The 121,896-nt window shown below is 43.4% G+C and overlaps 2 protein-coding genes across 10 annotated transcripts; one reads left to right on the top strand and one right to left on the bottom strand.

Moving 5' to 3' along the window:
• The first annotated feature begins 2,958 nt into the window (after positions 1–2,958).
• On the top strand, positions 2,959–3,933 carry LOC146354498 (uncharacterized). The gene has a single exon (XM_084832425.1). The coding sequence runs from the start codon at positions 2,959–2,961 to the stop codon at positions 3,931–3,933; it is 975 nt and encodes a 324-aa protein (XP_084688551.1).
• Positions 3,934–23,282: 19,349 nt separating this feature from the next.
• On the bottom strand, positions 23,283–71,372 carry CNOT6 (CCR4-NOT transcription complex subunit 6). Of its 9 annotated transcripts, XM_084839120.1 has the most exons (14): positions 71,315–71,372; positions 57,568–57,696; positions 44,624–44,737; positions 42,999–43,115; positions 40,956–41,142; positions 37,534–37,619; positions 36,936–37,040; positions 36,785–36,853; positions 35,100–35,257; positions 32,686–32,840; positions 30,333–30,487; positions 28,562–28,792; positions 27,244–27,446; positions 23,283–25,544 (listed from the first exon to the last, which is right to left on the bottom strand). In XM_084839120.1, the coding sequence occupies exons 5-14, from the start codon at positions 40,967–40,969 to the stop codon at positions 25,332–25,334; spliced, it is 1,389 nt and encodes a 462-aa protein (XP_084695246.1). In that variant the 5' UTR covers positions 40,970–41,142; positions 42,999–43,115; positions 44,624–44,737; positions 57,568–57,696; positions 71,315–71,372; the 3' UTR covers positions 23,283–25,331. The 9 variants fall into 9 exon arrangements, with proteins under 9 accessions (XP_084695246.1, XP_084695241.1, XP_084695242.1 ...); XM_084839115.1 differs by lacking the exon at positions 42,999–43,115 and having other exon boundaries at positions 71,202–71,372; XM_084839116.1 differs by lacking the exons at positions 42,999–43,115; positions 57,568–57,696 and adding an exon at positions 68,357–68,704.
• Positions 71,373–121,896: the final 50,524 nt, after the last annotated feature.

The raw sequence follows: 121,896 nt of genomic DNA, 5'->3' as shown, positions 1-121,896 counted from the left end.
CTGATTCTGAATCTTATCTCTAACTCCATCCCTGAATTTTGCCCCCACTCATCATGTAGATACTAACAGTGAACTCAGTTCTCCAAGTGTCGCTCCTTAGGTATCCTAATGGCATCCACCACTTTGGGTGGCTTTAAAGGGGGATTTGACAGATCTGCGGCAGAGAAGGCTATCAATGGATACTAGTCCTGATGGCTATATGCCACCTCCACTATCAGAGCCAGTATGCCTCTGTACACCAGTTGCTGGGAAACTTGGGGGTAGGGGAGGGTGCTGTAGCATTCATGTCCTGCTTGTGTGTTTCCCATGAGCAGCTGGTTGGCCACTGTGTGAACAGAATGCTGGACGAGATGGACCCTTGGTCTGATCCAGCAGGGCTTATGTTATGTTCTTAGATGTTTGCAGTTGTACCAGCAGCCCCTGATTCCTTGAAACCAATACTGAATGTTCTCTTTTCTCTCCATGTACAGAATTCCTTGCATGCCACAACTGTCACTAATTTCTATTGCTGGTTCTTACTTTTTCTCTATGTCAGAGGCCCATATATCCCAGAATGCATATCTTATTTAAGGTATTTCAGATCCATGGAGGTGTCTCCCCCACTCTCCAATCTTTATTCTATGCCTTTTCCTTCCCATATTCATTGCGTGTGTGTGTGTGGGGGGGGGGTTGATGACAGGATGAGTGGAAATGTGTCGATATTCAGTTGATCCACCCCCACTTGCTAACACCTTCATTCCTTCAGCTTCAGGAAAATGTCTGTGCCCAGCACTGGCCATTAATCAATGATTTCCAAAGCTGGAGAGGGCATCAGCAGAATCATTAACTCGTTTGTTCCCTGCCCAAAGGAAAGCTAACAATGTTACACATTAAGTAAGAAGACCACTAGTCCTGATGGTTGTATGCTACCTCCAGTATCAGAAGCAGTATGCGTATGTATACCAGTTGCTGGGGAACTTAGGGGTGGGGGTGGATGTTGTTGCACTCATGCCCTGCTTGTGGGTTCCTGGTCGACAGCTGATTGGCCACTGTGTGAACAGAATGCTGGACTAGATGGACCTTTGGTCCAATCCAGCATGGCGCTTCTTCTGTTCTTACATTCATCATCCACACACAAGAGGGAGATATTAGCAGGCTCGGGGAGTCCATTGGTTTGCAGGACTACAAAAAAAATTTAGGGGAAAAAAAACCAAGTGGGGAGAGAAACTCCCAAACCCCACAACAGCCCAGTGAAGGCTCAGCATGCTCTGTGGGGATGGAATGCTGACAGAGTGTTAGGGTGATGGACAGTAAATTAAGTTGGGGGGATACAATGGAGCATTGTGGAAGAGAGCACGGCTGGTTGGCTGGAACCCTGAACAGGAGCATTCCATGCTGCAACATTTTGTTGCTGGTCCCACTTGTTAATAAATCATCTTTAAAACATTCCTCATCCTAGCCTGGGTGGCATAGTGTCCTGGGTTAATCCCAAGGAATGAACCCGCCACTGGCAAGCCAAGTTAGTTTTCTGAGTGAGAAAGATTTTTCAGAGTTGTGTAAACATGGAATCAGTGCAAGCAAGTCCAGGTGCCCAATTTATTGCTCATAGACCATGGAAGGGGTGTTGGAACATGGTCTGGATGGAGCAAGAAATTGGTCCCATAAAAATGAGGGATTTCAACTTTTTAAAGAATGGGCCTGGGGCAGGAGTGTATTGGCATTGTGGGAAATATGCCGGGCTCATGGGTGAAATTATTTCTATTTATTTAACAATATTTTATACTGCATTTCAACAATAATGGTTCTTATAGATGTCCCCAATAATAAAATCAGGTTTATAGGCCGATGGTGTTTCCCTCAAAACAACCGTTCTAGGATACCAGGTGCTGTCCATGGTATCAAACAATTGTATTTTGTGACTTCTGCTCTGCTCCCCTGAAAGGTGGTGGCAGCAAAATGGGGGGGGCACTAAGGGGGAAATGTTCTTCAGAGACCTCTCCCAAGTCCAGCTATGGTGGTAAAGACTGTCCCCTTTTAGATGGAATAATTAACAACGCTCCACCTGAAGTAACTTTCATACCTGCAAATGTACCTGCAGGAGATAGCTAGGATTAAATGCTGTCTGTGCGCAGACATACCCAGCAATGGAGGTATTGGCTATTGCAAATTAATCTGCTCACTTCTTTCCTGGGCCTTGTGGTAGTGCACTCCTCTGCTTTTTGCTTCTGTCTCCCTGCTCTGAAGCATATGGGTTTTGAGGCTTAGTAAAAGATAATAGGCTAGAGGCGGGGACCTGTGGCCCCCAGATGCTGTTGGGCTACAACTCCCATCTTCCTTGCCTGGGGATGATGGGGGATGGAGTCCAAAAACATCTGGAGGGACACACATTTCCCACCTTTGTCCTAGGCCATGACTAGCATTGTTCTGCCCCTACTCTGGGCTAGAGCTTCCCTGGCCAAGCATGGAAGGGGGAAGGAGAAGATAAGGGGGAGAGGTGAGAAGTAAAGACAATGTGCCAGAGGAATGACAATGTCCTGACAGGAGGAACGAGGCTTTGATGAGCACTGGTCTTCAAGTGGCGGTCTGTGACCTATATGGAGTTGTACTCCAGTTTAACCTGTTTACCACTGTTGTTGTTTTTTAAGAGAAGGAGAAAAATCCCATGGGAAAGGAGGCAAAAGAGATGGCCCACACAGAAGGAAATACTCACGCACACACACATCTAGGAGAAAGACATAGATAGCCGATAGATGATGGATAGATGATCCTGTACAAAAAGCTGCCTGTAATAAACAAGGTATAAGTGGATAATACTTTTAATAAGTAATCGGCTTTTTGAGAGCCCCCACATGCATCTGCACCTACTGCCTCTACAGAATGAGCTTTACATTTATTATGCTTAGAAAGTGTTACAGTTCCAGCAGCATCTTTGCAGTGCATTCACATTGGCTAATGATATCCTGCATATTCTTTATAGACATGGCTCCCCGAATAAGACTGAACTTAGCGAAACCTCTTCCAACCATCAGTGAAGCCTTTGAGGATATTATCGAAGACATAACAAGCAACACAAAAGGTTTTGGGAATGTTTACCTGGGCCCAGATTCTTGTTCTGGTGAAGACTACCTGCAGTCTATCTGCCAGCTGTCAAGACCTACCTTTCCAATACCACCAGAAAGTAAGTGCAAAGTCCAAGACATGGATGAACTAGGAATGCTGCACAATAGTCACAGGGTCCTAAACTTGTCTGAGACACCAAAAATGGTCTCCAGATATACCCTTCCTAATATGATGTTATTAGAAAGAAGTAGCTTCATTCTTGATTGTATCAAAACCTACTCCAGCTCTAGGGTGGACCCACTAGAAGAGCTGTATACAGATGCTCAAAAGACTCATCAGTGGAGAAGATGTCCTAATGGCAGTAAGCATGCTGGTATTGACTATTCCCAGCACAACTTTCATGGCACCAGTCTGTTTGTACGTCCAGAAAAAACTATAGAGAAACAAGACGTTGTCAGCTTCCCCAGGTTTCCCTCTCCAAGACCGCTGCAGAGAGAAAACAGCTGCCCAGAGCTAAAATGTCTGAAAAACCAAGGCAGGATGCCAACTCTGGAAAGTAGTCCGAATCAGGAAGAAAACAACCTTCTCATTGTGAATGGTAAATCAATCTGGCTGCACCCACCCAGAGAAATGCCTTTGAGTGCCAAGATTTTGAGATCTTCACAAAGAGGACAGCAGACTCTGAAGACAGTGGCCTGCCCTGAAAGAGAGCAACTGAAGCCTTCCATTTATCATCAAAAGGTGAGGGGAGAGGCAAGTAACAGAGAAGGCTGTGTGGGCTATTTCCACATGGATCAAAAAGCCACAAGCCGCGGCTGGATTTCAGAATACCAAAGTGCTTGGAAAGAAGCAAAGGTGAGAGCTTGCCTTCTCCCTGCCATTGCAGAATCATGAATTGCTCTTTTCCTTGAAGAAAATGTGGATGGCAGGTCTTTCTCCTTCTCTGAACGCATTCCACAGGGTGGTGTTGGTTTTTTTAAATGGCACAGAATGCTTATTTACAGTCAACATAGACTGCAGACTGCATTGTGCAAACGATGTACAAAGCTTCAGAGAACCAAGCGAGGGGAAGAATTAGCAGTGCTACATGGAGAGCACATTGCAGGCTCAGTTTATCTTAGACATTCAGATAATGAGCTGTAATTGTGATCATATGTTTTGTAACCCGTTGTATCTTTTTGCGGTGTGAAAATAGACAAGCCATGTACTCGCTAAATATTTTCAGCTCGATAAGGGACTGGAATGGAAATCTGTTCAAAGCTCTGCTATGTAGTTCAGTGGCAACATTTCCTGATAGCAGAATTCTAAATTCTGCCTGGGCCAGTCCTGCACCTATAGAAGATGTCTGCAAGTATTTCTAAAATTCACCTAGGAAAAAAGAGCAAATGCTCTTATCCTATGCTTCACACACCCTGTGGGCAGCTTCAGCTTTGCTAACAAAAACAGTACAAAAAAGATAGTCCAGAAGAGCCCAGAAGCACAGGTCTAGTTAATAAGAACACCAGAAAAGCCCTGCTGGATCAGATGAAAGGTCCACTTAGGCCAGCATCCTGCTTCCCACAGTGATCCACATCAGAGACATCTGGGAAACCCAGAAGCAAGGGCATCACCCTCCCGCATACGTGCCCCCCAGCAACTGGTGTATTCAGGGATGTGCTGCCACTTAATCTTGAGGTCCCAGGCAGCCATTTTATGTTATGTACAGCACCTAAAAGCCACCACTGAAAGTTCCATGAATGGGTCTAATCCCCCTTGGAAGCGACTGGACATCACCACAGCTTGTGGCCGCAAATTCCATAAATGAATTCTCAGTTGCATGAAGAAGTCATTTCCCCTTTGTCTGCCTTGATCTTTGGGTTCACCAGGTAGATTACACTCACATACACATAAGCAGCAGTGTAAACTACTCAACATCAGCCTGTAGACAACTCCTGTTAGCCTCTGTCATTTGTCCCTCACTGCTGTGAGGTGCAGAGTTCTTTTATTTAGAGGGCTCAGGCCCCTCCACTCAGCTGCTGCTTTGGTAGAGCAAGTAAGGCTCCCTCTGTTTATTATCAGCCAAAAACATCCCTTAGCAGGCTCTTTTTCTCTCTAGCATGTTACATCTGCTTAGGGCGCAATCCTATGCATGTTTAGACAGAAAAAAATGCCACAACTCCCAGCATCCCCCAGCCAGCCATCCTGTCTGGGGAATGCTGAGAGTTGTAGCACTTTTTTCTGTCTAAACATGCATAGGATTGTGCCGTAAATCATATAATCAAATTCTTCTTGTTCTACAAGCACAATAATGGAGTTACTTTCTTTTTCTTTTTTTCTTTTGGTTACTCTGATATAAGCAGTTAAGGAACACCGTACTTCCCTTGTTGCACTGAAGCACAAGCATGAGTTCCTCTTTCTGTTCGAAAAGGAAATACCTGTGCTCTGGCCAGTGGACAGAAGCAAGTACTGGGGTCGCCAACTTTTTATGTCTACCTATAATAGGTGCCCCCCGGGGCAAGTGTTCTGGCCCTGATATTTCAAGTGCTGTGTTTAACTCATATGCTGCTGTTAATATACAACTAGTAAACAAAGAACTGGTGACTGAATTTCTTCTCCTTTTGGGGGGACTAAGCTTGACTTGTCTGGAAGTTACTGTTAATTTTCCCTGATATAAACTGTTGGGAGAAAATCAAGCAGTCTTCTCTGGCACTGTATTCTCTTGCTGCTTGTTTAATGTTACTCTTTTGTAATTTAGGTGTTTTTTAAAAAACCTTTCAGCATTTTCAGTGGTCGTAGCAAGACAGCTGACAGTGTGCCATTTTTTGTCAAAGCATATTGGGCTACTTTCTTCATCAACATTATTAGCATATAATTTTATATCATGTACAGCACTTATTACGGTACATGTGACAGCAGAGGACTGCTTCATGTGCTCCCAAATTAGCTAGTGCACCACGTGTACCCATCGTGTATTCTCTTACTTGTGACCATGATACACATATCTTAAAAAAAAAAAATAAACCTATACATACATATATTGTGGACTCAGGACTTGCATGTAGCATGTACATACAGTCAAAAATTGTGTACCACTTCTATTTGTTGCTGGGTATAGCTTGGATATATAGACATATATCCATCAACTTTTTATGGTTTGAAATGGAGCTAAGAACAATGATACTGTTATCATTTTGTGCTGTTGACTATTGCTAGTGTGGCCAGTAGAGGCATTTTATTGGCGTGTTAGTCCTAGAGAAATTAAATTTTAATAATTAAAAATCATAGGGGGAAAATTACCAACACTTGAAAATTTATCTTTCCTCATATTGGAAGAAGTGATTTGAACATTAACTCTTTCATGTTAATGTCTGTTGTCTGATGATGAGGAATCCTGTTTCCAGCAACCTACTATTTCCAGAGAAATAGTAGAAAATAACTATGTAAAGCTGGAGATAGCTCAGTTTCAGTCCAAATACAAATCTGTCAATAAATTCAGCTATTTAGGTGCCTGGTTTAGATTTGCATTAATATGAGGTAGTAGAATGGATGTTGCATCACTACAGATGGGGTGGGGATTTTTTTTTTTAAATCTCTCCTCTGTTAAAAACAAACAAAGAAGCACACACACAAACATCCCTGCAAATAGAAACCCAGCATCAAAAGGATAATTACACATGAGTGGGATATTTTTGTTTCCTTCCAAATGATCATGTGCCTTTTACCTGTCTGCAATGGACCCTGTAACTAACATATTAAGATTTTTGTTAATGTCAAACCCTAAGGTTATGTAGGGCATTGGAAACTGACTAGATTGTGCATTTGAAAAGCTTAAAAGGGGGCATTTCATCAAATTGCGCTCTTTACTATATAATCCAATATTAAGTTGTACAATTGCACTTACCAGAAATATTCTAATTGAAATAAATGTTCAGTCATGCTTTTGGTTCAACCAATAATTGAACTGAAAAAGCAAGGTCAATTCCGTGGTGTTTACAGCTAATCAAGCTTGTGCAGCCTTTGGGAGTAGAAAACTGATAACAAAATCAGTTACATGGCCCATAAATGTAAATTGCAACTAGAGTACCTAGGAAAGCTCATATCTCATTATCTGCAATGTCGTACGTCTTTGTGAGCTGCCTTGGGGATTCTGTCATGGACTGAAAGGCAGGGTAAAAATAAAATGTTATGCTTCAACCTACACAAAGCTAATTAGGAGTAAGTGCCATGGTATCAGCATGACGTACTTCCAAGAAAACATGCATAGGATTACTAGGAAGAAAGCTTTATTGCACTCTGTCAGATTTCTAAGTAAATATGTTTTTAAGACCGTTTTCCCCACTCCACGCTGCTCTTCCAAGCGCGGAGTGCGGGGCCAATCCACGCTGCCTATGAGGCGGTGTGGGAGGGGGTGGAGGGTGGGTCTCCAGGAACCAACCTTGGAGCGCAGGCTCCGAGGTCGGTTCCCAGGAACTGACCAATCCTATGGCCATCTAGCCGCTAACTAGCAGCCATAGGATTGTGCCCTTCATGTATTAAAGGGATACTTTACACATAAGGGAATAATAATATTTACTCTGGGGTTTTCAAAAGACTGTTTAGTGACAATTCTTAAGGACTCAACAGACACTGTTGCTGCTACAAGCCTCTTGGTGACTTCTTCTACCTCCAGCCAAATTCCCTAAACTGCCACCCTGGCCAAATACACTCACAACCAGTCTTTCTCTGACTCCCAAAGCTCCTCCTGTTGTAGTTCTGGCTGCTTAGACAGTTTATCTGGGTTTTTACTGCCTGCTTGTTTAACCTCCTTCTGGCAAGATCTTAGGGCAGCCTCCTGCCATAACACAGCCACCTGTTCCCTATTCCTGACCTTTACCAACCATGTATGGTTATCCCACAAAGAAGGATTAGTTTAATATTCAGGCCTTAGCTATTCACTTTCTCCTCAACTTTTTCCTAGTCCTTCTAAAACACCACCCACCAACCAGCAGACCTTCTCCCTCACTAACTACAGACTGACTAACCCCGCAAATGTCAAGTCCTTACCTGTCATTTCCCAACCGTTCTTTTCCACCTAGCTAGAATCTCTAGCCTGTCAGAATCAAATGTACCTGATCCAGGCTCTATCTAACAATATTCAAAGTGTTTGTCTCTCTCTTCTCCTCCTTCAGAATGTCTCTAAGCAACTACTACACAGGACTTTGATAATAAAAAAACAAGGCCTACAGATACACTGTAGCCACACAAAGTAAATGTTACATAACAACAACAGTTATATATATGGCATTTCTTCACAGCTCCCTAGAATTGTTTGAATGTAAAGAAAACGTTGAGTCCTCTAGCCATGAGCCAGCATCTTTTACTCTCTAGCTCTTGTTTTTTCAAAGGGATTTCTTTGTCATGTAAAATCTTCAGAACAGTGGGATCTAATGGAAGGTTGCTTACTTGCATGGAGAAACAAAAGAGCTACTTCAGGCATGTCCAACTGCAACCCCTCCATATCCTATCCATGCCATATCCTAGTCTGGATTTGCAAATAGGAGTTTCAAGTTTCAAAAGGTGGCTATTTAAAAAAACATTGCCTAGCACTGCCTTGTACACATGGAACAAGTTGGAGGGTTCTTAGATCCTGACTTTAGTCCCTGTACTTAATGTTCTTTCCACATCTGTAGTCCTCTTTACTGATCTGCTACACTAGTCCCTCCGAATCCAGAAAGAAGTGGTTTGAAGATGAAGGACCTTCCATTAATGGCTTCCTATAGGTCCTCCATACGGAACGACCATCTTCTTTTACATTATTCAATTCAAGCAGTTGTGAAAAGTCAGTGCAGAGCAAGTCTGCTGTGATATATGTAAGATCCCCAGTTTGATAACTATGTAAGTGCTGTGAGAGTTTATGCAAATAAACATTTAAAATATCTCCCTGCTGTGGGGCTCAAAATTACATTTCTCCTGTTGTTTCACAAAGGACAGAATGACAAAAGGGATGTGGGAGAAGGCAATCTCATGCACCAGCTGGCTGCTCAAGAGCAAGAACATCACTGTTGTTGTTGCTACAACTAAACCCTAATCCAGTTTGTAAATTTGCACTGCCAGACACACATAAAGCCCAAATCACAACAAGGTGGCCATGGGTACCTGGAAGGGGAAAATACTTACTAACCCCTCACCTTTTGCAGGCCATAGAAATATCTTCTTTTTTCTTTCTGCCCCAGGCTTGTCTTTGTTCCTTTCTGGCTGACCCCCCTCCCGCCTCTCTCCTTCCCTCCCTCCCCTTTCTGCACTGTCCTCGCCTCTTAGGCAGCTGCTTCAGTCCCCTCCCCCTCCATGCTTCTTCAGGAGTCTCCTCCCTCTTCTCTCTCCTGCATGCTGCCCATGTCTTCAGTTACTTCTCCTTCCTCCATGCCAGGTGGCAGCCTTCTGGCCTCGGAGGCACCTGCAGTCCAACTGGCAGCAGAGAGCAGGGATTGCCCGATCATGCAGCATCTTGGGGAGGATGCCGGGAGACGCACAATGCATGAACTGCCTTGTTGGCCCAGGAGCCACAACTGAGGAATCAGCAAGCCACAAGTTTATTTTATTTACAATATTTATATACCACTCCACATCAAAAGATTTCTGGGTGGTGAACTGCAAAAATAAAAGAACAAAACATTTTTGAAAAGACAAGTTGCAATAAGATTGAATTTAATAAACCACCGCTATGCACTCAAGGAAGGCCTCTTGAAATAACAATGTCTTCAGGAGGCACCAGAAGGAACACAATGTTGGTGCCTGCCTGACCTCCAGGAGCAAGGAGTTCCAAAGAAAGGAGGCCACCACACTGAAGGCTCTTCTCCTGGTGGACTTCAATTGGGCCATGGGTCCATGTGGAACCACCAGGGACATGCCCTCTGATGACCTCAGTGACTGGGTGAGTTGGTAAGAAAGGAGGTGCTCTCTCAGGTATCCTGGTCCCAAGTTGTTGTGGCTCCCAAGCCATAGTTTGGTCACTCCTGCTGTAGAGCAGTGTGACCATTTTAGGCACCTGGAACTATCTTGACTGAGAGAGGCAGCAGCTGCGATGGTTATATGAAGTGGTGGCAGTGTGGAGCAATGAACCTGAGGCATATGGGAGGGAGACTGGAGTTCACACTTATTTATTTTATTTATTTCGTCATAAAACCATAGGGTTAAAATAGACCTTGGAGATCACCTACTCCAGATCCCTGCTCAATATAGTAAATGTATAACCCTTCTGTCCAAAATAATTCAAATCAGCTAACAGAAAAAAAACCCTCATAACACAAGTATAATAAAATAAATGAATGAATGAATAAATTAATTAAATTAAATTAAACGATATGACCTAAACAGCACTGCAGTAGGGAGGAAAATCACTTTACCTCAACACCTTCCACTATGATATTTCACAGGCTTTTTGCTAATGTAAAAAAAGAAAACTTTAAAAAAAAATTGGTAACCATGTACCTTTCTGTATGGAAGGCATTGTCCTAAGTATGCTACGTAAAAAAAATGCATGTGAAATATAACAAGGCCAGCTTCTGTTTTCGCAGCTCAACACACACTTGAAACTCCACAGGGGAAAACAGCTGGAGGGGAGGAGAACGAGAGGGGCAAAAAGAGTTCAATCTTTCCCTGTCTGCCACTTCTCTCAGACTAGTTGCACCTACTGAAGCACTTTCTCTGTTTAAAAAGTGATGTGTGCATCTCTGTTTGAATTGTACTTGAGCCAGAAGCTTCCTCTGTGAAGAATAGGCAAAGAGTTGCCGGGGGTGAGGGGAGAGTTCTACTATTTTGGCACAGAGACATTCTTACAATGCTGGTGCTTGGCAGCTGTAAAGGGTATGAGGAAGCCAGCAACTTACTGATGCTCCTGTTCATTGTCCTTTACAAATCCTGGCCCCTGACTAGTGTGGTGGTGGACAGGAAAAGGATCTCAAACGCCTACTTAACTGTGGGTTCCCCATTCATGCTAGGGTGGGGGGACACCCTAGGGGGGTCCCACACTTGGCCATTGACTCCCCCCGCCCCCCACCTTTCCATATTTTTGTTTCATTTCTTCATTCTGTTTTTGCTCAAGAGCAGAATGAGGAAATGAAATAAAAACTGTAGCAACCTGTTTCTTCTGAAGAAGTGGTGGTGCCTGGCATGGGAAAGGGTGGGAGGGGTGCAGGCATCCCCTCCCACCCCTCCCTGCACTGAACACCCTGCCTCTTAAGTAGAAACAGGGCGCTTCTCCACCTCCCCCATAGGGATCACTGTTGACAGAATGTGTTTATTTTTCCTATTTTTTCCCCATGTTGTCTTCCTTATATTTCCTTATATCGGGAAGACATCATGGAAAACTGAATGGGCCTCGGTAAATTAAATTCGTATTTCACACTGTCTCTGCCTTGATTTTGAGAGCTGTCAGTTTTGACAACTTACAGCAGCAAAGCTGAGGCAGACATTGTGGAGCTGGATACCGGTGATCCCTGCCTGCACCCTTTCATGTATGGGCAACATGCAGGGGGGCAGGGGGGGCGGGGGGGCAGTATCCTTCAGTTTCCCACTGCTGCACACCTGTGCAGTATTGGGAAACCGCGGGGGGGGGGGGGATGAAAAGAGCTCCAATTTGTGCACATTCTCAGGGTACAGGAAGTGCAGAAAAAAGTTTCCTGGTCCTGTTTTTGCCCCAAAATGGGACCAGGATTTATTTATTTTTAAAAAGGACCAGACCATGGTTGTGATCGGAGCCAGGAAGGAGGGATTAGCGGGGCGAAGGGGGCGGGTTACAGCCCCTCCAATGGTACCCAAACAGCACCATTGGAGGGGCTGTCACTGGCAAGGGGAAACAGTGGCTTGGGCACAATTGCAAATGGTGGGTTCTGCCGCTCTTGCCCAGTGGCTTGTTGCCCGATGCTCTGAACCCACAATGGGCTGGCAAATGACATGCCAACCCATTGTGGGTAAAATAACACATTTTGCAGACTGTGGGTTCTCAGGGTGGATTTGGGCTTTGTCTGAAGCTGATGCACGCGCCTCATCAAAATATACATTTAAAAACCCTATATAATAAACATGGCTCCATTTGCAGCTGAAGAACCTGTATACTAGAAACCCAACCACCAGCCCGGGGCAGGTAAATAAAGGCTATCTATAACCTTTCTGCAATTAGCAACGGGCTCCACATTGTACATTTCAACAGGGATTGAAGATTCCTTCACTGCTTGTGTGCTTTTACCCCACCTAAATAAACACTAGATTTCATATGTCTCTCATGTATATGCATGTCAATTGTGCCACCTAGTGGTAGTTTAGCATTTTGCATGTCAAAATTTTATATATGCACATACATGCATATACAGTGAGTGAGTGAGAGAGAGAGAGAGAGAGAGAGAGAGAGAGAGAGATCTGCACAGGCGGAATGCGGCCACCTTCCTCACTACAATCCCCTGGAAGAACTCCAGATTCCCACTGGTTGCAGCCTTGTCAGAACATCTACTGCCTGTCCAAGCTTATCCCAAATCGTGATGGGGAGAGAATGCCTGTGTCACCATGGCCTAGTAATCAGCCAGACTTTTGTTGCAAGTATGATGGAGAACAGTTTCACATGAAAATCCCCATTGATGGGAATAAGATAAGTTGTCCTCATTGCTTAGGTGAGGAAGCTGATCCACACGCCTAATCAAAATATACATTTTAAAAACCCATATAATAAACATGGCTCCATTTACAACCGAAGAACCTGTATTCTAGAAACCCTACCAATGGCATAATGCGCTGGAACTGCATGGAGATCATACAGCACCATCTCATGGAATACAGCACATAGAAGAGCGTATATAGTATTGAATCTCATGTTTTTCAGGTCAGTCTAGGACATGCTCATTCCCACAGGCTTCTTTCCCTAAAGTTACATTTGATATGCTTGTTGTAGATTTGCACACAACATGTGCGTGCATACATAGAGGTCTTCAAGTTTAATGCATCACCCAAGTCCTTGCCTACTTGATTTCTGGCATTTGTTATTAAGGCATACTACAGCAAAATGAAAAATGGACAAACAGCATATGATCTCACACATGCAATGATGTTAAGACGTTGGCATCATAACTAGAAATGGTGCCATTGACAAATTCCTTTGCTCAGTGCCAGCTCCAGATTTTTGAGGGACCCTGGACAAGACACCCTCAATGCCCCCTACCTCAAGTCTGCCGCTTCACTGCCATTGTCACCAGCTGCTATTGCTCCTCATCATGTTTCTCATCATTGCTATCATTTGCTTACTTGACAGGCCGAAAGCCAGTGAGCAAGCAGGCCCTGGCATCTCCTCCTCCTCCTTCTCACCACCACCATTGTCTCAACCAGAGCAAGAGACAGGTGGACAAGCAGGTTGCAATGGAGAGGCAGATGAGCAACTCCAGGAGACTGTCAGTGGGCCCCTGCTAGGGTGTGGGTCCTTGGCAGACCATCCCAACCTTTGGCACCAGCCTGCCTTTGCTCTACATCCAACGCTTTGCTTCCCCATGTGCAAAGAGCTTCTTACAAAACACCTCTGTGGAGACAAGCATACAAGGTCACCAACACGTCCCACCATCTACTAATTTTAGTTGGGTGAATAGTACTGTATACTTGGTGTCTGTGAAATTGAGTCTGATGGAAGATGAAGAAATCTCTACAGACACTTACTGCACAGATGGCTTCACAACTGATAGCACTAACACAAATACAGCCATCACATTAGAGGACAAAATATATGGATATATTTCTGTAGTTGAGTCTTAATGATGGGTGTAAATGTGTGCAAAACTTCAGCCTTTTTAATGTATTTAGATCTGCATTCAATACAAAAGGTTCCATGGATTTTCATGATCTCAGAAAATATGGGATTTAAATTCCTAAAGTATTTTAGGCTTAGGGCCAAACTCTCATAAGGCAGGTTCCATCCTGTAAATACAAAATCACTATATTTAATATAAACAAAACCACAATGAAACAGACAGTATAAAAGACAGCAGTAAGAATCAACTATAAAAAGCAGCAAAATAACAATAGCAATAACAGCCATATCCACTTTTCTGTGCACCACATTTCATAAGTACTACATTTCTGCAACTTCAGTGCATCATGGGAACTTTTCAGGAAAGCTATTCAATGAGGACAACTTTCCTACAAGACCATGTGAATTTCCACATGAAACCATTGTATTCGTCTGTTGGATGGCTGACTATAATGGTCACTGTGTTACAAACTTCCATGTTGTACCAGTTCAGACAGGGTTTGGGCAGTTTTTTGGAAGGGGGGGTCATTCTATGAATGAATAGCCCTCCATGCAAGACATGCCTTCTACATAAAAAGCTAACATATCAGAGAGAATGGGTTCCTTATTCCCGAGTTCTAATTTGTGTGTCAAGGAAACTTTTGTATGGAGGAGTGAATTCACTCCTTTAAACCGCCATCTACAGCCTGAAGTGGTACAGCCCAGTTGCAGGTTTAGTACTTCAGTAATAACTAGGATTACCATTTGCATTGCTCCTGCTGTCCTGGACTCAGAGGTGCATAGCAAACTAGTTTTTTGCAACATACTGTAGCCAGCCACACTAACAAAGCCTTCAGGGTGGCCAGTTTGGAGTTGGGAGACAGGCATAGAGGGTTACTGGCTTCCCAATAGCGACTGCAACCTGGGAGGCTGTTTGAAGTTAAAACAATTGTTGAGGGGAAAACTTGATGTGATTAACATGAGGCATGAGCCTTTGTGTGAATTGCTGGGACACTGAACACCATTTGCAGGATCCAGACTTAGTTCCCACTGAAAATCAGTGGAGCTTTTCCCAGTGATTTCAATGGGGCTGTTCACAGAACATGCTAACCCACACTCAGTGGTCGAGTGAGGGTTGTTGTTGAACTGTGGGTTATTTGTTGAAACATGAGTTAACGTATTGTCTGAACCCAGGACATTTTCTGCAGGGTGGCTTGCTAACCATGAAATGTGGCATATTTTTGCTCAAACAAGCCACCTTGAGAAACCATGGTTTGTTGTTGGGTTGTTCAGAGTGGTTAACAAGCCCCACTGTGGAAAATGTCCTGGGTTCAGATTAGGGATGCACAGACTGTGTAAAATCTGCTCCGTCTGTGTTTCGTGGATTGTCAGACACCTTTTGTTCTGTCATCCATTCACAGATGGATGCGAGGTTTTTTTTCATCATGCGGAAAAAACACAAATAATTACACAAGAGGTTTCATAACAATTTACATAATTTACCTGAGAGTGTAGCATTTACCGTATTGTTCCCATTCCATTCAGCTTTTCCTCAGCAGAAACTTGCATATTTTCCTACGAATAAATATATGTAAATTTCGGGAAAAGATATTAGAAAAACCATCCCAAAGTCCATCGTCTCCGCATAGCCTGGTGTGTGTGTGTGTGTGTGCATGTGTGCTCTGCAGTGGATTCCGCAGGTCGGATTCTTCGATATCTAAGCTCAGTTTAGTCCATCTTGAATTTCTCCAGCATCCCTAGTTCAGACAGCACACTAACCCACAGTTCAACAAACCCATACTCAACCATTGAGTGTGGGTTAGCGTGTTATGCCAACCCAGATTTAAGTTCAGACAACGTGCTTACCCATGGTTCAACAGACAACCCACGGTTCACCAACAACCCAACCATAATGTATGGCATTATGAGTGGTCAAAAAGCGGGTTGATGCTAAGAAAGCCCATGCTATGAATTACAAAACGGAGACAAAACAAGCAAATACTGATTAAATAACAGAGACTGGTTAAAAAAATTAATCTAGAAATGTGAGCTTCTTGATTTAATATAAATATAAAGTGGCCCTCAAAGCGATTTGAAGTGTGGTTCTCTGACATGGAGGAAGAGAATATCTACATTCTAACCATATTCCATAATTGTCTTGCCTTTGGGTAAGTAATGGGAACATTTGAGCCTTCCTTCCAAATTACAACATTCAGGCTAATGCGCACAAGGAGATTGATTTAGAAAACACACAATCAAAGTCATAGTAGGGGAGTTGAGTTTTTTATTGATTGGTTGGTTTTGGTTGAAAAGTTGGTAGTGGGAAGAAGATCTGATTGTTCCAAGACAAATTTAATTGAAATGATATTCACAACAAAAAGAGAGAGCATGGGTCACCACATTTAGTGTGTCAAACACCTTACACAGAATCTGCCTTCTTTGTTGCAGAGGCAATTGGTGCTGTGAAAAAGCTGCACAACCCCCTACTCAGAAAGCTCTTCATAAAACAAAGAAAATCTGGTCACTAACCTTGTGGGGTGGGGGGAGAGATTCTACTCAGACTTTCAAACTACGGCCTACTCAAACATTCTTGTAAGTAGTTATAGTAGGAAGAAAAGGAATACTGCAGATTATCCTCTTAATGATACTGCTAAAAGGATGAGCACCAAGAATTCATTAAAAACTTTAAAGCTCGCCTGAAACTGCTGACTGCAGTCATGCTATTGGTCTATCAAGTTCAGGATTGTCTGCTGCAGCTGACAAGCAGAGTTCTCCCATCACTAGCTGCTAAACCTAATTTGGAATTGGAGTCAGCTTTTTGTTGTTGTTGAAGAACAGCTGACCTCCCCCCCACCCCTGGCCCCCACACACCCTTTTAACTGAAGATGCCAGGAATTGCACATGGATGCAGTATGGTGTGTGTCACTGAACTCGGTCTCATGCCTATGCTCCTGTTCATGATTTAGACATGACAGACTGCAATTTCTTAACAGTGTGTTGTATTCCTGATGACTGAAGACAAATTTCTTTATCATTCATAAGGTGTTCTAGGGAAACATGAAATCAAAGACTAATAAGTAGCAACATAAACAATCTAAGGGCAGCATCTACTCAAAGTTGAAACATTTTTTTTAAAGCCCACCAATTTCACGAGGAGAAAAAAAAAAGTTATTAATTTTGGGTGGAATGTGCCCTAAATGCTTTTCTGTTGTAAGAAATATTTGCAAGTGCTTTGTTACCCAAACTGTATACCAAATACTCTCAGCTAGCAATTTATTAACAGAATTGTAATGCGCACCTGCATTAAAAATTTACAGAACTGTAATGCAGTTTGCATTAGCCAAAACGTAGAAGCCACATAAATCATAATGTAATACCTACTATTTTAGGAATCTTGGATTCTCTGCTTGACAGCCTTCAAATAGGTGTCTCTTTTTTGGCTTCCTCTACTATCTACCACCAAAAGTGTTTAACTGTATATAGCCACATTTAACTGAGAACAATTATTGAAAAGTGGGCTATAAATTGCTAAATGAACAGACCAACACTGTCCGTACACCTAGGCTGTAATTCATGGGGTATAATAGCTACAAATCCTACCAGAATGGAATCATTCTCTCAGAAACATACAGCATTTATTCAGCTTTAAAAGACCTGACCTTAAGTACCCACAGGAGGACAGGATCGATGCTTCCATTGTTGTAAATACTGGTGCTGGCTGTGGCAAGCAGGAGAAGCTTTGAGAAGAGATAGGGTCTAATCTATAAGAGACAATTTAATGCTCATCCACCTCACAACAGAGATAACATGCAGGCGTTTCATCCTGTGTTGAAATCTTAAAGTGCACTGAAATGTTTTAGAAGCCATAAGCAAGCAATGGAACATTTTACAGTTTTTAACGCACATATTTTCAATATACCAACGCAAATATTTAAAGTGTATTTCTAAATAAAAATCCATGCGGATGATTTTGACAATGCATGTCTTCATTGTGCAAGTCCCTCATCTCTGTGAATCCTAGCTTTGTAAAAGCTCAAGTGGTCCAAACCAAATTATGACAGCTCCAGGTCTGTTACCCTGAAAACCTCCCTCATCCACGACATGATCCTGGACAAGGGTGCAGACCTGGCATGTATTACGGAGACCTGGCTGGCCGAGGCTGCTGCTCCAACCCTGCAGCCATGTGTCCAGCTGGATTTTCGTATGCACAGCAGCCGAGGGCTGGGGATCGGGGAGGGGGAGTGGCTGTTATCTACCTAGAGTCCTTGGTCTTCACCAGACCCCCTCTCCGGGAGACCAAGGTTGCTGAGTGCATGTACTGGAGGTTGGTCCACCCCGCTGCACGATTGACTCCCTGGCGGAGGTGCTTTAGGTGATCTCTGATGTGCGTGTACAGTCCCCTAACTTATTGGTGTTGGGGGATTTCAACGTACATTCAGAGGCCATCCTCACAGGAGTGCCTCGGGACTTAATGGAGACCATGGCTTCCTGGGAGCTGCACCATATTCTAACTGGGCCCACCCATGTAGCTGGTCATGCACTAGACCTTGTGTTTGTTTCTGGAGAAGCGGGGAGAGATCTGGAAGTCGGGGGTATATCCACCACCCCCTTGTCATGGTCAGATCACTATCTGGTGACGTTAGACTTCTCGGTTCCACAACCCCTCCGCAGGGGTGGAGGACTCATTACAATGGTCCGCCCCAGGCGTCTTATGGATCTGAATGGATTCCTGAACGCGCTTGGGGATTCTCTGGAGCTCGCCAACGGCCACTTGGTTGAGACCCTGGTGGGTGGCTGGAATGCCGCAATCACTGGGGCATTAGATCGGGTGGCTCCGAAACGCCCTCTCCCCCTGAACAGGCCTCGGACTGCACCATGGTTCAATCCGCAGTTACGAGCTCTGAAACAGGAGGTGAGACGGCTAGAGCACCGGTGGCGGAAGTCTCGCTCCAAAGACGATCAGACATGGGCTAGATCTGTATCTTCAGCCTATCACGTGGCGGTGAAGGCAGCAAAAAAGGAATATTATGCTGCCTCTATCGTGTCTGCAGAGTGCTGCCCCAGGAGGCTGTTCCAAGTGGTCCGGAGCCTGGTCGGTCCTGTGGCTCCGGAACCACTGCAGCATTCTAAGGCCTCCTGTGAGGCCTTGGCAAGGCACTTTGCAGATAAAATTGATTGGATAAGGAGTGTTACTCCACACACTGTGCATACAGTTAGTGAACAAGAGGCAGCTTGTGGCAAACCGGTTTTGTGGGATCGGTTCCAGCTTCTTCCTTCTGATGAAGTGTGTTCATCTGTAAGGCCGACCACCTGCTTACTTGATCCTTGCCCATCTTGGCTCATTATGGGCTGCAGAGAGAGACTGGGTGAGGGGATCAGGGCGGTGGTGAACGCCTCCCCTGAGGAGGGAGTGATGCCATCAGCCCTCAAGGAAGCAGTGATAAGACCGCTCTTAAAGAAGCCCTCCTTGGATCCCCAAGTTCTGAACAACTTTCGCCCAGTCTCAAATCTGCCATTTTTGGGCAACGTGATTGAGCGGGTGGTGGCGATGCAGTTGAAGGCACACCTGGAAGGAACCGATTATCTAGACCCATTTCAGTCGGGCTTCAGGCTTGGGCATGGGACAGAAACGGCCTTGGTCGCCTTGGTGGATGATATGAGGAGGGCTCTGGACAGGGGTGAATGCTCCTTCCTTGTTCTCCTCGACCTCTCAGCAGCTTTTGATACCGTTGACCATGGTATCCTCCTGGACCGCCTGGAGGAGTTGGGCATTGGAGACACTGTATTGCGGTGGTTCCGGTCCTTCCTCTACGGCAGGTACCAGAGGGTAACACTGGAAGAGGAGGTTTCGGACCCATGGCCACTCACTTGTGGGGTGCCACAGGGTTCCATCCTCTCCCCGGTGCTATTTAACATCTATGGGAGGCCGCTGGGGGCTATCATCAGGAGGTTTGGGGTGCGGTGTCATCAGTATGCGGATGACACACAGCTCTACCTCTCATTCAAATCTTCACCAAGGTTGGCCGTAGAATCCCTGTCCAAATGTCTGGAGACGGTGAGTGGCTGGATGGGAGGAATAAGCTGAAACTGAACCCTGACAAGACCGAGGTACTTTTGGTGGGAGACAAGAAGAGGCTGGGGGATGCTGACCTGGTGTTGAATGGGGTACGGCTACCCTTGAAAGACCAGGTCCGCAGCCTGGGGGTCATTTTGGACTGTCCATGGAGCTGTCCATGGAGGCTCAGGTGTCAGCTGTGAGCCGGACAGCGCTGTATCAACTCCATCTGATACGGCGGCTGCGCCCTTTCCTTCCTCACCATCTGCTCCCATCGGTAGTACATGCCCTGGTCTCCTCTCGTTTAAACTACTATAATGCACTCTATGTGGGGTTACCCTTGAAGACAGTTCGGAAGCTGCAGCTGGTACAGAATGCGGCGGCTCGCCTGATTAAAGGCAGCCGCCAGCAAGATCACATCACTCCAGTGCTGAAGGAGTTGCACTGGTTACCAGTTGTTTTCTGGGCCAAATTCAAGGTGTTGGTTTTGACTTTTCAAACCCTATATGGTTCTGGCCCAGCCTATCTTAAGGAGCGCCTCCAGCAACACCAGACAGGCCGCTTAACAAGATCAGCCTCGGATGGCCTTCTTTCTGTCCCATCAGCCAGGACAGCTAGACTGGTGGAGACGAGGGAGAGGGCCTTTTCTGTGGTGGCCCCCACTCTGTGGAACTCCCTCCCTAGGGAACTCCGCCATGCCCCCTCTTTAATGAGCTTCTGCCGTGCATTAAAAACGTGGTTGTTCAGGCAGGCATTTGGGGTGGGTTAGGGTATTTTAGAAAAAGTTTTTATTGTAGAATTTTATTGTTTTAAACTGTTTTATTATATGTTGTACGTTGCCCAGAGTGGCTGGGTGACCAGCCAGATGGGCGATTAATAAATTCAATAAAATAAATAGGTTTCACCACACTCATTCCTGAAGCCTTCAAAGTACCAGTCACTTTCCCAGTAGCTGCTTTCCCCTTTGTAACACATTAATTAGGACAGAGCTCCTGCCTGTATTATTGGAGACATGCTGCCGTTTGAATTTACCATTTATCCTAGGGAAGTATTTAATTCCCAGTGTGAGACATAGAAATGAAAGTGTAGAAGCCAGGTCACGTTCTTCAGATATAAATTCTTTAAGGATTGGACATGTGCATCTTTGCATCTGCAACCTTATAGTTCTTGTAAGTCATACAGAATTATGGCCCAGCTGCAGGAGACTTAGGACAGGGAATTAACACTTAGGACGCAATCCTATTCAGATAGGTGGCCGCCTCCAAACTCGGAGGCGACTGCCTATCCACAGCAGGGCAAGAGAAGCACGGAGGGGATCGTTCACTTTGCGCTTCTCCTGCCCTGCGTTTTTGGCTAGCTGGGGGACAGCTGAGCTGGGGAGGAAGCTGCTGTACGACACATTGGATGTGTCATACAGGCATTTCCGCCCTCCCGCCCCGGAACACCCCTTTTCAGCTGCTCCTTACTCCTCTTGCGAGCGTGGAGCACAGGGCTGTTCCACGCTGCCTTGGAGGCAGTGCGGAAGTGGGGGGAGGTCAGTTCTCCAGGAACCAACCTCGGAGCACGGGCTCTGAAGTAAGTTCCTGGAAAACCAGATATCCTATGGCTGTCTAGCCACTGTCTAGTGGCCGTAGGATTGCTCCCTTAATGTAAGAACAATTCAGTGCCTCCGTTTGTATGGATGTGTTTAGAGGCAGAGGTGAAATATGAAAATTAGACTTCAAAGAGATTTGAAACAGATATTGAATTTATTGGTCAGCTATGAGTAGGAAAATACATTGGTAAAGAAAAAAAAGACAACCCTGTATATAAATATAATACTAGCTAGTTAAAATTTGACCAAGAAGAAAGTTCCACTGAAGAGAACAGTAAAAGCCCTTGTTTACCATCAGACCATATTCAATTTCCCATTTATCATATTGAAGAGCTGCCTATAGACAAATGCAACATTCTTTGAGCTTAGTGCAGATGATGTGCTGGTTTTTTTTTGTTACACATATGGTAAACAAGAGTTAGTCCAGTGCATTACACGTTATACAGAAGTACTGTGAATAGAGACTAGGTAATCTAAATTTTAGACACTACTTAAACATACCAAGATACCTACATTTTAAAAAAGCATACACAACCAAAAAGTATAGCAGGAGTTAACATATACTAAAATACTGTGTCAGGCTGGATGGGAAAAAACAGACTCACTACGTAAGCCGTCAATTTGACTTGCCAAATTTGCAGTGTGATTATTTTTGTTGAAAATGGTAGTGCAATTATTTTGTCTTTGAGCTCTTTGCCCTATGGATGAAGTGAGAACTTGACATCTCAACCTACTATTATACATTTTAGCCACAGCAGAATTCATATAATTTTAAAGAGATTTACATCAGTGGGTGTAAGTCTGCATCCTGAATGGTTGACTTCACAGTTGAGACTTGTATGTCTTAAACCCACAAATCAAAAGGGACAAAATAATTACACACATTTCCTAGAGACTTTTCTTTGTGAACTTAAAACCCCAGAATCCCTAATATTTTGTATTTCCCACTTAAGTTCCACCATAATTGAATTTATGCACATGGCTTAGAATTATCAACCATAAATATGTAGGCTGTAATTACGAGATTTTTCAATATATGGTAATTGCTAGATAGATATCTAGTTTAAACTGAGAGATGGGGAGAGGGAGCCTTATGCCCAGCAACGCTCTATGCTCTTTTTAAATATATGTGATTATGTTAATAAGAAACACAGAACATATATTATGGGAACATCCAAAGCTACCTTAAGCAAATAAACTGTTAAGGTTATTGAAAATTATCATTTTGTGAAGACAGATAGTTTATTGCATTCATTTATGAAATGTCTGAATTTGTTTGATGCAGGAATTTCTCTAAAAAAAAAGAATTACTTTTCTGAAATAGACTGCCAGACACATTTGGTGCAAGTTACATCATTCTGCAAAGATGCAGAATATTTCCTCAGAGTGAGCTTCATTACTGTAGGATCTGACCAAAGGTATACTGATGTCAAAGGAAATCTATCAATTTTTCTGAGCTCTCATACTTCAAGAATCTTATTATCCCAAACATGGAAAAGTAATTTGAGCTACCCATAGATTGCAACATGTCCAGGCAAGAACAGAGTCCTTGAGCACATGAATGGGCTCGTAACCTTTTAATGTGCTGCCATAAATTCATATATATATATATTTTAAGACTAAACAAAGGTGAAAACGCATGTGTAAAGCTTAAACCTTTAGGATTTACCAAGTGCACTCAAGCTCCAGCTTAAAAGGAAAAATTAACTCCTTCTAAGAAATATAAAATGAATAAGTGCTTCCCTTCCATAAAGCTTTCTGGACATACTATTAAATAACCCAGATAATCAGGAAACAAAATAAGTTGCTGAGTATGACAAGCTAAATTGGCTCCATTGCCACTGAAAATTGTCATGATGCACATTACCAACACATTGTTAAGGAAACATGAGTAAAACACCTTTTATTCACACTTGTACAAAATAACCCCAAAACCCAAAAACAAGAACAGAAAAAGCAACACTACTCATTGAATCTACTACATCAATTATTACCAGCATTCCGATGTACTGATTATAAACTGGACATGTTTGGTGTCTGAACTAAAAAAACAAGGAACGAAAGAAAAACCAGGTCCTAGACAAGTATTCAAGATCTAGACTTTTCCTGCTGAAATTTTAAAATGTTTTTTAAACATGAACTCTTTGCAAATTTATTATTCTCTTTAAAACAAAATGGTTAAGCACTTCTCAGCGCTGATGATTTCTTCTTTATAAAATTTTCAACTACTAAGACACATTTTATTTTTAAAAAAATTAATTATCTTCAGAATTGCTCAATTCAAGAGTAAGCTTTTGTTTCTCTGCCTGCAGTTGAAACAAAAGCAGTCTGACCAAGTTCTCTCTCTAATTATGAAACAAATTTGTTACTGAAGGTATGTTTGCTGAGGGTTAGAGAGAATTTCCCTGTTAGGACAGTATATACATGTGTGCATGTGTGCGTGTATACACACACGCACGCACACACACACACACGCACTTGGCTTTCAAACACTAATGGCACGAGGAGAGTACACTACCATCCTTAGTTTTGTTGACACTTTATAGAATAAGACTTGGTCACTTTAATGATCGATCTGAAGTGTTGTCTAGGGAACCTGTACTGAAAACGCATGTCTAGTTACACTGCTTCATAAAACAGAAGACGGTACACTTTATCTTCGAGGAATGATGACTGAGGAATGATTGAGGAATATGGTTAAATCGAAAAGGAATTCACATGATAGTATTGGGGGGCGGGTGAGGAAGAGAAACAAACACACACAGCATTGTGCAATGACACTGAAAGAAGCAGTGCATGGGTACCAGAAGCTTAGCATTTGTGTACCCACAATCTGAACATGTTCAAAAAGTGATATTCGACGCTTCACAAAGGAAAAAAAATAGATGCCACAGCTTATACAAAAGTATCTTCATAAAATTTTCACAAAATGTTAACATTATTTAAAAAAAATAAAAGAGGATGCACAGGTTCTCTCTGCATGCACAGGCAGTGCTGAGAACAAAATCAAGCAGGCACAGTGGGGCTGGGAAAAGGGTAACGCAAAAAGCTGTACCCAACGTTCTGCAGAAGAGCTGCACTCCTGACAGAAAGATGTTAGCATGTGTGTCTCAGTAAGGGCTATCAACACACAAAAGCCTAATCAGCTACTGCTTAGCTTATCTGTTGTTTACGTTAAAAGAAAGAAGGAATGCATGTAGGTCAACTAACTGGAAGAAATTTGCTATGGTTTTGATCAGATTTAAATTTAAAACAGTGTTCTCAATTTAAAAAACCAAGTAGTACATGAGGGCTTAAAACCCTAACAGTGCAAATCATTAGCAGAGAAAGCCTGGTGCAGCTTCTTTTACAAGCTGGCCTTTATAACACGTGAAACAGATAAAAATTTAGCCTTAGTTTACAATACAATCATTTTCCAAATCTGATTTTTTTAAAGTACAAAATCTCATAAATCAGGTTTTCTGTTGTTCATATACAATCAATAAAGGCTAAATTCAAATTCTATATTTTACAAACAAACAAGTCTGAAAAAGAAGGGAGTGAAGTATGGAAGAATGGTCTTTTGATGTTTTACTACTGGCCTCAAAAAGTAGTGCTACAGATATCTGTGCAAAAGAGAATTTATTATAGTAATTCCCTATTTTCAAGGCATGAAATATTACATCGGATAGAACAAACAAATTACTTGTAACAAATCTAAGAAAGGTGCAAATGCACCAATCCCTGTCTAACAGTATATAAAGCATGTTGGGCTCAGAATTGTGTGTCTGATAGCACCTGGCTTTTACTATTTCTTTATCAAATAATTAGCTTTAAAATTAAGATCATTACGAAAGATCCCTGTTGGCCATACCTCACTCCTCTATATTCAGATTTTACAATTTTACAAATTAGATTGAGGTTGCCCTCTAAAATGTACTTGACTACCTCCTGCTAGGCAGATGGATTCCATTCACTGGGGGCAGGAAAGGCAGCACCAGCTCCAGTTGTGCAAAAAGTGAGAAGTGGTCAGAAGGAATGAGCGGGTGTGGACAGCCACTTATATTGTTCTCTATTAGCCAGTGATGATCCAAAGGTCCCAGGATGCCAAGAATATTCAGCTGAGGTTTAGAGTAGAAGATGTAGTCAATAATACCCTAAAAAGGGGAGAGAAAATGGTGCAAAGCATATTTTCAAAAGTAAACCAGCCCAGTGGAAACAGTTTCAATCGGTTTTAGATACGTGTCAGTATCATCACATTACCCCTGTATTGACAGTTGCACTAGCTACCCCTGTGTTTCCAGGACCAATTCAAGCTGCCTAAACAGTGCGGATCCCAGATACATCAAGAAATACCTGCTCCCATGTAAGTCTCTCCATGGTTTAAGATCAGATGTGGAAGTCCAACTTCAGTTTCCATCATAGTCTGAAGCCAGGCTGGCCTCCACAAGAGGCGGGGCTTTTTCAATTGCTGTCCTGAAGGTGCGGAAGGCCCTTTCGAATGCTGTATGTTTGATCATACCTTCTGGCATTCTGCAGAAAGGTTAAGGTACTCCTGTTCCAACAGGAGTGTTCGGGTTGTTGCAGGTGCTGGGCTGGTGCCTGAGTCGGTAATGGGCTGGATGAGGGCCAAACTTCAGTTGAATCCCGGTAAGACTGAGGTACTGTGGGTATGTGGTTCTCAGGCCTGGGGATTAGATGCATATCCTGTTCTAGATGGTATGTAGGAGGTATGTAGCTTGGGAGTATTCCTGGATCCAGCTCTGTCACTTGAGGATCAGGTGGCAAGGAGTGCCTTTAACCAGCTACAACAATTCCTGGCAGGGATAGTCTGGCTACAGTGGTCTATGCTATAGTAACCTTTCGACTGGATTACTATAATGCATTGTACATTGGGCTGCCCTTGAAGGGCAGTCAGAAGAGTCAAATAACTTCAAATTTTAGCTGGTATACCCAGATGGGTTCATGTTACACGCATTCTTAAAGAGTTACATTGGTTGCCTATTTGCTTCTCAGTCTAATTCGAAGTTCCTTTAAAGCCCTAAATAGCTTGGGATGCAAATACCTGAAGGAGCCTCTCTCCCTATATCAGCCTACCCATGCCTTAAGACCTTCAGAGGAGGCTCTTCTCTGGGTTTCTTTGCTAGGAGAAGCTTACTGCAGAGTATGTAGGCAGAGGGCCTTCTCTGTGGTGGCACCCTCTGGAATGCCCTCCCCACAGAAGCTTGACTGGTGCCAATGCTACTGTCAGTTCAGCACCAGGTTAAAACTTGTATTATCTGTTCAGGCATATTAAAGCATTATGCTGGCTTATGTTTAGTTTCTCTGCTGTTTTTATGTTTGATTTGTTTTTATTGGAATGTTTTATGGTAATAAATTGTAATATTACATTGTGGCTAATTTTGGTTTTTATGTCTTTTGTACACCTTCCTGATATCTCAGATTAATAATCATTCTTAAGATACTTTAAACAAACAATGCTTTAAAATGCTTAGTCGATTCTGTGTAGAGTTCAACCTTCCAGCGATTACTCTTCCATGGCCACCACCCTTTTAAGCACAAGCTGTAGCCACTGCTTTTGGGGGTTTTAAGGAGTGCTGTTTCCTATGCCTGGGAGAGCTTGCTCTCCAATTGTAAACCTGTTTTCCTCTCTTCAAAGGGCTTCAGTTAAGTCCCCCACTTCTTTGGGGGACTTAGTCCTACTCTGTCCTCACATTTATATGACCCTACATTATCCTTCCATTTCTGTCCAAGCAGTTCATAAGGCTTCTGGGCAGGGCTTGCACACTATGCTAAATAAACCTTAAAACAGTAATAGTACAGTGGGAACGTGTTTCAATTAACAAAGACTCTCACCTTGAAATCAAACGTGTAATTTGTATAAGGCATTAGGCCATTCTCATAGGCACTCTTCAACTTGAAACCATGAGTAATCCTTCCATTGGTGGTTCCATTTTTCCCATTACAACTGAAGTTAGTGAGACTTTCATTATATCTCAGTTCCTTAAAATCTTTGTGGTTTGTTTCCACGCCACCAGTGCTCAAATATTCAACCACACCTATGGTGAAGAGAATAAAAATACACCATAGTAAGCATGCTGTTCATCACAGTAGTACTGCATCCATCTTAATAGCATGAGTATCCCAAAGAGGCCGTCATACTCTGTTTTAAACAGACAGAGAGAGAGAGAGAGAGAGAGAGAGAGACTGATTGACTGACTAGGGGTGCTTCCAGACAAGGCTTGTACCATGCCATTGCCCTGCCTCATTCATGAACATTTACAGGGGGCCCAGATGACATCTTCCACTTGTAACCCTCCTGTGTTTCCAACTGCTTCTTCCATCTTTTTCCTTACTGCAGAAATTCCATTAAGAAAAAAACAGAACAGCTGCACAATGCCTTCTGCTTGGTTCAGAGTCCTCTGCCTGGAAGCACCCTAGACAGCTGTGATCCTCAGATCAATAAACCAGCTGAACACCACCACTGAACATTCATGTATTTATTTAGTGTTCAAAACAATTCACATATATCAGTAATCCTTAAAACAAACTTTTAAGGTAGGTCAGTATTATTATCTCCATGCTACAAATGAAATGCGGAGGCGAAGAAAACAATGGCTTGATGAGATGGTGAGACTGAACTGAGGACTTCCTGGATCATGGCTGTCTCTTCGCTATCACAAGGTTAACACATTTCATTAATTCCACCTGCCTGGTATTACCACAGTCAAACAGAAATTTATTACCACTTTGGTATTCACTCCTGATTTTCTTAAATGTCTGGTTTTATCCCTGATGCTCTTATATCATAGTATGTATGTATGTATGTATGTATTTACAACATTTGTATACCAGTCCCCATCCAGAACAGATTCCAGAGCGGCGAACACAAGAAGTACAATAGTAAAAAAAGATAAAAGATTTAAACACCATATTAAAATTATTAAAAACAGAATGCCAATAAAAAGTGTGGCTGGTCAGTTAAGAAATGCTTCCTGGAACAGAACTGTTTTCAGGAGGTGCTGGGAGCAATACAGTGCTGGCACCTGCCTGACCTCCAGGGGAAGGGAGTTCTTCAAGAATGTATCAGCAAATTCAGCAAACAAAAAAGTTCATTAACTTAAAGGTCTTGAATCGCAGTTATAATAATTAAATTGAATATGGCTGTGCTTACCAGAATCTGGCAGAGAATTCAGATCTGCACACAGTACAAGTGGAATTGTGGCATGCTCTCCCGAAGCACCGGGCTTGAGGCTCCGAGAGGCTTTGTCAATTATGTTCTTTACTTCAGAAAGGAACATCATGGTCTGCACCAGCTTCACATCAGAATACTCTGGGTCCCAGTGCATGTGCGCATTTGCTACAAGGACTAGCTGTTTGTCCATTCCAGGATGGGCCTTGCCAGCTAAAATGGAAAATAAAAGGCACCTCAGATGGCAGAAATGCATGGGTCCCATTAGTAAAAACATTTTTAAAATACTTCTAGATAGAGAAATCAGTTCAGCCAGTGATAATTAACTTGAACATCACATGGCCAGGATTCTTTTAACTCAGTCAGCCATTTTATGATTTAAAAACAAGAAGGGGCTCTGTGCTCCCTCTACTGGCTTTATTACATTATTGACATGATGACAAACAGCCAGAGTGACAGGCTGCAAATAAGCTGCGTCTTTAAAACTAGTCCTAACACATACCATTTTGTAGCAAACATGAATACACACACACACAGACATACACACACACACACACATGTACTTTAACTGCAGTACCCTTCAGTCACTGCATTTTTCCCACAGAGCAATAAAGGCAAAGAAAACCATAAAAATTCTGCAATCTGGAAAGACGTTCACCCTGTGCAGCTGTAACAGCCATGAAGGGGGTGATAAGGGTAAAAATGGGCTGCACCATCAGCTCTTCCCCCATCATCACACGACTCAGGCCAGCTTCCCCATGTACTAGTGTAGCATCTGCAGTGGAGAGGCTGTTCTATTCATGCATTAACAACATTAAAAGATCAGGGCTCTGGGTCATGTGGGGACTCTCCATGGGTAGAAAAGGCATTGTGCTGCAGAATATATTCCTCAACACATGAGAAGCCATATGTCCAAGGTATGTGGCCCCATGGTTCTTTGCATTAGTACTGCCCCTTCATGCGAGTAACTGCTGAACAGGGCCATTGCCTGCAGTGGTTAACTGTAGACATGTTTACTTAACGAACAAGATACACCTTCATTCAGCACCAGAGACAAGTCATCCATACGAAGACATGCACAACGTCTTAACTGCAGAATTGTGCAAACGCTAGAGCAGTCGAAGGAAAAGGAAGATGAGAATCATGGGCAAGAGGAAGGTACAGACATGACTAAGAAAGAGAGACTAGCGAATTCTAAATAAATCCTTCTCTCGCCTCTAGAATCTTCACTGTTTCCCCATTCTAGTTTGAGCCTATTAACCTTGTCTTTAAAACGGGATATATGAAATTCTGTGTGAAGTTATTTTTCCACTTTGGAGCAGGATGCCACTCTACATGCACTCTAACAAAGGTATGAAAAAATCTGAATAGAAGGAGGTCGTGGTAGGCAGAAAGGCATTTGTGTTTCAGCAACTCCTTGCACGTCCTTGGGATGTTCATTTCACCACTGGTGTTGAGTGCTAGACAGTTCTGACATGCGAGGAATGACTTGTTTATCACCTCCAGCTGGCCATATCTCCTTTAGAACAACTATGAGAACTTTAGGTTGATTTTTGATCATAAATTTCTTTCAGCACAGATCATAGAGCACTTTAAAAGCACCACGGGATAGCTATTAACCCTTTTTACTAATTACTTCCTGTGTACTGTGAGCAGCTACTCTCAAATCTTCTTTCCAAGCCAGCAAAGAGTGCATGCATACACACAAGATGGCAGTAGAATCCAATCCGAAACTAGATTATTGATTACTTACATGACATTTCTATTAATTCCTTTCGAAGCTCTAACAACACAGCAACGCCAATATTATCTTTTGTCATTACTCTGTTCAGCATTGCTTCAGACCCTTCTGAGTTTGCCATAGCCAGTTGATTGAATTCAACAGTATGCTTTTGAACCAAGGTGAACCTTTGAAAAACAAAGAGTATATATGACACTTTATGTAAATCTCATTTTAATAAAATGGAAAATAATCTGTTTTAGAGCAGTATCACAATATCTATTAGCATTTTAGAAATACAGAAATAATATAATTGTAATTTCTCACTGTCACCAAGTGATAGCTTACCACAGGGCACACACAGCTGCTACTTAAGCTGGATTTCTGATCAGGCAAGAAAGAATGGTAAAATTCCTACCATTTGGTAAGATGAAACAGATAACAAACTTATCATGTGTTGTTATGGAGATAAGTTACAACATGATAAATGACTGTCTGTATTTACCTTCAATCTACAGGACTTTTTCATTACAGAAATTGTGCCAATTTTCAGAAATATGCTAAACATACAACCGCTGCAAAACACCTCAAGCTTGTGGCCAATGACAGCAAGCTCTTGATGGCATAACTGGAAACTAGCCCAAACTAACACTTCTGGAACAGGACACGTCAGTGGAGTTTGCAGAAGGGAGCTCCACTGAGTTGTCCCATTCCGGGAGCGCTAATTGGCGCTAGTTTCCAGAGCCACACTATTAAGTGCTGGCTTCCCATTTCATTAGTGGCCATTCCTGCTAGCGCAACATGATTTGCCCTGGCACACTGCCAGCACTGGATACCGCCCCATCACTTTGCAAATACAGTAACCGTCCTATAATTATTTACTTGACAACCACCTGCATATTTCAGTGTTTTAAATTAAAAATACTTGGTTTTAGTAAATGCTGGACTAATTATTTGTATGGTGCTTCAGAGTTTTCAGAGTGCCTGACACACATTATCTTAGTCCACCAGTGTTGCTTCCATGTTGCACATGGGGAGAGTCAATCCTAAAAGACATTCACTGGCTTAACGCCTTCTAGTACATTCACAGCCAAGGTGAGATTTAAACCAGGGCCTGTATATCTCATGGCCTAGACCAATGTTGCATTTCACCATTAGAGTTAGACTCCCTAAAAATGATAATAGTACTTAACATGGATGTAGCACTTTTAAATGTTCAAAGCATTTCACATGCAGTATCTAGTTGTAATTCTTGCAAAAGCCCTACGTCAAGGGCTCCTTGGAGGGCTCTCTCAGTCTAATCCAGTAGCCAAGTCCAGACGCAGACAAAGGGATTCTTTTCAAAGCTTTATTCTTCTTTTACAACTTAACAACTCTACAGGTAGCAACTAGATCTGAGCAGCAGCATCCCTATGCCCCAAGTTGGAACAGCTGGTCCCCGTCTGAAAGGCAATTACTGGCAGACCCCTGAATATAAGGACTAGGGAGAATCCCTCCCCTTTTCCCTTGGATCCTCTGGGCGCAACCGTTCTTTGAGCGCCAACTGGGCGCTACGCCTCCTTTCCGCGCTCTCCATTTGGCGCCGCTCTCTGCGTCTGCGCCACGCATCCAACCAGTCCCTGGACTGCTTTCTAATCTAGGAATGTGGGTGGGAGGAATCTCTGCCAGCTGCGGGCCCTGGGAAAAAGGGGCGCGCTCCTCTCCCAGGAGCGACTGCTCTTCCTCCGAATCAGAACTACTCTGGGATTCTATGGGCTCAGTGTCCACCCTGACACCCTATAAGGCAAGTCACTATATTGCAGGTTCAGGATGGGGGGAGGGCTGAGGCTGAGAGAGAGGCATGCCTAAGCCACCCAGTGAGTTCACGGCACAGAGATTCAAATCAGGGACATCCAGATTCTTAGCTCAGTCTTTTAGCCACTATGCCTCACCAGCTCTTGTAATGGGCAACGTCTACAAGCGATCTCCAGAAAAATGTTCATTTCATTAAAGTTTTAGTATATATGTTATCAAAAGGTATAAGAGTTAGACTTATACATCTTTAATCAGTATATAAAAATCTCAAATATCTATACATTTCAATCGCTATGAAAAATTCCATACTTGCCATTTCACATCCCCCCAGAAACTCCAGACTATTATGAGAATTCATAAATGACATTTCCTCATATTTCATTAGTGAACTATTTCACTACCCAAGCTATCCAGTCATAAATAATTGGGATATTACTAGATTCCCAGATCACTGACATAATCCTTTTTGCAACAAGAAAATACAAAGTGACTAAAGACAAGATTATAGGAATGCCTCAGATTTTTATTGTGGGGAAAAAAACCTGATGCTGCTATGTGATTTAATTAAGTGTAGTCACAACTTTTTGCTTACTTTTCTGTCTTGAAAAATATTGCACAACCATCAACATGCTTTCTTTCTTGTTCAGACATTGTCCTAGCTCTAGATTTCGGACTAAAGAATCCATTGTACCCACGTTCTTTCAATTCTGCTAAGAAGAAACTGTAGTACTGCTCAGTTTCAACCTCCTAAAATGTAAGAAAGCATACAATTAGCTGTGTACCAGATATACAATGCAACTTTGAAAGAAAATGAAATTAAATCTCTGATCAAGATCAGGCTCTCCCAAAATATTGTTATAAAGCCCGGCTTTGAATTAGGTTCTCTGAGAAAGTGTGACAGTAATGTCCACAAGGAGAAAAGACAGCAACAGAGATGGTGTGGGGTGAGATAATAAGAATGGAAGCATGGTTAAGAATTATGTGGGTTGGATCCAGACAAAGGTGTGCATAATGGGGCTGGCAGAAGCAGACTTCCCTGTCCCGATCTGATCTGGCAGCCCCCCCCCCTCCACAATCTGGGCTGAGGCAGAAGAGAGGGATCCCTGAAAACTGGGTGGAAGACAATCTCCAAGAATGGAGACAGTGAAGTAGCAGGAGCCCGTCTCCAGCACACCTTGCTTCCATGTGTAAGTTCTGGAAAAAAAAACCCAGCCCTGCCCAAATGAGAAGGCCTAGAAAATGGTCTGGTATTACCTGATGCTGCAGCTTTGTTCAAACTAAATAGGTGTGGAGCCAACTAGCACCTAGATGGAAGGTCACTGGTAGCTCATGTAAGCTGCTCTAAACTTTCTAAAGAAGAGTGGGAGACAATATACTGAACAGTCACCACACTGAATTGCTGTGAAGTGGCTTACAAGCACAGAGCAGGGCTGAAGTGGAGCATGTAGCTCCATGTGGCTGAAGAAGCAAGTCATTCAGTCATACAGAACAGTACAAGCTGATCTGCAGGGTAGTTCCCCACCCCCATCTAAATTTGACAAGTAAAGGCTACTAAACCAACTTCAATAGTGACTAACTCAAATAGTCTAGAACATCACAAGGGGAAACACACCATAGACAAAAACGGAATAAGCATTTCAGTGAAATACAAAATACAACATTAGAACAGTCAGACATTTATAGTATAAAAAGGAGCTAATGCACAGGATAGTTGGGAATAATCATAGAACAAAATCAAAACATGTTCACATGACAAATCCTAGTTCTATTCAATCCCTGCCAAACAGCAATTAGATCTGTAGTCCACAGAACTCACACAAGATCAAAGTGGACTGCTGCTGACTGGTCACTGAACCTATTTCAACAAAATCACCATCATGAGCAAAATTATAAGTGAACCCCAGTAATCTGTAAGAGCACATTAAGAACTGCAATGACAGTCCTACAGTTCTTCAGTGCTGGCCACTGCGCCCATTTTTTCAATGACCACGATGTGTAGTTTTAAGAATTCTTAAGAACCAGGAGCAAAAATATAAGGCATCCACAAGAAGTAATCTTCAAGGTTTGAAGAGCCCATAGTGAGTACAAACGCTATCCACAAATGTGGAAGCACCAATACACAGTTTCCTCAGAGAAACAGAGGGCAAGCAGACACTGCAAATAAATAGGGTACCCACTATTTTTATTGCCAGAATTTTGGCAACAGAGCACCTCACTTAGGTCATCAGATAATACACACTAGACCAGTTTGCATGGTGTCCAACCCAGAAAGAAAAAAAATCAAGTCAAGAAACTGCATATTTTAAGCAAGAATGGAAGGGAGAAAATGACAATGGACGGAAGGGCAGGGAACTTGGGCAGCACTTTGACCCATTTTAAATACAAATCAAATACAAAAATCAAATCGTATATTTTATTTATAATTTTCATCTTCTGAGGCCCACCTTAAGTTCTTGAGATAGGACAGCCTATAGCATTGACTACAACAAACAAAATAGATTTTCCCTGGCTTGGTGAAGTGTGCATTGGCCAGCAGGGCTGACCCGAATTCCTGTTTTCTGCTTCAAGGCCTATGTAATCCCCAGCAGAGAAGCTCTGCCACACTTTTTACTGCATTTGCTAGTTAGGAACATCATCTGCAGCCACACAGCCCATCTTTCTAACAGATGGGAGAGCAAACGAATCCCTACACAAGAATGGTAAATCAGGAAATGATTCTCATGTGCCTCTTGCTATGGGAGGTGGGAGTAGAAGACAACAAACATTTGAGTTTCAAAGTCACCCTTTACTATTTCTCTACTCATCTGATGGTATTACTGCAATTACATCCAAACAGTTCTTACAGCAGAAGCTGATGGCTCATTTTAGATATACCGGAAGTCCATAAGAGCATACTATACGTGTCACATAGTGAACAATTACTTATACACTGACAGAAATTGCTTAGGTTTAAACTTTAAAAAAAAGACAAATACATAAACAAAAAGGGACAAAATCATTTCTCACCTGAAGACTTATGATGTCAGCATTACAGCTTAAGATTTCCTGCATAATAGCCTTTTTCCTGTATTCCCAGTTCAATGCCCATGATGGGCAGTAGCCATATAGCTGCCGAGTAGCATATTTATCACAGAGGACATTGTAACACATGACGGAAAACAGAGCTGCAGAACAAAGAACTTTACTCACACACAGAAGTGGTCTCATTTAAACAAAATATGACAACATCCGTTATTTCTCCTTTCAATAAGTGGATCCATTTTTGGCTTGATCTACTTAAACTCCAATATATAATTGAAAAGCTGACCCTAAAGAGCACCATAGTTATGTTTCTTTACAGAAAATAGACACACAGCTATGGGTGTCAAATAACAGGCCAGTTCACACGTCACAAACGACAGTGAGTTAATTCACCCTTGGGGCGCTTGGCACGTGCCAGCTGCCATTTTGAATATCCAAACCCTGGCTAACGGCTGCCATGGCTTGCCATAGCGTGCAAACCTAGGCATCAGGGGTTGTGTAAGGATTAAACAGCCCTTGCATAACCCTAGAACAGACCATGGGTTGGGCGAGGGTTGTTTAACCCTTGCATAACACCTACCACCAGGGTTCGCATGACACGACAAGCCACAGCAACCACTGGCTGAGGTTTGCATATTCAAAATGGCAACTGGCACATGCCACGGTGGCCCCGAGGGTTAACTAACCCACAGTGGCTTATTGTGATGTGTGAACTGGCCCATTAATTAACCCACAATGGCTTGTTGTCAATGTTTTTACGTTTTAATTTTAACTGCTCACCCCATTTCCTAGGTTGATTGTCTTTTATTGTTTTTATGAAACTTATTTTTAAATGTTCTAATTAAATGTTGTAAGCTACCCAAGTGCTTCTTTTACACTAGAAGGGTGGGGTATAAATGATTTAATATAAATATATACTAGGTTTTAATTTCTATTGTTTGCCAAGATGGCATAGCATGCAAGTTAAGGTGTTGGTACACTCTGCTTTGGAATGAAGTCCAGAAATTCCCCCTACAAGGTCAACAGCCAACCTAAAGCCAACTTATATTAAGAACTTAAAGAACTTTTCCAAGGCAAGGATAACCTTTAAATTACTTAGGAGCTCTTACCGAATTTCAAGCCAAATCTAAATCAACTGAGTGTTTGTTTCATACCTGGAAGTAAGCCCCATTGAAATCAGCAGGACTTACTTCTGAGTGAACATGAGCTATTGAATAAGGAAATGAGTTTATCTGGTTTGAGGCCACACTTCCCATTCTGATGTACTTTAACACTCACACATGATTTAAGGATTTGCCCCCATGGGTGCTATTACTGAAAATAATATTTCCTATTGTAATACCGCACAGCATTTATTTTAAGATAATTTCAAGGATTTTCAAAGCAATCCAGTGAATATGCACATACGGGGCGTCTTTAAAAAATAAGTATTTTTCCGCCACATAAACAGATTTTTCAAACAAGTTTTGACAGCATCTATAAAGTAATGCATTATATTTTTTAAAGGATAAAAGGTTTACACATCACATTTTTCTATCCACAGTTTTATCTCTAGAATGTCTACACTAGTTCCTATAAGAAAGACAGGAATTTAAAAGAAGTTGTTCAAACAAAGTAACCGGAAAGTTCACTAGTCTGAGAAGAGAAAGCACAGATTACTTGAGTTCTACCTGTTGGTCTCGTTCGATCTGGCTCTTGCAACATAATCCAAGATCTAGGAGGTGGCTGTTCTGTTGAAACTATTAAAGAAGACAAAAATAAATATGAGATGATATTTATTCTGAAGGGCACAAACGCATGTACTAGAAAGTCACTACTTACTTCTTTTTGCAGTACCTGCCAGGTTATCAAGCAAGTAATTCAGTAGCCTTCTTGTTCCATCTGGTTCCTGATAGAGATTCAGAATATCCTGTGTAAGTGGGTTTCCTGTAAAAGTGTTGGGAGGGGGGGAAAGGTGAGACCTCAAGAACAACATGGATTTAAGGTGTTTTTGTTTTTAACGCTAGTATGGGAAGCTCAGTTCAGAACATCAGAAGTAAAATTATTATTGAAAACCTGAGGCTTTCATTTCATAAAACCATCACCAAACTAGATTTGTTTGGGATGGAGGCAGTGCAGGGGTGGGGGGAGAAAAGTAATGCAAGTCAATAATATAATAAAGACTTGAGGCTTATTCAGACATGAAAAACAGTAGAGCTAGCTCAACATCTCATAAAGAGGGGGGAAATGTTTTTCAAAAAGGAATGCAGTCTGGAGAAATTGGTGAAGAACCCAATTTCAAAGTGTTTAGTTCTTAGTATGTCAATTCCAGGTAGTAGTTTTATTTGTTAGATATCAGCTTGAAAGTGATGGTTGCTGTGGAATGACAGCAAATGAAAAAGGCAGACAAAGGGCAAGAAACAATAAATAAAGTTCATACCTTTCAAACCCAGCGTCTGTAACTGAAATAGTTTTCCCAGCTCAAATGGTAGAACTCGTAACAGGTTGTTATTTAAATGGAGTTCCCTATTAGCAAGTCAAATGAAGATAAAAGTAGTAAAATATACATAGTTAATTATTTTAAACTAACTAATAATTTAACTACAAAAGAGAAACTGTACTAAAAGGCACTTTGAAAGCAATGGAAGACTGAACAGTAAGGATTAGCAATCTTGTAGAATTTTAAGAGAATATTAAACATGATGAATTAAAAAGGCCTGGCTAGCAAGTCTTCTAAACATAATCTTGTTAAACTATTAATGAAGAAAAAACAATGGAGCAACAATTCCTATAGTCAGGATTACTAATGAATGCCATAAGGAGTTAACAGACTAAGTATTTAAACAGTAGCCAATCACCTTACATTAAGATATAAGTAAACTGCTGGGCTCTTTACCACTTTTTTTTTGTTCATTGCTCAGTTCACTGTTTACAGGTAAACTGAAAGAAGTTTTATGGGAAAACATCAAGGAATTACTTTATTTTGAAATGTACTAACAGTAGTTTCAATGCGTAAGGTTGGATCTGAGATTGTAGCTCCACCGTTCTCTCCTCCTCTTTGCAGCCCCCTAAGCACTCCACCAGATCTTCACAGTGTGCGCAGGGGGAAGGAAATAGTGGGGAATTCCCATTCCATCAGTGGTATCTGTTCCACTGGCAGAACTACAATCTTGGATCCAACTCAGTGCCAGCAATACGAGGACTGTTGGAAGTATCAAGAAACTACACACTGAAAACAATTTTTTAAACTAAGGGCGCAATCCTAAGGGGATAGTCGGCGGCATCCAAACTCAGAAGCGGCTGACTATCCAATGCATGGCGGGCGGAGCATGGAGGAGATTTGTGGCTAGATGTCTGATTTCGGCTGTCTAACTGAGGCTGGGTGGCGCATAGGAAGCATCGTACTGGTGCTTCTGCAGTCCCCTTCCCGCCCCCAGGAATGCCCCCTTTTGGGCTGCTCCACACTGCTCTTCCAAGTGTGGCGCCTGGGACGAACCATGCCTCCTACAAGGTGGTGGGGGAGGCGAGTTGGATTTCTGGGAACCAAGCTCGGAGTGCAGGCTTCGAGCTCAGTTCTCAGAAACCGAAAAATCCAATGGCTGTCTAGATGCTGTCTAGCAGCCATAGGATTGCGCCCTAATTTAGTTGTGGCAATGGACAATAATTGTATTATTTTTCATTTTATTATTTATTCTAAACAAGCCAAGCCATAGTATTTTAAAACAGATTTTCTGGCTCAGACAAGATTTTCTTAGAACAGCCCAGTTTTGGTAAAATTTTCAACTACTTATACCAGTCACATCAGTTACATATATATTGTCCTGAAGAGAGGGTTGTAATTAGGGACAGACGAATCTGTCAAATTTGGTTTCTCTCAGTTTCTTATTTTTTCAGTTATAGGTTCAGTTTGTTCCAAACATTGAGAATTTTCCCAATCTTAAGTTCAATTCATGCAGACTTTGAGGTTTGATGTGTGTGTTTTATAAAAATCTATACACAAATTTGTGTGTTTCTCCTAATACATGCATTTTTGTACATAATTTCACTTAATATACACTTTTGCAATTTTCCTAATATAATGCATTTTAATGTTATTTTCAGACATATATATTTGTGTGCATTCTCCCCTAATATATGCATTTTGTATTAGTTTAATTATAGAACTGCATAACAAAATTCAAAGAAGTGTGAATTTTGAACAATAAGTGTTTCAGTTCACATATTGGTTTAAAGTGAAAAATTAAGTAAGTTTGCAATTATTGAGCATTTGGATGGGTTTCTGTAGAAGTGCATCCTGCAATGCAGTTTCTCCAAGCTCAATCCCCACTTCTCCCCACTCTGTTATAATTTTATCTTCCTCCCCCACTCCCCACGGGGTAAGTGTAGGAATAGTTGGCGGGACACAAGGGGGGATGGAGCAAGGCAGAGCAAGACCATCTCACTTTGCATTTTCAATATTTTAGCTAGTGGAGGTTGCTGGCAGACCACCAGAGACAGCCCTGATGCAAATTAGCAATACATGGGCACCTTTTCTTTAAATATCAGAGGCATGCATGATAGAACAACATGGTAACTCTGAAATGAATAAAGGATGTGTACCACAGAAAGCTGCTAGTAGCAACTTTGAAGCAAGTATCGTAATGATAACACACACAGAAAAACAATATTTAAGAGTCATGCAGTTTCTCTAGATATTCCTATTTTGACCAAAGTGAAACCACTTCTTTCATTTGTAGCACTGAATTCCAACACTGGTCCTGCTTTTATAATGGTTTAGACTTCTACACTTTAAAAGTTACTGTTCAAGCCTTACCATGGGTATTACCAATGATCCAACAGGTGACAGAACTATTAAATTTGTAGTGATGAACAGACTTCACAAATACCGTAGTGTTTCCATCCTCATTTTCATGGAAAAATGTCACACACTTCATGAAGAGACACCAGAGGATGCTAAATTTGATATTTAGTAAATTTAACACTTTTAATAGCATTAGGAGCCAGTGTGGTGTAGTGGCGATAGTGCTGGACTGGGAGTCGGGAGAGCCAGGTTCTAGTCTCCACACGGCCACAGAAGTGCACTGGGTGACTTTGGGCCAGTCACAGACTCTCAGCCCAACCTACCTCACAGGGTGGTTGTTGTGAGGATAAAATAGAGTGGCTGGGTAGCCAGCCAGATGGGCGGCTAATCAATCAATCAATCAATCAAATAAATAAATAAAATAGAGGAGAGGAGGATTATATATGCTGCCTTGGGTTCCTTAAGGAGGAAAACAGGCACAATATAAATGTAATAAATAAATAAAGAATAAAGCTAGGAACTGTTCACCACCATGAAGAACAATAACATCTTTTAGGATAACTTTATGTGGAACTTTAAACAGCACCAAATACCCAAGTTCACACTCAATCGCCAAAAGGCCATGCAACCTCTAGTTTCCCTTCTTTGAAAAGCTGTCACCTACAGAGCTGGACAGGACACGCCTGAAAGTCGAGACACATTCAGGAGTGGCCATTAACGTATTGCAGTCCACCTTCAGGATGACAACAAAAAAAATGGGTGGGTGGGGGAGGCAAAATAATCCTTGTGCTCATGTGGAAGATCCTGTGCATACCTAATAGTCTGCAATCTGGAAGAACTCTGATTCAGAGTGTAGAATATGGGCAACGAGAATTTCCTTATGCACCAAAAGTCCAAAAGATTACAATGCAAACTGGAAAACCAATCAACTTAATAGAGCTTTGTTCCAAATTAGCAGAAGCTGACAAAGGCTAGATTCTTGCTATATCACAATATAAAAGATGCAGAAATCTGAACTAGCTTCACACTGGACTCACAGATGAAATAATCAAGCTGCTTACCTGAGTGACACCATGTTTCCGAGCTCTGCTGGCAAACTGCGGATTTTATTAGATGACAGGTCCAAATATACCAGATTGTGAAGCTTGGCAATGTCTGAAGGAATACGGGATAAGGAATTGTCACTGAGATGCAAAGCTGTCAAGTGGGTCAGTGACCACAAGGATGAACTTAGGCTTCTTACTTTCCCTGGAAGACAACAGGAACACAGGCATTTTATATCTAATCCCACACTTGTATATGTACTTTGCAATAGAAGCAAAAAGGCAAGACAATTTCTACAACAATCTCCTTCGCTTCCAGTGTCAGATTCCTGTCCATTAAAGTTGTACAATGAAAACTAGTTTGCCCTTGATTATGCATCTTAAAAACATATTTGAACTGAACTACTTTATACTCCCAACACTTTAATCTTTCACATTTTTAGTTTTGGGTAATGCTATGGGAATTCAAGGAGAATGTGGTCCAAAATCTTTTTTTCCCAGGCATCTCATTTTTGTAGGCATAATCCTTGCACTGAGTTCAATAAATATGTCAAATTCATTTGGTGACAGCGTCAAATATTTGGATGCATGGGCAGCCTGCTTCCTAGGAGTTTTACAGATTTGTATTCTGCTAATAGCCCAATTTCCAAAGCACAGTACTTCAACAGGCATTATTTATATATTCCAAATCAGAACTTCAAGATAAGCGGTAAATGTCTGGTGTTTAAACTAAAGACTGCACAGCAGCTTCCAAACTGATTTCTGAGGGAAAGCCAACAGGTGCTGGGAACAGCTGGTTCAGTATGACTCATCCCTTATGGATGATGGTATAACTGTTCCAGGTCATCAAACCAGTAATAAGGTAGAAGTTAGAAATGATCATGAAGAAAGAAATGAGAGCCATCTAAAAGAGGCCAAGGAGTTATAAGAGAATCTGTATAAAAACAGGACACTTGGGAAGGGATCAATATTTAGGTTTTGAATACTAATGTTAGAACCAGTGAAAGCAAACCAGGGGAAACTGGAGTGCATGATACTAAAAGAGAACACGGAGCAGCATACTGGACACCTGGTGGAATGGCGAGAATCTCAGTGTCGTTCCTTACTGTGGAAAATGTTGGACAGATACTCATACCTGAAGTGCTTTGTGTGTGAGGGCAGCTGAAGAAGTGACAAGAGATTAGCCAATTAAACATTAAAGAAATCATCAGGTCTGGATGGCATAGACCTGAAAGTTCTTAAAAGAATTCAAATATGAAATCATTGACCTACTAACAAAACTGGACACTAAAATTGATCTCCATACTAGGCTGGTAAGATCGTCAGCATGCCATAATTTTAAAAAAGGAAACCAGGAAATTACAGGCCCATTGCCTATCCCATATGGACTGGTGGAAAGCTTTATTACTCCTTGAAGAATTAAACATATACAAGAACAAACAAATTGCTCAAGCAAATTCAGCATGGCTTCTGCCAAGGGAAGTTCTCCTTTACCAACCTTCTGTAATTCTTTGACTATCAAGAAGCATGTAAATAGGAACAATCCAATACTTATTATGGGAAGGACCCACAGATTGGCAGTAGGTTCAGAAAAGACAAAAGAAAGTATTCTCCATGTTTATGGAATTTACTGCCACAAGAATTTCACCAGCCGAGACACTTTTAAAAGGGGACTAGACAAATTCATGGAGGATAGATTTATCAATGGCTAAATCTATCAAAAGCATATTGCCTCTGAACTCCAGGTTCAGAGGCAATATGCCTGTGTATATCAATGGCTGGTGAGGGGAAGGAGTGGTGGCATACTGTAGGCTTCATCTCCTACCAAAAACAGGTGGATGCCCACTAGATGATCCACTGGTCTGATCTGGCAGGGCTCTTATGTTCTTGTGAATACATTAGGAAAGACATGCACCAAGTGCCAAGCATTTACAGAAATGTACCAGGTAGCAAAAGAGACCAAGTGGAAATACCACTTTTCACCTTGGTTATTTAAGTAGCCCGCATTATCTAAGCCAGTATTTTCTTTAATTTCAAATGCTTCTCAAGCCCCAAACCAACCATTGTTGTTGTTGTTCAGTCGTTAAGTCGTGTCCGACTCTTCGTGACCCCATGGACCATAGCACGCCAGGCCTTCCTGTCCTCCGCTCTCTCCCGGAGTGTGACCAACCATACAGGCTGTATCAATTTAAACCAAACGGGCTAATTTAAATCCAATTCCGGTTTTCCAATCCACATCTTTCCTGAACAAGAGTGCATGTGAACTGGTTGCTATAACAAGTAATATATAATAGTCTGCAACTAAATAGAGCTTTTATACAGGAGCACAATCCAAAGACTTCAGTCATGCAGCCCACATGTCTTTTTCTTAGACAGGGGAGTATTTATTAAATTAAGAATTTTGTTTGGTTCTCACTTGCTAGGACACTAGGCGAGGACATTTAAGGCTGAAGACCAGAACTTTCCGGAAGTACCACCTAGGAGTTGCTGGACAGCACAGTCTCTCTCCATAAGATGGAAAATATGATGCTTTTTTGCTGATAGTCTAAAAATTCACAGGGCACAATCCACTTCATTGTGGGCACAGCACCTATGTGCAGAGGATTCCCATAGGCTTATCAGAGTCTCGTTTTCCCCTTCCCCTATGTACCTGTGCACAAGCATGCATATAGGCATGCTTGTGCACAAGCATGTGAAAGGGAGATCTGGGCAGACCTCTCATATCCCCATCCACCCTTACCCCTTGACTCAGTGCAAATTACTTTTTTTACTCTTGTTCCAGCACACACGTTCTGAGATGAGAGGTAGGGCCAGATGGGAATATTGGAGGCATTCACTGATTTCCCTTTCACTCCAGAAGCCCCTATGTATATGAAGTTGGTGGAAAGGAAATAAAACAGGACTTTTACTGAGCCTATGAGAATCCTCCACATGTGGGTGGTGCATTCACAGGCGACTGGATCACACCCAAAGTTTTGTAAAATAATACAATATACATGACCAATTGTGTCATATTTATAATGTTTCACTTCAAAAGTCAGATTTTTTGGCATCAATTCATCTTTTTTTTTTTTTTTACAAAGTATAGTAGGCTTTCACATAGTGTTTGACATTGACAGGATTCACACTTAATGACAAGCCATCGGTTTAAAAACCGATGAGTTGTTGTGCATAAGCAAACACACTGTCAGCAGATGCCCAGGTCTTCCACTTTACCACACAACCCACAATCAGCTCCTTTGTAGGTTGTGCAGCATGATATGTGAAATCAGACAACTGGGTTCTTTAGGGGCTAAACAACTCAGCAGTTAATCCATGGTTTGTTATTGGATTAACCGCTGGATTGTTTAGCCCCTAAACAACCCAGCAGTCGGGGTTTGCACATCACACTGCACAACCTATGAAGGACCAGATTGTGGGTTGTGCACTAAAGCAGAAGAGGTGGGCATGCTGCAGGAAGCATGATCGCTCATGCACAATAACCCATTGGTTTCTAAATCAACGGCTTGTCATTACGTGAGAACAGGGTGAACAATCTAGCTGAGAAAATGAAATTAAATCCAACACGTTTATTTGTATTAATGTTAAACCAGGTTATTTTAAGTTTAATATAAAAATCAAGACTTAAAACAAAAGTAAACCCCAAACTATTTCTCGCCACTCTGCTCCAATATTCCTTCTCTTACCACTTATTTCCAACTCTGCCCAGTGTGATTTTTTCCCATTGGCTGCTTCCTCCGAGGACATAATTGTGTACATCCTCCGTGGATCAGGTGGATCGTACTTTTCTTTGGGCATTCCTGTCAAAAATAATGGAACACGTTGTCCAAAGAAACATAGCCAACCTTTGTTCTAAAGACAAAACTCTTCAGAGAAGCACCTCCTTTATTTTATACTAGAATGTTTTACCATATCAATCTTTGATCAAGGCAACGATCACAGTCATTTCCAAACAAGTGAAATGCCAACATGTCTCATTCATACGATGTCATCAACAATTTTACTGTACTAGTCACTGACCTTGATAACTTCCAGATAAACTTTCCATATAAAGTTTTTGTTACAATAAAATCTATCATGCAGAATCTTTCTGCCTTAATAATTCTATATAAATTTTTTTTGCCCAATACAATAAAATCCTAGTAATCTATTATATCAAGGAGACCTTTGCATCAACTACCCTGATCCTTTCCATTGCTTTTGCCCCAAATTTCCTTGCAACATAAGCAAAAGAAATGTTCTGTGTATCACAAAACAGTGAGTCTCCATACGCCAGTTTTATAATACAAACTTCTAAGATTTTACAATTTAGAAAAATTAATCACTTAAGTTTGCTTTAAAAAAAATAAACACAGAAGAAAAGCAATGAAGATGGCCTTGACACGAGTAGCTCCAAAACCCATTCTTATTAATTAATTAATTGCATTTTTATCTCGCCTTTTTTCCTCCATAAGGAACCCAAGGCAGCATACATAGTCCCCCTCTTCCTCCATTTTATCCTCACAACAACCCCGTGAGGTGGGTTGTGCTGAGAATCTGTGACTGGCCCAAAGTCACCCAGTGAGCTTCCATGTCTGAGTGGGGACTAGAACCCAGATCTCCCGGCTCCCAGTCCAACACTCCAGCCACTACACCACACTGGCTCTCATATAAATCGAAAGCACATACAGAATGACCACATTCAGACTCATGTTTTGGAGGGTCAGGAATGAGCAATGGTGAGCATGTAGGGGAAGGAGAAGAGGGAGCATGCGAGCCCAAGGCTCACTGCTACTCATTCCCAATCCTCCAAACCATGGCTTGAAGACTGCCTGAATCTGACCAATGTTATACACAGTGTCTAATCCACCAGTGGAACGGAATACACGTGGCAACATACAATGTGACATCAGCACTAATGAAAATTACATTGCAGTAGCATAAGCAACATCTTTCAGGAAACCTGTCACACTAGCAAATGCTATTGGCGTTGTGCTACAGGTTGTTCATGCTAGCGCAATGTAATTTACATGAGTACTAGTATTGCTTTGGATACAAATCAAGATTCTTCCAAAAACAACCTCCCAGCCATATTGATAAGCCTCCTATTTTCACTGCCTGCTTAAGACTACACAGAGCAAGGGAGCTGTCAAGCACCTGGCAGGTCACAGAGGATACGGCTGGTGATTTGTGTTTGGCTTGATGGGTCAGCAGTTGTACACCCTAACTTAAAAGGACTTCTTTCTCACTGTTTGCCATTGGCTTGTTTCTTCTCCTCCTCCCTCCACCCCCCCTTCAGTAAAAACATTGATATTTGTTGCAACAGGTATCTACTGCAGTAATTGAAGGCTATCAAAATGACATTTGTACTACTTTCTTAATTAACTTACAAAATTTACAAGAGAAATTATAACTTACTTTTGTAATGTTGTTAACATATTTCTGGAAATCACATGTTTATTCATGTTATTTTATCTCCCTTTGGCTTTCCCTCCAAGTATGCTGGCAATGCTTAGCACTGGATTAGAATTCTAATTATTCTGCAGCTCAAACTGTAAAAACAAATTTCTGAAGGTGGGAATTCCCCTCCAGTGCTTGCTAAACAAAGCATTCATCCTCTGTTCTCCTCTACCCAGCAACAGGCTCATGGCATTTTAATCTTTTAACTGTTTGTAATCCACCAGAGAACGTTAGTTATTGGGCAGATTAGAAATGCAATAAATAAATAATAAAATAAATATGTTTAGCTGCTGGTCACATCATCATATCAGCTGGAGCTCCAATTAATTTTCTTGTATAATTTACTACTGCCGCATGCAAAGGCACAGTCCAGCTAGTACCACAACAGATGAACCGTATGGATGGCCTTGACAAGATGAACAGGTAACGCTATTTCCTTTAAGCTTAAAACAGTCCACAGTAGTGCAAGATTTGTCAAACTGCAAAATGGTTTTCAGGCTCAGCTTTAACCTTTTACACCCAGGGCGAAGTCACTATCCATCTTTACTCCTCTTCCTCAACCCACTATCCAACCACTGATGTGTTTCTTCTGGAACAGGGTGAAAAGCAATGCCAAGAATGATGTTGGGCAAGTACACTATGTGCAGTTTTCTTAATACACTTGCACAACTGTTTTTTGTGTATTCCAAAACAAAAACAACAACAACCCTGCTGCTTCCAAAGCCTGTTGCCTGAGGCTGCTTTACCATGCTTTCTGGTTGGACCACAGCTGAGTAGTTTTCATTAGAGAGAGCGTGCATGCATGCACAGGTGCCTTACCACTCCTTCATTTGGAAAAGGACTTTACTAATCTGATATTGGAGGGCAAATAGATCCCAGTTATATTTTTTTCTTTAGATAAGTTTTACATTGACTCAAAATTTAGTGTTAAAGTATGGAATGATTGTTTATAAGTACAGAGGTAGATCTACACTGGGAGGGGATCTGGGGTCTATTATCACGTCCAGTGTTAATTCCTGTGAGGTCTTACAGATGGCCAATACCTTACTCACATATTTGCTCACATATGTGGCATGTAAAGCCACATTATGAACAATAAAAAGATAGTGAATGACAAGTGCTATTACAACAAAGTAGCTATGTGTTGTTGAATTCGTGTTTTCACCATGGTAGGAATTCCTTTGATGTAACTGGGATCTAAGCGATCACACTGCCCTTTTAATCAAAGTGTCAAATGTGTAGGAGGGTTCATGACATTATAGCATAATAATTATAGCATAATTATTCAAGGGTCATCACCACCAGTTTCATACATCATAAAAATGGTCTGAGGAGCTCCCATGTGACAATATATCCTTAATTTTATTATGCAGAACAACTTTTTACATTAAAATAACAATTTAAAAAGTAGGTTGAACACTGGCTGCTCACTGGAATTAATGTTTTGTTTTGCTACCAAAACTGGTTTAGAAATTTTAGAAATGTTTGTTCAGGAAATCTCTACAAGAGACATTTTACTACAACCTTCACGGAAGGATATTTTCTTGTAGAGATGCAGAAATAAGTTTCTGAGCTACAGTTCTTACGTATGCACTGCAGAAACAGGTTTTCCTCAAAGTTTTTCCTCAGCCTATCTTAAGGAGCGCCTCCAGCAACACCAGACAGGCCGCTTAACAAGATCAGCCTCAGATGGCCTTCTCTCTGTCCCATCAGCCAGGACAGCTAGACTGGTGGGGACGAGGGAGAGGGCCTTCTCTGTGGTGGCCCCCACTCTGTGGAACTCCCTCCCTAGGGAACTCCGTCATGCCCCCTCTTTAATGAGCTTCCGTCGTGCATTAAAAACGTGGTTGTTCAGGCAGGCATTTGGGGTGGGTTAGGGTATTTTTTTTAAAAAAAAAAAATTTTGGTAAAATTTTATTGTTTTAAATTGTTTATGGTGGGTTGTACATCGCCCAGAGTGGCTGGGTGACCAGTCAGATGGGCGATTAATAAAGTTAATAAATAAATAAATAAATAAATAAAAGTTTTCCTTTGAATGTGAAATGCTCCTTTTATCTAGAAAAGGAACATATGCTGTGCACTGTCAGATTGGGAATACACAACAGCTGCACCTACAACTACTTAAGGGCGCAATCCTATGGCTGCTAGACAGTGGCTAGATGGCCACAAGACTGGTCAGTTTCCGAGAACCAACCTCAGAGCCCATGCTTTGAGGTCAGTTCCTAGAGAGCCACCTCCCCACCCCCTCCCTCTTGTAGGCGGCACGGATTGTTCCCACACTCAGCGCTCGTAAGAGCAGTGCAGAGTGGGGGGAAAGGGGGTGTTCCTGGGGGTGGGGCAGGGAGTTCGTAAGTGCCAGTATGACACTTCCTATGTGTCATCCAGCTTCCCCACCTTGCGCTCCGATGTCCCACGGCTAGACAGCCAAAATCAGCCATCTAGGTGAAAATGCTGGGCGGCTGGAGCACAGAGGAGAGGATACCTTCCATGCTCCTCCCACCGTGCACAGGATAGGCAGTCGCCTCTGAGTTTGGAGGTGGCCATCTATCCACATAGGATTGCTCCTTAAGAGTCAGAAAGGAGCAGCTAATGGGAAAGATGGAAATACATGTGAGATGTTTGCTAGTTAATTTCTTGAGTTTGTACTTAAACTCTTTCTGTTTTTCAAATGAGTACATTTACACTGGAACAGCTTTGAACATATCAAAGTTTTAACCAGAAATACCTACAATTGATCACATTACGACAAAGAAATAGAATCAATGAAATGTTTAAAGGAAAAACAAATCTAACTTGGTGAACTTTTCTTTAATTTAGCGTAACATAAGTAGTGATAACCTCAGATTTTAGTTTACAATTTCAACACTTTCAATTGAGAATGCATTGAAAATCTTCCTATACCTATCCTAAAACATCATTATTTTTAGGAGGGCAAGCTTTAGCAATATACTGTGAACAAAACGTAAGAATTTCTAAAACAGAAAAAAAATCCAGAATATTTTCATTTTGTAAGTTCATTAGTAACAATGAATGGATGCCAACTGCAAATACAGTATTGGGTAAGCTTAGCCATTTCAAAGTTGTAGATGAGTAGTTGTCAGCATTATCATGCACTGTTCTTGAGGTTGGTAAAATGTATTAGGAGGCAATCCTATATGGATTGCCGGTAGCCTCTGAACTCAGAGGCTGCCGGGTATCCAATGCACAGCAGGAAGAGAGCAGAGAAAAAAAATCTGTAAAAAATCTTCACCTCCGTGCTCCAAACCACCCTGCATTTGTGCTAGACAGGCAATTTTGCCCGTCTAGCAGCAGCACCTCAGAGGGGAAGGGAAGGAGGCTGGGGCAACCATAGGATACATCGTATTGTGGCTGCCCCGGTCACCCCCTCCCCCGGGAATGCCCCCTTTTCCCCTGCCTCCACACTCTGTTTCTGAGTACCTTCATTTACTTCAGGTGATATAGTTGTAGTGTATCGGGATAAAAGTTAACATAGGGTACTTAAGTTTTGATGTTTACTAAATACAAGGAAAATAAACATGCTATATTAGATCACTCTAGGGCATAAGAAACTTTTCCAATGCAAATGAACCTTTGCAATTGGAAAATCAATTTGCATGGGAATTTTTTCTGATGCATAGAGTGATTTAATACAGCATGTTTATCTGCAAAATTTTGAGCTGGAAAATTATCTGGAAACATAGGAAATATTTCCATATAAATTCCATATAATTTCCAATTCAAAATTTTCTGGAAAACCCACATCACTAATGAACATCATTTGGGGTTGTGGTAGACAACTCAATGAAGATATCAACCCAATGCACAGCCGCTGTAAAAAAGGCAAACTCCATGTTAGGCATAATTTAAAAAGGAATTGAGAATAAAACTGTCAGTAACGACCACACTTGGAATAATGCATACAGTTCTAATCACCACACCTAAAAAAAACATATTGTACAGCTGGAGAAAGCACAGAAAAAGGGCAACTAAAATGATCAAGGGGCTGGAGCATCTCCCCTATGAGAGAAGGTTACAACAGCTGGGATTGTTTAGCTTGAGAAAAAGGAGGGTAAGGGGAGACATGACAGAGGTCTACAAAATTATGCATGGTGTGGAGAATCTGGATAGGGAGACATTTTTCTCCCTCTCTCAAAATACTAGAACCCGGGGTCACCCTATGAAGCTGATTGGTGGGAGATTCAGGACAGATAAAAGGAAGGACTTCTTCACACAGCTACACAGTTAAAGTACGGAATTTGCAACCACAGTATGTAGTGATGGCCACCAATTTGGATGGCTTTAAAAGGGGGTTAGACAAATTCCTGGAAGAAAAGGCTATCAATGGCTACTAGACTTGATGGCTATGTGCTACCTCCAATACCAGAGGCAATGAACCTATGTACACCAGTTGCTAGGGAACATGGGTGGGAGGGTGCTGATGCCCTGCTTGAGGGTTCCCAGTCAACAGCTGATTAGCTACTGTGTGAACAGAATGCTGAACTAGATGGACCCTTGGTCTGATCCAGCATGGCTATTTTTATGTTCTTATGAACATGTTGACATTTATCTTAAATGGCCATTTCTTAGTTATACAGGCCCCCACAGTCTTGTTTTTATATCTTCTGTAAAACCCACTTTAGATTAAAACAAGAACAAAAGCAAAGGCACTTGTTACTGACTTGGTCACTCATGGTTACTTCCCATGATTTGAATTAAGGTACTTCGACACTGTCTAGAAACCAGATTGTTAGTACACACATAATCCAAAGAGCCCTGATTACTAGAGAAGCATGAAAACAGAACCCTTTGAGTCCCAACAGTCAAGATTCAGGACACGAAATTTACCTCATAACTAAGACCAGCACAGTACAAGCCTAGACATACACGACACTGAATTTGGCCCTCTGAAAACTCTATCAGACTAATTCATGGAGGATAAGGCTATAAATGACTACTAGTCCTGATGGCTGTATATTACATCCAGAATTCTAGCTGACAGGGAACACATGAAGGAGAGTGCTGTTGTGCTTGCGTTCTGCTTGTAGGCTTCCCATAGGCATCTAGTTGGCCACTGTGGAAAGAAAATACTGGACTAGATTGGCCTTTGGTCTAATCCAACATGGCCCTTACATTCTGAACAAGTTGAACGCTGTCAAAACAAAGGGGAAGAATAGGGGTACCTATTGTGGGAGGCTTCCCAGACACAGGAGCAGATACATACTATTCTGCTATGCTTGAGGGTCACTGGATTAGGTAGCGCTCCACTTGTGCAACCTTCAGCACTCAATGATGAATGCAGCCTAGAGGTGGCAGAGGGAATGGGGAACATTCACACACCTATCCATTTCTGCAGGAAGATCATTGCTGTATTGGATTGAGGAAGTTCTTTCCAAAGCAGCAGGCTTTTGTGCAACATGTACAGTCAGTGTACGTGAAAAAATGTAAACCAAGTGTTAATACAGGTTATCTAGCTGAGGGCACATATGTTAAAATGAGCGTCATAAATGCACTGCGAGATGCCACAGAATACTGGTGCTACTAGAAAGGGCCCCCAAACTGAACGAAGTAGAAGCAGCTGCAACAGATAATGTATTTACAAGAAGAGCATTTTTTATTCTTTTTTAAGAGAAATTAACAGAGGCCATTCAAACTGTAGCCCGACAGGCTGTAATCCATTGCTTCAATGGGTTTTAAACTTGTGCAGTCTAAGACTGCAACCAAAGTAATTTGGTATGTAGCAAAATCTTGATGTACGGTAATTTTGATTCATATTTTACTCATCAATTTACATGTTTACTATTACAATATTCCACTGACATTTGCAGATTAAGCAGTGTGATTGGGAAAGGATATTGAGTAAAGCATGAGCAATAAGATTTCTTTGTGCCAAACTCAACTCTACTTTATTTCAAGATACAAAAGCAGCCCTAATAGAACCCAAGTCTAGGCACCTCTTTACGTCGTTCCCACACTGCTCCTACTCTGTTCCATCCCAATAAGGGCTGGAAGAGAGCTACAGTAGCAGGTCTTGCCTCCTTTAAGTAACATGATATTGTTAGTTAAAATGACATAACTGCTGCATGCCCCTTCTTTCAGGACTGAATAATGCTGACTACATGTATATACATACAATAAATCCCTATTTTTCCATTTCTTCAGTTCTAGGAGCTAGGGAAAATCAAATACAAAGCTGTGCATTTCACAGTTCATTTCTGGCTTTTTAAGATCCCACTAGCTACCAAAGCAGAAGTAAGTCATGGACAGAACAATCCTATGGCCACTAAACACTGTCTAGAGGTCCATAGGATTGTTCGGTTTCTGAGAAATGAGGTTGGAGCCAGGGCTTCGACCTCGGTTCTTAGAAATCGTGCTTCCCACCCCCTCCCCCTCCCCCTCGTAGCTAGCGCAGTTCTCTCCACACTTGCCATGTTGCTGCGCTCAGAGCACAGAGACAGGAAAAAGTGGGCAGTCCTGGGGGCGGGGAGGGGAGGAGACTGAAGAAGCTGCTTTACACAGCTTCCTATCGGGTCTCCAGGCCCTTTCACCCCCACTCCTCAATGCTGTGCCTAGACAGGTGAAATCACCCGCCTAGGCAAAAATGCAGAGCAGCTGGAGAATGGAGGAGAGGATCCTTTTTGTGCTCCAGTTGCCCTGCATAGGATAGACAGCAGCCTCCGATTTCGGAGGCTGGCGACTATCCAGATAGGATTGTGCCCTAAACCAACTTGATGTTATGTGGTAGCAGGCCACAGGGAAACATTACCCTTATTCTTTGTTCCCCGAAAGTTAAAAAAAAAACATGCAACCTGAAAATATGATTAAGAAGTCACATCATTAAGGACTAGAACTCAAAAGTAGTTGAATCAATTATCTTCCAAATCTTGGTAAATCAATGAGAAAATGTAAAGTTAACTTGATTATATGAATATATCCCAATGTCCCTATATATAGCAATTCAAGTCTGTTTCACATATTAGAAGTGCACAGGGCTTACAGAGGAATGTCTCTAAAAGTATCTATTAATCCAACAGGTAGCCAAAGAAAGCTCATATTTTTTCATTTCCTGTCTAAATGTAATGCATGTTTCACTCTTTATGCTATCTCTTGACAAATTTGGGATTTTGAGAATGCTGAGGGCACTCTCACAAAATGGCTTCCATAGGAGGCTTGCCCAGTCACAAAATCGCTACCACGGTGGGCATTGCTGGTCACAAAACACTAATTTCCCACAAGGTAAACTGGTGAGACTAAACAAAAAGTAACTTGCCCAAGAACCTAAATTCAAAGCAGAGGTACGGTCTGAGCTCCAGAACACAAAACCACACTTTTGAACCCAAATAAAGTGGTGCTGGAGGGCAGCACTTGGTTTTGTGGCATGCTAACTTCTCAGTTAATTTTTAATTTTAAAAGGTTTTAAGAAATAAAATAAAAATCAGGAGGAACAGGGAGCCTGATAGGCAACAAGGGAAGTAGCCGCAGGCAAACTGGTGCCCATGGGCATGATGTCAGAGATTCCAGCCTTCACCTATTGGGTGGCTAGAGTCTACCTATTTTACCACATCCCCACATTTCTGACTGGCAAAGTGTTCGGTAAACTTCACCCTATCATGTGGCCAGTTGAGTTAGATTTCCAGTTTCCCAATGGCTGCATATACAAATAGCCACCCAGTAGTAAACAGTTTTTGCAATCTTACTCTACTCTTATCTTTCAATTTTGGGGTTACCAGTGAAGAAAGTGGTTCCAGACAGAGGGGTACTAGCACTAACTATGAGAAAGCATTGTGCAGCTATTCTATTTTTTCTTCCTTAACGAATTTTCTGTGGTAAGAGAAATGACAGATGCAGAGGTGGGAAAACACGGAAGGGCTATGAGTGGAAGATACTGTCATCTGGACCCCATAAAATCCATGTATGAGGTATGGTGGCAGTGCCATAAAAATCTTGTCTGGATGCTCCCTGAGAAATGTTAATCCTCAATGATCTCACTTGAATGCTTTCATTCTTATATCTTCAAACATCACAGAATTTGACTGTTTATTCACCTGTCTATATTTACATAGCAATAGTTTCTGCACTTTATTACATATAGCAAATAATGATTGTCATATAGGTCAGTAAAATATGGTTTTAGAACCCAGAATAGGCCAGTATCATGTCAGATGAAGAAATGAGTCAGTCCTTAATCGTAACCAGACAGTAAATAAACAATGACTGCACAGTTGGGGTTGGCTGACATTGCATAATTATGTCGCCTAATTTCCTATATCCATATGATAGGAACATAGAAAGCTGTCTTATAACGAGTCAGACCATTGGTCCATCTAGTCCAGTATTGTCAACAGCGTCTTGCTGTAGGTGACCATGGTTTCAGGCAGAAGTCTTTTCTAGCCCTACCTGGAGATGATGGGGACAGAACCTGGCACCTTCTGCCTGCAAGCATGTGATCTACCACTGAGCTATGGCCCCTCCCAACAAGCGAGTTGCTGCCGTCTAGAAAGCACGATGAGCTGCCAGCTACACAGGGCCAAACCAGGAAACCCATCCTGCCCACTGGCATGTTCTTGCACATGAGCCCCATATATTTTTTCTTTGCTATATTTTTAATCCATCCAATAAGATTGCTCTGTGGGCGGATTACAACAATTAAAAGACTAAAATACCAACAGTTAAAATATAAAATACAATACAATATTTAAAAGAATAAAATACAATACCAAACAGACAGCACAACAATAGATAAAACAGCCATAAAAACTAGAATTAGATCTCTAAAATGCTTGGTGCCAAAAAGATAGCAATGTATGCAGCAAAAGAGTATTCCAAAACTGGGGTGCCACAACTGAGAAGGCCCTCTCTCTTGCAGCCATCCAGCTAGCTTTTGTCAGCAGAGGCACTCAGAGGAGTGCTTCTACAGATGATCTAAGGATCTGAGCTGTTTAGAGCCGTTGGTCAACACCAACACTTTGGACTGGGCTCAGAAATGGACTGGAACCCAGTGCAGCTGACAAAATGCTGGCATCACATGATCATATCATCCAGTCCCAGTTAGTAACCTAGCAGCTCTGTTTTGAATTTAACTGAAGTTTCCAAATAGTCTTCAAAGGTAGCCCAATGTACAACACACTGCAGTAATTCAACCGGGAGGTTACCAGAGTGTGGATAAGTGTTGCCGGGCTATATCTGTCCACATGGGCTCATAGCTGGTTTATCAACCTAGGCTGATAAAAGGTGTTCCTGACCACCAAGACCACCTAGACCTTCAGTGACAATGATGGATCCAGGAGCAACTGCAAACTACACACCTAATCTTTCAGGGGAAATGCAACCCTTTCCAAGATAGGGTGAATACCACTCATCCGGGCAGACAAACCAACTGCCAACAGTACCTCCATCTTGTCTGGATTGAGCTTCAGTTTGTTTGTTCTTATCCAGTCCATTACCCTGCTAAGGCACTGATTCAGGACATCCACTGACTCACCTGGGTTAGATGAAAAGGAGAGGTGGAGCTGGATGACATCAGTATACTGATGACATCTCAGCCCACACTGCTGAATTACCTCCCCCAGAGGTTTCATGTAGATGTCAAATAGCATGGGGGATCAAACTGAGGCCTGTGGAACCCTGTGACCTAATTGCCATGGGACAAAACAATAATCCTCCAGCACCACATTCTGGAATCAACCATTCAAGTAGGAATGGAACCACTGTAAAACAGTGCCCCCAACTCCCAAACTAGACAGCCGATCCAGAAGAATACCATGGTCAATGGTATTGAAAGCCACAGAGAGGTCCAAAGAGAACCAACAGGGTTGCACTCTGTCATCATTCTCTCTCAGCAAAATTAAAACTAGATGTAGATAAAAGAATAAACCAAGAATAAAAGAAACCATCACACATCACTAGGTTTTGGGAGCTTGCTAGCACATATAAGTACAGCAGAAGTCCCCAACCTTTTTGGACTCATAAGCACATTTGGGAATTTGAAATACTGCTGTGGGCACCACCACAAAATGACTCCCACAGAAGATGTGGCTAGCCTCATAATAACTGCCACGGGGGCCTGGCTAGTCAAAAGTGACCTAAAGAGATGGAGGGGGAAGACAAAGAACAAGACTAGATGCTGAGAGGAGGGAGAAACAGCAAGGGAAAGAAGTGGGGAGAGGAATAGCGAAGCTAGAGGCTGGGAGGGAGGGGGAAACAGGAAGGCAAGGCGATGTTGAAAGGACAAAGCTAGAGACCGGAGCTGGGGGAGAGAAACAATGATCTAGAAATAGTAAGGCTAGAAAGGGAGAGAAAGAAGACTGCCCTAACATTTTCCAAGGTTTTTCTTTAAAAAAAAAAAATCAAGGGAGCAGGGAATGGAGAGCTTCATGGGTGTCCTTCGAGGTCCCCACGAGTGCCATGGTGCCCTGTGGGTACCATGTTGGTGACCCCAGATATCAAGCCCCAGTCAGATTATAACCAACAGTATCAAGGGCATCAGAAAGATTTAACAGATTCTGCGGTACCTATAAAAACAACATGCAATGCATCCCTATATATTTTGGGATAGAGGTGGGCACACTAGCACACTATTCAGTCAAGCTTCAACAAGTGAGTATGCTGCCCTCTGACAAGCATGATAAGTTGTCAGCCACATAAGGCCAAACCAAGAAACCCATCCCATCCACCAGCATTTCCTGTTCAAGAACAAGAAAGATCAGGCTATCATAACCCCTGAAAAATAGATGTCACCTGATTGGGAGAGGCACTAGATGCTTAACAACCATTAACTTTCCAGGAATGCGGTTCCTAGGTACCACTGAAAAGCACCCCTGTTATCTGTTTGTTTCTATACACCATAACTGAGCCAACATAATGCACTAGCTCCCTGCAAAAATAAAATCTTATCCTGCATATGACACTAACACTGGAAATCCTATAAATTCAAATACTTAGTCCAGAACTAATGTTCTTATGTATATTTTGCATAATTATGTTTTCACTTGTATTTGAACTGAATATAAAAGAGTATCTGAGTATGTGCATATTCATCAGTTTTTAAATTTGCAAGCCTAGCTTCTCAGTGGCTAGTGTACACTTATTAACTATAGTGTGGTGCATTACTTGAAACAAACAAGACTTTTTTCCTTGAAGTCTAATTCCCTATCACTTGACTATATTAAGGCTTCCAAATTTACATTATATTTACCGGTAAAAGTGTGCCAGGAAAATAAGGAAATTTCACGCTGCTGTGGATTTTGTGCCCCCTGCCATCAGATTTGCAGTACTCCCAGTCAAATCCACATTGGAAGCCACATATGGCTGACCACTAGGAGAGCTGCAAAACAGATTAAGAAAAAGAAGACAAAATCCAGTTAGACTAACGTTCCTATTTTGGGAAAAAGAAATTGTAGTAAATAAGCTAAAACCTGGAAGACTTAAAAGCTTATTTGCATTGTTTTAACTCATCAAGACAGAAAGTCTGAAACAACTACTATTTTTACTGCCACCTCCTAAAGCACTTACAGTACTTCATCATTTTGATGAAGCGAGGTAGGATTGTTTCGTAGAGAAGCAAAGGGACACTGAACTACCTGAAAGTCAAGGTCACTGCCTCCCACATTTTTAAGAAGTGAGGGCTCAAACTCTATGCTGAGCTAGTTCCAGAAGCAACAAGATGCACATGACAAGGCTACTGGAATGTCTCATACAAAGTTCTTTTAATGCCTTGTTTCATTTCTGGTTCTTAAAAACAGAGCTACAGTACAGTTTAATGTTCTGAACTCTATAATTCATAGAATCATAGAATAGTAGGGTTGGAAGGGGCCTACAAGGCCATCGAGTCCAACCCCTGCTCAGTGCAGGAATCCAAGTCAGAGCATCCCTGACAAATGGCTGTCCAGCCTCGTCTTGAAGGCCTCCAGTGTGGGAGAGCCCACTACCTCCCTAGGTGATTGGTTCCATTGTCGTATTACTCTAACAGTCAGGAAGTTTCTCCTGATGTTCAGCCGGAATCTGGCTTTCTGTAACTTGAGCCCATTATTCTATGTCCTGCACTCTGGGATGATCGAGAAGAGATCCTGGCCTTCCTCTCTGTGACAACCTTTCAAGTACTTGAACAGCGCTATCATATCTCCCCTCAGTCTTCTCTTCTCAAGGTTAAACATGCCCAGTTCTTTCAGTCTCTCTTCATAGGGCTTTGTTTCCAGTCCCCTGATCATCTTTGTTGCCCTCCTCTGGACCCTCTCCAGTTTGTCTGCATCCTTCTTAAAGTGTGGTGCCCAGAACTGGACACAGTACTCCAGATGAGGCTTAACCAGTGCTGAGTAGAGGGGAACTAGTACTTCACGCGATTTGGAAGCTATGCTTCTATTAATGCAGCCCAAAAGAGCATTTACCTTTTTTGTAGCCACATCACATTGTTGGCTCATATTCAGCTTGTTATCGACAACAATTCCAAAATCCTTCTCACTTGTGGTGTTGTTGAACCACGTATCCCCCATCTTGGAACTGTGCATTTGGTTTCTTTTTCCTAGGTGCAGAACTTGGCATTTATCCCTATTAAATGTCATTCCGTTGTTTTCTGTCCAGCGCTCCAGTCTATCCAGATCACTTTGAATTTTGTTTCTGTCTTCCAAAGTATTAGCTATCCCGCCCAATTGTGTGTCATCTGCAAATTTGATCAGCATTCCCTGCACCTCCTCCTCCAAGTCATTAATACAAATGTTGAAGAGCACTGGGCCCAGGACTGAGCCCTGCAGTACCCCACTCGTTACCTCTCCCCAGTTTGAGAAGGTCCCATTGATAAGCACTCTGAGTCTGATTCTGTAGCCAGCTGTGGATCCACCGGATCGTTGTTTCATCTAGCCCACTTTGAGCTAGTTTGCTCTTCAGGATATCATGGGGCACTTTGTCGAAAGCTTTGCTGAAGTCGAGGTATATGATGTCTACAGCATTCCCACGGTCCACAAGGGAGGTGACTTGATCAAAAAATGAGATCAGATTCGTCTGGCAGGACTTGTTCTTGACAAATCCATGCTGGCTTCGAGTAATCACTGCATTGTTTTCAAGGTGCTTCCAGATGGATTGCTTTATCATCTGCTCCAGAATTTTCCCAGGGATTGATGTCAGACTGACTGGTCTGTAGTTCCCAGGTTCCTCCTTTTTACCCTTTTTGAAGATAGGGACAACGTTAGCCCTCCTCCAGTCATCTGGCACTTCCCCCATCCTCCATGATTTCTCAAAGACAATAGACAGCGGTTCTGAGAGTTCTTCTGCCAGTTCCTTTATTACTCTTGGTTGCAGTTCATCTGGCCCTGGAGATTTGAACTCATTCAAAGTAATGAGGTGTTCCTTGACCATATGCCTATCAATCTCAAGCTGCAATCCTGCCCCTTCAGCCTGTACTTGGCCTTTGCCAGGGGACTCATAGACCCTCTTTTGGGAGAAGACTGAGCCAAAGTAGGAATTGAGCACCTCTGCCTTTTCTTTGTCATCTGTTATCATTTTGCCATCCTTATTTAATAGCTGAACAACCATTTCCTTCCTCTGCCTTTTATTATGCACGTAGCCGAAGAAAGCCTTTTTGTTGTTTTTAGCACCCCTCGCTAACCTCAGCTCGTTCTCAGCTTTAGCCTTCCTGACGCCATCCCTGCAATTCTGTGCTACCTGCCTGTACTCTTCCTTTGTTACTTGGCCTTCTTTCCACTTCCTATATGTGTCCTTTTTTGTTTTCAGGTCATCCCTAAGCTTTTTGTGAAGCCACATTGGCTTCTTCTGTTGTCTTCCACCTTTGCTTCTTGTTGGAATTGTTTGTAATTGTGCCTTGGGAATTTCCTTTTTTAAAAACTCCTACCCATCTTGGACTCCTTTTCTCATTAGAGTCGCTTGCCATGGGACCTTACTGATCATTGTTCTGAGTTTATCAAAATCAGTTTTCCTAAAATCCAGGGTACGCGTTTGACTACACTCGGCTTTTGCTTCCCTTAGAACCAAGAACTCAAGTACAACATGGTCACTTTCCCCCAGAGTTCCTGTAACTGCTACTTTATCCACTAAGTCATCTCTGTTGGTTAGGATGAAGTCAAGGATAGCCGATCCTCTAGTTCCTTCCTCTACTTTCTGTAGGAGGAAGTTATCTGCCACACAAGTCAGGAATTTCCTGGAGGGGCCATGTTTTGCAGAATTTGTCTCCAAACAAATATCGGGGAAATTGAAGTCCCCCATTATTACTACATCATGCTTCCTGAAAACATTGGCTATTTGTTTTTCAAAAGTTTCATCCTTGTCTTCTCCTTGATTGGGTGGCCAGTAGTAGACTCTGACCACCAGTTTCCTTTTATTCTTTGCTCCATTTATTTTGATCCAGATGCTCTCGATGGGGCTACCAAGCTCATCCTCCTGTATTTCTGTGCAGAGATATGTATTTTTCACATACAGCGCAACCCCACCTCCCTTTCTGTTCCTCCTGTTCTTTTTGAACAAGTTATATCCTTCAATTGCTGTATTCCAGTCATGAGAGTCATCCCACCAAGTCTCAGTTATACCTATCAAGTCATAATTTCCCTCCTGTATTAAGAGTTCAAGTTCATTCTGTTTGTTTCCCATACTCTGGGCATTGGTATATAGACATCGAAGACGACATGCTTCATAGTCTGGCTTTCTTCCTACATGTATCTGAAGACTATTACTGGGTGCTATCAGAGCTGTTCTCTCCGTTGCAGTGCATGCACCTACGTTCATTGTTACCCACAACATTACATCTCCCTTCCCCGTAGGATTCAGTTTAAAGATTCAACTACTTAATGCACACTGAGATCACATCTCCAAAGAGGAGATTGCATTAATGTAGATAAAAGTTTACCAAGTACGGATGTAGGTCTTAGAAGTGGATGGAGAAAGAATCAGAAGGTTCTTTTGAGATGTGGAAGAGGCCAACAAGAAAATGGCAGGATGTAGGCAAGAAAATGGCAGGATGTAGGCATACAGAATGGGAGTGATCTAAAACTGGGAGAGGGGATAAAACAGTATCTGAGACAGTGACAAAGGAAATGAGAGGATGGTTTCATCAGGAAGTATAACACTCCTTCTCTGTCATTTTCAAGCTAAGACCTTACCAGGTCATAAGAACAAAAGAAGAGCCATGCTGGATTAGACCAAGTTCCATTTCGTCCAGCATTCTGTTCACATAATGGCCAATTACCTGCCATGGGAAACGCACAAGCAGGACATGAATGCAACAGCATCCTCCCACCCATGTTCCCCTGCAACTGGTGTACATATGCATACTGCCTCTGATATTGGAGGTAACATATAGCCATCAGGACTAGCAGCCTGCGATAGCCTTATCCTCCATGAATTTGTCCAATCCGAAGCCATCTGAATATACATCGCTATATCTTGTAGTAGTGAACACCATAGTTTAACTATGCACTGTATGGAGAATTATTTCGTTTCACTAACCTGAAACTCCCACCAATCAGTCTTATGGGATGAAGCCAGGTTCTATTATGAGAAAGGAAGAAAAATGTCTATCTACTTTCTCCACACTATGCATAATTTTGTACATCTCTATCATGTCTCCCGTCACTTGCCTTTTCTCTAAGCTAAACAGTCCCAGATGTTCTAACCTGAAGAGAAAGGGTCAACAAGAAGCTGGAGATGCTGAATTGGGCAGGGGTAAAATTATGGGTGGAAATGTGTTTTCTACAGTCAACAAGCATAGGTTGGGAGCTGAAACCAAGAGAATACACATACCAAGGTAATGCAGAAAAAGCAGAATATGAGGACAGCAAAATCTGACATGTATGGGTCAACCATGATATATCATCTCCTTGCTGAGCAATTATATTTCCTCAGCTTATTAGCTTAAACATCTCATAAAACATTCTGTACAAATCATCCAAACAGCTTCTCCTTTGCAATCATTCATTTAAACTCATGCTTCTTGTACATGCAGAAATTGGACAATATTCCAAAAGAAGCCTTATCACTGCTTTATGCTGTAGCTCTTAATACTAACCTATTGCTACTGAAATGCATTTAATATCTGCTGAAACGGCATTTCCTTCCTTTCAGGCTATTTCACAGGCAGCCCACAACCCCAAAGGCTCTTTTCTCCTAAACTGCTTTTAGATGAACTTCCACCTTATAACAAAAATGTAATAATGCTGAGGAACAAGCATGTTACTAGGCACTCACGTTGGCACCATGCATCATTTTCCTCATCTGAAAGTTTTATTACATATGCAGAAATGTTCTCCCTTCCAAGCAGGACATTATGGGGAACAAGGAGTATATAGCTTCATGCTTTGGTGGGAGCGTGTATAAACAGCAAAATCATATACACGTTTTTAAAACAAGGTATTCACTCAAAACACACAGGGAATAAGTCCTATATCTGAGTTTCCTGTGAACTCAAAACAACTTTTATCTTCCAGGAGAAAACCATGGCAAGCTATAAGCCAGAGGTGGGTAACTTGTAGCCCTCCAAACATTTTGGCTTACAACTCCCATCATCCCTCACCATTGGCTATGCTGGCTACAGCTGATGGGAGTTGTTGGCCAAAACATCTTGAGGTCCACAAGCTGCCCACCCCTGCATAAATAATAGACAAAGAAAACCACTCTGCACAGTCTAAACATTTCAAACTTGACCCAGGTAGTCCTGGGTAAACTACTACGTAACTACTGTAAATTATAATCCAACAGACATAAACCCCACACCATGTTGTGCAATCCAGAAGTGTCAATGCACAGAATAGGATACCCGATTTTGATGCAACAATGTACAGCTGTGTCACTGCACAATGTAAGTAAGAAGCAACAGTAAGAACCGGACATGGAACAACCAATTGGTTCAAAATTGGGAAAGAAATACTGTATATTGTCACCCTGCTTATTCAATTTATATGCAGAGTACATCATGAGAAACGCCGGGTGGGATGAATCACAGGTCGGAATTAAGATTGCTGGGAGAATTATCAACAACCTCAGATACGCAGACGATACCACCCTAACGGCAGAAAGCGAAGAGGATCTAAAGAGCCTCTTGTTGAGGCTGAAAGTGGAGAGTGCAAAAGCTGGTTTGAAACTCAACATTAAAAAAACGAAGATCATGGCATCTGGCCCCATCACGTCCTGGCATATAGAAGGGGAAGAAATGGAAGCAGTGACAGATTTTACTTTCTTGGGCTCCAAGATCACCGCAGATGGTGACTGTAGCCATGAAATTAAAAGACGCTTGCTCCTTGGGAGGAAAGCTATGGCAAACCTAGACAGCATAGTCAGAAGCAGAGACATCACCTTGCCGACAAAGGTCCGTCTAATCAAAGCTATAGTTTTCTCAGTAGCAACGTATGGCTGTGAGAGCTGGACTATAAGGAAGGCTGAGCGCCGTAGAATCGATGCTTTTGAACTGTGGTACTGGAGAAGACTCTTACGAGTCCCCTGGACTGCAAGGAGGTCAAATCAGTCCATCCTAAAGGAAATCAACCGTGAGTGCTCATTGGAAGGACAGATACTGAAGCTGAAGCTCAAATATTTTGGCCACCTAATATGAAGAGAAAAGTCACTGGAAAAGACCCTGATGCTGGGAAAGATTGAAGGCAAAAGGAGAAGGGGACGGCAGAGGATGAGATGGCTAGATAGCATCACTGATGCAATGAATATGGACTTGAGCACACTCCGGGAGGACAGGAAGGCCTGGCATGCTATGGTCCATGGGGTCACGAAGAGTTGGACACGACTGAACGACTGAACAACAACAGCTTGCTCACCTTAATGGCATCAGCTGAACATCTTCCCAGCCCCAATTCTTCTACAAGTAGTTTATGGCACAAGCAATGAAGAAAAAATACTTTTAGTATTTTATAAGTAAGTAGGTGGATATTTGTGTAAGTGCACACACGGTATAAAAATCAGAACTGGCTAAGGATACTAATATTTATCTTAACAATCGTCTAAAACTCTAAGTTGTTTTCCATGGTAATTAAGAGAACAGGCACACCAACGTAGTTTTATTTCCTCTTTAGCTTTGATTACCTACATATCTGAAGCTGTCATTTCAATTTACGATGACTTGCTATTATTGCATCCTGTGATCCCCTCTTCATACAAGGAATGGAACATTTCCCCGTTTTCAAAGGTCATGTTGTCATATGGCATATGAAACCTAAGGTTCTGCAGCCATACTGCAAACAACACAATAGCAGAACCATACAATTTACTATTAATGTCAAGAACACAATACAGCAATAGTGCAAGACCGAGCAGTTGATTGTTTGACACACTTGCTTGTGAACTGCTCCCGTCTCCCTGCTTGCACCACTACTTGATCTGTGACTGGCAGACACCATACCGCTGCACTGTATTTCCCCAGCTTGAACGAAATGCAGTGAAGTACAATGGCCGTTTCTGCATGTTCTTGCCCCCTCATTGCACACATCTCAGACTGGCAGCTTCTGTAGTGCTAGAACAGGGCTGGAACAGGGCAGGCCTAACCACTATGCACAGGATGGCCTTTAGGTCAAAGGTTAGAAAGGAAAAGCTCCAACAACTTTAGCAACTGACCACCATAACAGAGAAATCACTCTGTGGTGCACAGAAAAGTCCTCTCCCACCAATTCTAACAGGTTGCTAATCTTCACAGCCTGCTACACAGAACTGCAGTATTAAAGCAGACAGCTGCCATCCTGCCTGCTACTTCCAGCCCTCCTTGACGGTAGTGTGCAGAAGCCTGGACAAATCCAAGAAGTATACAAAGCTTCTTAGATGTCAATTTTAGGTGGTCATGAATCATTCTGGTTGGGACAAATATGAAGTTCTTTTTTTCTTTTTCTGAATTGTTATGCAGGGTCAACACAGGCATTCATATAATGGCTCAGGATCTTTGCTCTTCTACCTTGTTCAAGTGTTGGTTTAACTCCACAACTTTGCATGTAGCTATTTATCCAGAGCAAATAATTCTTGCTATGCCCAATGCTCAAGCCAACTCTGTCAAAAATAAGTGCACATATGACCCTACACCTTGTTCATCCTGCACACCTTACCATGCAAAAGCACATGGAAAAACTGACACAGAAAACACAGTGGGAATCTATCCTCTATTCCAGTTATTTACATACTGAGTGCAAATGCACTAATAAGCACAAAAACTGTATATATCCGGCTGACATGGTTCTCATTTCTTTCTCACACTTTGGGGGAAATTGACTTAGGAACTCTGACTTTAAATGCATAGTACAATGTGCCTAGCAATTATGAAACAGGGTATATTCTTACAGAACTAATAAGAGAGTCCTAGAACTGAGGTTCTGTTTAGACAATCCATCATACTATCAACTTTTTCTTTAAAAACCAAACCATTAATCAGTTCTCAGCTACACTCCAGTGGTCAGCTACTTTTTCAGGAAAGAAATATGAGGACTCGAGTATCAATGCTAAACCTGACAAATTTATTTTTAAGCTGTATACTTCAGGGAATAATTAATGCTGCTTAATAGTCACTTTAAACCATGCATGCACTAGCAATAGACATGCCTAAACTAACACATTGGCTTCTCAGCTTTAAGGTAAGCTACATGTGGAAGCTACATGAATTCATAAGAACCTAGTTTGTGTGTGAAGTGAAATTTTACAGCCTAATTATAATGTGAGAAGTCATAAAAACAGTACCTTTCTGCTGCACTAATAATGATCTTTTGTAATATTTGTCTAGCACCACGCCTCAGTCTGAAGTAGGTAATTGGGTTGCATACAATATGTTAGATAGAGATTAGACTGCTGCCACAACGGCAACTGAAATTTGAGTTTACTTTGAACGTATGAGGACAAAATGTTTAAGTTTATATAACACACTGTATCTCAAATGCTTCACTGACTGTTAACTTGTTTCATATCCTTTTAAGGTATGTTGTTCAGTTACCAATATGGAAACCAAATATACACATGGTAATATGGATGGCCTAGTGCAGCCTTGTTTTTAAAAGGCTTGCCTGGTCACCACAGGTAACTGGGAATTTCACCTGGGTGAATAAGCAGGCTGCCAGACGAGGGATGGAGTGTTTGGCCCTTCCTCTCGCTGCTCTCAGTGTATCTACACTGGGCAGAGTGAAGGGAAAGCCCCCTTTTCTCCACCCAGCATAAAAAACAAGCCAAAAGAGGCATGGAGCGCATCATCTGTCCTCCGCTAGCCCAGTACATTTCCATACTAGATGTGCAGGAGATGAAGCTCGATCCTATGTGCCCAGCATAGAAATTAAGAGGGATGGAGGCAGAGGGAGGGAGCGCTCCTTCCTTCTGCCACCAGCGTGCTGTAAACCTCCTGCACATTTACCATAGGAACATGACGGACTGGTAATGAAGTGACAGAGCAATCTATGCCTCCAACACCAGCCTGCTTCATATTTACACTGGCTGTGCCAGAACAAACTTCACTTTCTTCACATTCCACACAGAAATACAGTGGGCTGATGGCAGAGGGATGGAGCAATGCGCTGTCACTGCCAGCCTGCTTAGTTCCTATGATGGATGCACAGGCCAGGGCTTTGCCTCCTGCAAGTCTAGCATAAAAACATGGTGGGAGAGTGGAGAGGGGCCTTTACTGCTAGAGCCAGTGTGGTGTAGTGGCAAGAGTGTTGGACTAGGAGCTGGGAGATCCAGGTTCTAGTCCCCACTCAGCCATGGAAGCTCACTGGGTGACTTTGGGCCAGCCACAGACTCTCAGCCCAACCCACCTCACAGGGTTGTTGTTGTGAGGATAAAATGGAGAGGAGGAGGATAATGTAAGCCGCCTTGGGTTCCTTGCAAGAGGAAAAAAGGCGGGGTATAAATGCAATAAATAAATAAATAGTCTACTTGCTTTCTACACTGGATGTGTAGGAGGCAAAGTCCATTCCTGCACATGCTGGAAATCAAGAAGCAGGCTTGTGGAAGAAGCATGGATCACTTCAGCCCTCCGCCACCCATCTGCTGCACTTCTGTGCTGGATGTGCAGGAGGCAAAGCCGTTTCCTGCACATTCAGCATACAAACCAAGGGAGCTCATGCAGGAGGCAGGGAAGGTTCATTTCTAGATTGCAAAATGCTTTACAAGCCTACATTTTACTCATAAGAGGAATTGGAAAATGAGGAATCGAGTGCTATATATACCCACCAGCCACTAAGAGTAAAAGCAGATGAGTAAACTTTCTGCAGGTCAGTTTACTTTGGGGTCAAATTTACAAGGCCAGCCTAGCGGAAAACAGGCCAGGGCTTCAGATACCCTAGTTAGTTTTTTTATTCCTTCACTACAGATGCCTTTGCCATCTTAGCCACAGGCTGAAGTTCAAGTGTTATATGTAGGAGATCACAATGCCATGCCCCATACCCATCCGCACCTAGCGTTAACACACTGGATGCAACTTTTGCACACAAACATGGGAGTTCAATACACAAAGGCTTAATCTATGCAATATGTACACTGTCACATTAAGGTGTACAGATCACAGAAATTGTTTTGGACTTAAACGTTAGTTGGAACATGCCACCATGATCTCCATCCACACTGTCCCAGTGCATGTAGGATTTAAACATCAGCATAGCAGATCCTTTCCCAGCCTGATGGCCTGCAGATGTTTTGGGCTACAATGCACATCAGCCCCAGCCAGCATGGCCAGTGGTCAGGGATGAAGGGAGTTGTAATCTAAAACATCTCAAGGACACCAGGTCGGGGAAGGCTGGCATACCATTACGAAAGTTATTTAACCTATTTGCATCTTAATTCCATACCCAAAGAACAGGAGTAACGTAAACTACTTACTGTCTCCCAACCCCTTTCAACATTTCCACCAGGATGCAACTTACTGTAATGTATTGATACAGCTAAGGTTCCTTTTACTATTTCAGAACTGTATTGGTCTACCACTGTGGCATACATACTAAAAAATATACCCTATTAATCCAGAGAAACTAAAGATGAAAAATGAACATCTAAAGACATAAAATACTAAAAATCGTTACCTGCCCATGCATTTATTTTTATATTTCAGTTCTTCCTCAATGAGTCAAACACGAACAGCCTGAATTTATTAAGACTGTACTCAAGAGTTCACAGCAAAGTGATGCATATCAGTCTCCTTTATAAAAAATGAACTGATCCAAGTGACACAGGTGAAAAGTGAATAAAGCTTTAATCCATATGCGAATGGCTCCATTTCAGCAACAGTGTGAATAAACCCCCAGAGAAGGCTTCATTCCTAGCAGAACACTCCGGAGTCCAGACGAACCAGCAGGGAGAACACAGGGTGGATAATTCTGTAAAATTACCCCACTGGAAATGTAGATAAATCCCCAATTACAGGACCTGCTCTAGGATAAAAAGAAATGCAAGACACAATACAGTTACCAGTCAACACTTGCAAACCTTTACATTCACACCAAATAATTACCATCAGCATTCCTTAAACCTATTGAATGTAAAATCTCTGTTACCAACAAGGTAAAATCCAGATAAGAAGATAACCTTGAACATACCAAACACTGCAAAAACCCTTAACTGTTTAGCACACAATTCAAGTACTTCCTACAGGGAAACTGTTCAACATAATCATATGAAAGCAAGATTTTTTGCCTACTTTAGATTAACAAGCGAACAATAATCTTTTATCTATCTTATTTAGATAACACTGCAAAATCCTGAAAGGACACAGGTTTTACTAAAAATGCCTAACTTTTTGTTCCAGACATGGAAAACAATAACAACCCTCTTGCACTACAGGAAGATTATAATAAATCTTTACATAAAAACTCACCTTACATATTCTTAAAACAGGAAAGAGGCAGGTTATCCCAAATGAGCTGTTATTACATTGTTAGCAATCATTTTACATATTGTATTTTTACAGTTCTGGTACAAGCTACAGCCAATATGGAAATAGCACTGAACTGAATATAAACGTCATGTAAAAACAAGACTCCCACACACGCACACTCTGCATAAAAATATATGGTGAAGAGAGGTTTTTTAAATAAAATTGACAATTGTTTGCTACCCCTTAAGAATCTCCCTGTTTTTCCTAACTACAAGGAACTGCTTGCTGAAGTTTAATTTTCTCAGCAGCCTAATACTGTCCTTTATTAGATACCAAAAACCACACAGAACACACTTGCTTTTGTACCTAACCCCCAAGAGATTTGCATTCTAATCCTCCTGTCTACCCCTACATGTGTGTTCTACAGTCTCTGTGGCCCAGCCACCTACCTGCATATAAACACAATTCCTACCCCCATCTCATTACATTGGACAGAATGGCTGTCAATCAGTTCAGCTAACGCTCTTTCCTTTCTGTTTCAGACACAGGCTGTCTATTGTGGCCTCCTTACTGCCAGCTAGGCCTCTCAGCTACAACAGTAGTCAAGCAAGCTGAAATGTATCATGACATACCGATTTTTGTTTCCAAGAACCAGGCTTATTTATCCACAGCATGGCTTTTCTTAGACTTATGTTTTCTAATTTAAACTAAATTTTCTTTCAGACAGTGATGGGTGTGAGTGGCAGGGTGGGGGTGAGAGACAGCTGGGCTCCCTTTCTTCCTGCTAATTTCTAACTAGATTCCACCAGAAGTGCTTAAGCCTTCAGTTCTTAGTAAGCTTGTTTCTTCTACTCCTGTCATTTTCTCTTAGTTGCTTTTCGGGCAAACTGCTACAGAGGATTTGGGGGCACTTGCAGTTCTGCGTCCATCCTCTCGGCAGAGTAAGCTCGCAAGTTTGTAGAATCCTAACAGCATTTGGACACATCAAAAAAGGAGCCCTTCCTCCCCCTCCCGCCAGCAACCTTCTTCGCGCCCCCCCCCATTCCAGCTCTTGTCAACAAGCACTCAAAACGTCACTTCCTCCAGAACCTTCCCATAGCTTCCAGGAAGGCTCACTCACCCACCCCTTCAAGTGCAAAGCATCCATCCTCTTTCCCAGACCCAAAACTTTCCCAGACCCCAAAACTCATTCCTGCCAAACGCCTATATGCAGCTTTGCTTCCTTGAAAAACAATGCTCTGTAGATCCATTATGCTGGCTCCAAGCGCCCAGGCCGCCGCTGCCGCCACCGCATACACGCACCAAAGATTTAAAACAACAACAAAAAACCACCCTCCCTCAACCCCTCCACAGCAATAGGGCCCCCGCTCAAACTATCGCAAACAGACACAGTTTCCCTTCCCGAACTTTTAGTAGCCACCGATGCCCCTTTACTCCTCCCTCCCTCTCACACACGCAAGCGCACTCACACACGCGCACTCACTTTCTTCAAAACACCTCACCAACACCCCCAAGAATGCATTTCATACACCCCAGAAAAACTGGGCCTACTATTTTTCTCTCATCTTTCAACAACTCCCCTTTCTGCTCGTCCCCCCGTCTCCAAGAACACCATCTCCTTACTCTCTGGAGTAGTAATGTTCCCTGTTTCTCCCCCCCCCTTTTTTTTTTTTTACTATAAAAATAGTAACAGTGGTTTCCCCCCAGGACCGAATACAACCCCCCGTCTGACCATCAACCTCTTCCCAGCGTTCTCCAGAGCACCAGTTCTGTGGCCCCCCGCCTTTAACGTAGCAATACCTCCTGCCGTCCTCCCTAAGCTCCACTGCCACCCCGGACATCCCGACCCACAATATATCCCCCCCGCCCCCGGAAAGTCAGCCATCGCTCCCCCCGCCTGCCCACCCGATCTCGAAGCAGCCGCACTCCCCGCCTGCCACCAGAATCGCTCGCACTCCCGTAATCGTTACCCGGAGTAGTCTCGAGCCGTTGCCCGCCCCCTTCCCCCTCCTCCGCTGCCCACCTCCGTCCCCTCCCGTCAAAAAGCTGCTCACCTCAGGCCGCGGCCGCCGCCGCCCGATGTAGCCACCCGAGGCGGAGGGGGGGCGGCGAGGAAAGGAGAAGAGCAACCTGAGCGCCTCGACCACCACCTCCTTTCCCCCCGTACCTGTAGCTGCAGCATCCCCGTCTCTGCGCTGCCTGCCTGGCTCTTTGTTTCCTGCCGCGGGCCGGACGGGAGAACTGGCTCCCCCCGCCTCCTCCGCCGCCGCCTCCTCCTCTTCCTCCTCCGCCTCCTCCTCACACTCATTGAAAGCAAACAAGCATCATGGCGGCGGGAACGACGGCAGGGGTAGCGGCGAGGCCCGGCCCACATCGCTCGGCTCGGCGCGCCGAGGCCGCCCCCTCGCCGCCGCGATTGGGTGGCGGCGCGGGGCGGAGACGCGAGCTGAGGCGGCGAGCGACCCGCCGGCCGACGCTGCTTTGCCTGACTGCGGGGCTGCCGAAGGACCGCGGCGCGTCAAGCTACCGTCGCCCGCGGGGAGAGGAGCGAGGCCAGCCGGGGCATACTTGCACGGGAGTAAGCTTCGCTGGATGCAGTGGGGGCTTACCTCTGAGTAGGCATGCGCGGGCACCGAGCCCTGGGTGCCCCAGGCCCGGGCCGGGCCGGAGAAGGGTGAGTTGAACAGCCCGGTCCCCAGGCAGCGCTAAGCGCGCCACACATTGAATCCAGTGGGTTTAACTCGCCTAAGGGGTGCACCTAGGGCTGGATCTGAGGGGCCCAAGGCCAGGGTCCCTCAGCCCATCCCCCCCAAGACCACCCAGGGAGGGACAAGTGATGGGGGCAGCAGCAAACAGGCCCGGCGTCAGTACCTGGGCATGCTGGGGCCCACCGGTGCTAATTCAGCTCGCCACCGCACTCTTAAAATTATACATACATACATAAGCGGTTGGCTGAGCATGGATGTGTTTACAGATGCTCATTCTATTACTTTTACTGGGAAAAAAATCTAACCTTTTCTACAGTAAAATAGTGCATAACCCCAAGTAAATGTGTCAGGGCAGCAAACCGAACTCCATTTTATTCCTGCAGTCATGAGGGTGCCATGATTTAAGTGAGTTAAGTCATGTCAAACTGTACATGCTCAGAGTATTGATTTTATCAGGGTTCGCAAGTAAGGTTGTTTTTTGTTTTGTTTTGTTTGCTTTAACATATCAAGAATGTAGAAGCTGTTGAAAAGCTTGGAATGGCAGTGATGGAGGGAGAAGAAAAATGTTAATTGTATGCTTTGCAACTGAAGTAGTACACATGGCTATTTAAAGGGTGAGCCCTGTAAGTCCATTAAGTCCAGAGTCTAAAATTGCCTAGCTTCATCAACTCTGCCTAGGATCAAGCTGTTGGCTGCAAATGCACATTACCTTTGGAGACAGTCGCTACAACTTACTTCTGAGTAAATGTGGATATGATCTGGCAGCGGGCTGCAACCCCATGCATGCTTACGTGGGAGGAAGCACCACTGAAACTGGTGGGGTTACTGCTAAATAAACATGCCTAGGATTGGGATGCACAGATGGGAATGGAATGGAAGAGTTGCTCCCTTGGAAGGTGAAGTTGTGTGCACGTGCGGAGGATGGAAGGCCAAATAAGGGGAATTGCAATCTATGGAAGGTTGGCAACTTCTGGGGAAGGATTAACAATAATGCTCTATTTTTGCTAAGGATTACTGATATGCAAGGTATGTGGAGTGTTGTGAGTATTTAGGGCAAGCTTTCAGTAGCAGTTTATCCCCACACTTTTTCTCCATCTGTTGAATTTCTGCCTGTAAAGGCACAGCAGAACTCTGCTCAATAAAAAAAGTGACCATCTGTTGCGTTGATGAAAGTTGAGGGCTTGTAATGCCAATCCTATGCATGTTTAGACTGAAAAACTTCCTAGAACTCCCAGCATTCTCCAGCCAGCTGGAGGGTTGCTGAGATTTGTAGGACTTTTTTTCTGTGTAAACGTGCATTTCATTGCACTATATGTCACTCATTTCCCCTTGTTTAAACAAGATTAACTTCTTCCACCTGGTTCTCTGATCTCGCATACATGTTGGAACGGTGGTCTCTGTCCACACTTTTACCACTTTTCAGCCACTCTGTGAGGATAACTGTTGAAAATGGTTGTTAAGGGGTTAACTCATTTGTGTTAAATTAAATTCTTACAGGTTGTACATTTTATTCAGGGTTTTCAAAGTAGTTGAGCATGTTACTGCAATAAAGCATTATCTAGCTGGGTCCTGTAGCTTAAGAAGCAGCACAAGGTGTATTGGGCGGTGTATGTGAATCCATTTCCTATCGACATTAGGACGGGATGTATTTCCTATCCACATTTATCTTCACTCATACTCGTGGATCTGTTTTGCTGCATATAGTTGTCATCAGTACCCTAAAGAGGCAAACATTTTGAGCATATGGTTAGTGACAGTATTAGTCTTCTGATCTGGATACGTAATGGGATCTAAGAATGTAATGTGAGATATTTTCATTTCATGTCTTACATGGCAAGTATACTGTGTAAGATCGGTCTTTTTTTTCTTTTCTTTTTTAAACTAATATTCTTTGCTGATCCTGCCTGATAATAAACATTTCATCCATGTATTTCCTAAAATACAGGCTTTTGATAGTTTAAAATGTTTTATCTGTTCAAATTTATTTCCCTTCCTGGTTTGAACTTCTGGTGGTTTCTCCCCAAAGCAAATTATTATTTTGGGGTGATTTTATCTGTTTGAACCTCTGTTTAAAAGTGGTTCTCCATTCTTAAGTATTGGACGAAAGTGTAGGCCTACAAAATATTTTCACAGTATGTGTATCTTTCTCCTAGCTTTTTCCTTTCCCTTTTAATTTTTTGCTAGATCCCAAACTTCAAAATAAAAAGAGATGCAGGGCAAAAACAGAATGTTCCCTCTCTTTACCTTTCTTTTCCACCCCATGGCCATACTTTATGGGCCATCTCCAGGGTCACTGCCTCAAAAAAGACAGAAGTCTGAGGGGAGCAATTTAAGTGCATTGACAGTAATCTGAACTACATTTGGAGGTGGGGGTGGGGGATGTCTTGGCTGAAAATCCAAATTATCTTCAGCTCCACTTCTAACCTGCAATATTTAACAGTAGAATACAGTGCAGGACTGCTGTAAGTCTGTCTCTTTGTCTTAGCCACAGCCTTGTCGACCTACAACACGGGGATAAGAACTGTGTTGGTATTCAGAGGGCGTTTAAAAACAATGTTTAAATGTCTACACAATGTTGAGAGTCTGTTGGGGTGAGGGTGGGGGAAAGAGGACAGTGGAGAGCAGGGAGAGGGAATTGGCTTTCTTAAGCCCCTAATACAGGGATGGGGAACCTCCAGCCCGTGGGCCTAATCTGGCCCATTGTGCTTCCTCATCCAGCCTATGGAGTCTCTGTGGATTCCTCCAGGGAGGAGGGCTTTGGGTCTAAGCCCCGCCTCTTAGAGGAATTCACCACTGTTACCCCCGATCTGTCATTCCCTTGTATTCTGCTCCCCCTCTCACATATCGGAGATATATATCCCAGGGATGCTGGAGTGTGCAGAGCTAGGGACTCTGTCAGCACTGGGAGGAGTGGCTCCTCTTAGCACCAGCTGAGTCTTCCTTGGCACACTTGTCACCTGATGGCATGACAAGAAATGCAAAAGGAGATGCTTGACTTGCCTCTTGTTGCTACTAGTGGTGATGGCAACTCAGCTGAAGCTGGGAGGAACAGCTCCTCACAGCACTGTCAGGGTGGATCAGAGCCCGGAGAGCCCCAAAGCAGTTCTGATTCTGAGGAAGAGATAGAAACCAAGGGAGAGGAACCCGCATGCTGTTCAGAGGCGCAGCCAGGGGGAGAGCCCCTCCTGGTACACATTCCTGAGAGTGAAAGTGACCCTGGCAGGGAGAGGGAGGCGCAACAGCAGTTTCTGGACGCTAGGTGCCGGCGCAGCGTCAAGCGGGAGATGGCGGGCGCTGAGAGGAGGTGCTCAGCCTGCTTGGCAAGACAGCAACAGCGGCGCCCCGATGCCCCACGGGAAACGGGTGGACTCTCTCCTCCTAGCCCATAAGTTCAGAGGTTTCCCGCCTTACCCTCCAAACAGAGATCAACTGATTCCTAAGGCTAGAACCCCCCCCCCCCCCCCCCGAGTAGGCAGCTCTCTTAAGTCTCACTTGTAGGAGCAAGCAATTAGCATCTGTAAGCCATTAGGTTGAATGGAAATAAAGCCTTGGAAAAGAGCCCTGTTGTCTGTGTGTTGATTCTGGCTACCTGAGTATTTCAGAAGGCAGCAGGGGTGACCTCCTGACAAGCACCTGACAAGGCCCTTTCTCCATGCTGAGAGTGGCACAGTGTTCCTTGCCTCACTCAGTACAGAGAAAGGCAAAATGAGCGGGATGTCATCTAGCCCATGGGATGTGGGGGATGATTCAGCCCTCCATTTTAAAGTAGTTACCTGGCTTGCCCTGCTTATAGTTAAGAATTCTGGAGATAGGAATTCAGCTTGTAGGGATGTGTGCTATAAAGTTCAAAAAGCTCCCCTCCCTGTACTATATGGGAATGTTCCAAGAGGGAGTAAAGGGAAATGGTCATTTCCCCCACCACCACCCTTTCCACGCTCCAGAAACCTCCTCACCCTGATATATAACAATAAATTGCTGCCAGACTTGAACTTGGGCTCACTATATAGTACAGCAGGGAAAGGTAGGTTCCAAACACCACTGCAAAGAGGCCGTTCCAGGTTGGCTAGAGCCCTGGATAATAACATGCATGTTAGGGGCCATAGATCCACTGCAAACCTTTGTTGGAGGTCCCCACTTGTTTGACCTTATAATTACTGTTTTGTCTCTTGTTCTTTGTGGCAAGTGTACATATGCTAGAATAGCTTACCAGGAGTTCATACCTCTTTGGATAAGCAATCACTAATTTTCCAGTCCCTGGTTAAAGCAAAATATGATTGGTTTCAGTAGTGATTAGATGAATAGTAATACTAGCTTTTTGCACTGACTAGCTGATGCCCTGCACCCTGATCTTCAAAATGTTTTAGCTGACTCTTCATTTCATCAAACTCACTAGTTACCACAACCTTTTATAATGACGTGGCAAGTAGCAACACAGAGAAATTGACATATCTCGCTTGCATTTCCTATGATTCTTTGTCAGGGCACACTAAGGGAGCAATCCTATGGCCACTAGACAGTGGCTAGACAGCCATAGGATATGCGCTTTTCTGGGAACCAACCTCTGAGCCCGGACTCTAAGGTTGGTTCCTGGAACACCGACCTTCCCTCACTTCTACACTGCCTCGGAGGCAGTGCAGAGAAGCCCCGTCCTCCATTCTCAGAAAAGGAGCGCAGAGCAGCTGAAAAGGGGAGGGGCTGGGGGCGTTCCAGTGCAGGGAGAATGGATCTGTGTGTAGGACACATCCTGTGTGTCGTACAGCAGCCTCCTTTCCTGCTCCCCCCCCCCCCGGCAACTAGACAGTCGAAAATGGCTGTCTAGCAGAAAAAGCAGGGCAGAAGAGGTACGGATGGAACGACACCCCCCCCCCCGGTCCTTCTGCTGCCTTGCTTTAGATAGGCGGTCCCCTCCGAATTTGGAGGCGGCTGCCTATCTAGTTAGGATTGCGCACTAAATATCTTTAAGATGAGGTGTCAGATGGTATCAAAGAGAGAAGTGGCAGAAGCCATGGCATTACCTGAATCACAGTCTTCTCCTGCTTGCCCCTTTTTTGGTACTCCTATACGTTCGTTTCTGCCCATTGGCTCACTGATAAAGTTAATGGTGCTTTCTAGGGACTGAAACTGTTAAAAATAATTTTTCAGTTAACTGAACATGCACTGCTGGAGTTTTATAGTCATTTAAACTGCCAGTGTCAATGAAGCAGTGCAGAACTGTAAAAATATTTACTATAAGGAGACACTTGGAAGCAACCCAGTTTTACTGAATGCTGGAGAGTGGTAGCTGTAAAGTAAAAAGGGGCATCTCTTGTTTAGAGAGGAGGAGGAAGGCTAGTTGTCTCTTTAAGTAATGTTCTGATTCTGTGCAGGCCAGGAGGGAGGCCCATGCCATGACCAGCAGCAATGACCAGGATTGTTCCCAGCTGTTCCTCCATGTAGTTGTTAACCTGTTTGCTCCAAGCAGGCTTCTGTATCCTTTCAAGCTCCCTGACAGACAGTTATGTAACTGGCAAAGGTGTTCCCAGTATGGAGCTGGTGCCGTAAGGGACAGTGCACATGCTACCTATCTGTCTACTGAGCCGCTATCCAAGGCATAGGAACCTTACTGGGTTGGCAAACCCAGACGTCTCTTTCAGGATCCATTCTATGCTGTTCAATAAAAACGTTGACTTTGCCATATGTGTTGTTTCTTTGTGCTAGGGAGTGGAAGATAGGGATCCCTTTCCCCACCCCAACAGGACCTGATTACAGCTGACCTCACAATGGGACCCTGAGAGGGGGCAGGAAGCTTGATGGGCCCAGAGCTAGTGGCCCCTGAGTGGTCTACTCATTCAGGTTTCCTGGACTATGAGGGGTCTGGCCTGTGAGATGGATGCTGCTGCCAGGGTGTATGAGCCAGACAGTTGTGGGTGCAGGAAGGGGCATTTCGACCAGCTGGGATGCTATCCAGCAGGGCTGACCCATCAGGCAAAATGCAGGGGAGGGGGGCCTAAAAAGTTAGTTGACCCATTCAGACCCAAACTATTGGCCCAGGCAGCACTTGTCCTGATTGGTCCTGGGTGTGGGGGGCCTCTCTCCCCTTCCTAGTGTGGGGTTGTCCCCTGGATTCAAGCCAGGGCCCTCCAGCATGTTAAAAAAAGATGTTCTGCCAGACCAGAGCTCCTGGTATCCCTATGTCCGTGACTGGTGTTTATGATGGGGCGGGGGGGGGGGGGCAAGGGGAAGACAAATGCCCCGGGATATGTCTGCTGTCTCTCATTGCGGCTGAGTGGTTGGGGAACTGCTCTGTGGCATTTGCTCGCTTATCTCTGTCGTGGCTCAAATGAACATCTGCTGCTCCCTGACCCCTTGCCCTGCCCAGTGAGCCACTGGAGGTCGCTGCTGTCAGTGTGTGTCTATTGCTGTCTTCGTTGTGTATTCTGGCCCCTTCCCTTGGCTGCTGTGGGTCTTGAGCCCTTGTTCCAGGGAGAGCTGTGTGTGCTCTTTGTGGGCCCCCTGTGACCTATGTGGGTGCTGTGTTATATGTCTTCGCCTCCCTCCCCTTTGTGTGTTTTGTGCTCATAAGTTGTGAGCCTGATGAAATGAGCATGGTTTTGTTAACTTTCGTGTTGTGTGTGTGGTGAAGCAGGATGTGTGTGCTGGGGCAGGTCCCTGCCATCGTGAGTTCATCAGTGGCATCAGCACAGTCCTTGGTTGCTGGAGACAGGCCCTGTTTCCAGGGATGCTGGGGAAGCATTGATCTTGTCCTTTTTCTACCATTTTTCTACTTCCTTCTTGTGTATTTTCCCTCCCATCCTGTATGTGTAGGATTCTGTTCCATCAGTGTAACTGTGGTGTATCACCACATCTGGCCTAGAATTGCTCATTCATGTAGGTGTGTGTGCGTATTTCTATTATTTATATTGTAATAGGTAAAAAGAAGAAGAAGAAATGTGGGTACTGTATAATTCAAGACTCTGTTGGGCAAATGTGCGTGAATAGTAATGATGAATCAATTATCATTTTTTCTGTGCTGATTTACTGAATATTGATATATTGGTGTACATTTTATATTTTATGAATAAAATTATTTATTTAATTAAAACAACAACAACTTCCAAGCAGGCAAACATTACAAAATGTGTTTCTCTTTTATTTACGTTATACATGACTAACATAGAAGTGTGTGAATAGGTAGGCTACTAAAAATATTAGTAGGCTACTAATACTTTGTGGGTTTATTTGCAGAGCTGGTTTATTTTCTGGCAGTCCTTAACTTTTGAGGGCTGTTTTCTTTGTAACATTGTCATCATACCTGAGAGCTACATACATTTTCACATTGTATTTGCTCCCTGAATGCAATAAAAATGAAATTATAAAAGGTGAGTTTTGGTTCTAAGATCCAAAGTGAAAAGTTCTAGTGAAAAGTTGTGTGGAAAGAAATCTGTGTATTAAATATATTTGATACAAAATGCATGTGATATAGGTCAGAGACACTAGATTCTCAGTGAGTTGGCTACTGCATTGTGTGGAAAGCAGCCAACTACTGCAGCTTTGGTAATATTTTATCTATCACTCCCTCTACTAGCAAACCTAGGTGGTGGGTGCCGACATTACTGGAGCCAAAACGGGTACACTTAGAAACAAGAAGAAGGTATTAGCATGACCAGGGGAACCTAGGGGTTTGCAGAAGTACAAAGAAAGCTTGAAAATAAATCCTAAATGGGCCACCCCACTCCCCCAAAACCAGCCCAGTGTGAATTGTGCACGCTCAGTAGCTGCAGGATGTTAATGTCAGTTGAAAAAGAAAAACAGAACCAGTGGGTATAGGAGCAGAATGCCCTGTTTGAGCTCCTTACAGCTTATAGTATCCCGGAGCATGGCTGGGTCTCTGGCTGGCTGAAAGGAACCCTGCCAGGAAGTGAGGATATATTACAACATTTTCTCGCAGGTCCCACTGGTAGATAATATTTATAAAACACATTCTTTGACCAACGGCATCCAAAATGTATTAAAGTAAAGATATTAAAAATAAAACTATAAAATACAAATTGGAGTTGAATATTCTCTTTGACTCATCCTTGTCAGAACATGAGTGACCAAATTCTTCCCTAGTTGAACCATGTTCAGGGTAGTCTTATGCGGAATGCATTTCAGTAATTAAGGGCGCAGTCCTATAGAGATAGACGGGCACCTCCGACCTACCCTGAAGTCGGAGGTGATCACCTATCAAATGCAGGGCAGAAGCAGCACAGAGGAGAGGATTCCCTCCATGCCCCAGCCGCCCTACACTTTGCCTTACCCACGCACTTTTGTGCTTCTAAGTGCAGCTTCGGGGAGGGGGCGGGAATAGGGCTGGAGACCACATAGGAAGCTGTCTAAAACAACTTTCATGGTCTCCTCCCATCCTTGCCCCCACGAACACCTCGTTTTCAGTCCTCTGTGCTCTGTGTTACGAGCACGGAGGCGGCTGCGGTGCGGTTCTCCCGGACCCGGCTACAAGGGGGTGGGGGAGGGGGCAGGGAGCACAGTTTCCCAGCTACAAGCTCATAGCTCTGTCTACAAGCTCGTAGCTGGGAAACCGAAAAATCCTCTCTCCCCCAGACTCTGTCTAGGGGACATAGGATTGCTCTCTAAATGGGAGGTTAGGTATGATAGGTCAGAGAGGAGGTGGTAAAGTACGCCTACCAGCCAGAATGGATAAAGATAGTCCTAGCCAATGCTCACACCTCAACATCACACAGTAAAGCAGGATGAAAAAGCACGCCCAGACTATGGACCTGCACCTGGGGGAGTGTGACTATATCCAGTAGCACAGCAAAACCATACTCCCGTCATTTCTGGGCCAACCTACCATCAACACATCTGAAGCTCCAAATTATTATTAATTATTAATTATTAGTTCCAAATTATTAGTTCTCATCCATTCCATGACTGAGCTCACGCTGTAATTCAAGGAAGTGGCTGCTGCTAGATCTGGTGAAAATGAAAAAAATTACACACAAAGTTATTCTTTGCCCAGCTTTGTAAAGGCAAACAGTGTCTGCTTAGGCTGAAACAGCGTTTCTTGTTAACTTTTCATAATTGCAGTATCATCCTTGAAGGGGAGCACAAAATACTGTTTTAATAGTAAGGATGAGAAATTGATTTGTTTACAGGTTGATTAAAATGTGGCTTTTAACATGTTCACTATTCTTTGTGAAAGGATATTCTGTGTTGATAGTACTGTAAATTATTCTTACAACTCTCTTTTGAGGCATGTTTCCCCTTGAAGCTTTCCAACAAATGCCTTATGTGTAAAGGTTAGAGAGACCTGCAAGGGTCTTGTTAGCCCCAGTTCCTCATCGCAGAAGGACAACACCTGAACCTGGAACTGATACATACAGCATCCCAGACCTCTTCTTTATATCCTTCTCCCCTGGATTTGTATTTATTTTATTGTTGTGGTTTTAGTTGTGTTTTTAATATATTTGTTTTATGTTATGTTTTTAATCTGTGTTTTATTGTTAGCTGCTTTTAGTGCCTTTTTTGGCAGAAAGGCAGGATATAAATAAATAAATTGTTTAATATTTGATTTATTCATTTCGATACCACCCAATAGCCAAAGCTCTCTAGGCAGTTCACAAAAATTAAAACCAAAGAGCACACAATAAAACAATATAAACTATATAAAACATTAAAACCACAGTTTAACAATACAATCAGAATAAAACCTAGCAGCAATGCAAGGATTTAAAATACAGATTTAAAACAGCAAAGCTAAAAGTCTAGAACGCTAAAATGCCTGAGAAAATAAAAAGGTCTTCACCTGGCGCCGGAAAGAATACAGTGTATGTGCCAGGCGAACCTCTCTAGGGAGCTCATTCCACAGCCGGGGTGCCACAGCAAAAAACATCCTCCTCCTACTAGCCACCCACCTCACTTCCTTTGGCAGGGGCTCACGGAGAAGGGCCTCTGAGGATGAACTCAAGGTCTGGGCAGGCACATCTGGGAGGAGGCGATCCTTCAGGTAACCTGGCCCAAGCTGTTAAGGGCTTTGAATGTTAATACCAGCACTTTGAATCGGGCCCAAAAATGGACTGGCAGCCAGTGCAGCTGGAAAAGTACTGGCGTAATATGAGCTCGCTGGCCAGTCCCTGTTAACAATCTTGCTGCCCTATTTTGGACCAGCTGAAGTTTCCGGACCATTTTCAAGGGCAGCCCCATGTATAACGCATTAGTAATCCAGACAAGAAGTTATCAGAGCATGGATAACTGTAGCTAGGCTATCTGTCCAGATAAGGGCATAGTTGGAATACCAGCCTAAGCTGATAAAAAGTGCTCTGTGCCACTGTGTTCACCTGTGCCCCAAGTGACAGTTCTGGATCCAAGAGCACCCCCAAACTACGAACCTGATCCTTTAGGGGGAGTGCAACCCCCTCCAGAACAAGTTGAATATCACCTAGCCGGGCAGATGAACCACCCACTAACAGTACCTCCGTCTTGTCTGGATTGAATTTCAGTTTATTGGCCCTCATCCAGTCCATTACCGTGCCCAGGCACTGATTCAGAACAGCCACTGTCTCACCTGGGTTTGATGAGAAAGAGAGGTAGAGCTGGGTGTCATCCGCGTATTGATGGCACCTCAGCCCACACCTCCGGATAACCTCCCCCAGCGGTTTCATGTAGATGTTAAACAGCATGGGGGATAAAATACAGCCCTGCGGAACCCCATGGCACAATTGCCATGGCACAGAGCAATAATCCCCCAGCACCACCTTCTGGAATCGGCCATCCAAGTAGGAGCAGAACCACTGTAGTGCAGTGCCTCCAACTCCCAACCCAGACAGCCTATCCAGAAGGGTACCATGGTCGATGGTATCGAAAGCCACTGAGAGGTCCAGGAGAATCAACAGGGTCGCACTCCCCCGTCCCTCTCCTGGCAGAGGTCATTCCACAGGGCGACCAAGGCAGCTTCCATTCCAAAACCGGGCCTGAAGCCTGATTGAAATGGATCTAGATAATCCGTTTCATTCAAGAGTGCCTGGAGCTGTCCTGCAACCACCCACTCAAGCACCTTGCCCAGGAAGGGGATGTTGGCCACTGGATATTATAATTGTTAATATCCTCCTGGTCCAGGTTAGGCTTTTTCAGGCGTGGTCTGATTACTGCCTCTTTTAAAGAGGCTGGCACCACTCCCTCTCTCAAGGAGGAATTTACAACCTCCTGGACCCATCCAGTCATCCCCTCCTTGTTTGATTTAATAAGCCATGAAGGGCAAGGGTCAAGCACACAAGTGGTTGATCGGACTTGGCCAAGCACCATCCGCATCCTCAGTCCTCAATAACTGAAACCCATCCAATAAAGCTGGACCAGACAGTGCTTTGAACGCTTCTACCAATGCAACTGCATTAATCGTGGTGTCCAATTCATGACAAATCTGAGCGACTTTATCTTCAAAGTGCCGTAATATTTGTGCATTAACCTTTCCTCACTTTCCAATTTTTCTCTATCATCTCTCGACTCTACCCCTCATGCTACCCAACCCTACATCACTACGCCTCGAGTCGCCTGTGTTCTTAGGCCTCCATTACCACCTGCCAAATCCCTAGCACCCTTCCCACTCCTTTCTTTGGCAATTGTAACATCCTTTCTTCTGTCTTTTTCTCTGTTTTCTGGTTATATATCTAGCTGCTGCTCTAGACTTAATTGTGTTACTCTAACCAACATCCATTCTGTGTTAAAGTCATACGCTTGGATATTCTCTTGTATTTTGTAATAACCTTTATATTTGATTGAAGTCATGGTCCATGTTTAATTGCTGCTATTTCCTTCATTTAAGTGTGAAGCGCAATCTCCCCATGGCACACTTTGTCTCTAGGCCCAAGATCAGTACTTAAACATGCCGGTTACATGTGTACACTTATGTGTTGGGGTACACCTGTGACTGGGGACACGCAGTAACTGTGTGTTGTGACAGGTAATAAACCTGTTCCGTACATTTTTGTACCCTAACTCCTAAATACAGTGTAGAATTATTTCTTAGAATTTATTTACGTACAGTTTTTTTCTTGACCAACTAAGCAACTGATAGCATTGGAAACACCAATGCAGAATGTCACTCCAGCATACTGACTGCCAGTGAGCATGGGAAATTGAGCACAGCAAGTTAAGAGTTTGTGCCATCAGGGCACACCAAAGAGCTGCTGTCTCTACTCTACAAAATCTACTGATAACTATTGGAATCAGATTGCAGTAACAGAATCACAGATCAGGAAATCATGTGTTAGCTATTTGCATATGCCATTTTCTTCTCCCTGCTCATTTCTATTTTAGGATATATTTCTTAGCATGCTTTCTATCATTGTGTCTCTCCTTTTCTACTTGCATGTTAAGGATTTTTTTAAAAACCCCTCAAACATCTGAAAAAAATCTTCAAATGTATATGACATTTTTAGGGCTGAAAAATGCTTTGATATTCCAACCTCAGTATAGTTAGCAGGGCCTGATTTCTGCACGATCATTTTCTCTTTTCTTGTACACACATGTTTAATTGAACCACTTCGGTTTTCCTTATTCAACTTGTTATATGAAATGCTGACTATTCATACTCCCTCTATTTCCAAAGTTCAGAGGTGAGTGTGGATCCTTATAATAGCCACAATGGCACCATAGAAACCCAAGAGGAATGTATCAGCAGGTTTGGGGGATTCCCAATTGTTGTAGAAATACAAAAAACAATCTTTTAAAAAAAACCTCTGAAACAGGACCCCCAACAGCCCAGTGAGTACTAAGCATGCGAAGTGGCCAAGGAATGCTGACTGACTGGGAGTGGAGCAGGAATAGAGAACTTCGGAGGAGAGCGTGGCTAACTGACCAGAACACTGAACAGGAGCATTCCGGACTGTAAAGGTCCCACTTGTTTTAACTGAATTCTTCTGTTCAGTCCCCAGTGAAATACATTTGAACTTTAATTACTAAACTTGTTTCTTAGCCTACTGATATCCCTGACAGGTTGAATCTTGGTCTTTCTGTAGCACAGTTCATAAATCTCTTTATTGCATTATATTAACTAGGTAAGAATACTTAGGGAAATTTTTTTCCCTAAGAATACTTAGGGAGGATCTACATTTTCCCCTCGGAAGTAAACAGAAAGACACTAATTAAACACCAGTGATAGAAATCTCCTTAAAAAAAAAATTGGCTATTTGCTTACCCAATGCTGAAATCCTAAGCACACTTCCTAGGGAAAGTCTCATTGAACTGAATGGTACTTCTGTGGGAACAGGCATTGTGGGGCTGCTGTGGGGGAAATAGTGCTGTATTTGTGCCATGTGCAAACACCATTTTAATTTCAGTTCCAGCAAATTGCAGAAAAGCAATGCCCCAGTGCCTAACACTTCCAAGTGTAGAAGAAACTTTAATTACTACTTAAAATACACCAAAGCATTCTTTAACTAGTACTTCAGTGTGAAATTATATGCATTTAAAGTTAAATAAGTATGTTTTTGTGACTGCATTCTTTCTGATGTTGTTGTGCAATAACGAACCAACCTGCTCTGAAATCTTTAGCAATCCACAGTTGATTTCTGAATCATCATTATACCTGCATGGGCAATTTATCTGCATGTGCAATTTTCTTCTTCAGAAAGATACTGGTTTTGCAGGAAGAATGTTTATTTAAAAAATGCTAAGAAGGCTTGTCATAACTCATTGGGAGCAATAGCTGCATCATAGGTTTATCTCCACTCAGCTCCCACTGACCTTTAATAGGATGACCTCTGGGGAACATTTTCTAGAGAATATGTAGATTCAAAGGAGACTATCCAGGAGGCTGAAATTAAGTGTTATTAAAAACACAGAAAGCTACTTGGATTCCTTTGTACAATGGCAAGGATGGGGGAAATATTAATTTGGCTTTGTGTGGAATTCATGTCTACAACTTGATATAATTATGGGACCCTATTGTGAGCTAATTGCAAATCTACATAAATATACATTTATGGAGTGTCTAGTAAAATAACTATTTCAGCACTACAACTTATGGAATGAGCCATTTCTGTGTATTTATTTTATAAAAACATTTATATACTGTAGCTCCTGTAAGGGTCCCCAAAGTGATGCATGCACAGATACACACGCGTGCACGCGCACACACACACACAGAATAATCTCTTTTGGATTTTAATGCTGAGGCGTCAATCCTCTGCTTTCTGAGAGGGTGCCCCAGGGGCCATAGCATAAAGAGAAGATCTCCTTCTCCATGTTTGGAGTGGGAGGTCTGCCCTTGGAAAAGATCTACCATCCCAAGCAGAAAACCCCCTGTAGGCCTTGCATCTTAGACACTGGTGTTCCAACCTCAGAAAGGGCAAAAGTGGGGTTATGATGGGAGACAGATTGGGGAGGTCTTGTATCTGCAGCCCTCCCATTCCCCCTGACACATCCGTCCCGCAAAAGCAGCAAAAATATGCCAGCCCTGGAGTTGGCATAGTTGATTTCCCTCCCATTGGAACCAGTAGGAGGGAGCAGAAGGAAGCCCAATGAAGGAACCAAAGTGTATGGGGGAGAGCAAAAAACTATTCCCCAGCACCGCCCTCTGCTGTGCTGGTACAAGTCTGGCAGAGTACAGGAAAAGGCCATTCGTTCACCTCGGATTCTCCCTCGCACTGTGGGGTTGCTCTGGGAATCTCAGAGGACTTGTTTATAAGTCCTTTGTAGTGATCTCCAGTAAGAGACTCCTAGAAGTGTGCAACTACAAGATGTCTTGGTTGTCATCCCTGTTCGTCACTTGGGCTGTTCTGTTAACAGTTTCTTTGCAGCCTAACGCCATTGGAGTAGCAACTGATTCACCAAAATTAGCTCCAGCACTGCAAAATGCATGTTAGCATTTGGCTGCATCTCTTGTTACATAAACCTCTTGTTCCTTCAGTCCAACTGCTGGGATCCTCCAATCATGTGCAAGAAGTCCTGTATAAATAGGGTAGTATAGTGGACTGTTGAGGTATAAATATTCACACAGGATCAAGGTTGGGCAAGGATTTAGACAGTGATGGGGAACAGGTGGATCTGTCCCTTCCCTGGCAGCCCAACATGGGCTTGACGGAACAGGGAGAAAGAGAAAAGGAGATGACAGAGGAAGGGAGCGACCCACCTGCTTTTGGCTCTGGCCCAGCCCACTGCTGGCATTTGCCCCGCCCATCACCAACATGTGGCCCCCAACAGATTACCCTGTTGTGGCCTCCACAGCAATAAAAGGTTGCCCACCCCTGATTTAGATTTAAGCCTATTCCATAAAAGCATAACAGCATTGGACATTAACTCTTACCATTCCCAGCCAATGGTCATGATGGCTGGGGATGATAGGGGTTGTAGTCCAACACATCTGGAAGGGCACCAGGTTGGAGAAGGCTGCCATGGGTGTACAAAATTTGGAAAAATTAGGACATACAGATTTTTGTTCCAATCCATTGATAGTAGTTACTGTAGACCAGGGGTGCAGAACCTCAAGCCCACAGGCCAACTAGCTCCCTGGGGTTCCCAAGAAGGTGGCATCCCCTCCCCCTAGCCCCACACCCCTTCCCATAACCACTGATCATTTGGTAGTTTCCTGGCTTTTGTGCAGTTTTCTTCCCCGTTCCAAAAGGTTGAAATGCCTCTCCTAAGGCCTAGTTGCTGGTGGTAAGAATTTTAAGCTAACATGTATGTTGGGGGGTGGGGTGGCCCCAGCCCTTTTGCCTTCAGCACCCCCACCACTGGAATGCAGCCCCTAAGAGCTTCTCTGAAATGGAATTCGGGCCTTGGGCTAAAAGGTTCTGCACCCCTCCTGTAGACTCTAGAAACAACAACAAGGCCTTGCCTTTGGGATTCGCATCTTGATAACTGCTAGATTAGATCTAGTGATCTAGATGGAGCTGCCATTAAAGACTCTTGGAAATGACAACCGATTCAGAATGCAAGACCCAGACTTCAGGGAGACCATATTATACCAGTCCTTATAGCGTTCCACTGGTTATGTTTCTAAACACAAAGGTGCTGATTCTAACCCTTAAAAGTGCTCCATAGTCTAGGACCTGTCTACTTGAAGAACATCTTCATACCCCTCTCCCCATGCATAAGATCTTATGAGGCTTTGTTGCAAGTGTTCCCACCGTTTGAGAAATGGTGGGTAGCCATTAAACATAGGATCTTTTCAGTGGTGGCTCCCCTGCCTGGTTTTATTGTTGCTTTATCCTTTTTTTATTGTCACCTTATTATAAACTCCATTTTAATGCAGTCTGCATTGAGAGGTTTTGCTGGGAGATGGTATATAAATTTGAATAAAAATATAGATTAAGCTCCCCTCCTCTGTACTCTGAGGTCTGTAGGTCTCAAAACCTGATTTGTGCAATCTCCCCACTCTTTGAGGAAGAAGAATAGCATGAATTAGGCTGCTGCCTGGAGCAACTACATCACATGCTACATTATGTACATGGTGGAACAGAGGGATACATTAGCCCATAGACTGTCACTACCTCAATAAGTGCCTAGATTGGGCCAATGGTTACTTCTGTGTCCCAAATCTGACACACTGTGGAACCCAAATAAAGATTCAGTCATAATTATCAGATGTTTTGAAGCAGCAGATTCTCTTAAAAGTATGGAATCGCAATCTGACTGAGAGATTGTTGCTGCAATCCTATACACACCTGGGAGTCAGTCCCATTGAATTCAACGGGATTAACTTCTGAGGAGACATGCATATGATTGGCCTATCAGTTTAAGGGTGAGATCCAGATTTAGTCTTGGTTCAAGTAGACCCACTGAAGTGAATGGAGCAAGTTAATCATGATTTCAATGGGTTTACTACAAGCATGACTAAATCTGGATCTCACCCTATTAAAATAACGTGGACAAAATGATGCAGGCATGGGAAGGAATTGTGTTGCATAGCACCAGTAACATCATGGGCACTGGTTGTGATTTATGTGCAATCATATTCCACACACCGCATTGATGTGCTAGATTGGAGCAGGGGAGGGGAGGACAAATTTCCCAGAATTAGCAGTTTGCTGTGATTTCCCCACAACACAAGTACTAGTTTGAGGAAAGATATTTGGATTGCATGTAACAACTATTCAGTTGTTATGAACAACTATTCACAGGAAAAGATCATTTGGAAAGTCCACGCATTTCAATGCTTAAGTGCAAAATCACCAATGAGCTAAAGGCATATTTAAAATAGTTTCTGAAAACTTATGTTTTCTAAAATCTTGTTAATATTGGCCTGACTATATTGTTCAATGTGTCATAGGGTGTGTTGGGGTGTTTTGCTCAATATTACTCATATTATGTTAGCTCAGTCCAAGTTACTGCCAGATGTTTTGGTGTCTACATTTCAGAACACAGGAGAAAAAAAATATATTAAGGTAGGTGTGGGGTGTATGTGTGTGTGAAGAGTTGGCTGAGTGGAAGGTCTGGTCTGAAAAACAGTCAGTTAGAAAATACTGGTCTGTATACAGTGATAAATTATAACAAGCCATTTCCAGAGTTGTGTCACTCTGTAATAAGTCCTGCTGAATTCACTGGTGTTTCCTAATAAGTCTGGTTAGAACTGCAGCCATTTTCAGGAATGCGATGTTACATTTTTGTTAGGTTAAAATTGCCATTCTTCAGATCTCAGTCTCTTTCCCAGAGTCCCGAGAACAGGGGTAGGTAACCTTTTTGGGCCCACGGGCACACTCGGCAATTTGAGAAACTGTTTTGGGGACCACCACAAAATGGCGGCCATTAGCATAGCTAGTCACAAAGGACAAGTAGCCTGCCCCAAAGACTTAAGTGCAAGGCAACACGCTAAACAGCTCGTTTAAGCCCACACTTTTCAGCACCAACAGAAACCTATTTCTTGATTTATTTATTTTTAAGTGCCAGGGGTTTGGCACCTTGGGGATGCCAAGAAAGGTGCCTAGGAGCACAGCGATGCCCACAAGCACCACATTACCTATGCCTGCCCTAGAAGTTAAGTCTCTAAAGCAAGTGTGAGGGTTCCCATCTTGTCTCTAACACATGTGCAACTCAATGCACGTGCATGAACACAAAAGGCACCGTGTGGAGCCCAACCTGCCATTTCACATGCAGGAAACAGCCAAGGTTATCTTTATTTGCTGTATTTATATAAAAGAGTTTGCTGGGTGGCCCACAGACTAGATACTCCATTAAAAATGCAAATAAAACAATAAATAAGCTATTGAAAATTAAAACATAATAACATATTCTAGGACTAACTTGCTAGCATAACTTTAACCTAAACTACCCTTTTTGCTTTTAAACCATATAGGTTGTTTATTAGTGAATGAATACAGGTGGTGGCTTAGGCAGTGACCCTTGTGAAGAATAGGGATGTTATTTATTACATAACATTTATCTTAGATATGAGGACAAGGATACAAGACTGTCCCAGTTTTCGTCTGTACAGTGCTGGAGGATCTATCACCTCACTGTCTTGCTTCCTGTCCAAAGCTACTTACAGCCTGATTAGTGGGCCCGTCTTTCTTCCAGCTTCCCAACTTTCTCTCTGTCTTCTTACCCAGGCCTACAGGTAAGCCTATATAGTGGGAGTGTTGAACCTCTTTCAGCCTGAAGGCCACATTCCATTATGGAGAAGCTTTTGGGGAGTGCATCCCAGTGGTGGATGGGATTTAAGGCAAAAGGGGTGGGGATAGAAATGCCAGCATATTTTAGTTTAAAGTTCTTACAGTCTGTAACTAAGCTTTAGGAGAAGCATTTCAATAATTTAGAATGAGGAAAACACTGAACAAAGGTGGGGGAAACCACCAAACAATTGGTGGTTGGGGGGAAATCGCTGGGTCATGGGAAGGGGGTATGGCCACCTGGGGAACCTCGGTGGGCCAGATTTGGCCCCCAAACCCAAGGTTCTGCACCCCTGCTATATCAGAATAGGCCTCTCACTTCTTTAACAATGAGATTGTAGCACTGGTCTTCACCTGGTAGGCTGACATCCACAGGTCGGTTACTTAGGGTGGGGTGCAGCAGTGCCATCACCACAATTTTATTTTGGCTGTTGTTCAGAGGTGTGTGTGTTTGTGTGCTCTGTAAGGAGAAAGATCTCCTGTGATGGTGTTCAAGATTCTTGTACCTTTAAGAGCTGAGTAGAAGATGGAATTTTCAGCAGATCGAGCTTTTCTCACCCTCCATAACAAACCGCACCTACCCCAAACTCCCTCTTCTGTACAGGAGCCCCATTCACCATTTCACCTTGAGAGAGAGAGCAGCCTTCCCCATCCTGTTGCCCTTCAGATGCATTGCACCGCAACTCTCTTCATTAAGCTTTCATATTTTATATTGTTTTATGCTGCACTCTGTGGTTTTAATTTTTGTGACCCACCCAGAGAGCTTTGGCTATTGGGCGGTATAGAAATGAAATAAATAAATGCCCGGCCAGCATAGCCATGACTAAAACTGGGTCCCATGCGGCAGGCTGTAGTTAAATGTAGGTCCTGAGCCCCAAGAAGTTGAAGACCACTGATCTATAGCAGAGGGAAATCATCAGGTAAAGGCCAGAATGCCTCCCAAAAGCAATGTTAAGCTTTCCAGTCTGGGCTGAACATTTGGTGGTCTTGGCCTAAAACCATTTTGTTCTTGTCCTGTGCATGTCATATGGTACACTGCAGGCTTTGACTTCATTTCAAAGTATTAGGAATTGCCCCAGTGGTTAGTCTTCAACTGGTGAGTTGGGACCTTCCACTGGGTTGCAGCCTGATGTAAGGTCGGTCACAACAGCAGCACTACCGCCATACAAACAGATGATTTTTAAAAATTAAGACGTGTGTCCCCAGATGCATGTTTGGGCTAAAGGTGGCTCCCAGATCTGAAAAGGTTGAAGACCACAGCCCTCTTCCTTAGAGCTATAGGGTGTTTTATCATCTGAAACTAATTGATGAAATTAATGAAATACTGCCCCCCACAAAATGTAAATATATTGGTTGGCCAGAGCAAGTGACCATGTCTTCTTGGGACTGCGATGAATGTCGTCCCTTACATGTCCCCTCCTTTGTATGCCTCCTCACAATAGAGAGATGCCGATTTGTATGGATCGATGCAGAGTAGGGGAAAACATGAAAATGCCACATTTTGTGAAGCTACATCAAGTATTCAGATAATGTATCACAATCGTCATGCAAAAGCCACTGCTCACCACTAGAGGCTGCTGTGCTCCTTTTAGCAATCCAAAAGGCCTTGGTCAGCAGGCAATTTACTGCTTTTAAATATTGAGCTCTGGAATTAAATTTAGAACTGATATTTGTGTTTGTTTTCAAACTGTGGGAGATCTAAAGTAACTTGTTGTCTACCCAGGTATTACCATTATGGGGAAGGGCCAGTGTGTGTGTGTGTGGGGGGGGGGGGGCTGCCCCAGACCTCTTTCCAGTTTTGTTTGCAAGAAATAATCAGTTTTCAAAGTATGAGCTGCAGCCATTTCATTTCACATTCATTTCCTCTGAAGCAGTCTTCCTCAGCCTGGTGCTCTCCACATGGGTTGCTGGCTGGGAATGATGAGAATTGTAGTCCATCACATTTGGAGGGCACCAGGTTGGGCAAGCCTGCTTCGACGCCCTTATTCAGTGTCCTTAGATGGAAAGTTGGTTTAGAAATGCCAGTAAAAAAAACAAGGCTTGGAGCCAGCAGTGGGTGAGCAGAAGTCCACTTGTGCAATCTGACATCTCCATCCTCTCCTCTTCCCCCAGCAGCTTTCCAAATGCCCCCCAAATCTGCTCCAGATGATCCCCCAACCCTCTGGAGCAGATTTCGGGGGACTGCAGGAGAAATCTGTTCTGCCAGCAGTCTCTGTTCCACTGGTGGAATGGCACCATTGGATACAACCTTGAACCCACCCTGTGGTGCTGCTAAGGTTGGACCTCTTCTCGATCATCCCAGAGTGCAGGACACGGAATCATGGGCTCAAGTTACAGGAAGCCAGATTCCGGCTGAACATCAGGAAAAACTTCCTGACTGTTAGAACAATACGGCAATGGAACCAATGACTTAGGGAGGTGGTGGGCTCTCCCACACTGGAGGCATTCAAGACGAGGCTGGACAGCCATCTGTCGGGGATGCTCTGACTTGGATTCCTGCATTGAGCAGGGGTTGGACTCGATGGCCTTGTAGGCCCCTTCCAACCCTACTATTCTATGATTCTATGACCTCAGGGTTGACATCCAGGGCTTTGCAGCCCAAGGGGCTCCCAAATGATCACCCAGAGCATGGCGGATGATAACAGGTCCCATGTTAGTAGCCACAGGCATGTCGGGGCCCACCAGGGATGCTGTTGCTCACCACAGCATCCTTCCTTCTTACATTTAAAAACATTTTATGGCCAGGGACTGGCCAGGCCCATGCATGGCTACAGATGCTCGTTTTATTATTTATTTTTAACTTAATATATAATGGTCTCTTCCTACAACAAAATGTTGCTTATTCCCAAGTAAACAGGTTTAGCCTCAAGGCTGCAGAAGCAAACTCCCATTTTATTTCTGTAATCGTGTTCGTTCCATGAGTTAGGCAAGTTTAAAATGTAAAACTGCACATGCTCAGGGTATTTCTTTTTTATCAGGGTTGTCAAAACCACCCTTTGTTTGTTTGTTGCTCTGACATATCAGGAATGTAGAAGCCACTTTAAAGCATGGAATGGCACGGTGGGGTGGGGGACAAGATAAAAGTTACTGGTGTGCTTTGCAACTGAAGTAATATACGTGGCCATCTAAAGAAGGGCCCCAGAAGACCATTACACCCAGGGTATTGACTTACCTAGGTGCACCCAGTGGAGGCTAGTGGCTCCAATGTCAGTGGGGCGGTGAATCCGTTCCAGGTTTCAGTCACAACTCTAAAGGAGCTATCCAGGGTCCGGAAGCTCCTTTAGAGTTGTGACTGAAACCCAGAGGATTCACCACCCCACTGTCATCAGAGCCACAAGTCTCCACTGGCTGCACCACAGAACTCACCTGAGCAGCCGTACTTCAGCTCAAGTTGGCGGGTGGGGGTAGCCTCTCCTGAAGATGATTCGTGTACACCGCCTTTGAAGAACGTGAAACATGTCCAGCTTTCATTTTCCACCACTGGGGGCTGTGTGTGCATGTGTAGGAATGTGTGAAGTAAAAAAGAAGTGTTAAGGCGTTTAAATCGACCAAGTGTTACAGTCAAACAAAGGACTTAAGTGTAAATGTTCATTCTGTGAAAGCCTTTTATCCCCCGGAATTGTTTGGTGAGAGGCGTTGAAACAAATGAGTTTCAGTTTATCCAGCTGGTGCTGGCTTAAAAGATCTTTCAATGGATTTGGAACAGATCGGAATCAAAGACCTTCTAGGGGAGGGTCTCTGTAGCTCAGTGGCAGAAGACAGGCATTATATGCAGAAGGTCCTGGGGTCAAGTTTCACCCATTAAAAGGATCTCTGGTAGAAGGACTGCCTGAGACCTGAGAGAGATGCTGTCAGGTAGACTGGGCTGAACTAGATGTGCAAATGATCTAACAGTGTAAGGGTGCAATCCCATGCATGTTTAGACAGAAAAAGTCCTACAACTCCCAGCATAGGATTGTGCCCTAAGGAAGTGTAATAGTTTTATATAGTGGATACCAAATAATTTATGTGTATGTATGATCATGGGCTCATCTTTGACAGTTTTTCCTCCTGGACACAGAATCTCTGAAGGAATTTACCTGGGAAGGCAGCTCTCTTCCCCGCTTACACGTGCTTACCGTAGGAGTGCAAATGGAGTGCTCTTATCTATTGCTGATAAAGCCAGATGTTATCTGAAGAATGATACCTTGAGCATTAGCTCAGCTTAATGGCATTTTGTTAGCATGGCGTTGTAGGAACATTTCACTAACGGTCATGTGAAAAGGACACATCTAACAGAGGTATCCCTGTGCAGGCCTGGTGCTACTACACCCTTGCCCAACGTGGAGCCCTCCAGATATGTTGGACTACATCATTCCCAGTCAACAGCCATGCTGGCTGGGAATAATGGGAGTTGTAGTCCAATACATCCGAAGGGCACCAGGTTGGGGAAGGCTGTGTTACTATAATGGCTTCAAGCGGGCTTGAAGGAGGTCCTGTGGAACGGACATGGATTCAGTTTTCATGATCAGGATACAGTTAAAAACCAAGTTGAAATGGATCCACATGATATGGGATATTAATTTCAACCACTCAAATGACACCTGTGTAAGATTGATGAAGGTCCGTAGTCAAAAGAGAATAGCTTTGGGACTCTTTGACTGAACTATGGAAATATCTAAGCAGCAATTTGCTCAGTGCAGAACAATAGCTATGCCATGATCTTCCTGAATATGACAAGGGTTGCAGTTCCATATTGCCATAGCAACCTGGGAAATAATAAACAGATGTTAGCAAGAGTTACAAAGTTAGAAGTTCTTTAAAATAATTGCACCAACCAGGCAGGCTAATAGTAATGGCAAAGCAAGTACATATCAGGTGAGGCTTAGAATGTAGCATATTTATAACATACCTATAGAATTTGAGCATTTGGGGGAACTAGCTCTTTAGTTTGACATGCTTCCCTTTCATTCTGGTTATCTTAATTTCACCTTGTTCTTGCTTTTTTGGAATCCTTTTTGCCGTCCAAATTCCCCATTCAGCTCCCTATGCACAAAGGGATGTCAAGGGAATCCTGTGAACCCACAGGATGACACTCCTACCAAGGGTTAGCTGCATCATACTGTCCTGTGGGAAGGAGGGTTGAGGGCATATAAGCTTCTACCACCTAACCCGCCTTTGATGCCCACTTTAAGGGTAGAATATTAAGACAGGATGTGTGAATCTCCATTGCTTAAAGGAGGTTGGTCCCCACAACTAGGTCAGGGTTGAAATGAGGAACCATGATCTTTCCATATTACACAAAGTCTATTAATAATATGATCATATTATGCCAGTACTTTTCCGTCTGCACTGGCTGCCAGTCCATGTCCAGGCCCAATTCAAAGTGCTGATATTAACATTCAAATCCCTAAACAGCTTGGGGCCAGGTTATCTGAAGGATCGTTTCCTCCCATATGCACCTGTCCAGGCCTTAAGACCATTTTTAGGGGTCCTTCTCCAGGAGCCCCTGCCAAAGGAAGTGAGGCAGATGGCTACCAGGAAGAGGGCCTTTTCGGCTGTGGCACCCCAGCTGTGGAATAAGCTCCCTAGAGAGGCACGCCGGGCGCCTATGTGGTGCTCTTTCTGGCGCCAGGTGAAGACCTTTTTATTTTCCCAGGCATTTTAGGCTTTTAGTTCTCTTGTTTTAAATCTGTTATTGTATTTTAAATCTCTGCATTGCTGTTAGATTTTATTTTTGTTTGTACTTTTATATTGTAGTTTTAAATTTTTACATTTTATGTTGTACTTTATGATGTATGTTGTAGTTTTAATTGTTGGGAACCACTCAGAGAGCTTCAACTATTGGGTAGTATAGAAATGCAATAAACAAACAAACTTCTGCAAAGCCAGTTCAAAGGAACAGGAAATCAGCTTAAACCCAAATAAAAAGTTTTATGCATGTAGGAAGTCATCACATGTGAAACAGTTCTCAGACTTCAGTAGCAATTCAGTCCAGTTCAGCCTTTGCTGGTTTTTTGGACTGAATTGCCACTGAAGTCGGAGAGTTATTTCACATGTGATGACTTCCTACATGCATAAAACATTTTGTAAAGGAAAAATCACTTGTAAAGCAGATGTACATTGTCATATTTCATGAATCTGCTTCACCATATATAAATGCACTAGGAAATGCAAGTGTTTGAGGGTTTTTTACTTCATGATGCCTGCTTCACACATGGGAGAATGGCCATTTTTGTACTTGACATGCATGGCAAAATAGGCATTGTCTCCAATAGGTATGTTTTCTTATACCACAGCGATATATGTACTGAAAATTGCCATTTGTGAAGCAACCCTTAAACCGTAGGTTTCCTTTATGTGTCTTCTAAAAATGAGACAGATGAAGTATAAAATAATTATGGAAAAATTCCCTATATTGAGAGGGCTCTACCCTCAAAGGTGGAATCATTTTATCATTAAAAACATTTTAAATAAATAAATAAATATTTTCACATTTTTCATTAAATAAAATGGTATCTCATAAATGCTTGTTAAATACAGTATGTAAGCCAATTCCTTAAGACCCCTATATTACTCTGTGTCATTCTACAGATATACATGTCAAACAAGGATTTATGAAACATACAGGATTTGTTTTATTTAAACAAATTTCAGAAGAATTCATTCTCTAGTTCAAAACAGCACAGATTTTTTTGACATTTTGGTCAGGTTGTAATCCACTTCTAGCTTAACTTGAACACACCGCTAGTTCACTAGCAGATGTGATAACATGTCATCTTTCAGCATGGGGTTATCTTTTATAAGAGCACTTCATTATGTCAAAGTTTGATTTTCTGGCAAGCAACATGGCTCAGTCTTTGTTAATTTTTGGAAATGTGGCAGATCACCAATTTCCAAGCTTTCATTTATTATTTAATTATTGTAAACATTTCTATATCACTCCTTCATCACCAAAGGCAACCCTGTGGTGGTTTACATAAAATTATAAAAACAATAAAACTATAAAATTAAACAGAGGTGTAAAAACCATCAAACCAGCAAATAAAAAACCATCTAAAATAAATTTACATTATGTTTTAACATTTCAAAATTCTCCTCAAAATGCTTGGCAAACAGGAATATTTTAATGTGTTGCCAAAAAGAATAGATTTGGTACTGATCTTATTTCCCTTGGGAATGCATTCCAAAATTGGGAGCACCACAGAGATAAGCCCTCCTTCGTAGTGCGTACTGCGCCTCCTGCAGTGGCGATACACAAAGAAGACTCTCCTCTGAAGATCTCAGTGCATGGGCAGGATGGTACGAGGAGCGGCATTCCTTCAGATATTTGGGCCTTAGGCCATTTAGGGCTTTAAAGATGATCAGCAGCACCTTGAATTGGGTACAGAAATCATAAAGAGCCAGTAACTTTTAGAATTGGTGGAACATAGAATCATAGAACAGTAGGGTTGGAAGGGGCCTACAAGGCCATCGAGTCCAACCCCCTGCTCAGTGCAGGAATCCAAGTCAGAGCATCCCTGACAGATGGCTGTCCAGCCTCGTCTTGAACGCCTCCAGTGTGGGAGAGCTCACCACTTCCCTAGGTAAGTGGTTCCATTGTCGTATTGCTCTAACAGTCAGGAAGTTTTTCCTGATGTTCAGCCGGAATCTGGCTTCCTGTAACTTGAGCCCATTATTCAAGTTACATGGCTCCATCTAGGTAAACTAGTCAGAATTCTGGCAGTTGAATTCTGAACAAGCTGAAGCTTTCCAAGAATGGAAATTACCAATATACTCTCTCCTCCTGTGGTGCCCACCTATTACTTTCAGTCTCCAATCTATAAGTCAAATTCCCCTTAGATCCATAGTATGTAAATTTTGGAGCCTAACGCTGGTGTCTAGTGACCCCTTAGCAGCATTTTATGACCCCTGTATTTGGCAATGTTGCATTACAACCACTCAAACTTTTGAAGAAATGTAGCAGTGTTGTACTCTAGAATACAAACCTGATGTTTTCAAGTAAAATGTAAAAATGGATTGGACTGGAATATTGTTCTTTGCATAAGTTGTATCTAATAGTAATGTGATTTGATCAAATTAGTTTGCAGTGCAATCTTATGCAGGTCTACTCAGAAGCAAGTTCCATTGCATTCAGTGGTGCTTTCTCAGGCAAATGGGTATGCAGGTATCGCTTTAGTATCCCTTATGACTCCCTAGCTAACTCACAGCCAGAGGTATGAGTGTTCTTGCTCCTTGCCCACAAAGCTAATTTAAGAAGGACAAAAAAAGCAAGCAATCTGATACAATGACAGTTTACATAATTAATTGGAAAGAGAATCTGAATGTCTTTTCCTGCATTCATTAGGAAACCGTGGAAATTATTTGACAAGGTAGCAAAACGATAATACATTACATCTCTTAAAGCATGTTTCATTTGCAGGTATCAATTCATGTTGCAAGCCAGATAAATTCAATTACTTGTATTTCTATATGGCTTTATCTTTTTAACCTCTCTGTTGTAGATGTCACAAATGGCTACTGTAGTCTCCCAAAATGACTCTGATCAGGGATTAGTACTGGGACTTCAGGTTTTTCACAACTTCTGGATGTTCATTTTATTTCTGCATGCTAAAAAGAGAGAAAAATGGGGAAGTCCCTCTGAAGACACATTTGTCATTAGGATAGAATATGCCCATAGTTGGTGGAGAGACAAAGGGAGGAGAGCTCTAAGACCACAGAAGGAGTCGATTTTGTTTGCCTGCAGAAACATTTACTTTATTCAAACACATTTCAAAAGACATTTTAAAATTATGTTTAAAAAATACATGTACAAACCAAGCCATAACCAGCTTTTCTTTACATTTCAGATTAAAGGCAGGGTTATAAAGCCCAAGGTTAATCTAAAGTTAGGGTCCCTGAACAGACACTCTTTGCTCTGTATTACAGAAATAAATACTGAGTTCAAGTGAAGTGGTCAGTTCTGTTTTTTAATATAACAACTATTGAAGAACTCCAAAGTATGAAAAATAGAATGTCTTCACTTATTTCAGGAAAACTCTGAACTATTTTATACATTCAGCAGAATCAAGTGCCAAAGCTCTTATTGGATGGTACCAGGCTGCAAGTGTTGAGGGAGAAGGAAGGAGGGCTGTGTGTTTTAATTTTTCCACCATTAAAAAAGAGGCAGAAAGATGCCTATTATGTTTCTATGTGCAGGCAGGGTTTTTTATTTTGTTTTTGCAGGAGGGGGAGACTCAGAAACCTCCACCTAAGAGTCATATTTAGTTTGGCCTTCAGATGTTGTTGTTTCTACTTCAGTAAATATATCCCATATCCAAAGAATAACTCCGAGTGGCAAACCCTTAGAGAACATCTTCATTTGTTCCATCTCCTTGTTTTGATATCTCTTGCTAGCATAAACTCTGTTCTTCCTTGGGTGGTGTTTTTTTTTTTTTTTTTTTAGATCACTGTGACCACCATTTCAGGCCAATAAGATAGTCCTTTTGCTATGACAACACATGTGAATTATGACCACACACACTGAAAAACATTTTCCTCTGCCTCTTGCACTCAAGGCAGCCTTATAGAATTAGGGGAGGGGAGGAGAGAGAAGAGAGAGGAAGCCTGAATAGACTCTTTCAGGAACCTTGAAATCCAGGAAACAGCTGCTGGCAAAGAGGTGCAGAAGAGATGCAAAAGGATTTATAAGACTGAAGATTCTTTTTAAACACAACCTGGTTATTTCCTACTAAGACAAAGTAGAAAGTATGTCTGTTGTTGAGTTATTTGATGCTTGTTTGCCCCTCAAACAAACCATGCTGCCTGGGTTTGGACAACACGACAAGTTGCACCCAGGCAGGTAATTAGGAACATGGTGCCCAGCACATAGCTTGTTTAAGTTGCAGTGACCATATGAACCAGACCAATGGCTTATTTACAGGCTTCCCACTGCTTAACATTAGTGTGCCCCCTCCCCCGATCCAAATTCATTGATTTATTACAACATTTTTATGTCTCCACTATACAATAAAAGAGCCAAAGTTTTATTGGGGTTTTCAATTTTTTCAGGATTTCATTTTACCCACTTTAACAGAATGGAAAGACATATTTAGAACTTTGCCAGGAAAGGAACTGTGGCAAAGAAACCAAGAGGAAACAGAGGCCAAGGAGATCATAGAATAGTGGGGTTGGAAGGGGCCTATAAGACCATCGAGTCCAACCCCCGTAAAGATTAAGTTTACATATTGATTTGAATTAAACACACAGATCTTTCGTTGCAGGTCTCTAGTTTTTCTTTGTTCTTTGAGATGTGTAAGCTTCACACACTGCACCAAATGCTAGGTCGGTCTGCAATAAGACCGTTCTCATTCATAATTTAATTGTGGATGAGAAGGTCAACCTGGCATGTATTACTGAGACTTGGGTGGGTGAGCTGGGTGGGGTTTACCTGACTCAGCTCTGCCCACCTGGGTACTTGGTGCAGCACCAACACAGGTTGGAGAGCTGGGGGCAGGGGAGTCACTGTGGTTCATAGAACCTCCATCTCCATCACCAGGAAGCCACTCCACCTTGGAGCAGGACTTGAGGGGCTACACCTGCTGTTGGGCCATAGAGACAGACTGGGGATGCTGCTGGTTCCTGCCCACCCTTCTGCCCAGCATCCTCCCTGACTGAGCTGGCAGAGGTAGCCTCAAGTGTGGTGTTGGAGGAACCCAGGATGCTGGTTGTGGGTGACTTCAGCTTCCATGCTGAGGCTGTCTCTGGAGTTCCAGCTCGGGACTTCATGGCCTCCATGACAATCATGGGGCTGTCTCAGTTTGTCATTGGCTCAACACATGAAGCAGGATTTGTTTTTTGCTCCAAGTTGTGAGCTGGGTGGTCTGAAGATTGGGGGGGGTTTTTTTCCAAGTAACCCCATTGTCATGGTCAGACCATTTCCTGGCGAGGTTTGAACTCACAGTGTTAGTTTCCTCCTGCAGGGGTGGGGGACCCATTTGGATGGTCCGCCCCAGGAGACTGATGGAATCCAATGGATTTCTGAATGCTCTTGGGGATTTTCCAGTGGAGAAACTGGTGATCCAGCCGAGGCCCTAGCCTCACTGTGGAACAGTGAGATGTGGAGGGCCATCAACTTGATTGCATTTGAGTGCTCTCTCCAGAGCTGTAGAGCCCACTCTGCTCCTTGATATACTGGGGAGCTACGGTCAATGAAACAGGCTGGATGTCCGCTAGAGTGCAAATGGCATAAGACTCAAAGCGAAGATGACTGAGCATGTTCTAGAGCACATAATCGTGCCTATTGCGTGGCACTGAGGGCAGCAAAGAAGGCTTACTTTCCTTCCTCCATTGCATCCTTTGGTAGCTATCCAGCAGAACTCTTCTGGGTGGTCCAGGGGTTGTTAACACCCTCCCCAGCAAATGGGGCCCTGGCCCCATTGAGGACCTGCTGTGACCTTTTTGCATTGCACTTTGAGTACAACATTGCTTGTCTCCTCAGCGAACTTGACGCTGTTGTTAGTGTAGTTCCAGTTGAGGTGTCTGGTGCCACCATCTGCCCGATTTTGTGGGAACCGTTCCAGTTGCTGCGGCCTGATGATGTGGACAAGGTTCTTGTAGCAATGCGACTGACCACGTGCCCTCTCGATCCCTGCCCCTCTTGGCCAATAAAAGCTAGCCGAGGAAGTATGATTGGGTGGGTTCAGGGAGTGATAAATGCTTCCCTGTGGGAAGGGGTGGCCCCTGCTGCCCTTAAGGAGGCAGTAGTGTGTCCACTCCTGAAGAAGCCCACTCTGGACCCAATGGTATGAGGCAACTACTGCCCAGTGGCAAATAACCCTTTCCAAGGGAAGGTACTTGAAATGGTTGTGGCAAAGCAACTGCAGGCACTCTTGGAGGATACTGATTGTCTAGACCCATTCCAATCTGCGTTTTGTCCTGGTTATGGGACTGAATCAGCCTTGGTCACCCTGATGGATGACCCTTATCGAGAGAAGGACAGGGGGAGTACAACCCTGTTAATTCTACTTGATCTTTCATCGTAGGGATGTGCAAACTCACCCCTGTCTGGCTTCTCCAGACTCCAGCCCCTGCCCCCACTCGCCAGTCCCTGGACTGCGCTCGAGCCCCTCCCATGCTCGGCGAGCAGCCCGCAGTCACCCCATTGGCCTCCTTGAGTTCCATGGTTGCCATTAAATAAAACAAAAATGGCAATCACAAAAATGCGTGTGTTTTTGTATGCGTGAAAATGCGTATTTTGCAAATGTGCATATTTGCATGTGCAAAAGTGCACATTTTTGCATATGTGCATATTTCTGTATGTGCAAAATGAGCATCTTTGTAAAAATGCACATTTTGGGGTGTGCACAAATATGTGCACTTTTGTGATTGCCATTTTATTTCTCAAAAAATGGCAACCGCAAAGCTTGACAAGGCCGCCAGGATGAGTGCAGGCCATATGCTGAGTGCAGACAAGGGGCAAGCAGGGGCTGAGCGAGCAGGGCTCTGGGTTGCAGGCAGGGGCAGTTCCACCGGATTCCTGGACTGAATCGGGCACCCGCGCCATCGCGATCTCATCAGTTTTTGATACCATCGACTATGGTATCCTCCTGGATCGACTCCATGGGATGGGGATTGGAGGCATTGTGTTACAGTGGTTCCAGTCCTACCTTCAGGGCCGATTTCAGAGAGTAGCATTGGGTGGCTATTCCTTGGCCCTTTGGCAATTGAGCTATGGGGTGCCGCAGGGCACCATCTTGTCCCCAATGTTGTTTAACATCTATATGAAGCCACTGGGAGCGGTCATTGGGGGATTTGGAGCGAAATGCCATCAGTATGCTGATGACACACAGCTCTATCTTCCTGTGACATCTGAATCAGGAGAGGCTGTGCAAGTCCTGGATCAGTGTCTATACTCAGTAATAGGCTGGATGAGGGCCAATAAACTGAAACTGAATCCTGGCAAGACTGAAGCCCTGTGGGTGAGTGGTTCCCGAGTCCAGGAGATTCATTGCCTGTTCTGGATGGGGTCACACCCCCTCTGAAAGATCAGGTTCATAGTCTGGGGGGTACTCCTAGATCCATCAGTGTCGCTGGAGGCCCAAGTGTCCAGGTTGGCTCAGAGTGCCTTTTGCCAGCTTCGGCTAGTTCCACATGGACTTATGGCTTGGTTAGAGTCCACCAGGAAGAGAGTCTTCAGCGTAGTGGCCCCCTTCCTGTGGAATTCCCTACTTTTGGAGGTCAGGCAGGCGCCAATGTTGTGTTGCTTTCAGAGCCTCCTGAAGACATTGTTATTTCATAGAATCATAGAATAGTAGGGTTGGAAGGGGCCTACAAGGCCATCGAGTCCAACTTCCTGCTCAATGCAGGAATCCAAGTCAGGGCATCCTTGACAGATGGCTGTCCAGCCTCGTCTTGAACGCCTCCAGTGTGGGAGAGCCCACCACCTCCCTAGGTAATTGGTTCCATTGTCGTATTGCTCTAACAGTCAGGAAGTTTCTCCTGATGTTCAGCCGGAATCTGGCTTCCTGTCACTTGAGCCCATGATTCCGTGTCCTGCACTCTGGGATCCTGGCCTTCCCTGAGCGATCAGCTGCAGTTTATTAAGTTCAGAATCTTTTAAAAAATGTTTTAATTGTTTTAATTATGGGGTTTTATTCTTTTATCTTGTTGTTCACCGCTCCAAAATCTTTGATCTGGAGTGGTATATACATATTGTAAATAAAATAATAATTATTAAATAAGATAAATGTGAAGGCATTACTTTGGCCCTGGGGTTGGGGGTTCCTTCTTCTCAGCTTGGCCCCAGCACAGAAGAATCCTGGAGGGGGAGGTTAACCCCAGATGTTTGCCAAGTTGAGTGGGGCAAACCTCAGAATGATAAGAATTCCAGCCATGAAGGCAGGAGGAACCCAGCAGCTGACCCTGGGGAAGGAAAGTGCAGTCCTGCCAACCCTACAATCCAGAACTCCTCCAGCCAGGAGCTGAAGCTACAGCCTGCCTGTAAGTGAGGACCTAGTTGCAACTATGAAGACAATGTGAAGGGTGGGGGGGAAACGAACTGGTGTGGCTTGAGGAGTCTCCTGTATGAAACAGACAAGGCCATGGTTGAAAGCTCTCTGAAATTTCTGTCAGCCAAAGGAAGTCTGGCGTTGTAGAGGAGAACGAACCCACTTCCCTCCCTCCAGTGATCTTGGATGTCTGGTTGGGGCAGTCAAGAAGGAGGGTCTTCCAGGTGGACAGCTCCTAGTGCTATCTATCAAAAGAATTGTGCTATTCCATCTTTTCCTCCTTTGAGGATTTTTTGTGGTAAGAAAAAAGATGGAAGAAGTGGTGGGGAAAACCAGGGACAGGAAGGGGGGTGTTTACAAGTGGAAGACATCACCTAGACTGCCCATAACATTCCGTGCATGAGGCAGGGCGATTGCACAATAAAAGCCTTCTTGGAAGCAACCTTAAGATACCCAGCAGGGAGACGGATCTATCATTTGGAATTCTATAGGTCTGTTGTATGATGTAAAGTGACAGATATAAAGAAAGCTAAAATGGCACGAAAAGATGTCAGGCTTTCACAGATAAATGGAATATATGTATGGGAGGTATTTAACTGTAGCAGGAAAACTGGATTCTGAAGGACGGTGACAGTGGAAACACAATTTTGATTTCAAAATGTATTCTAAGATCCATTGCCAAACATGTGTCCTTAGTCACTGCATGAGAAGTTATGGGTGTTCCTTATTTCAAAAATACCCTCATTATAAATTGCTGGCTGTGAGAAAGAAGCATCTGGCTCATATTATTGAGTTTGTTTCACTCTTTAGTGCCCAGAGGTGCCTCTACAGGCAGGATCCTAGGCACTGCTGTGCAGCTTAAACAATGCATAGCATCAAGTGCCAGGGCCCACCTGATCCCAGGATCCAACCGGAGGAGGAGGAGGAGGACTGGCCATCATACAGCTGCACAGCTATCATCCATCTCCTGCTGCAGAATTCCACCCTTGTGCAAGCCACAGGGACTTGCGTAGCACTGAGAAGTGTGAGATTGCTTACACAACAACTGTAGTATAAGCTAGGGAGTCATTAGTTCAAATTTGACTTCAGCGAGACATTCTCTAAGTGGCCTTCCCTAAGTGATCTTAGGGAAGACTCCAATTGTAAAGTGGGGATAAGAATACTGGCCTACCTGACTTGGGTTGTCATACCGATTAGAAGACCATAATGCATTGCATGTGGCTCTGCCTTAGAAGACTTACTGGAAGCTATCGTTAGTACAAAATGCTGCTGCCAGTTTACTAACTGGAACTGGCTATATGGAACATACCTCAGTTGTTAAAGAGCTACACTGTCTACCAGTTTATTTCTGGGCACAATTCAGAGTGCCTATAAAGCCCTAAATGGCTTGAGACCTGGCAGCCTGAAAGGCTGCCCTCTAGCACATGAACCTGCCCAAATCTTGTGGTCATTTTAGAGGCCCTTCTCCATGTTCACCACCATTTGAAGCGGGGGGGGGGGTGATGATGGGAGAGAGGGACTTCTCAGTCATGGCACCCCGTCTGTGACATGCCTTCCCCAGAAAGCCTCCCCTGGTGCCAACTCTGATGTCATTTTAGCACCAAATACCCTTTTGTCTGGGTTTTTTTAATTGGTAAGCTGTCTCAAGGTTTTGTTTTGTCCATTCTGCTGAACTTTGTGATTTGCTTTTAATTGCTGCTTTCTGCTGTTTTATCTGCTTGTTCGTTACTGGTTGTTAATTTTTGTTGCATTGTTTTATTCTGTGTTATTACCCCTGTTGTAAGCCTCTCCAGAATTTTTACTGAAGTGTGGCACAAAATATTTAAAATCAAATTTAGTTTTTATTAGTGAATGGACCTAGTTTTGTATGGGTTGGAATAGTACTTCATTTGATACAGCAAAGCCTGCTGGCACCCCTAGGCATGGCCCCTGCCATGGTCCAACCCTATATCCCCTGGGGGAGGGATCTACCCACTCCATTCTCCTGAGGGGGGCTGCCACACAGCAGGGGAGACTCTGCTCCTCTCACTACTGCCCTCTGGCTTCAAACTCTGTGGACTGCAAAGCTATGCAGTGGTTAAAGAAGTCTGTCACCTAGTGACTGAAGATGATACTGCAGGTTTCAAACACATGGACACATAGAAATTAATTAACAATTAATTCATTGGGGAAAAAACCAATAAACCTGAGGTGCACACCTGTAGGGGCTCCTTATGCATGCCATGTTCCACTTGCACAACAGCAATTTGGTGCTTCCAGGGCAACCTGAAATGAGCAAAAATGCTCATTTCTGGAAGGAGGCAGGTTACTGCAGCTTGCATAAGGGGTCCTGTTTTACCTGCTTCCTGACATCCATTTCAGTTGCTTGAAAGAGGATTGCTACTTAAAACACATGGTAGTCCCACAAGGTCTGGATGTCCCAGTGCTGGCCATTTGTGGAGAATGAGTGGGTGGCCTTGGCAGAATGGTAGTAACTGACATCTCAAAAAACTGAGGCTGCTCATGGTTGAGTAATTATGTGTCTAAAATGTTGTTGGCTGTTCAAGAGATTGGAGCTGTGGGCCAAACCAATGAGCACAACTTCTCCTCCCCCAGAACTGGATTGGCTAAAAAGCGTTTCATTCACAGATGGCATTTATCTGCGCAGACAGAGGGACGGTGTGCTGTTCCAGGAACCTGATCTGTGAGGCCACTTGAGTTCATCGGAATCTGCTATGTTTAATCTCCACGGGCCTTGGATCAAACTCTCGATGAAGGAATTTCGTCAATGATGGGGAGCATGTCTAATTTTCCTTGGCACAGCCCTTGTATGTTTCTTGGCTTGGACCGAGTGGACAAGTGTGTAAAAAAACATGAGTAAGAGCTACTGACACCAATCACTAGAGAATTAACCTCCACTGCCTTAACCCCCACCCTCTCAGCACACACATCTGATGCTGCTGGACTCCTCTGCTGTGTAGTTCTTCACAACTTTGTAATGAAGCGGAAGATCCACCGTTCTTTTCCCCCCATCTTTCATATGTAATAATAATTTTATTTCTTATAATAATACTGTTTTTAATATATAGTTCTCAATCATACAGGAAAAGTAAACCATGAAAATCATTTTTTAAATGATTTCTAAGATATGTTAGTCGACCTAATAGGTCTCAGGGCGATGTACAAAATAAAAACACAACTAGGGGGTTTCTCCATGACAACGGAAGGAGAAGAAAATGGAAGATTACCCGGGGGGGGGGGGGCTCCACAACAATGGAAGGAGACAGAAGGAGAAGCCAATTGTGGCCTACCTGGATTTTTCAAGGAGCCAGCTTTGGTTTGTGCAGGGCTCCACAAGTTAGGGTATCACACCAGTAAAAGTTGCTTTACATACTTCTGGGGGGTGGGGGGCTGGAGATGGACTGCGGCTGCTCAACCAGTAAGAGAGGCTCCCCCCCCCCGCCGCCCCATCCAGGCTCTCCCCTGCCTTTTTACTTTGATAAAATCCTGGGAGGTTTCCTCCCCTGTATCCACAGAAATCACTCTCTCTCTTTCTTCCCTAATTCTGTACAGTGACAATCATAGGAACACAGTGTTCTCACTGCCCTGTTGCAATCAATCGAAGCTTTGACATTAAGGCTCTCTAAATGCGTTATTTTGATTCATGGGAATCTCAGCAACTTTGGGAGTGCACATTTCGGGAACAAGCCTCATTGACCACAATGGCAGTTACTTCCGAGTAGACACACACATGTTTGTGCTGGGAAAGGAGGGGAAACAAAGGGATGGGAAACCAGCCCCCTTTCTAACCTGATGCTGCACAGGAACGAAGGGGTGAATTAGTTACTTCTGAAGGGAATAAACCAAACAGTGGAGAATCACGGCTTCAGGGAAGTGCTTTACAGCTTTTAGGGAATTAATGCTTTAAAATGTGCTATTTTGATTGAGGGGGATCTCTGTAAATTCTGAAGTGTGCATTCAGGGGACAAGCCTCATTGACCACAATGGGAGTTACTTCTGAGGAGACACTAATTGGTTTGTGCTGGGAAACACAGGGATGGGAAACGCACAGGAAACACCCCTTCACCTGGTCATAGTGAGAGGCACACCCCAGCATACCTGAGGTAAATGGGGGGTTGGGGCACACAACAGCTATACCACGGAGAACCAAACTTAACAAAAAGAATCGGGCTTTAAGCGGTCTCAGGAAATCCATGATAAGCTCCGGGGTGGCTGCTGGATGGCCACAACACTGTATATCCCTAACAACCTTCCAACGCAGCCAGCTCAGAATAAATTGCTCATGGAGACATATGCACCCTGGATTTTTTCAAGGGATCGGCTTTGGTGTGCTCTGGTCTGCGCAGGGCTCCACACATGAGTGCACTGTGCCAGTATAAGTTGCTTCACAGAACATACTTCTGGCTGGGGTGGGGGGTTAGAGTGAATGTCATCTGACTGGCAAGGGCTGCTCAACCAATAAAAGAGGCTTGCCCTCCTCATCCAGGCTCTCCCAACTTTCTCCTTTGATAAAATCACTGTCCTTCTCTCCCCCGCCCACATTACTTACTCCCTTAAAGCAACAATCATTACAAGAACAGAGTGTTCTCTCTGCTTTGAATCTGCCCAAGCTCGAACAATCTCTCCCCCCACACACACACATTACTTACTTCCTTAAAGCAGCAAAGAAAGAACACAGCATTCTCCCTGCAGTGTTAAGATCAATCAAAGCTTTGAAGTTTTGACATTAAGGCTCCTAAATGCGTTATTTCAATTCATGGGAACCTCAGTAACTTCCGGAGTGCACGTTTCAGAAAAAAGCCTAACTGACCACAATGGGAGTTACTCCTGAGTAGACACACTTATGTTTGTGCTGGGAAAGGACGGGAAACAAAGGGATGAGAAACCAGCTCCCTTTCTAACCTAATGCTGCACAGGATCAGATGATTGAAGGTGGAAGTAGTTACTTCCGAATGGCAATAAACCAAAAGATGGAGAATTGCAGCTTCAAGGAAGCGCTTTACAGCCTTTAGGGAATTAGTGCTTTAAAATGTGCTATTTCGAGTGTGTGTGTGTAGGGGGGGGAGGGATTGGATCTCTATAAATACTGGTGTGCACGTTCAGGGACAAGTTTCATTGACCACAATGGGAGTTACTTCTGAGTAGACACTAATTAGTTTGTGCTGGGAAACACAGGGACAGGAAACACCCCTTGACTGGGGTCATGGCAAAAAGCACACCCCTGGACAGGGCTAGCATACCTGAGCTAAATGCGGGGGTTGGGGCATACAACAACTATACCACAGAGAACCTGGCTTAAGGAAAAGAATTGGACTTTAAGCAGTCTCAGAAAATCAATTTTTTTCCTTATAAGCTCCAGGATGGCTGCTGGATGGCCACCACATCATGTATCCCTAATGACCTCCAAATGCAGCCAGCTTGGACTAAATTGCTCATGGAGACACCCCCCTAGAATCCAAATCTGTAGAAATCATCTGCAAACCATTTCTACCCTACCCTCTTTGCCTCAAGTATTGTTACTAGCCAGTAAGAGCAGGAAGTAAAGACACATTTAGCTTCGACATCTTATGATACAATGTAGGAGAAACCAGAAGATCTGCAGACAGAAGGGGAATGTTGTGTAGTTTTTAAAATTCACCACACATAAACGTGTGTAAGAAGAAGTGTGCTGCTTCACCGCCCCCAGGTTAGGAACACTGTCAAGCGCACCACCACCACCTTCCATCCTTGGTGTCAGAGCAGTGAGGTTGCCTCAGAAAACAGGGTGGCAACACTGCACCCATTTACCCCTACATACAACCACCACCCCTAATTAAAAAACCTTAAAGACTGCGTGTGTGAATGCCAAGGCCAAATAAGGACACTAAATAGCCATTTAACTGGCTCTGAAAGATTGCATCTGCCTTCTGTGACCTGGTGCCCTCCAGATGTATTGGACAGCAACTCTCTTTATTCCCAGCCTGCATGGTCATTGGCCATGCTGGCTGGGAATGATGGGAGCGGTAGTACTACACATCTGGAGGGCACCAGCTCGGGAAAGGCTGCACTGTGTAGTCCTGGATTTGAAAGGAGGTGGAAGCTAAGCAGGGTCAGCCCTGGTTAGTACTTGGATGGGAGACCACCCAGGCTTCCTGCACTGAGCAGGGGGTTGGACTCGATGGCCTTGTAGGCCCCTTCTAACCCTATGAGTCTATGATTCTGTGAAACACACCCTTTGAACCCTTTATTTATGAAACAAGTGTACTTCATCATGCATTGTGAGCCACAAGTGTGGTCAATTCTTTCTTTGAAGTAATGGCTCAAGAATGAAGACAGAAGAGGGCAAGTGGGTGTTTGCTTTAATGTCTTTCTGGTGTGGTTTTGTATCTGTGCTTCACACCTATTGAGGTTTGTTTCCTCATTCGCAGACCCTTTTTGCAGGAATTTTGCAGCAGGCATTGCAGAGGTGCCCTGAAATGCTATCAGCAGAAAGCCAGTAGTGCTCATACCAGACAGAATGTACATGATGCGGTGTCTCCAGGTTCCCGAACAAGTGCTTTGCTGCCAGCCACTCATAATACTCCAACTAAGCTGCTGGCAGTGGCTCCTTACAGTGACGATGGCGTCTCAAGCACTCTTGATGACACAGCCTTTAGTCAGCAATTTGAACCAGCCATGCCTGTTTACTCACACAGCACAATGTCTTCATGTAGCGATAAATGTGCAACGTAATATTCCCATCTGTACTTTACATTAGCCTCTTCCTGCAGATGTGCTAAAGGCACAACAGTATTTTTTTTTTAAAGCTTCACATACACATCCTGACTTAAGCCAAGAGTAACAACCATGGGGAAAACAAAAACCCAAAGTTCACACGAGTCGTGGTTCATCAGAACTAATATTGTAAACACAATTCATTAAATATTTAAAAGGAATTTCAAATATCTGCCCCTTTTTTAATCCTCTGTCGGTGTACTGTAACATTTCCATCTTTAAAAATACTTCTCCCTACAACTAGAGAACGTGACTGGGAGTGTGCTGTTGCTGTTGTGCTCATGTCCTGCTTGTGGGCTTCCCATAGGTGTCTGGTTGGCCACTGTGGAAACAGAATGCTGGACTAGATGGGCTTTAGGTCTGATCCAGCACAGCTCTTCTTGTGTTCTTGTATGTACTTTGGGATAATGGTACATCTCTCTGTCTACAGATGTACACTGAAATTTAGGGTTGGATCCAGCATCGTGGAAGGATACCACTGATGGAACAGGCCTTCCACATCCTCTCCTTCTTCCTGCAGCCCTCCCCCACCACATGACCTTCAGATCTCCTCTGGAGGGTCCTCCAGTCCTCTCTAGCAGATATGGAGGTTGTGCGGGGGGGCTGTGGAGGGGAGGAGAGGACCTGGAAGTCATCGGCTGCCAATGATATCTTTCCAGTGGTGGAACCACTATGCTGGATCCAAGCCATAGATCTACAAGGTTTTGTTGCAAGTTGCACAGGGACATAAAGCAGAGATGAACTTGTGTGTAGCCTTGAGTGGCCTACTTACCTCTTCTCCCACTAGGTAGGCCACTTGTGGTCCTCCAGATGTTGTTGGGCTGCAACCCCGATTATCTCTCACCAGTGGCTATGCTAGCTAGGGCTGAAGGGAATTGCAGTCCAACGACATCTAGAGGGCCACATGTTGCCCACCCCTGAATTAAGGCATAACAAATCCGTGTTAAGTGATCCTCCATTTCCATTCCTGTTTAAGACCAGAAGTACTAGCTTGCTTGATCAGACCAAGGCCAATCTAATCCAGCATTTTGCAAGGATCCCTCTAACCAGCAGATGCCAGGTGGTCTGCTGAAAATTGGCTAGTGGTCCACAGGTAGGCAGTGGCCTACCTTCTGCCAACATTTGACATAGACAAATAAGATCTTGACTTCTGGCCATAAAAGTCCAAGTTTGCCACCTTATCAGGTGCTTTAGGGACTCATGGGTAAACATTCTTCCATTCCCGGCATGGGCTCTTTTGTGGTAAGGCAAGGCAAGGCTGGAAACAGGCGACACAGCTGCAGGCCGTTTGCTTGGATATGGGCTACAGGCAGGGATGTGCAGAGCTCACCAAAGGTCTCCAGATTCCACCTCGAAGCTTGTTCTGACTCAAGTCTGTATCAGATTGCGAGCTTTGTTTTTCTTCTTTTTGCATGAAAATCCATGTGTATTTTTGTGCATATTCTTTCATTTGGAAAACTCAGTTGTGCACATCTTTGAAATGTACACATTTTTCTTCCATCGACTAAAGAGTATTTGTGCACATTTTTCCAAAGTACACATTTCTGCATGCACATTTTTTTAAATGCCTGCATGCTCTCAAACACATATTGGGGGCTCTGCAAATCCCACTGCAAGCTCGGAAATGTACGGACTTTGACCGTGGATTGTGTCCGAGTCCCTGTTCAGTCTGGAAGAAGCAAACTGGGTAAGTCCTGATCAAAAATGAACTGAAACAAATTTCTCATACATCCTTACAAAAACAAAATCCTTTTGTTGTCCCTCTCGAGCGATGATGCCGCTGTTAGGGTGCATGATGCATTCAGGTGGAGGAGGACAGCTGATAAACTGAGCAGAATCCCAAGTGTCCCCCTAGACGTGACAGCCCTGCCCTTGCAATATTTGTCCTAAAGAAAAAGTGTGAGTTTTTGTTTTCTTCCTTGGCTGCTGCTTATCCCCCCTGAGCTATTTAAGTGGCAGAGCTGACTGGGGGCGGGGAGCAACTGGCCCCTGGGCATCCCTTCATGTGCCTCACTTGTTTATTCGCTCAGTCGCTTCCGACTCTTCATGACTTCATGGACCAGCCCACGCCAGAGCTTCCTGTCAGCCGTTGCCACCCCCAGCTCCCCCAAGGTCGAGTCCGTCACCTCCAGAATATCATCCATCCATCTTGCCCTTGGTCGGCCCCTCTTCCTTTGGCCTTCCACTTTCCCTAGCATCAGCATCTTCTCCAGGGTGTCCTGTCTTCTCATTATGTGGCCAAAGTACTTCAGTTTTGCCTTTAATATCATTCCCTCAAGTGAGCAGTCTGGCTTTATTTCCTGGAGTATGGACTGGTTTGATCTTCTTCCAGTCCAAGGCACTCTCAGAATTTTCCTCCAGCACCACAGTTCAAAAGCATCTGTCTTCCTTCGCTCAGCCTTCCTTATGGTCCAGCTCTCGCAGCCATAGGTTACTACGGGGAATGTGCCTCATAGGCCCAGTGAAATGGAATGGTCCAAGTAAGGCCCTTGCTCAAACATTGTCTGTGGGCATTTGTAACCATCTGTGATCATGGTCAGCTCAGGCATTTGTTTTTGAGCGATTTCAAAGTGTGTGTACGAGAGTGAAAGAGAGGGAGGCTGCAGGAAGTTCAACATCTGGAAACAATTGGCCTCTCATTATGCAGTCATTCTATACTGATCTGGATTCTGAAGACAAAAACTTTCAGAGCCTGCTGCCCTAATTATTTTATTCCTGTTTCAAAGCTTCTCTGAGAACAGACCTTACAAGCTCACCTCACCCCCTTCAGCATAACATGCCAATTGGCCACACTACTGCAAATAGTGCTACACAAACTTTTGTAAAGAGCAGCCTCCCCCAACCTGGTGCCCTTCAGATGTGTTGGACTACCAGCCCCAGTATGATGGGAATTGTAGCCCAACACATCTGGAGGGCAGAAGGCTGAGGGAGGCTGGTGTAGAGCTCTGCCTGCTCTCTAGATGTATATATTTAGTTACTTATTTTATTTATTATTATTTATTGCATTTATATCATGCCTTTTTTCCTCTTGCAAGGAACCCAAGGCGGCTTACATTATCTTCCTTCTCTCCATTTTATCCTCACAACAACAGCCCTGTGAGGTAGGTTGGGCTGAGAGTGTGTGACTGGCCCAAAGTCACCCAGTGAGCTTCATGGTCGAGTGGGGACTAGAACCTGGATCTCTCAGCTCCCAGCCCAACACTCTTGCCATTACACCACACTGGCTCTAGTTATTTATTTTTTTTAGAATACTTTTGGATCGGTCCTCCAGTCAATGAGTGCCCTGTTATTTGCATATCGAGGTGATATGCAAATAACAGCAGTAAAAAGAATAAAATACTCTTTTTTTTAACTGACAAAGGCCAACAGGAAAAGTGACATTACAATAAAACCAGGGAGGACTAATAAAACTGGAGTGTGACATTAATCCTTACAAGCTCATTGGAACAATATCTTCTTCACCAGACCATCTGAAGGGAAGTAAAAAGGAGGATAACATAATTTCCCCTGAGGAGGGAGTTCCACAACCAGGGTACTGCTACCCAAAATCTCCTGAGTACCCACCTGCCTCACCTCTCTAGGAGGCTGGTACAGGTAACAGGGCCTCAAATGACAAGCGCAAATTTCAGGCCGGCTCATATGGGAGGAGGCCATCTTTCAGATACTCCAGCCTCAAGCCATTTAAGGGTTTATAGCGGGGGTAGATAACTTGTGGCCCTCCAGCTGTTTTGGTCTACAATTCCCATCATGCCTCACCATTGGCTTTGCTGGCTAGGGCTGATGAGAGTTGTGGGCCAAAACAACTGGAGGGCCACAAGTTGCCCACATCTACTTTATAGGTAAGCGCCACTACCTTGGATTCAGCTTGGAAGCAAACTGAGAGCCAGTGCAGCTGTTTCAAAACTTGTATTATTGTACTGTCTGTAAAATGCACACCAGGTAACAATTTGGACACCATGTTTTGTACTGTAGTTTCCAAACACTTTTCAAGGTCAGTCCTCTGTAGAATGCATTACAGTGATCTAAATGTGAGGTGATTAAGGTATGGGTCATTATGGCCAGATCTGCTCACCAGGAAGTAGCAGAGCTGGTGCACCAAACTGGGCAATGGCATTCCTGGCCACCTGACCACCCAGGAGCAGGGCTGGACTGAAGAGGACCTCCAAGCTGTGTGCCTGGTCATTCAGAGGGAGTGCAACCCCATCCAGAAAAGGTTGTACTCCCAATCCTGGGTTGGCCTTTCTACTGACCAAAAGGCCACCTGACCATACATGATATGTGTGAAAGTCAGTTCTGTGAGATTCTGTGCATACAACTTGTATGTGTAAAGAATCTGTATTCAACTACAATGTACTTGTACTGATCAATGTACTGATCAATGTACAGAAGCTGGGAGTGGGACCAGTGGTTTAGTCCCAATCCAACTCAGCATGTTGATTATACCCTGAGTATAGAGCCTCTGCATGCAAGTTGTATGCAAGTTGGTTTTGTGAGGCTCTATGCATGCAACTCAAGGACCTGCACTCAAGTTATGATCAATGTACAGAAGCTGGGAGCGGGGCCAGTGGGTCAGTCCCAGTCCAACCAGAAATTGCAAGTAGATAAATAGGTAGTACTTCAGCGGGAAAGGTAACTGCGTTCCGTGCACCTCGGTGTCCAGTCATGCCGGCCACATGGCCACGGAAGCGTCTTTGGATAGCGCTGGCTCTTCAGCTTAGAAATGGAGATGAGCACCACCCCCTAGAGCCAGACACGACTGGCTGGGGACACCTTTACCTTTATTAGGTGTCTGCAGGGTCATTACCAGGGGCTAGTGTGATTATAGGTCATAGGGCATGGTTTGAAGGCACATGATGCAGCAAACTTGCTAAAGCTAAGCGGGTTCTGGGTTTGGTCAATGCTTTGATGCGAGACCACCTGGAAACCCCATGGACACTGTTTTGAATGTGTCATGGAAGAAAGGCCAGATATAAATGTATTCCAAAAATGAATGGGTGGGTTCTCCATGACACTGCTGTAGCAGCACCACATGGTTGCTAAGCTTCATCTCGGAAAGAAAGGAAAGATTGTCTGGAAAAGTGTGCATTTGGACTTACCCCTTTTGTCCAAACCTGTAGGAAGAATAGCTCAGATGTCCTTGCTTCTGGCTGTTTATACTGTTCTAAGTGTACACACAAACATTCTATATAACAACTAAGTAATTTTATGCTGTTTAATTTGGGCATTTACTGTGGCTATGCATATGATGGTATTGGCAACAAGTTGTTATCTGTTTCAAACATCATCAGGATGCTTGTGCAAGGCGTGCATAAGATCTTAGAACTCTTTCACAATAGGTGAGTAGATTGTGGATTTCATTCGAGGACACATTTAGGGGGAAATGTCGCTAGTCTTAAAGAATCCTGACTGATCACTTTCATGGGAGTGCCGAAGTAAACTCACACAACTTTGTCCTTATCCCAAATCCGTTGTTGACAAGCCACTGTAGAAAGTCTTTCACTTCACTTCGGGGTCAAAATGAGTAGCAGACTCAAAGACGAAGGGCAAGCATTACATATGGAACACATTCATCCCAACAAAACAGCTAGACATAGAAGACCCCAGCTAGAGTGAGGCAATAATTTTTTAGAGCTGAACATTGCTTAAGAGAAGCATCACTTCTCATTAGATCTGGGCTAATGGATTTTCAGTTGCAGACTTTTTTGGTGCAAAAAGGGAGCTGCAGGAAGCCTCAAATGTTCTCCAAAACATCATGTCCCAAAGCGTGATATTATTGTGCCATTTTGCTCCTATTTGCTTTCCTTTTTGGCAGGTGCACTGGCTGCACCATTATGTTTGCAGATACATAATCCAGAAAATCAAGGATTATACAGCAAGGATAATGACACCATTGCTCATGTATCAAATCACATTTGGCCACATAGCAACACCATGAAGCCAAATCAGAATGAAATCGGTGTGTGGGTATTTTTTTAACAGTGGGTGATCATTTGCATCAAAGATACCCATGTCGTTTGCCTCAGCTCTGCTTCTTATGTATATATATTTCTCATCCCATGCCCACTGTTGCCTCTGATCAAAAAGGGATTGCCTCCCTCATTCAAACAACTTTTTCTGACATGGAGTTTAAACTATAAGATTACGTGGGTGAAGTTGGTGCTTCTAGAGTACGTGCCCTGGCACCTTTTACTTTTTCACATACAGAAGAGCAAAAGATATATGGTATGGTTGAGGACATAAGGGTTTCCTGTAAGAAAAAAAAAGCCCTCTTCACAATTTATATCAAGTACATCACTCACCAGAAAGTCCGCCATTTTCCAGCTTCCCAAACATGCCAGAGTTTCAAGTCACCCAGACTGAACGCAGTTTGTTATGAAACAGAGGCTGGAAGTTTTCATCTTATAATCTCCCATCCCAAACCATGATTTCTCATTTCTAGAAGGAAATAAAATTCCCTCACCACAAACACCACCCATTTGTCTGGCAGTACATTCATCATCACAAAATCCACAAACCATAATATTTCATTTCTATAAAAATCTACTGAAGGATACCCGTGAAGTGTTGAAATGAACATGTGCACCAGCATTTCCTGAAATAAACACAATAATGTTTGTGTTTATTTATAAGTGTTTATTTATGGCGCTGTACATGGTTCTCCTCCCCATCCTCAGAATGAGGGGGTTATATCCAGAACAACCCTTTGAGGTACATTAGGCTGAGAGAGTAGCCCGGTTCAGGCATTTGCCTGAATGCATGAGAGCTCAAAGTGGGTGGAAGGTCTGGGCCATGCATACTGGGCCCAACCCCTATGTCTCCATTCATGCTGGGCCGACCTCTCACAGTTCAGATCTTGCTGTGTTAACTTGAAAAGGTCTGAAAGGAAGTTCTACTCGTGTTCACTTGAACATGCGTAGAACTCTCCGTGCGATCGAGAACCCTGTAGAACTTCCTTTCGGACCCTGCTGTAGAACTTCCTTTCAAACCTTGCTGATTCAACACAGCAAATTCTGATCTGAGGTGGATGAAGCCAGTGTGAATAGAGATGTAGGGGGCAGGGCCAGCATGCACGGTCCTGACCCTCTATCCTCGGCCGAATGCCTGAACAGGGCTAGAATAATGGGACTAAAGGTCACCCTGAGTCAGGAACATGGGGCTGACCATTGCCCATGTGGCGAGCTACATCACTGCAGCTCCTCAGTAAAGTGCCAGGAACTGCTGACTACTGCCCCATGTGGTAAGCTCTGTCACTGTAGCTTCTCAGTGAAGAACTTTCTGGATTGACTCTGGCCCGGCTGGCCATTGGCTCCTCCTGGGTAAGGAGTATAACAGAGGCTTCTCATCTCAGTGGAAGGCCATTTGAGCAATAAGGTCTACATGAGCTCCAGTGGGTCTTGCATTTCTGGTCTTGCTCTCCGTCCTGACTCCTGGCTTGTTCTTTGGTAGATCCTCCCTATTTGCCCTCTGATCCAGATTGCTTTTTGGACTGGTTGCTGACTCACTCCAGGCAGCTGCCCATGGCCAGTCTTGACACCCGCTAAGTTTCATGGCTGAGTAGGGGCTTGAATCTGGGTCCCCTCAGACCGCATTGACTCTAGCCACTATACCACAGTGGCATGCACACATGCATGTTCTTTGTAATCTGTATGTTTGCTGTTGGAAATTCTGCTGTGCACACAGCAACCATGCTTGCCACATAAAGTGTGAAGCTGCCCTGGCTGATGAAATGCATGCACTATTTGAAGAAAAGCTTAGGAAAGTCAAAGTAGGAAGGAAATATTTAAAAGCACAATCCTTTCTCGGAAGACAGATTGATCAAACACAGCTGTCGTCTGTATACTGGGGGTTGTATTCAATATTTCTTTTTCACCCGTTGCATTCATGACATTTTTGAAGGTTAACCATACATACAATGTACTTACACAGATGTATAATATATAAATATATATAGTAGCCATAATTAAAAATTGGAGCTTTATTATGTGGGCATTTGGGTTAGCAAGTAGTAAGAAAGTTTAAAACTATTCAATTATGTCTTCTCAGATTTATATTCAGGCAGTGCTGGACCAAGACATTTTTGTGCCTGCAGTGAAGCCCAAATTATTCCCTCCACTGCTAGGGCCAATACTTTAACAAGTCTTGTTATACCATTTAGTCAACCAAAACTGCCTTTCCCCCACTCCCACCACCTTCTTCATGCCACTTGTAGTACTCAGGTTCTGTGTTCAGATTTGTGGCATACTGCAATCCTCACTGCTACTTTTTCCAACAAAAAAGATATTGGTGAAATAGGAAGCAGATCTTGGGCTTACACACACATACACCGCCGCCATTTCCTTCACAGTGCCTAAAAGGGAACAATTGTAATACCAGACCCGCTAGAAAGATTGTTTGTTTGTTCTTTCTTTCATTTAGATTTTTTGCCCATCCACTCCCAGGGCATCTCTACACCAGCTTAAAATCCTGCATTTAAAATGGGGCTTTCTGCTTCGACTCCCTTTTTCACCTGCTTCCTTTCCCCCCTCCCCTTCTCCCCATATCTGAATCTTCCATTATCTTTCATTGATCTCGCTCCTCTTCTTGCCACTTTTACTCTTTTCACGGAGGAAACTGAAGCGGAACACAATGGGGTAATTTGATAGCTTGTTATCTGCGATCTATTTAAAAACGGAACAAAGGGCATTTAGTGCAGGAGATGCCCTGGAGGGTCACTGCGTCATGTAAAGAGCCCGCAAACTTCCGTGAAGGAGCAATCTCGATCGCAGGACAAAAGCTCCATGTGAAGAAAGCCCCAGACACTATGAATGCTCTTTTTTGTGCAATCCTTGTAAAAGAACAAGTCTACCGGTAGGGAAAGTCCCCCACCCATATCCATAACACTTTTTCAAAACAATGCTTAGAGGAATGAGGAGGGAGCTACGTTGGAGAAAGCACTCAACTGGGCTGAAGATTGGGGATCCAGCCCTCTGTGGAGCAGAGGAACCCTAAATCATGTCCTAGCCCATCTGCTTGCACCGCAACCAGTTAGGAAAGTAGGTAGCCAGGCTGCCAGCTTTTAAATTGTGTGGGTCCAAGCCTGCATAGTTGCCCAACCCTGCTTCTTCCCCCACTTAGCTGCAATCAATGTGTGGGGGAAAAGAGTACAAAAACATACACGTTACAATGGCTATATAAGGAGCTCTGGTGATTGGTTGTGGGCTCTTCACCATTCATGGATCCCAGCAAATGCCTGATTTAGCCAAGCTCTGAGGCTGGGCCTACCTCTCTCTCAAAAGAAGAAAGAAATTATTCACTTTATCGATGACCCTTCAATTCATAACTATGAAGAACACTGAAATTTGAATACATTTCATCTTAGCTTACAAGAACACTTACATTTTCTGTACTGAAATTCAAACGAATCCATGTTGCTTCAATTGAATGTGATCCTAATGAAACCTTTGCTTCATTCCTAAAGATATATGCCACCCCAAACATGAATTTTAAAAGGACACGTTTTGACTTGTTGAGTAGAAACTGTCCAAATGTTCAACAGAACTATGGGCTCTTTCAGTCTGATTACATTTTGCATACAGTTTAAAAAAAAAAAAAAACATTCTGAAAAAAACTGAGTCAGAAATTTGAATTTCAAATCAAGCTACCACCCTGTTGGGATATGTTGTATCCATAACAAATAAAATTGGTACAGATATATACAAGGGTTAATGTAATGTGACTACGTTCTTGCACTTTCTTTCATGAACTGATGTCGTTTTCAGCTGAAAAGGGGTGTATCTCAGTGTAACTTTTCCAGCCCTGATACACGTACATATTTCCTAGCTTTGGCCATAGGGATCACTTGGAGTCAATCTGGCCTTATGAAAGATGAGACTAATGGGTGACTCCTAACTCATAAAAAGTAGGGGGTTTATCTTCATTTTTAAAAAGATGAAGAATGATGTAGCTCTGAAAAGAGATGATTAATTAAACATGACCAGTTTCTCCTATCCCACAAACTTCACATTATTCTTCCTATATTATCACCCTATAAAACTGTCTTGGGGAAAACGCTTCATCTTCTGTTATTATAGCACACGGAAGTACCCTGGTAGAAGATTCATTGTATCTTTTGCTGCCGTGTTGTCACAATTCTTAAAGTGAGGCTAGGGACCCACCAGTGGGTTGTACGAACTTTATGTGTGACTCCAAGCTATGAGTCTGGAATTATTTATTTAGTGTTATTTTCCTATTTGTATCCTACTTTTTGACTGATGCTATTAGCAAGAATGCAATACAACTTGGGTGGGCAACTTTGGGCCCTCCAAATGCTTTAGCCTACAACTCCCATCATGCCTTATCATTGGCTATGCGGGCTAGGGCAGAGGGGAATTGTAGGCCAAAAACAGCAAAAGATCCATAAGCTGCCCATCCCTGCAGTATAAGAAACAAACAGGTATCTCTTTCAGATCAAGATGTGAACCCCATTCACACAAGATTACTAGAGGAGTTAGCGGTTATGAAAGCTGCTAGACCCACTTGTAGGGAGGCATCTTCCAGCCTACTCATTGACCTGGTTCACATGACACAACAACCCATCATGGCTGATCAGCCATGATAGGTTGTCGTATTGTGCAAACCTGGCATGGTTTGCGTAGGGTGGCTTATTTTTCATGAACAAGCCACACTGAGAACCCATGGCTTGTTGTAGCATTGTTCATACCCATGGCGGGTTTTTGTGATGTCCTAATCCAGCAGGATGAC

Source organism: Heloderma suspectum, chromosome 2, assembly GCF_057233095.1.
Source record: "Heloderma suspectum isolate Gila_16-S chromosome 2, 16-S_ref, whole genome shotgun sequence".
Classification (NCBI taxonomy): Eukaryota; Metazoa; Chordata; class Lepidosauria; order Squamata; family Helodermatidae; genus Heloderma; species Heloderma suspectum.
This window is presented reverse-complemented; position numbering and strand designations above follow the sequence as displayed.

Bases quoted from the DNA above. Each gene is read 5' to 3' on its own strand.
- LOC146354498 (XM_084832425.1), top strand. From the start codon at position 2,959: ATGGCTCCCCGAATAAGACTGAACTTAGCGAAACCTCTTCCAACCATC.
- CNOT6 (XM_084839115.1), bottom strand. From the start codon at position 44,735: ATGCCCAAAGAAAAGTACGATCCACCTGATCCACGGAGGATGTACACA. The intron at 37,620-40,955 runs GTAAGCAGCTTG...ACTTGCTAATAG, and splicing joins GGAAACATGGTGTCACTCAG to GGAACTCCATTTAAATAACA. The intron at 27,447-28,561 runs GTAAGCACAGCC...TCTTCACCATAG, and splicing joins GAATTCTCTGCCAGATTCTG to GTGTGGTTGAATATTTGAGC.